This window comes from Varroa jacobsoni, unplaced genomic scaffold (genome assembly GCF_002532875.2).
Source record: "Varroa jacobsoni isolate VJ856 unplaced genomic scaffold, vjacob_1.0 scaffold_1398, whole genome shotgun sequence".
In the NCBI taxonomy this organism is placed as follows: Eukaryota; Metazoa; Arthropoda; class Arachnida; order Mesostigmata; family Varroidae; genus Varroa; species Varroa jacobsoni.
This window is the reverse complement of record NW_019214300.1, coordinates 6,918-151,096: the sequence shown is the minus strand read 5'-3', so window position 1 is coordinate 151,096 and position 144,179 is coordinate 6,918. Positions and strand designations below refer to the sequence as shown.

Sequence of the window (144,179 nt, the reverse complement as noted above, 5' to 3'; positions counted from 1 at the left end):
TATGTATAGAAATTACTGCAACGCAACAAAATGAACAACAAGCCAATCAGTACGGGATTGGAGAAGACGTTCACACAGACTCTTACCGCTAGAAGAGGCAAAGTCCTATCACATTATTGTGTTCAACAATAATAATAATAATAAGTAAATAAACAATAAATAAAGTACCATATCTCTAACATATAATTATATAGCTCGACACTCACTCGTGAATATATAATATATTAGTAACAGGCCCCTTGTGTCTATATTGGAACTTCATTGTCGATCTTATAGCAATAAGGTCCAGCCGAAGGGGAAGCCTTTTCTTCTTTTTACTTCTAAATACATGTCCACCGAGGTTTCTGAAAACTAATGCGACTATGTCTCGCTGTCTTGGTCAAGCCGAACTATTGAAGCAGAAGACGTCGAAAGCGATACGTGACGAAAAATCATGTATGACGCCAGACCTTTGACCAGCTACCAAAAAAGAATTATATTTATATAGATATGTATACATATACACGCGAATGCGTCGTATAAAACAGAACCTATATGAAAGTTTTTATAACCAGAAAACATTGATTTGGAATTCTAGAAGAATCAAGGTTCTAACAGTTTTTAAATGTCTACGGGTCTAAACGAAGTTCGCGCTATCGGATTTTTCTTCGATCAAAGTTAAAAAGGTGGCGCTGTATGGGACAAATAAGTATTTTTCTTATATTTTATCAAGCTTCTGGTAAACAATCAATACGCGAAACAATTATCGCGCTTTTCTGCCGCACTTTCGTCTTTACCAAAACTATATTTCCTATGTTAAACGAAAAGCTAGTACTGTTTTTAAAAATCATCATTTTGAGTCATAGTATGTTGTCGCAATGGAAACTATATAAACAAGGATGAGATGAAGCTAACCGGGGCACTACTTCGAAGCATATAGAAAACCGGATCTGTCGATGCTGATTTTACGTTGAATCTGAAAGAACTGAAGTAACCTTGCAGTAAAACGCACCTTACGCGCATACGTGCTTAGATGTCAATTTAAACTAAAGTATCGTAACTTCGCGTTGGTTATGCTACGTGTTGTTGTCATCAACGTATTCCATGTAGTTGCGTACAAAAACGTTTTTTGCATTCACCATGTACATCAATATTGCGAATGATTCTGATCATAAAACAGAATTTATCATAACTATTAATACCAAAATAATCCATAACCACGATAGTTACATAGGCTCTAGTACGATAACGTTCACTTTGAACGACAGTGTGCGCATTGCTCGCTTCTTACTCAAGGTGCCATTACCTAGGCCATTCAAAAGGGGATACCACACTGCGCAATAGAACTTTTTATTGATCTATGATGAGTTCTCTAGTCATAGTCTCGTCTCTTCCTAGACAAAAAAAATATCGTTTTAGCGTTGTTGAATGACTGATTCCTTCAGACAAAATCATTAGTGACTCATTCTACACTACTTAGTGAGGTATATGGGCCAACGCCACGGGAGTCTTCAGTTGATACTTTCTAGAAAATGAATGGGTTATAGTGAACCCGTTTCAACTACATAATAATAGTAATAATAATTTTCAAACTACTCCGAGCCTAAAGTTCCTCAGATGCAAAGAAAAGCAAAAAAAGACTAATCATTGGTATTTATCTTATTACACAATTGACAATTCATTTTTCCTGTAAAAAAACAGTCGTCGATTTCCGTATTAAAATGTAGTTGTAATGATAAAAAATGGCTTTTTGAGCCATTTTGATGAATTTTTAAAAATTTTAATTCTAACATCTATTGTAGATCTTCTGATCCGTCTCAAAAAATTGTTTCACAATTTTTTGGGAAGCTGTGTAACCACTGGATAGGCTATCGATTTTAGGAAAAAAATAGGTTTTTGATCTTCGCAGGGGTTCGTCCAGCGCTAAGGGATTGGTTAATATCTCATTTACGCCCAAGTTGCAAAGAAGACATCGTTTCCCACCTGTCTGACACGGGTCTGTTGCCTTGTTCCAGAAAGAATGACTTCTCTCGTCTAAAACCTATTGATGCTCCGAATCTTGAAGATGCTCCGACAGAACAGTTTGTGGTGCTCTGGTACTAAGCTTTGTTCTAATATTTATTCTGTTTATTCCGTCTTAAGGCTATTAAGCTAAATGTTATATTCAAAACGTGGCTGAGCTTGTCGAAATGATTTATTGTCACTTTTCTGATGTCTTTATTATTTTACTACCACAAGTAGTAAGCGGTCTAAACCAAATAAAGAACATGGCTCATTTTCATTTTTCATCATCATTATAATCGTATATTTATTACTTACTCATCTCCACTTATCATTGTTCCTTTTTTTTTTTATTAAAATTATTGTTCAATGTGTAATAAAGACTACACGCGTGTATTCACTCAGTTGCTCGTTCAACCGCTATCACAATGATCGTCACGTTTAAAAATGTACAATCATCACCTTAAAACATCACTAGTATCATGATTATCATTTTCGGTAACTTTAGTTATTTTTCTCTTAATTTATTTTCACTCTACGGACGTCTGCATTGTCACTGCATTGCTATTTGCTTATCTGGCACGCCGTAATGTATACATTACGGAATAAACTGTTCGAGGTCTGTGCCGCCTTCGAAGAACCTGCTGTCATCGACGACTTCAACATGCAAGCAACAACAAGCACATTTCTCGTCCAGAGCATTTAGGTCCAATTAAATAGACAGAGGTTATTTCTTAATACTAACAGCGAAATGTCTTCCCAGTCGTGAATCAGACAACGCGCTTTTTTCATGACCCTTTCTTTGTTTCGCCGCTAAAATCACTGGTTGTCGTATTGAATTCCTCATAGTTCTTTAGGTTACTGTTATAGCTATCTAAAGCGTTTTTAGGCTTGTTTCTGTTTAGCTCTACGTTAATACACCTTATATAGTATCTAAATAATTATTTTCCCGCTCTCTTGCTTTTTCTCTCTTTGGTGATCTTTTTCTCTCGTCAAATGGAGAACATATGAAAATCATTGGGCAGACGATTTTTTATTTTTACTCGCTTTTATTTTCTGTCACTTAGGAGCTTTCGAGAACATTATCTGTTATTTGTAGAGCTAGTAGACAGGTACGAAGTAACTCCCTCCTTTTGCATCTGAATATACATTTGAAAGCTACTGTGGAAAAGGGCATAAGGACAATGTAAGAATGATAGTTTTTTTTTAGCAGCACGAATGTTTAAAGTGTACTTCTGGTAACGAAAGAGGTTTATCCTCGTTGTTTCACACAGTAGTTTAAAAACGTTATACTGTCGACCAGTTGATGGGCCTATAGATACGTAATAATTCATTCGTTTGACAGGATCGAGAAGCAGAAATTTCAAAAAAATCAACTGTAATCCGAATTTTAAACTACCCTGTGCTCCTACGTCTTTCCACCTGTCGATAACTTCTTGAGTTTTTCTACCCGGCTTTTCGCTTTCCTCCCGTAAAAAGCTTGTTTGCTCAAAACATCACACAAATATCTATTAAACCACATCCAACCCATATTACTTTCACCGGAGAGTGATACCTGAGTAGCTTTAACACTAACTTGATTCGCTTAACGTCTAAACGTTCCAGTATAATGTCCTTCTCGAGTATATCTTCCCCTCGCTTGCTGTCGTTGTCTTCTGTCCAATAAATATTTTAAAATTCGTTCAGATATTGATTACAGCTTCCTATGGCCTGACTCCGCTACACGCCCGAATCCGTAGTACCCACATTTCTTGGCATGAACCTTCCTATATATTTTTTATTATATATTTCTATATAGCATCTGTCTCGACTACTGGTTACATTTATAACTTAATGAATGAAAATGTTCACGATTATTCTGTCTTTGTTTTCTCTGATATCCATCATCACTTAAGGAACAAGGTAGTTTCTTCATAGGTAAAATCATATACTAGTGACTGCTAATAATTATAGTCTTATAATAATAAAGATTATAGCATCTACTGTCCTCGTTAGGATAACATACTTGTATTATTTGACTAATCTTATCAAAATATGTTATTTGTTTTTCCTTTCCTCCGCTCATCGAGGTCCGTTGCTTTGATCCCTTTTATATATATATATATATATATATATATTTTCTATTCAATGTATGAACTGTTTATCGTTTTTGTCCTAACCACTCACAGCGCTTATCCAAATGTAAGCAATTTGAACTAACGTAAATAAATCACTGCAAAATTAACCGCATCATCAGGTCTCCAAGGGCAGCTGGATAGAAATGTCACTCCTATGCGTATCTGTCTGTATTTTTCATGGGTGTGTAGAAGTGTGACTAACTGTTCAATATTTGGGTGCGTATTAAGTGCAAGGAGCTTTTTTGTTCTACCGATAAGTAGCGACTTTTTAGGTGTTGAAAGGGTTCTTGTCACTGTTTCTCTCTCTCTCTCACACTCGGATCGTGTACATGATGTAAGCCACCATTTCATCATTTCAGTGTTTCTAGTCATAGCAAAGCTGATACATGGGACAGTCGCTTCTTTAGTGTGGTCGGTGTTAGCCTGTTGGCATTCAAGTTGTACGAGGTATTAATATAATAACAAAATATAGTATGAAATCATTATTACTTGTCTACGTATCACATACTTTTCACCCATGGGCCTAAAAGGGGTTGGCGCTTCTACAATGTCGTTGTCAGTTCTATCTCTTCCAAGTAGAGAAGCGAAAATTTCACATAAAAAGCCACGGTTAAATTGCTCTAAAGAGGAATAGACGGGCAAAAGGCCATTTTATTTCAGATATTTTTCGACCCGAAAATCAGCTCAATAAGTGGTTACGTTGCGCTGTCAAACTTCAATGTATTTGGAGCCGAACGACGATCGCGGGTCCTCACGTGGAACCTGAGTCAGGTAGAACCTGAGATCGACCCTGTGAGTTCGTTTCGACATCTTCGACTGCCTAATCCACATACTTTCACAGCTAACTCAACATCTCATCGAGCAATGAATATTTCAGTAAAAGTTACTGCGGGTAATAATGGAACTTGGACGATACACATTTTGCATAGAGAAGCCACCCTTTTTTGACCTCTGGAAGATTGAGATCTATTTAGAATAGACTCACGAACTCTACTAGTCAGGATTAAACCAAAATGCAAGAATAACACAGATTAGCACAAACACATCAGCACTCATAAGCGCTGTAGTGTCTAATCAAAACTACGTATTGCCACCATTTATCTATAGCCTCGTTTTTCGAGCTGATGCAATTCTACGAAGCAATACTCCTTTTTCACATCGTTTCATCAGTGACGACCAGATGATCACCAGTGAAAAGACCCCGAACATCTGCAATACAAAGATATCGAAATCACATAAGTTCGTCACTCATTCATTCATAAGCATAACTGGATGTTTGGGTGTCTCCTGGGTGATGTCATGAGGGAGGGTCTCAATGGTCTGCTAGTGCTAGTTCTGTAGTAATGTCGATACTTCGTTTTCAGTTTGTCTCTTACGCGTCTTTCTCCTTCCAGTTAATTTCCTTGTTGACGGGCGCTGTCCTTCCGATTGGAGCGAGAGGCCATTGTCTCGAATCTTTTTGCTTTCTCCCTCATTTATCTAGTACGTGATGACCTTCGGGGTGTTCCCGAGTTCGTCGCATTGTCCCATACTAAGCCGGCTCATAGCCATTTCGGTTATTCCGTGATAGTGGACGAATGCCGCAGCTATCACTAGAATATGGAATAGTTGATGGCTGTGAAACTGCAAACAGCGAAACACGAACAAACGATATTTGCCATTATTGAGATGTGTTAATTACTGTTGAGCGCGAAATTACTACCGTAAGAAGAGATTTTCTATTGAGCAAGATCTGAAGGGGCACGAAACAGACACAGAAATTAAGACAGTGGACTATATATGTCAGTTACACGGCTTTCACGACTGAGCGTAGATACAAACCAGAATGTCACACTTTCCTGGGAACCATCTCTCAGGAACACGTAGGGCGTACAGTGCTGCGCCAAGAATATAGAGGAAGGCCATTAGGCAAAGCCAGCCGAACGAGGCGTGCGAAAACGCTGAAATTAAGCCTTTCGAGTAGATATAGTGCACAGCAGGAATCACGCCGCTCAATCCGAAGCCCGTGAACACGCCTACAATAACGACATAGATAAGCAAAATACAGTAGGTGACAAACGCTCGATGTGAAAGTGTAACTGCGTTCTGAGAGAAAAGCAAAATCGTTTTGTTTTTATTGTTAAATATACATGGTTTTTAATCGGTTGCGGTTATCGTAGCGTATCCTATTTTGTTGTTAAACAATAGTCGCCGTCGTCTGTTGATCGAGTCAAGTTATTTGGAATCTATGCGTGCTTATAATGTGTACATGTCTTTACGATATCTACGAAGTTCTTTATGTGTAGTCATTTCAGTCTGATACCATAAATGCGTATAAGGTCATGTTAAAAAAAAGTTAAAAATAGCTAGGAGATGGAACAAATAGCTTCAGTCATTGAAAGTTAGTCGTCATTTATTGAACGTCACGCCATATGGGTTCTATTAATATAAACCTAGAGAAAAGTGTAGTCTGGGTGGAAGCTTGCGTGACGTCTAAAGAATCTATACTGCAGATATTTGTTCCCAGCTCTTTTCTACGTGGTTACTCTCGGCTTTGTGTTGCTGATGGAATATTTGACAATCTCCAGCAGTTGCTAACTGAACAGGAATATGTGAACGTTATTTTACGTAAAAACGCACTCAAGCACGCTAAAATTAAATGCTAGAAAAATGAACAATTGAACTAATTCTGTTCTCTAATCTAACTGATGAGGTTCTCGCTTGTCCTACACTAAAGGTTCGTGCGATTGCTAAACAGAAAGGATAGTATCTGGCACCGGTCTAGCTGTGCTAATAGAAAAAAAAGGCGCCCAGGACGGATTAATAATAACTTTCGTGTTAGAATCAAATAAACGGAAGAACGCCGACTTTGGCTACGAGGACCCAATCGGCCCCACTCACAATACCTTTTCAATAGCCATTTCTATCATTTCGCATCTAAATAATCAACCATCTCACGCCACCCTCTCTACGCCGTTACCTCTTAAGAACAATCCTGCGTGACTTAATCCGTAACAGAACGACAATCAGCAATAATAGAAATATTAACAGCTATAATATAGACAACACACCAACGCGCAGCGGTCGGTATTTAGGAGTGCCGAATTTGTCCCATAATGACACGACAACGGCAGTGATTCCGAGAACGATGACGACGCTTAGGTAGACGAGCTTCGGCTGGAACGAGCAGTAAAAACCATAATAGAGCCACGGCACGAATGATCCGATGATTAGCAGCGCAATGCCACAGTAGTCAAATCTGAAATAAACGCAAAGCCGATGTACAAATAGGTTAAGCAATTGATGGCGCACGTTCTAGATTCATTGCATCGACTTGGGGATCGTGGCAAATATATATAGCTCATGCAAATAAGCACACGCAAATAAAATCGTCTTTCTATCTAGCTAACATCATAGCAGATGATCTGTGATTTAGCCAATCATTTTTCGAAGAATATGGCCCAAATTATTTGATCATATAAAAATTTCAGGATTTTGGCAGTAGTAGGCTTTCTAGACTACTTTAAGCCACGTCAGATGAAAGCATTGTCAACATGTTTTTATTCATGTTTAGTTATTAATCTGAATGTATAGTTCGAATAGCAGTGTCTAGATCAATTGTTTTTGACATAGAAACATTTCAGAAAAACAATGCACGACCTTATTTTTTCCTCCTCTACCAGTTCAACCTAGACGTACAAAAACCGTCGATTGAATAGTCTTTTTAGATCTGTAGTTAACATATGTTTAGAATGATCAGCCATCTTACCAAATGACCGAGTCGTTTTAGCGTGCACCCCTGTTACAGTTACCTCGAGGACATTTAATAAGACACCGACTGAATTAACAATTCAGTTCACCTAAATGCGCAAGATGTTTCGATACATCTTTTTTTCACTATTTATCTCTCGCGTTCACCGTTCGATCTTCCTTTGTATGCTCTTCCGATCGATATAATCGCGATCAAATATTTCGGGACACAGACACGACTTACAAACATAGCTGTCGAAAACAGTGGTAGCATTAGCAGGTCAACTAGTTCTCGTAGACATCATCGGGGACCGTAGCACAAGGGGACAAGGGTTCGGTATATGCACACAAACTCGCTGTCATCGAAAACATTTTGTAGAGGCGTGAGCCTGTTTTGAGTCGTGTCGCGCCATACCCTGTTGTTGAGACAACCAACTGAGTGTGCCGACTAGCAATAAGATTACAGATGAAATAAGGATTGGTTACAATACATGGTCCATGAGCCATTAACCGATTGTCGATGGTATCGCGCGACTTCGCCCCTCGATGAAGCCGATCAGGCACATAACTGGGAACTTTACCGTTCACGTAGTGAAGCTGAACCTGATATTATTTATGAAAGAGATAAAGGTAGATTTAAACGAGGGAGTCACAAGGAGAGTAGTTATGATAAAAACGACTAACCAATGTAGTAGTAACCAAAGGTAACCAATGTAGACAAGAGCCGAACCTAGATGTAACTGTGTGATGTTATCATAAACCGACTTGTATGTACTTGATGGAAGTTCAATAGTGCACATGCATAATCTGACAGCGCCTTAAGATCATACGCTGGTCAAATGTAAATATATGATTGATATTGATTATTGAACAAGATTGATCATATGTAGAACATTTTATAGTTTGATTTGACGCCTGTATGCGCAGAATTATGAATCGAACTGGTAGCTTTCACTAATCATCCCTCTGTAACGTTAATGAACCGTCTTTAGGCCGTGTCTGAGAGATACATATACTTACAATACCTGCCTGAATGTTTTAGATTTTCACTCTGCATCCAGTTATGTTCGATAATACCGCCAAAAAACCTTAAGATTTTCACCATACAGGGTACAAAGAATTTTTTTAGAGCTAGCTGCCAATTACGGCTATAAGAATCAAGGGCTTCACCAAAACCAAACGTTGAGGTTACGAGCCCCGCACATCATCCTATCTGGAACATCAGTTCTATTAGAATTGCTTATGCTTAGTAGAAAAAGTCAGTGATTTTGTTTCATGGTGCGGATGCGAAATTTACCACTATTGCGTGCCATTCCGCCAATTAGAGTATTATCCATTGCTTGAGCGAGTCTGCGATTGATAAAATCTAACCAAACAGAGTGTATGCATTATATTGTCGAAGATGAAAATTGCGCCGTCTCTGACTGCACACCTTTGACAATTAACAAACTTGCGGCTAGTGTGTTTATAATCAAGCGTATTAGCTACCTGATAAAATGATTTCGAAAATGTAAACATTATTATGACATTAGCAAACGTAATGACTAGGTACGATGTGTGGGACTTTTGACTAAATAATTATTACTTACAAGCTTTGATATCGACATTCCAATTCCTTAATTTCGTAACAAACCCGTGCTCTTTTAAGAACAAAGTTTCTGCGGCATCAACTTTAGTTAAGTGGTTGCGGCTAACAAAAACCCACTCGACTAATTCGGAATTTCATGCCAATTGAATCACCTTGGTCTTGCACATACTACCACAACTAAAACGATATAAATTGGGTTTGGAAATAGCGGATTAAAACTGGACTCATCTATGAATTCAATGTAATTAATAAATGAGAAACTATATAAAATCTATCACTTTTTCCTTGCTAGCTGCACTTACTTTGAAAAAAGTTTTCCAACTTGTTCGGAATGACAGGATACCGTGTGGTACGCAAAGCTCATGCCCATGCAGAGGATCGCACCCGTAAAAAATGTTGCAAATACCAGTTTTTCCTAAAAATGTAAGCAGTCAACAGGTTATCCAACAATATACCTCGAGTACTTTTTAACTGGTGCCTTATATTTTTGATTTCTACTGTGCCAGATGTCCATCCTTTGCATAATCAAGACCAAAGGACAAATGTTATCATAAAAATCACTGTGCGTGTTTAGTCATGTTTTTAATTAAACGCTGATTAAATGCTAAACGAGTAAAACACATAATAATTATCTCTCAGTGTACTAGAACGCTCTAGCGGTGGACAATTCTCTATTTTAATGCATTTCTTAGCATAAATATTGCATGTCTAGTTGGCCGCTGCTAACAAAATACAGAACGATACTTCTATGATTCCTATCACGTATTGAAGACCTCTGCACACTATAGACATTTTCCTACGAATCAATAATCATTCGCCATTAATCTAATGTTTGGACACCAGCTTGCATACGCGCACGAACAAAATACAACCCAATTTATATGGGAGCAGAGGGAAAATTGTCAGCCCGTCGCCCTTTACAGCATTATCATTCCACACACCTGCCATTGTAGATAATCCGAGGGCTGTGCTAGGAAGTAGATGGCAATGCCAAGAAACCACAAACAGCCCAGTAGATGTGTCCAAATGTTTCCAGTCTCTGTGTGAATTCGAAAGATGGAGCGGAAACAGGCCGAGAACGACGGAAGGGGTGGACGGTGACCTCGATGCAGGAAGTCATTATCCTGTAGCCACTGAGGCAGCGAGCTAAAGTGGCACACCTTCCAAGCCTCTTCCAATACCTGAAATAATGGTGAAATGAGATAAACATCGGTGAAAAGGCTATTGGATGCAACTTTTAGTGTTATATTAGCAAATACCTAACAAAGAAGTCATTCGACGAATAAAATAGCATAGCAAAAAAACTTTTTGTGCTCCAAAGTTGAAAGTTTACATCCCGCCAGAGGAAAACTGCTGTTGAATAATGTTCTTAAAAAATGCACATTGACTACGTTTTACAAGCATACGTATTTTATTTTATACATTGCGTATGCTAATCAGATTTTAAAGAAGTATATTGTCGCATTTTCGAAAATAACAAAAATAAATAAAAATAATTTTCTTTTTAAATCAAAATTTGCGGACCCAGCAAAACTAAACAGAGGAGTTAATAACTGATTAAACAGTAAATCTATAGAAGTATAGAAAAAAAACACACATTTTTTAAGTATATCTTCAAAGCTTAGCGGGCTACCGTCTGAATTCTAATCAACCAATTTGAAACTCCTTGAGTGGTACTTGATTCCCCTGATACGTAAAATTGGAAGCGTTTCTGCGGGCTGGTATATAGCCAATAAAAAGGTTAAGCGTGTTATCGAACGCTTATTTTACAAAGGAGGCAATACCTTACTATAGTGTACCAGCAGAAATAGAAACGGCCTCTCAGCCGTCGCACGCATACTTATTTGTCAAATAAAGATCATTAAATTATTGTAGATGTATGGAAGCATGTTATAGGTAATTAATGACTGCCGGGTAAAATAGGCCTATCTCAATGCAAATGTAGTATATTATGATATAACCAAGATCTGAGGCGAATTGACCTCTTGTACCTTAAGTACGAGCTGTTCAGCCTGCTCCGCTTCGTCAAGAACCTTTCGCATGAGTTGTTCGGCCTGCTCGGCTGCACGCTGCGGGAGGTTCAAGCCATCGACATCCGACGACGAGACAATGTCATCCGAGTCCAGGTTAGTATCATCGTCTGCAAAATAAAATGAAAATAATAAAATTTATAGAGAAACCAGATTCAAACAAAGACTAACGATGTACCGTTATGTAGGGAATTGCGCTTGTTTGGAGCTTTTTTGGGGCTAGACTTATAGTGAGACTGGTTGGATTATAGGCTTTACCCATAGCCTTCAAACATCAGGCAGAAGGTTGTTAGAATATCTGACATATAGTAAGTAAATCATATCTTTAAATGGCGCATTCACTTTGGTTCCCACAAATGTCCCTCGGATTTTGTAAAGTTCTGTAATTACGATATAAGTAAAGCTTATTTAAAACTAATATCAGTAGTGGTTGGTATTTTAATAACGGTATGAGTAAAAAAAATTAGAGAATTCGATAACACTGATGTGAATTAACCACTAAAATTGAATATATAAGCACGACTGAAGGTATGCTAAGTGTTTTTACACGCTGTTTCCGTTTGTTTCGAGTATATAAGGTGAAATTGAATCGCCAAGCCAATTTTACAAAGTTCGTTTTTTGCAAGCGTCTGCAGTAAAACCTGAAATCCACCAAATGTCTTTTATCTGAGTTAATAAACCATAAATTCATTGTTATGTGCAAAGTAGACTTGGCTAAGGATTCTATCTGTCCATAGTACCCAAAATTACGACCTGAAGAGTAAGCTTTCTTTTTTTACGAAGCCTAACAAACGATAAACAGCCCGCTAAATATGTACTGCAAATAATCTCGAACACCATGAAGAATGTAAAAACGTCACCGCCAGTATAATTACCCGTGGTCAAGGTTAAGTAGTAGCGACCACAATGCTCCTAGAGATATCTTCTTGCTCGTGTTGGTTTCCCTTTTTGCATTCATTACTGTCAATACCAAACGTTCCATCATTATTAGCACCTCTTCGCGCGTAATATTTCGACTCGGGCATCGCTATATAGCAACATTTACATGCACCCTTAATCTGTGGACCACTACAGTCCTGTGTGTTAGGTCAAGGGCGGCAATGCTACACTACGAGATGTTGCAAATAATACGTACCAGAAGCATCTTCCTGTGGCGTTCCAGGTGGCGCGAACACGTGCGGATCCGACAAACAGCTTACTGTGTCGTCAAACATGCCAAGGTCAGCATCGAGATCATTGTTTAGCACCGTAATACAACGTCTTCGGATCTCCATGTCGTCACTGCTGTTTCGGCGGTACGTTGAAGAAGACTCTAGCACCGCTGATGAAGTTCCTTCTCGGCTCGGCAGTGACATGATGATGCAAGTAACGGAGAGAATTTTTTGAGTTTTGCTTTTGTGTGGAGGAATGAGGAACGTAGTAACGCTGACCTCTGTTTCGGGCCCAGAATGAAATGTTGGCCAGGGTTGCTGCGAAGAATTAACTAGTTTTAATTAACAACGTAAGAACACGTTGAAGTGAAGTGTTACATGGGCCGTCACATCTTGGGTTGTCCTTTAAGATGCAAACTGTGAAAGAAATGAAAAAACAGTGAAGTAAAATGTTAGACTAAGGTGGTTGAAAACAGTCCCCAGTATTATGTAAATTACCTAGATAAGTTGTTCGCCAGGCTGTATGTGGCCGAACTTGTCCAATAGAATCCGGCTAAGTTCCACAAATTAGCTCAATATTGGCACTCAGTTCAAATGTGTTCAATCTGAATTCACAGCTGTATATACAAAATACGTTGGTTATTGCTTCCATAATTTGCTTTAGCTTTTTACCAACAGTGCTCTTATATGATGGTGGCAAATATAATTATAATTAGAGCCCAGCTTCTCATATTACGTAATTCTCATGAAAACAACGGGATTGCACTGAATTCATTTACAGAACCTTCCTTGCTAAAATTAATAAAGCCGTACTTGATTTCTCAAGCAACAGTAACAGGCAAATTGAGATAGCCGCCTATCACCTAGGCGTTAATATGCTACTGTCACACGTCCGAAGTAACTTATTCAGTAAGCTTGCGGCACGATTTAGTATAATGCAAGTCTCAGTGAAATGGGTGTTATACGGCGATACGCAAAAGGTAACTTATTTTTTCTGCCAACTAAATCGTCGCGGTCGATCCATAGGATTTCGAGCAAGCCGACCACACAAAACACAACCTTGAAAAGCTTAGCCTATCAATTATACAACTCCCATTAATTCAAAGAAATCAATCGCAGCGTGTTATATTCTCAGGTTGAAGCATGACTGGCATCTTAATTAGTTGAGTCTTGATACTAGTACTGAAGTAGCGCTACTAACAGTATAATGCAAGCATTTATATACCATCGTATCATGCTAACTGAAAGTCAATGTGACCAGAAACGATTTTCAGCAGAAAAAAATAGGCTTCATTTTTTTGGTGCCTATTTAAGTTTTCTTCCATCATCATATATGTTCCTTTAAAAAGAATTTATGCTAGAATGTCACGTATGTAGTTGTAGAGTAAAAAGCATTATTGAGCTTTAATAGACAAAAAAAATCGAATTTACGTCTTTCACAACAACGTAACTATGGGTGCCTTACAGGATGATTTCGTTCTTTTATTGTTTGTACCTAAGTTTGCCTTGATTAGCCTTTCTGATTAAGGTCGACGATAAATCCTTGCCATTTGCTTCTGAAGCTTTGCGATTATTATGTTATCGATTAGATGAAACGTCACAGATGTAGTCAGGTCGACTAGATCTGCTATGTAAGAAAACGACAAAAAGTTACGCCGTTGATTCCAAGCGGAACAACAGTAATGAACGCATTGTCTATAACCTGTACAAGGGCCAGGCAAAATCTAGACTCGTATTTCTCCGAGCGCTACAGACCATTCTGTAATTTCCGAATGAGCCAGCTGGCGATTTAGTTGTAGATTAAATTATTTGTACGATATCAGGGCCCGTACTTACAGCGTCCCCTCGTAAGATAACGCAGCAGATCTCGCCTTGTATGAAGTCTTATTGCGCTTTGCTTAGTAGGGACGTGTGCCCTTAATACGGAAGGCCCTTCATGAATGGTCGCGATATACGTCATTGGTATTTGATTTGTACGTGTGGTACCAGAATGGCAGTAACGAGAATCAAGTCTTAATTGATGTGACATAAGTAGGACCAACCTAATCAGACTAATAGCCTATTTACTTTGGAGACGAAGTTTGGAAGGGGCTGCCTATTTATTTGAAGACACTTCCTTTAAATAGTATTTAGTCGTAACGCGATGCGGGTGTTACATTTCATTTGCTACATCTGCACATTCGAAAATTGTGCGAAGTAATGGGTACAGGCATAACGTACCATTGTGCGAGCGATATACAGAGCACTCTGATGTTAAAAAACGCTTGAAAAAGTAGACATTGCATACACCCACAAACAGAAGCCTTCAAAACGCATTCACTTTCAACCACACTTAATTCTGATTGTTTTCCACTAGTAACCGATATAGAAAAAGGAACATAAGGTTTAAAACTGCTTGCTATAAGGCACTGCGTTGTCGAGCGAATCCGCAGACAAAAAAACGGTCAGCAAAATTATTGATCACGAATTGAAATACACGTGTAAAATCGAACCTCTTACAGTTCCGTTCCGCTCACCTGCTAAACATTTTCTGACAAATCTAATAGTTCCTCTTTTTTTCTCCCATCAAACCATCAATTGCCTCCTACTGAATTACAAATATTTGTTACGGTTACATGTGCCTGACAATTATTTGGGTCTCACCCAGTCAAGAACTCCGGACACTGGAGCACTAAATAGTCAATTCTACCCGTCCGCGCGCTCGATTCCTCTGCATCAGTTACTTGTCCGTCCCGTAGATACCCACAAGCCGATCGACAATTATCCTTTTCAACAAAACGTTGACTATCACCAGCAAAAAAAACAGCCTTTTCTGCCATAATATGTTGTTAATATCGAAGCAATTAGTCGCTCAACGAACATTTTTCGTGCTGGTTTATCCAAAAGGAGAAAGTTATTACTTGTACTAGACAACTGAGATAAAATTATTGAAATCGACGCTGTCGAGCAGTGAGTGTCAACAAGTTTAATAAAGTAATCATTTCTTCACTTATCAATCTTCACTTCAGTCATCACTGTGACAACAAAAAATGGCATAAGGAAGATGGTTTCGATGAAAAGAAATTTCAGCCCTTACTGAAAAAAAAAGCGATTTATCTATACAAAGGTATCCAATAGATACGATATGACCCGTAAGATTTTGTAACTCATAGCACAAAAATCATCGTACGTAGCTTACTTAACTCAGAACAGATAAAAACAAATAAACACAGAAAGAATAAATTTTACTACAACTGTAGTAGAGCCCCTAACTTATAAACCCACATGATGGGATTATTATTCCTAGATCGTATACTGACTTTACTACTAGCCAAAGAAGCCTTTCTGCAATATCGCTGTTTTTTTGACAACTTAGTCCATAATTTCATACCAGCCTCATGATGATATAATTTATTCTGACCGTCGGCAGACGACCATCAACCGAAGACATTAGGTTAACACCATTTGCTATACATGCTTAGGCACTTTATTAAATAAATGCTTTAGGTTTTCCGTGCGGAATCGCGTTATCATCATCACCATTATCGCATCAGCCGGCTGCTTTCCGCCAGAAATGAATCACGTCTACCTCTTAAACACACGCATTGCTTCGGTGCTATCGCTTACGGACCATTTTCCGACTGCGCACTGCTGAACTCGTATTCGTAGTACATCCTATGAGCATAATTTAAAACTTGGGATATTTTTTCGTATCTTATAATAAACTAAACTAGATTGAGTTCACAGCACGAACAAGAACAATAATAGCACTGCATGATATATAAGTCTAAATGTCATGTTTTGCATAGAAGTACAGCACATCTTTCTAACCTAACATAATCTTACACAGTTAATTTATTCATATCGTCCGTCCGGCACTCGATTGAGCTCCGACTGCTTCAGGCGGTCCGAAATACTTTCCGCTAACTGAACCGAACAGACTGACGCAGCGGTTCTGTCTTTTAAGCGCAACTCCATTAGGCGTCTTTCCAACTTTCATCTAGCTAACCACACAGAATGGACGGATATGCGCGGACGGATATGTCAGACAGTATGCTCTTGCCAGCACGAGGTGGTAACTGCTGGATTAAACAACAAGTCCAAAGTCCGTAGATCGTATGACTAACAAGACGCACCTGACAGTATTGACAGTCTTCCTCGTCCGCTTGATGTTTTTCCTATCGCCTATAACAAAATAATACTGCCAGTATGTTCAGATCACAACAACAAGATTTTTATATCATAACAATCACACTCAGTCACATTCCACTTGACACGGGCAACGCAATCCATGCTGATCCAGCTGAGCTTTTCACCTTAACCACGCATACGCAATTAAAGGTATTTCCAACACGTGTTGGTATGGCCAGTCAATCATCTTCGGGCAACGTCACAAACAAAGCAAAACCGAACGAATTACAACACTTCCTAGAGCACAGTTTATTAATACAGCACATTTGTGCACAGTGTTCGTGGAGTCTCTTCAAAACTAAGTACTTGATGTCAAATTCGATTAACAGTTTTCGTCAAAATTGCTGTGTTTTCGATTAAAGTGGACGTTGCCCTGTGCCTTGATTCCCATCGAGTCCTCATCAAGTTGGGCCAACCATCTGCCGCTATTCCTGAGCCTTGTATCTTTTACTGTCTACCTATACCTAAGTTGGTGCACGCATGGGTGTCTGTGCTTGCGTGTTATGTGATGCATACTACTGATAACGCAATTGCTGCTCCTAGTTATCACAGTTTTTTTTTTTAATTTATTCCTGTGTTAGGCTGCGCTCCGTATCTATGATCGTGTATTCATTATCAATCAGTCCAGAGCATCAACCGCACTGAAGCATTTCTCAATAGACGCTTCTTTTCTTAGACTGCTTCGGACTCAAGTATATCTAGACAAATAACGGGCTTATCCTTTTCGGATAAACAAACATAATCGAGCATCGATACCGCTTTCAGTTGATCGTTCATGTGTAGGTTGTGTTAATTAATTCAACCGGATACAACGTCCCTATGACATTATTACACCCGCTTTCCTGAAACGGCAATAGTACAAACAGACAACTAGATGGCAGGAATTTCTTTGGTGGAATTGCGTATCAGCATTAAAGGGCACGCGACGCTGCTAAATAGCAGAGCCGTGCTGTTGCTAGGGGACTGACTAGAGCTTATTAGGTAATATTTCACCGTATCCGTGAGTCTGACAGAATAGCTAACGGCGGTTTCGAACGTAACACTAGAAGCGGTTCCACAATATTTCTCCATGAGACGCAGACGGCATCACGTCTCATATTAAAGGTGTGGCACATGAATTGGAACTGATGTGTCGCTTTGTTGACTTGCATGTTTGATCTTGGACGTTTCTAAAACTATCTAGACAAAGCCATACTACAAAGAATTTTTTACACTCCTTGCCAGTGTTACTCCTGACCACAATTTACCGTGAATAAAGCTTTGATCAAATACCTAAACCGCTTACTAGTAAATAAGCTCTGCAAATAAATTTTTCATAGTAACCGTGCATCAAGCGATATCGATAGATATAAACTAGTCATACTCAATCTGTGTCTCAGGTATGCCATGTGAGCAGGACTGGATTTCGGCCAGGGTCGAAGGTCTCAAAAAATTCAATGACTCAAGACGACTGAAATATTCGAAGAATACAAAAATTAGCTGCTGAAGCTTATCTGGATGACTCAATTGTCAAATTAAAGAAACGGCCGTTAATTTTGGTATGAAAAGAATCTATGTATATTAATAATGGCTTTTTGAGCCGTTTCGACGGATGCATTTTTAAGCCTTTTAAATCGAAAGCCGATTCAACAATTGAAATCTATTTGTACTGTAGAAATCTTTTGCGGGCTTTTCGAAAGTCGAATGAAAAGTGACAATCGTGTAAACCGTCGATTTCAGGTAAAAAAAAGGGTAAGGGATTCGTCCAGTACTAAGAGATTGAATAACAACTTATTTTCGCTCAAATTACGTAAATGACACGTTTTTTTTACCATGATGAGTTTGTTCTTCTGTTCACGAAACAATAGGTTTTATTGTAGTGCCACGAATGGCAGAAGAGCGCATGCCCATCACGAGGAACAGTTCATCAAAGTTTGTTCCGATTTAGGTATTCTTCCCGATTCAGATAGATGAAGAAATACAATACATATAAGCAGTTAGCGTTGGCTATTTATCGTTTATTCATGGTACGCAGCATCGATTTATCAGCAGCGATAGAAACATCAATCGAAGGTGCCAGCACAAATTGTATCAGAATGAAAAAATGTTTAAGTTCTGTGAAACGCACCGGTATGAAAGTTATGTTTGCAATCTTACGCTGCGTGATCTATAGGCAAAGTAACCGGCTGCTTATTATCTAGAACACATCAATCAGGGTTTACTACATTTGACTCGTAAAGATCGAGATCCGATGATCGAAAAGATTAGTTTTCCTTAATTTCCTATTACCCGGTTGTTCAGCCAGACAGACTGTTTATAGAATCTTATGGTCAACTTGATATGATTCTGGAACAATACATAGCTGCTCTGACGTTGTTGGCGTTACTTAAATTGCACTATATTCGATAAACCGACACTAATTAGCAAATCGTTGTCATTTATTCGCTTGTTGTTGCGAGAGAAAAGAAACGCAATTTGTTTGTTTTCATCACGACCAAAACAAATGTCATGCTTGGAAAGTTATCACTTCCTGGTTTGCAGTTAGCTGCATTACTCACCGATCCACTGATCATGAAGTAAGCTGACTTATTCGAGGTTTAAAAGGTGTCTACCTGGTGCGGACCACTTTACCACTTAACCACTGAGTGCTGTCTTTTTTAGCCAGTCACAGGCTCGTTTGCGGTTTCAATGAGGAAGACGCTTCAAATTGCCGCAAACCACTGAGGGGTAATCTTGTTTGACGATACCAACACCCCAAGTTCGTAGTCATTCACTGCTGCTAAGTATAAACATTCATACCGAGGCCCGCAATACATACGTCGATTGCTGCGTCGACAGGCCCGTAAGACGTAGGCAAAACAGAAATTGCAGTTTGTGGTCAAAGTGACTTTTAAGATTCCCTACATGAAAGTATATAAAAATTTTCATATAGGTGAATCGGGTTAGGAGACAGCGAGTCCCGTAATATCGGTTCCGCTTGTGGAGATATGTCAGGTGTAACCCGTGGTCGAGAGTAAATTTGACATTGATTCAGCTTTCATCTTCGCAATTTCATAACGCGGCAAGGGTCCATTACAGCTTCACCTGCAGCTGTTCGCCTACGTATTATACAGGCAAGCGTGGTTGCCGTCGGAATCCGTGACACAACGGAGAAACAACTTTTGACAAACATACGCACGTACTTAAACTCTCCTCCGAGGGTTTTCTCTATTTTCCACACAAATTATATTCGTGCAGTTTTTTGACCTCAACAGATAATACCGAATTTTTAGCGATAAACGTCTTTTCAATACAAGGCTTTAAACACGACTAAATTGACAGAAGATCGATCGTACCTATTTGCTGCCTGCCATGCACCTTGGCGCAATAAGTTCAGAAAGATCCATTTTGCGAAGACTGTGCAGGCAATAACAGCCACAGAGCCACGGCAAATCCACCTCACACAAACACGCAACACATACACACACAAGCGATTACAGTCGCTGCTAATGCCGTTACAATCCTTCGCCTTGTGGGAGCAGATTTGAACCGTGACGGTCAGGTACTCCTTGCTGCGAGCAACTACGAAAACAACAGCGTTCCACCTGCAAATCTCAACTGACTGCAATATAACGTAATTTCGTAAAGTGACCGCTGCCACCACAGCCTACGGTATATCAGATGTGTCCCGCACCACCTGATCACACACGTTCGCTCGGTGTCTCTTTGTAGTCTGCTGAACCTGCACTTGACTTCTCAAGCACATCGACGACTATGACGATAACCCCTGGCGCACACAGAGCCGTGGTGAGGAGTGCTGTGTGGATAACGAAGATCCCCGGAGCAGACGACAGACGGGTCCGCGAGAGATACCATTGAAAGCGGCCCTACGATGCGATCTCTCGCCTTCTGTTTCTGCCCGTCGTTGGCGCAAGCGAGGTGTATTGGCTCACACTGAGGCATCGACAGCTGGAGGCGCGAGGATGGGTCAAAACATTGCACTTTAAATGGACTACTGGTAGCGCTGCAGGTAAAAAGAGATCGAGAACGTTGAGCGAAACCATGGATGGATGTCGATACGTGTGTGGTACCACACAACAGTCGTAGTTGTGGTCATTACGGTCGATAAAACGGAAATGTAGACCAAAGTCACCAGGGGCAAATAGTCGGATTAAAACGATTAAGATGCTGCCGTTTGTACCGCCAAAATTGGAACAGGACGATGGTAAAATCGGGTGCTATTCAATTGAATAAGTTACTCTATTTCCAATTTATACAAAATACGCAAAGGCAATTCATGGTTATAGATGTATGTCTGCTATCCAAAAGGGACCATAGCATATGTGACTCAAGAATCACAAAAATGATTTACGCTTATTTCACACATAATACGAACTTACCTAAAAGAAGAGTCAAACAAATCTGTTTGACAAATCTTAACAAACCTGTTTGAGGTGTCAGAATATGCACTGAAGTTCAGCTGATTCTATACAACTGAGTACGTACAGTAACTTATTAAGCGGTATTTCTTATCGTATGTTTCACGTGCTCAACATAGTTTTTTAAAACTTAATATGACCAACAGTGGGCGAAAACTCCGCTTTTCATCACAGCAAATTTGGCGCGGACGGCTGTATTCGTTTTACACAAAGTAATTCGCTGTTATTTTGTTTGACGTGTGATTTTGGCCATCAACCAGAGAATATAGTGGCTATTTCGCTAGTAGCGAAGGCCTCTAACAATTATGAGGGTTGACCAAGGGTGTTACGATTCGCACTTTAGCTTTTAGGAACTACTTCGAACCGTTGACTCGGGCTGAAGTGCATGAAACAAAGTTTGGTTAATTTGGATTTGCATCTGGACCAGCACATGTCCTTAGCAGGAATATGCTAATCACTCCTCTATACTTAGGATCACAAGCATCGTACGGCCGTAGGCTGTCTATCCTAGTTAAATTCTTGACATTCGAAACGCAGTATGTTACGCATGCCCGTCAGAACGAAACCTTTGTCGTTATTGAGGTGTACTCATATCCAAAAAGTGCTCGTTTCCATGACAAATCTAGAATAATACAAAATCAATTTATATGAAAAAGTGGAATTAAAAAATATCCTGAACTTGCGCCGACTGTGATGCGTTTGCTGAAGAGAACTTCTTGAACTTAACTAGATTTTACAAGCAGTGACCAGTCCATCACATACAGAAAAAGGAAAATTTAAATGGAAAGCACAACATTTGCCTTAATTACCTATATTAGAACAAAGTATTGATATTCGTAACCTAACGACAACAGCGGATTTTTAAATTCGTATGTATACGGCTTGCCTTCGAAGCATTAGATTTCAAGACAGCATCCACGAGTGCTGAGTGTATCGCATAAGCGAGAGTATGCGCCCTTTTTTGTGTAGGCATAAAAACACCTCAATCGCGGTCTGCTCAGTTTACGTCAAAACATTTAGAATAATAGCTTTATTTTATTTTCTTCTTTTTCCAAATTTGTTACCAAAGTTCTTATGATGTCGCCCCAAACTCGCCCAAAGCGATATACACTATACAGTTTCCAATAAAATATATATTTTTTCCATAAAAATATATACTCGTTTGGCATCTACGTTATTTTCGTATATCGATCTTTTGATTCCTACATGTCTCTACGTATACTATGACGAATACTATGATAATAAACTGTCATTTTATTCTCAGACACTCCGAAAAATTTTCTATAAATTCAGATTGCAAGCTAAGCGACTAGCCAAACATACGGCACTGTTGAGTGGTATTTTAGCCTTATTGGCGAAAAAGAATTCCAGTAGTGGCGTTGGCTTTGACTGACTCGGTGAAGTGTAATAAAGATACTGATTAACTGGACACACGTTTAACGTGACTCAAAGTCAGGCGTACGTATTGACATAAACCACAACGTAGTGAAAGGACGACTGCATGAGAAAAAAGCACATGGTATGGCAGCCCATGTATGAGGAATTCTTTGGATTGATTACGGCGGTTTATTCAGGGCCGTGTCATGTCTAACTGGCCGTTCTTGGGCTCGTTTTAGTAATGCTGGACATAGAGTGCTTGCCTAAAATGCAGACACAGAATATATAGACGAGTTGGCATAAGGAAAATGATGAAACCTCAGAGGTATATGATCTGTGTTATTCAGACCGCTAGCCATCTTACCTGTCCTAGAGAAGAGCCCTCTGGCCCGTCCCTAAACTCCGGGTATGGGTTTTTTTCTTCGTGATCCACTACCAGATGGCTCGTTATGGGTTACAGAAGAACGTCACATTGGGGAAGGTCATAGCACGCGGCAAATTTGTGATCACTAACTCTACCCAGAACGACCGGACAGCTCTAGGTTACTATTTTGACTTGTTATTATGGCAACATCGTGGCTACTGAACGAAGCAGTCCTTATGGGAAGCTCCTATGGGACTATCCAATCAAAAAGGTTTGAAAAACGATTCAAGTTCTATGACGCTATAATAGGTAAAATGCAAGTTCCCGTACAATTAGAATCTCCCGTAATCAAATATCAGCCGCAGTTTGGATCATAGAGTGTCTGCTTGTTATTGTGTACGTGGCGTACACATGTTAAATGATTAAGGTATATTATAATTCCACAATGCCAAATGATTTACTGTACTATGTTTTGGTAGTGCGCGTTTGCTATAGGTGTTGATTTTATTTTTCACGATATTCTTGTGACCCGATTGATAACGGCACTTGTATTTTTGCGTATATACCTTTATGATTGCATCAATGTGAAGATAGCATTATCATCTACAATACGTATTTGTTCTTCAAAAATTCCTCTCTTTTTTTTTTTTACTAGAAGAAGAGATTTCAATCATGCAATTGGTGCCACTCAGTGGATAAGCGACCTATCTCAACTTAATGAGCAACAGTTCAAAATATTCGTGTTTAATGTGGTTATTATACATAATGTTTGATATCATTGAAAACAACCATTTAATTATCAATCTACTGATCGTATGCTGATTTTATTTCAAAGTATAATAAGAACTTACGGAAAACTCCAAGAAATGAGAGAAAAGTCTTTTAAATTACCCGCGCATTGCAACGCGGCGAAAGTTAGTGTTTACCTTTATTTTGCTGTCGTTTCGAAATCGAAACCAGTCGATCATTCTTTTCCGGTGGCCATCCGAACTTACGGTGTGAGTGTCTTAGATCCAGTGTAAGAATCCATTGAAATCAACTAATATATGCAGAAATTTCATGTCTATTATCAGTGATTAAAGTGCATGCTATTCGTCGAAGGTCTACAAGTCGAGGATTTGTGGAAAAGCCATAGCTTAAAATGGATTTGAATTTCCGAACGCCGCATCGAAATTAGGCCACATCGTCTGTTGTATCTTGTTTTGAATGTTACTTTATACATAATGATATAGTCAGTGTGAGTCACGTTCTCAACTGCCTGCTGTTATTATGAATATTTCAGAAATAGTAAGATGACCAAGCTTCGACCTGCCACTTCGCATAAAATCGTCAAGAAGAGGACGAAGCGTTTCATTCGTCATCAAAGTGATCGCTGTGGGCGTCTTTCAGTAAGTACAGAGCGTCAACGTCAAGAATATGGGCTTTGTATTCCTTCCAGAAAACGGTTTGCTTGCCACGTGAAGCTCTAATCAGAGCAAACAGGCTTGTTCATAATGGTTTGCTTACGTCTTTACCTTGTGCTTGTGCATAAAAGTTTCCAGGACAGTTGGACTGCCCATTCAATTTACCTAATTACCAAGCGTGTCGTAAATGGCCCACCTTCATATCTATTTATGCCCTTGACTATTAAAATAATAGAATATTTTAATTAACTGAATCTTATTTTCATTTCTTTCTCATTATTATAGAGCAAATGGCGGAAGCCTAAGGGTATCGACAACCGTGTTCGTAGACGTTTTAAAGGCCAGTATTTGATGCCCAACTGCGGTTATGGCTCGAATAAGAAGACCCGCCATATTCTGCCGAATGGTTTTCGTAGGGTAACAATCACCAATCTTAAGGAGCTTGAGATGCTCATGATGACCAACAAGCGTTACTGTGCCGAGATCGCTCACAAAGTCTGCGCTAAAAAGCGCAAGGAAATCGTCGAGCGCGCTCGTCAACTGTCGATCTTGGTGACGAACCGTCACGCCAAATTACGCCAGGAGGAGAACGAATAAACTAGGCATGCGGTACGAAACTATACGCCCGCCGAGTAGTATACTGCTCGGTGGGGTGTGGCAAGAGGCCGACGATGTAAAAAAATATGCGTAGTGTTTTCTTTTTATGGGATCCGATGGGGATTCGAGGGTTAAGGAGTATTTTTTTAATGAAAACCTAACTCGTATATTCTATAAACGTAGTGTCTTCATAGCAATCCACTACGATTTTGGCCCGTGTTATAGTAAAATTAAGCAGAAAAGTTAAAAAAATAACCAAAGTAGTCTCATCAAAGATGCTCAGGCTGTTAGTAAGTTTATTGTCTTCTGGAAAATAGAATTAATGGATGTTGGACTACTGACATAAGGAATTTAACTACTTCAAATACTGTGGTTGCGCTGATTACTTGTTGTGGTTAGGTGATATTTTTAATAGCATCAAAATAGAGACATTAGTTTTTTAGATGCATGGTCGTTGAGATATAGTTTTCTACTTCTCTTTTTGTTCAACTTTTTTCTGTAGCTCGAAACCAATAAATCTCATATCTTATTTAGATTTTCGTAGGACTTGCGGTTTTCGAGATGATTGAACAAAACGAACCGCAGCAAAACGCATTTCTGAAACTAATGATTTCTGTCCTATTAATCTTGTGAATGAGGAATAATCCAGTAAAAAATATGTACATTTTTGGTTTAAGACACGTTGAAAGTATTGGGAAATATACGAGACGGGTGTAACGGATTGCTTAGCTTATACAGTAGTGCATTATTATAGTCCTGTAAGGGTTGTCGTCTACGAAAGCTCATTTTGCTGAAAACAATTTCGCACCGGGGAACCACTTCAGTTACTTAGGTAACCCATCGGGACCTTTCAATACTCTAACTTTAATATAGCTATTTTCGCTTCAAACTACATCCTTGTAACCTATTCACGAGTAATCTTTTGGATTGCCTTAGTCGCTCACCTAATTTCCTTTATCCTATAAACAGATATTTGCGTTGCCCTAAATTAGATCTTGGACTAGGCATAATAGGAATACAATGTGCGGATATCAATAATGTAGTTAACATTTTGGGACTATTGCGTCCGTAAAAGTATATCCGTAACAGCTGAATTTAAAATAATCTCTGTTTTACCAAGTACTTTAAAGTACAAAAGCAAAGAAATTCAGTGGTGATGGTAAAGCTACCCACAGAATAGCAAAATGGTTATAGTGTTCGACATCAGTATTAGGCTCTTTGTCCGATTGCTTAACGACATGCTGAACGACGACATCCAAATGGAGTACAGTAACAAATAAAGCTACGTCAAGCGCCATTTCCTATAACTTTGTTAATATTACGAAAGTCATATTGGTAGTTGTGGGAAACAAGGTCGTCTGCCTATTTGTTTTGCTGAGCAGAGCGTCTACATAAATAGGCACATTGTTTGGTAAATAATGCGTATAATATAAGGTATTCTACACTATGTAGTTCCTTAGCTGTAGCATTTCGAATAGACTCAGCCAAAATATTTCATTAGCCTCTGTTTTGGCTACGATAAACCATTTGCCTCGCGCTTACCTTTACTGGGCCGTTTAGGCTGTATATGTCTTGGATTCCTTGAAAAGATAATGAAAATGCTGTTTTTCAATGAATAACACAACACTGTCGTGTGAATAATACATTTTATTTCAAATTTCATATGAGCTAATCTATGCAAGACTCGAGCAACAGTTGGGTGTGTTGCCACATGCACGGCCGCACAATTTACATATGGAATACTTATAAAAATGCTCAAATAGTCTAAGAGATTTTAATAAGTAATGGAAGAAAAACAACGTGATTATATTAAAAGTGAAGGCTTTTCACCTCTCAATTTGCTATTCGAGTCCTATTTGAGCAGTAGTGCGGAGTGCACCCAGCTTGGTATATATTGCCTGGTAGATTATTATATTAACCGTGTTAAGTACGACCATTGTGCGCAACGCGCAGTCTAAACACATGGTGTAAACTCGCGTTACAACTTCGTCTTTTTATTATGAAAAAAATTTCAATATCGACCGTCACTGGACGTATATTGAAATTAATTCATCTTACACGACACTAAACAGACCTGCGGGCTTTGTTCGGCGTCTATTTTGGTATTAAACATATTTCACCGCACCCTAAAAACAAAAGTTGTTTTGCTTAAGATTTTTTTGAGTTATCAATTTCGGAGACTTTAAAAAAAACAGTGGTTTCGTTTGAAGTTTGTTTTGCTATGTTTTCTGTTGAATAGGGCTATATTTTTACCGTTAATGTAAAAGCAATGTCATTGAGCGTAGGCACTTTTAACACCAAGCCATGCATGTATGAATAAATGAGTCGTTGCTAAAGTTGATTTGCAAAGATATCATTGCATAAGGCTGCAAATTACCATATTTTTAGTTTTATTGCTCTTTTTGAGGAAGAAGAGTTTTGCACGCAACTCAGAGCAATATGTAGCTTACGGTGATTAAATATTGGTTCTTCAAGGGAAATAAGTATCTTCCAGTATTTGTCCTTAGTTTTTTAGAGTTATAGCAAAACATGATTGCACTGGAAATTGAGGTGGGCGTAATAGCAAATCACCGTCCTTTTAAGGGTAGAAATTAATTCTTGGAGGTAGAACAACTTGTCCTTTAAATGTGCTGCCCGCATTTTTTGTGACAATTAGGTGATTGTCGAAATCATGAGCTATTATCCCTGTGCCGTTGAAGAACTCCTCATTAAAAAAAAAAAAGATTTAGAATGATCCGAAAATCTTTATCTAGTTGCAAGTTATGAGATAAAAGCCCAGATACTTCAAGAACCTCAAGTAATTTCGAAATGTGTCACATCGGTATTTTGACTGAAGGGAGAGTATTCCTTATGATTTCTAAAGAATCGTGCAATCTAAATATTGTTTATTTCTCGGATCAGTTGATTAACGGGAATTAATATGCGTTTCTTCGAAAATTTTTCTATTGAATTTTTACTTGATATTAGCTGCTAGATCAGGTCGATACGTTAGGCGATAGAACCTTGTTTTAGCGCATCGTTTTCAAGCATTGTAATTTCATTGTTAGCATTTTTTGGAGATTTATCTTCACCGATGTCTAGTATAAGCTTACATTACTGCGCGTCAGCTTCGTCTAGTCGCATGTTTACGTGTGCATCTTTTGATAGATTATTTTTATCGCAATACATACGTGTGATCTTCTAATAGAGGCGTCTTCCATACTGGCGCCTCTACCTCAGTCGATTACTGGTGGCTCTTAGCGGAAGTCGCCTGAACATACAGAGAAGATAGCTTCGAAAAATTCACCTTTATTACATGCATCACGGAGCAACGATCAAAATTTCTAAAAATCTCTTGTCTAATCATAAATCATTCGTCCCAGACTGTCATCATAAAGTGCTGTTATTCGAAATATGTCTACAGTTTTTAATTTTTTTCATGTTACGCGGTCCACCCTCATTACCGTAAATGCAAAGCCTGAATCGGAAGGTCACAATTTGGAATTGAATTAATCGCGCACATTTTACTTGTTTTTTATGAAACCTCAACGAAAACAGTTAAGCCGTTGTTTTTGTTTAAGCAATCACAAACATTCAATGAGTTTATAAGTGGCTTATGGAAGTTTACAATTTCTGTCTTGGAGCTCCTGTAGTGTATTTGTTTAAAATTGAGTAGGAACATGTGTGTGTTTTACAGTAAGAGCACATATTGTTTGTTCTATTGATATCAGCCTATTTTGCATATATCTTTTAGTATGAGTATTTGCCTTTTTTATAGTTCCATTCTACTTAGAAGTCTGTTGTCTTGTTCGTTTTGCTATACGGCGCTCATTTGCTTCTGCTGCTGTTTCGGAGGCTGTTCTTATTCTTCTGACTCGACAGAGTTTTCGCTGTTTTAAACCATAATCGCTTTGATATGCTACGGCCGGTTATTAGGCTATAAACCTGACGGACGCAAAACCAGACAGCTTCGTTCACAATACGACCTACATATATTTACACATACAGTTTGTCATGCAACACACTTATTAAGCACACTTATTCATATAACACAATTTTTACACTGGTGATAAATCGAACCAAAAAGTGCTCTGGGTCGGTTTGTCCCTTGTAAATTATGGTGCGGCGTTGTCTTTAAATATGGAAAAAAAAGAAATAACTGCTGTTAGTTTATGGCCAACTAAATTAGCATTACCTACTATGGCAAAAAGCAAGTCACGAAAAAGCATTTGACCTGGCGGCTCCATCTTTCCAAGCAGGAACTTTAGCTACCCACCAAAAACCAGCCCAATTCGACAAGTTTAAGGGATCATTTTCGATAAGAAAGTGCCATCACGTAAGATTTTTCAGTGGGATAAATTGATTAACCTGCTCCCTTCTTCAGCTCAACATTAACAAAACGAATGACTGAGACTAAATGCGGCACTTTCGTCGAATTTCGGCGGAATCCGAAGAATCTTATCCTTAATGCTCGGAACAAATTGGGCAATCTTTGCTCGGACTCTACGGTCCGGTAGCGCTCCATTAACCCTAACGGCTCAACAAGATGGCAGGGTAAGTTGTTGCATTTTTCCTTAATGATTTTGTGCGCTAAAATGATTTTGCAGGCCATTGTCGATCTACTGGCATAGCTGCCCGACACACGGCAACCTTACGGCCGACGAGCGCGTCCGGTCGGCTGCAGCGATCAGTATATTCGATCCTGGTCTGGTGTTACCGTACAATTAGATCGGCGTTTACCGGACGCCCCGGTAGATTCGTCTAAACAACAAGGTGTTTAAGGACGTCTCCCCATATCACACACGTATACATCGACCGACTGCTCCTAGTTACTAGTGGCTATCGCTTATTATAGCGAGAAGTGTTGGTGCGTGATTTTGGTTAACATTCGTTGTGAGCTCTGCATCGCGCTACAGTGGTCTAATGATGCATAAGGACTTGTGCTGATGATCTGGTATCAAGTGGTCAATTGTGTGTTGAAACTTCGGTCGAAACCACTGCAAATATTCCAAAGGTTCACTGTTGGCGAGGACGGCTGACTCAAGCGACCTTTTTTTACCGACCTCAAGTCCGTCTGAGTGACTTCTTTGGTCCTCGTCGGTGACTATTGAGAAGGTTTTTGTAAAGCAGAAGAGGTCTAAACCAATCAGTCTGGAGTGTAAACAATAACATTAACAGCAATAACAAAGCAACAATGATCCTGTGTCGCCTTGCGTCCGTACGCCGTCTCAATACATTACGGCCCCTAACCGCGCAAAGGCCTCAGTTGGTAGCTGTGCCAACGACGGTTTCGACCGGGCATAAGCTGGTTCGCTGGATCAGTTCGTCAGAGAAGAAACCAGCAACACATGTCGGCAATGCGCCTAATACCGTAATCGACAATCCGCCCCGAACCGCCGAAGACTTTGCGGAGGCAGCGACGAAATCCAGAAATTGGATTAGTTACGGGTACAACATAGAGGATATCGAAGATGACAGAGACATGCATGCGTTGGTAATGTTCTGCATGGTTTCCATCGGCCTGGTCGGGACCACGTTTCTTCTTGGATATCTACCAGACTTCAGGGATAAAGACTGGGCTCACCGAGAAGCCTTCCTCGAGTTGGCCCGCCGCGAGAAGTATGGTAGGCCATTGATCGACAAGGAGTTCATCCCAGTGGAACGGATTCACCTGCCTTCTGAAGAAGAACTTGAGGGCGTTGAGGTCTACCTATAATCGCTACGCTTATAATAACTAAGTGGCCGATAGCAGCTGTTATATAATAAAAAGGAGACAGATTAAAGGAACTTCGTTCGAAGAAGTCAGCATTTCCGTCGCCCTCATACCAGTCGAAGAACGTAGATTAATACGTAAAATTAACCTTGCAATAACCTACACTTCCTTCACGAGCTCTCTAACAAGTGGGCGAACGGGTCAACTAACTTAATCAATTGAAATTCCCTATCCTCTTAGAAGGAAGATGCCAGATTTGGGAATGATACTGATAATGACGTTTGGAATAGCAGGCATTATAACATAAACAAAACTATGAGTATTGAGTTTTGTCATTTCGATGTCGGAACGACACTAAGAATAAGAATTCGTCTATTCCCCGTTACGGTTAAAAGATGAAGACGACAAGTAAAAAAAGCAAAGGAACCAATGAGCCCGTTGAATTCGACAACTAAATACATGTGAATATCTATAATAATAATATTAATCATGATGGGTGAAGGAAAAATGCGTGGAGTGAGCTCAACGACGATCGCTTGTTTTAGCACAGTAGAATGAAAACTAAAATAATATGAAAAAATAATAGAAAGTGACGATGGAGGCCGAATCGAAATAGATTATGAAAACAGTCGAAAATACAAAATAAAACGTTGTTTTTATGCTAGGCAATCAATGTAGTCATCTTTTTCTTCTGCCGCGTCTTGTAAATATGAGTTAATATTTACGTGTATCACTATTATTTAACTACGGTTCGGCTATTTTTACCACAGTTTTAGGCCAGGTGTCCGATTTGAATTACAACTGATAAGAGTTACTACTAATGTTCAAATAGTTTAATGCGCTCCTTTCAAATCATATGTGGTAAACCTTTGCCTAGGTGGTTCTTTAGTGTGAGTTTGCCGAGTTTAAAACTAAATTTCTCTTAACGTATAGCTCAAAATTGTAATCTCTCTCTTAACTATATTATATCGGCCCCTTGTTTGAGGTTTTAGTTGAATTTTATTACTCAAAATCATGATCGCTACACTGAGCACATTAAATGTTTACTATAAAAAGTGCAAATAACGAAAGCCTCAGACGCTTTCACGACAACCCTTATTTCGAAATAAATTGTTTTGCGATATGGAGTATTCTGTGTTTACTCTCTCTAGTGTATTTCAAATTTTCATTATTAAACCCAAAAAAACTCAAAAATTTACTTACGGGCAGTAGTTAGGTTTTTATAATAGATTGTCTGCAAAGAAACCTGCCTTATCCATTTCCGGATCTAATTTTTTGTAGTTCAAAAAGTTAATTACGCAAGAGAATTTACTCAATAGTATGAGTTGAAATAGGTTAGGAAATCTATCTGGCCTCCGCCAAGTGACACTTTTGAGAAAGACAAGAAAGTAAAGCACAAAAAACGTGTAAGTTCTCGTACTATATGCCAAGAGGTGTGTTTAGTACAAGTTACATCATTATTATTTTTTTTTCCTTGCTCCAGGATGTCGCAGCAAGGAGTAGTTGAAGAGATTACTGTAGAGGAAATGGACGCCCTCGGCCATCAAGAAGCCGAAGAGGAGAAAGAAGGTCAGGAGTCACAGGATGATTGTCAGGAGGGTGTCGTTGAGGTGGTCCAGTTCACGCAGGGTGTTGGGCCCCAAGGTGAGAAAGAAACTGTTGTCGAGACTGTCGAGTTAGACGGAATCCCTCAAGATGCTGTACCCAGCGATTCCAAAATTTATAAGGTAATGTGGCGCTTTCCAACTTCATTCATTTCAGTACCTAGGCTATAATTGGTCAGTTCTCTATTTCTATAGCACGCTGTTGCAAACGAACCAATCAGTTGACTAATGCACTAATAAAGTTGTCTCCGAGGGATAAAGAAGTATTCAAACTACATCCACGAACGGCTACAACGTTGAAAGCTAACGTGATATCATCGTAACTAAGAGAGAGTTGAAAGTAGATCTGTTATTGTCGTTTTCATTTTATGCTATCAAACGTACGGGTATTGATTTACATATACAAGAAAGATGTATGTGTGGGACTTAATTATGCAAAGGATAACTTATAATAATTTTTATTGCAATTATTGTGTTATTTGTGTCGCTTGCATTTGATATCTCTAGAGCTTCAAATGCCATCTATGCAAAATCTACTTCAATCGACTTCATTCGCTAAAATCGCATATTAATTTGTTGCATCCTGAATTGGACTGGAATGAGCTTTATCGTACGACGAGGTTTAATTGCGGTGAAGAGCCTTGCGGGTATGTTGGCAAAACGCGAGCTGACCTACTCAAGCACCTTCACCAGGAGCATGACTTCATGTTGCATAAAGTCGAAGGTGAATTCTACAATCACGATGACTACACCCTGTTCTTCGAGAGACTTCAAAAGGTAAGAACTTCAGTTTACAATAAAATTGGGTAATAAGATAGGAGCCTGTGTAGCTACTAGCCATAATAGGTGTTCTGAGAGAGATTACGTGCAAGGAAAGTTTTTGGTTCTTGAACCAGCAGGTTCAGTTGTACGGTGTGAAGTGCTATAACTAGAAACAGAAGATCTAATTTAGGAAGATATATAATTTTATATTTCTATTTTTGCTTTCGGTGAGACTTAATATCAAATGACAAAACAGTTTTTGCTGATCATGCTTTTTTTTTAAATAAAAGTGGATATGCAACATAGTATAATCGTTTAGCTCTGCAGCCGACTCTTTTATGCGTGCTAGATAAAACTGAAATGAAAAACCATCTATACCACTTGATTCCATTTAGGTGCACAAAGTTCGATTTGTGAAGAAACGGGGCAGGGCCGTAGAGTCCACAACACAATATTTTGTTTGTAGTCGAGACGGCTTTACAAAGAGCAGCAAGGCGTTCAAACTCAAGGAGGCGGTCCGAAAGAGGAACTCATCATCACATAAGATTGGCACATTCTGTACAGCCCATGTCACCGTGCGGCACTTCGCCGATGGTAAATTTCCCCTGTGCATCTAGGTTCACACCAGCGTTATCGACAGGATATATAGTTATATGTTCCAGTGAGCATTCTTCAATGGAGCTAATCACGTTTCATCTAAGCAGTCTACTACAAAATTGATTGCAACTGATCCTCCCCGCAAGGAGCATACATATTATACAAATAATCGAGTCGCTTTTATGCTCAGTAACAGAGTAATACATTATATAGGAACAAAGTCACCTTAGTCATTAGACACTATCCTTCTATATATTCCAATCTTGGGTAGCCATATTAAAATTTCTAGTGAGTGTTGTTCTTTTGTAAGATATCTATATTTATCTCGATAGTCCACTTGTCTTTTCTTGTTTTTTTCCTTCTATTTATTACAGGACGCATTACAATCGAGGGTTATACAACTCATTATAATCATCTGATCGAAGGCAAACATTTGGGTTTGTTGGAGTCCGAACGTCAGTTCATCAAATATCACGCCCAGATGGGCATGCCCATACGAGATATCATTGATTTAATACATCGAACAATTGGGGCCTCAGTTGCTGAAGACGATCCCTTGCGATTTCTCAACTCGCGAACCGTACGAAACGTCATCAACTCGGTTACTGTACGTATAATCTCTTTTATACAAAACAAAGTAATAAGTACTGTGTATAAACTAAAGCCCAATTGGGACGTATGTCGCATAGTGGGACTCAAAGCGTCACCCTCAGATTTTCAGCCATAATACTGAACAGCGTACAAAACGATTTCTTTTTAGAATGGCTCACTTTACCAGTTCCAAAAGCACCGCCTACGTAGGTCATCTCTTATCAGAGGGTCGTGAATGTACATTGGTGTCAATGGAACGGATTTGAATTTTTTTGTTCTACACAATGAACAGTAATGCATATTTATCGGGCGTTAATTTTCCATATTACCAAGGTATTTGTTAAACTATTTGTTATATATTTAGCAAATGTGCGACTGTTAGTCTATGTTGATAGATGTGAGCTTAAATACACGCTCTTTTCCTATGACTCCTCGAGCGTAGACAACCTTTGTGTTATCAAAGGTGATTCGATGAGACTTGATAAATGATTTTATATAAGAAACGTTTTCGATTTTTTGACACAACATCATTTCTTACGAATAGCGACTCATGTAGATGTGGTTTACTGCTTGATTTCAGACGGAGGTTCCGCAGTCTGCTACAAATTTGTTTGCTCAAGTAAACGGGCCCGACCGTCCGCAGGAATTTCCGCGAGTAATCCCTTCTGGGCATAAAGGGTAAGCTGAAGTGGAGTAGATTCATCGGTTTATTACCATCCAATCTAATAAACGCGTACCACGTTCTGCGTTCGGACCCGCTAACGAGAAGTCTATGTTCTGCTAAAATTGCGCGAGTCGCAGATTGATTGTTATTCCGTGATATGTGTTTTCTATGGAGTTGATGTTCTTTTTATCTATTACCTTACCAAGTATTCTTACCGTATTTTTCGAATTTTCACTTGAGCAGGTAATTTGTTAGCCTTGCATAGACTCTCTTGCTAAGCCCATTGGCATGATTACGATCAGTTCTTACGTAAAAGTTAAGATTCATACCTTTTCAAAACTTGACTTGCATTTATTTAAATTTTCCTTATTCGTTTATACTTTCACAGATAGTTTTAGACCTCAAGTGTAATACACGTTAAGTAACGAGACTATTCCTTTAGAATTCTCCTATAAAAGACTTACAAGTAACACGTACGTCAAAGTTTGCCTTGTAACTTCCGCATAAATCAGATAATTGGAACAGCATCACTTTCCGTGTGTGTCATTTTTGCACACTTCGTAATTAAAACCCCAATTTCATATTACCAAAAAATAGTACAGACTCAGTTTATTCAAAAATTGCGTGCAAATGTGGGTTAGATATCGTGTGAATTCAGCCGCTTTGTACATAATATAGGGCATCAGTTTCCGTAAATAATTTTGTATTTCTATAGGCGTCGCGACGTGAGTTTGGTGGATGTGGTGCGGGGTCATACGCAGAGTCTTGAGGAATCGTATGAGATTTTCATTGATGCTCATGAACGAGACGAACTTGGCCGGGAAGAGTGGGGAATTCGCAGTTCCAAAAGTTCCATCAAGTACAAGGTCGAGCGGGTATCCGAAAGGTGCTCGATGGACGTGTTTAATTATGACCAGGTATTAACGCTTTTTAAAGTAGTAATCTTTATATTTTATAATCAGTGAGACCGCAAAAACGTCAGTAAAGTATGATAAAATTTTTAGCAATCTTTGTTAGGTCGTAACTCATTTTCTTTATATGTCTCTAAGCCTATTACAAAATCTATGTAATTACCACGACTCTAAAGGACGCCTAATGGTCTTCTTAACGTGACCCCTACCTATTCTTAATGACTCTTAATTCAGCCGTGCCCACTTACCTGTGTGCATTGCCGCTGTTGCGCACACATCTACGGCTGCAACTGTCCCAGCGGGAAATTTGGAAAAATGTGCCAGCATGTGCACGCGATTTGTCAGTACCTGCGGCGAATAGGACGAGAACCCCTTGGACCGCAACATCAACAATCACTCATCACTCACCCACATCACCAGCAACAGCAGCAGGTGCTGGACGAAGAAGTTGTCCTCGAGAACGCAACAGAGGTTTGTCCTTCACCTGTAGGGAACGGCTGCCAGGATGAAGTACTCGTGTAAAACATTCGACAATCAAGAAGTCCAGTGAAAGAGACACTTAGGACGCAAAAATTACTCGGGCAACTCAAGCCTTATCAAGGGATAGTGGTAAAGAGCTGTTTCGGAGGCTCTCCTTTAGCGGTTTCGCCGTCCTGCGGTACGGCTTTTTGTTGATCATACATACATAGGCCAACTCTGGGTTTAGCTAGTTTGGCTACTGCTTTTTGGGCCTTTCATTGTTAGTGATATTGCAATGCAGTTTCCTGCTTTACGCCAGCACGGTGCTTGGACAAGAGGATACAAAATAGGATCGCTAAAAGAGGACATGCAATATGTATTGATGTGAATTTGGACGTAAGAACGAACCAAGCAATATAAGGGGCCCAATGTTTCAGTCAGAAGCTTTTCTGTGATGCTATTAGAGAGCATAAGATTAGAGTACAGTATAACATGTAATGGGGTCCATTCGGCAAGATGCTTACCTCTTTTCTGATAATTTTTCACTGATTCCATGACTGAATTGAAAAAAACTCTTTTGAATATCATAGTTCTGCATCTATTAGAATATATGTGTACAATATAAAGCGTACAAAAAGACGAGAACAACTATAAACTAACCACAAATAACCACAACATCGCTGAAATAATTATTGATAGTGATTACTTTTGCTATTTATGCTTCTTGATCAGTTATGGAACAAATATGGGTCCTCCGTAGTTTGCTATAGAAGCTTTCAAAATGTTTATTAATTAGCCATTCGTTTTTCAGATAATCCACCTTGGTGAAGCAGACGACACGCTTGGTGGTCAACAGCAAATTGAACATGTAGTACTGGAGGGACCCCATGATTCTCAGCAGACGAGATACCAGCAACACCAAGTAAGCAAAATCTTGCAATAACAAAACCTGTACCTTCATAATAATTATAATACCGGGACCAAATGCCTAAGGTCCCCCCGCCACTTTATATTGGATAAATAGTGGTAGTAGGTTGTAACCCACATGCGCATATTGGTTGACTAAACACATCCTTGACGTATGGGTTGCTGAATATCGGCAATACATACTATTGTCATTTGTCTAGCATTGTTCATTTTAGCTGTAAACATGAATATGAGTTTTCCTACACATGAGGTTTTCAGTGCAAAGTTGCTCACCAAGGCAAATTCACTTATAAGTAATAAGGAATATATCTTTTTCTGTAGGCTTAGCCTTGAGTACACATCGGTATTTATAGAAAGTAGATTTGGGTGAGGCAATAACTCTTGTTATTGTTTTATTGTCTATTTCATAGGCCCGACGTGGAGCTACCGTCAGTCTGGGTACTGCGAAGCAGCAGGTGGTTGAAAACTCTTTGGTGTTTCACGACTATGGTAGTCGGAAGGATGGTGAAGCAAGCAATTCTGTTGTGGACAATACGTTTATGCAACTTATGGTCGACGTAAAGGAACAGGTAAATTCGTCGTAGTAGTAGTATAGTAAATTACGAAAAGTGCATTATCGCATTGAATTTTACCTTACACAACGTATGCGTGTGATTATGGTATACATACCATGGTTTAACCGATTTTAGCGAGGACTTTTAGGAAACACCAGGCGCGTTAAATATGCTTTGCCTCAAAAACTATTTAGGATTGCTTATGCTTAAATGTAATGCTCTAGGAAATTTCGGTTTACGCTTCGACTTATAATACAATAATTCAGATCAATAAACAGAATGGTCAAGGTTATAAAAACACAACTACTTATTTTTATTATTAATATCGCACCATATCTTTGGATTTTTAAGTGTTTTTCCTTCCATTTCTTACTGCAGATTGCCCAAATCGATCAAGCCCTAGACGCTAGAGATGCGCTTACAGCTAACATGCACTTTAATACTTTGAAGGTAAGAGTGAAATGAACGGGTTGTTTGCCGTTTTATAACAATCCACGTGGTCGATTTTTTTTTACTATTTTTTTATATTAATTTTTATTGCAACGTATATAGCATAAACATTATATTCTTCCGGGGGATTAGTACCTAGATATTTTCAAAAATTGATGGCAAAAGTACTTTACGATTAAGACTTATAACTATCTTTTATAATTGCAAGATATCCACACAACAGTCGCCCACAGATTAAAATCACTAAAATTTGCAATTAATTTATAGATTAAATATTTTAGATTCACCAATCATGTTTTCTCGTCGTTTTCATTCTTCTAGACCCTCATCGTACGAGCGGAGGGACCCAAGATGATCGCCATCGACACTAACCATCCTCGCTAAAAGATTTTTGTTACAGTATTTACAACGATCTAATAACAAAATATTCTGAATAAAAAAACATGGTGGGCTGCGCCATACATAGAACTATTAAAATTCGTAGAAAAAGTCTACACCACTAAAAAGATAGCCGAAAAACACTGTAGACTGTGCTTAACAAGCTTGAGGTATTCCGCACCATTTAATTCGCCGTGCGGATTCAGGCCAATAAGCGCTTGTGAAAAATATGTATATTTTTATCATAAGGTTGGCTTTTTAATCGCTAAGTGATAATTGATGTATACTTTATTATATTATAATTAGTAGGTTATAAAAAAAAAAAAGATGTAGAGAACGTCTGCAACACATCTAAATAAAAATATCGATGTGATTTTTGAAACCAACAATATTTTCGAAATTGAGTAATTTTTGTTGAATCACAGAGTGCGAGTACCATATTGTTTGTGTTATATAAAGTTTTCACCAATTCACGGTAAAATTTGAACAAGAGCCGAAATTATTTGTATCAACGATTGTCAAAACTGGTTCCTTAAGACTTCTGCAGCGCTCTCTATGATCTATACTTCTTTTCGCTTTCATTTAAAGTGGCGCTACGCCGCATCAAACAATTCCGCTTCAAATTATTCTGTTTTAAATAAACAGGTTAAATGCAATAAAAACGTCACGCATTGTGCATTACATCAACGTCTTATCATAGGGTAAGTAAAATGAGTCTCAACCCTATGCCATATACACAAGCAACACTTTAAAAAATAAAATGTGTAAATATAAAGTTCGTTGAAATGGATAACAATTATGAATTATTGGCATTTATTATGAAAAATTGTGTGACTATATAATAATGCTATTATTAAAAATAATTAGTAATGTGTGAGAACATTGAAACAACTAAGGAACACGTTTGAATACGTACTAATATAAAGATATATTAATAAAAAATTACAAGATATATACATATATACGAAAAATAGTTTTCACAGGGTGTTGTCATTATATATATGCGGTCCAGTCTGTGTTGACATTAAACATAATGCTAAAACCCTAGTCGATTCAAATTAAGCTACTAACCTGACTATATTACAATTTTGGAACCGAAAACTAAAGATTATCCACTTAGGACGCTGAAACTACCTAAAATTCCTTGCTGGTCTTCGACGATTGTTGACTATGACCGTATGAGATTATATTTCAATTACATTTCTCCCTTTCGGACCTCGCTATTCAATTTCTGGTACCATTCAATTCCTTTATTTAACGGCCAGAAGAAATGCAACTCAAAGGAGAGGATCTTCCTGCCATTGTAATGGTTCATGACGTTTTCGTGCGAAATAGTACATCAAGGCGCAATTAAGACTGGGAGCGTGCACTGTATCAGATGGTGGGTATTCTACCAGCGGATGCTACACAGAGATAGTGGACAACAGACAAGCTACGACAAGAGTCGTTTCGAGTTTGATTTTTTAACATGAAAAGTATGGTAATAGATATAAGGAAAGAAGGATCTTACATAGGTACTAACTTACTTGCACATTGATAGATCCTCTTTGTACTTTCAAGATCTCTAATTTCTAACGAAAACAATGTACAAGAAGATAGCCGTACTAAATTCACCGTACCTTCAAATTTGTCATTTGCTATTTTCTATTTCTATAGAGTCGCTTATTTGCAGATTTTTATTGCTATAACTTTCAATATTATGTACCAAAATACTTCTCACTCTTTACATACAAGATTATTTACACTGACATTTAAATCATTCAGTCAAAATTATCCGTTTGCCTTGTACACATACATGTTGCCCCGCAAGAATATTAGCTATTATAACTAATTATTACGCAACATGACAGCAATTTGCTCCAAACTGCTTGAAAGTAGCAACAGGGTGCCACACAGTATCCTTGATTTCAAGATTTCAATTCTCCAGTATCAATGTCTTGACTCACCACAATTCGAATGGCAAAGAAACTAATTTTTAATCTATATGGCCGATTTAGTTAAAACGAAGTAACGATGCCTTCACTAACTATCTGACCTATAAAGACCGCAGATCTACTACATGACCACATGAGTAACCGAAGTCGAAAGTGACCGACTTCCTAGTTTTTAAGTGATGAAAAATATATTTTGTTTAATAATATGAGTATCAATACTCATCCGATGATATTAAAGCATCGCGGGTGAATATAACTCACAACGCGATCCGAACCAGCATTATCTTACCTGACATTCTCTGCAACGTTCACCTAGAAATTGTAGTGCATCAAATGACTCGATACTACTTCAGCGAATTAAGGCACCACCCACTGCGGGTTAATGGGTGTCCTACGCAAATCTGTTATTAGACACTAGTAGGGCATGTGCAAATAGCCGGGGCAAAAAGAACATACAGCGTGATTCAATCTTCTCACATTTATGTATCGACGTTTCTTGGAGGCCTCCGAAGATTTCGTTTCATTCCGTCAACCAGCCACGTAATACCGTCTTGGATGCCTTCTCCGTGCAACGCCGAGGCTCCGACAATATGCATCTCCCTATTACTTATATTGCATTCGCGGAACAACTGACGAATCTAAAAGCAAACAGAAATTTTACCGATTGCATATCACATTAAATTATGGTTATATATATATATATATATATATATATATATGTATATAAGTTATAATGCAGTAGCAACGTGTTTATTTATTAAACGTAAAAAAAACGGTCGTGGTCTGAATTTGAATCCGGGCGTAGCTACACCGTTCGTTTCGTGCTGGCAAGAGTCAGCCATGATGTAAAGCATGCAACATTTGAGTATATATATATACATATATATATATATATATATATATATAATAAACGACTCTTTGCGCCCCAGCCTTTCAGTCGTGGAATCATTAAGTATTATTTGCGTTTATTTTCACCCCACGCAAATCAGGGTAAAAAAAAAAGGTAAAAAGTAGCTTTCAATACAAGCGACGTAATCTAATGAAGGGTCTTATGAACAGGGTATTCTTTGCTTACCTCTGTTACGGTGGCGGCTTCGGCAATATCCTGTTTATTGGCTATAATTAAGAGAGGTACACCGAATAAGGCATCATTATCAATCATCTTCTCAAATGATCGCCGTGACTCCTGAAGTCGCTCGCGACACGAGGAGTCTACGACGTATATGATGCTGTGCGACTCTGAATAGTATTTGTCCCACAATGCCTGTAATGATAAAACAACGACGCTAAATGTTAAATAATTTAGTAGTCAGTACTAATTATTTTTCGAAGTCCTATATTTCGGTCATTGGCCAAAAATAAGTTATGCGTGTACGATACCAAGTAAGTTTTTTTTTACCTGTAGCGATTCTTGGCCACCAAGATCCCAAAAGTTAATTCGCACCCCTTGCGTGTCGATTTTGCCAATGTTAAGTCCCACCGTAGTGGTTAGCTTGTTAGGACGAAGGCCGGTGTAGCCCTTCGTGAACTTCGTCTTCGTTTGTTCTAAATACGTGGTTTTTCCTAGAAGGAATAACAGTAACAGACACAGCAATGGCCGTAATTTTTATCTGAATAACCATATGCTCTTAATATATATCTGATCTTAAAGTCAATACCCTTGCAACCGTTTCAGCACATCCATTTAAACCAAATGCTCTAAGTTTTACGTTCTTTAAACATTGCTTTAAACAGTCACCTTAATCTGCGTAATTCGTCGTAAGCAATTGTTCTAATGAACTTAGGCTCATCAGTTTAAAATCCTAGAATGCTGAATGAATAAATGAATTTATATAATTTTTTTTTGTTTGGTGTTATAATTATGTTTTTTTTTGCTGAATGTATGCATTGCTATGCGGCAGGCTAACGTACCTGCGTTGTCTAATCCAAGTATAAGAACAGAGTATTCCTCTTTCTGAGTTATATACTTCCATAGGCCGTGCAGTAGAGTATACATCTCGTTGATGTACGATGAGCGAACTTGTTGGATAACTTTCACAGTTTAGTTTCAGCGCGCGGCACAAGTGCCTTTTATATATTCTCGATGAATACTCAAATTCTTTTAAAACGTTTGTATTAGTTACCGCTTGAAGGCTTTTGCTGCTTCAAGGAATATTTCCGAAACTGTTTTTGCGAATCATACATGGGCCTGGTCCACGGCAGTGACCTCACCCGTCACCTTAGTGCCACACGCAGCTTGGAGCGTCACGTGGTAACATGCATGGAGAAGCTGCCATGACGAAATTAAAAACAAAAGCCAAACAAACACTTTTTTACATCTGTAACGTTAGCCTGAGGGCTATTTTCCCGTCTTATTTCGCCTATGTTAACGTATTGCTCGTAAAAGAAAGTCAGGCCGCTAGTGTATTACGTATATAGGCCAGCTGATTGTATTCAATATTTTATTTTATATATCAATACCTATTACCTGCACATCAAAGTCGTTTACCGAGTATGCGGCATCCAAACAGCATGTGTCCTTCGAGTGTCATAGCTAACGAAAGGAAACTATTTTCATCACCCATATGCCATTCGAACACTAATTAATATTCCTTTCACGGAGTCTAACGTGAAATGATCAGACAAATGCACAGTACAAAGCTTTGATAACAAACTATTCGTAATTCCTAGTTCGGAAAAACACAATCCCAAAGAAAATCATTTACGAAATCCCTAGTAAAAGAGGAACTTCGATACACACGGACAACTTCCTTAGCACTAATACATTTCATCACTTTCAAAATCTAGTAGTATAAAAACAATTCATAATAAAACAAACAATTCAGCTGCTCATAGTAAACACACGCCAATGTTCAATTGTTTCACTTACAGATCTTTGACACTGCCACCCGCTTCCCCAACGGTAAAGAGACCCCAATGACCATCATGTGAAATCTGATGATCTCTGCTTACCGATGTCGCACTAGCAGTCGACCGCGTCGGCGATTTAGAAAAGCAAGCAAGATCAAGCAGGAAAGGCTTAATAGGCAAGAAGGTTTGCAATAAGTGCATCTCGATTATGGAAATGATGAAACCGAAAGAATAATTTCATTCGTACAAACTTCGCACTATTTACGTGTCGCCAGTGGCAACATTCATGTGACGTAGGGTACGATAACATGATGTACTTCTATCTCATGCCATTCGCGTGAAACATGGGGAAAAATATATACGTGTGGGTATGTCAGCGCGATATTTCTTTCAACTGGTTCGAATCTGCCTTAAGCTCAAAAGTAAATGGTTCCACAAACTCTATCATTGCGGTGGCCGGGCAGAATTAGTTATGTTGGCCTAGAATTTTCGGGATTTGGCTACATTTTATCTACAAATGTATCTCTTTTTTTCGTTGACAACAATCGGCATGAGGAAGTTATTTTTTCGTGCTGATTGTGGACAGCTACACGGTATGCGTTTTATGCGTTGGACACCTTCAATCGAAACTGGCTTTAGGGTTTCCTGCTATGTATTATTATTATCATTGTCAATATTATAATCATTATTACTATCATTATTATTCGTATGTATACCAGAACTACATTTAGTACAAAAATAAACTTTTGAAAATAGCAGAAAATGTTTATCAAATCTGGTCTGGGGTACAGCGCCTGTACGAAACAAACATTCTGAGCATTGAGCGGCTGGGGCTCAGTATGAACCTAACAGACACGGTAGCTGGGAGAGCAGTTGAGGGCAACGATTAGTTGTCGTAATCAGGTTTATTTCTTCTAAGTAAATACGAACTCGCCATCTTTATTGAAGTGGCATTTCGGATAAATAAGTCTGTCGTTCTATCCTAGGATACAAGAATAATAAAAGGTGACAGTAGAGAATGAGAAACAAAGACAACAGGCGCAAGGTTGGTTGATGTTTTTCGCTTCGGATCCTCAGAGGTTATATAGGTGTTGAAGTAAATGTAATAGGTAATCGGCGTAGATTGGTTGTATACAACCTTTATTACGGTCTTTCCCCATTTCCAGCAAAAAAAGTATTTCTTATTTATATGTAAAAAGCCGAGACTACTGACGAGCGGTTCCTGTTTGAATGTGGTAGCACGCGCGCTATGAAACAATCATTAAGGTATTTAGCGTAAATGGATAAAAAACTTCAGGGCTACATATGACCCACTACGATGGGTTGGCAGAGATGTTTCGTTTGCTGCGTATAGCACCATCTTTCTGCTAATGACCTATTCGATTTCTGTTCGGTAACGGCGCTCTTGTAGGCATATTACGCTCCACGATCGGAGCTCGAACCATGTGAGTAAGCAGCGTGAGGACGACTTCTACCTTATGCTGACTGTTTAAAGATTCCATGAAATCTGTTGTCGAAAACTGCACAACACCGCGGGTCTATATACAACCAAGAGCACTGAGAAAGGCGAAAAACCCATTTGTTGAAAATACCTTTGCGTCTATTATTAGCCATTATGCATGGGCCTAGGGATTTTTTTACCGACGGTTTCACAAGATCCGAGCGAACGAAGTCGAGTATGACACTGGTGTCTGGGCTATATTGTCTAGTATCAGCTTGCTTGTTTCCTAACTAGTTCATTTGATAGGTTTAGGACAAACCAACTATTTCGACGTGAACAGCTCTTCCGCCAGCGGCTTTTCACGACACTCTTTTGTTTACAGGCGAATATCAGCTTGTCTCTTAAACGCCGAACGGGTGCTGTTCCGCACCCTCGCATAGCCACTCATTCACTGACCATTCCACTTTTGGCGGTGGGTCAAATTTGCTCCGGCTTTGTTTTTTTGGGCGTGATGCCACATGCAGTTCGTGTTGTTCACTAGTAATGACTGTATCCTAAAATGGAACGCACTTGATTAACAAATTAACTGTTTATTTGTAATCGTTGTTCGCACAACGTACTCACTCGCCATTTGGCGTCGTCGTTCGGCTTCCATCTCTTCTGACGTAACACATCGTCTGCCTTTCCCAAACTAAATTAATAAGGATAAGTAGACTGTGCTAGTAAATCCTCCTATGCGACAAGGAAAATGGCTCCCTTGTGCTTATGCTTGAAGGTTACAAAAAGTTTAAATTCAAAACAACAACAACTTTAGATTCGCCATATCTGACGGACATACACAGCATGTCATCAGTAATATGTGCTTGGAGCGTTCAATAATACTGGAATATTAATATCTAAACAATTCAATAAAGAATATCCATGTACGTTCTAACAGGTTTAAAGATCCACGTTTTCCTATTATTTGCCTTCGAAACCATCTTCATCATCCATCGAACTCCTCCAAATATCTCAAAGGTCGGTCTTGTTGGCCAATTTTTGAGGACGCGTTAGCTGATTTCATAGATTCTGCACACACTATGGCGCTAATTATAGTTTCTCCAAGATTTCTCTTTTACTGTGTTCTACGAACAGGCTTCCCTCATTCGGAATGACCAACAACCTCATCCCTGCTTTGTTTCCGACTCCTATTACATTGTGACTTCTTCTATTTTGAAGGAATCACTGATTAATTACGGGCCTGTTACGCTAGTATTTATTACAAGCCTGGATTACACCGTTTTCTTTTACACTAGTGTACGTAAAATCAAATAAAATACCGACGAAGAGAATCGGCTGCTTAACAGTATGGGAGCCCAATGTTGTGGATATGGATTATTATTGCCTCGCCGGCATTGGCATTTGTCCTCGGGATAGCCACACACAAATACGCCATTCTCGGTCCTGTCTTGAGTATCTCCTGCTTTAGCGATTTACCAATCTTTATGGAAACTCCTCGGCATTCTGACCAACTAACCCACACCAACTCCAGGCCCTCGTCCTTCACAGCTAAACGCCGCTTCCTGTGTCGTTCATTAGGGCGCGTAAGCACGTAAATAGCAAGTCTACACTGCTACTGAATCGAGTGGTTAGGTCGGAGCTCGCCTTTCCGGTAAGTTTGATTGCTGGCGGCCTATACGGACTGTGTTGGTAAATGCAGCAGTAAACCGACCAACGTCGTTTTTGGTCGCGTAATAAGTCGCGGAAGTTTGGTCAGGGCTCGACATCGTCCCTAGCACCAAATCACGAATAACGAGGTCGCTCCTCTAGGACCGGCTGACTACTGGTTTATCGGTGAGAACCTACATAGAACTCGGTGATTCCGTTTCGTTTCTGTAGAGTTTCGCAAAAAAAACCACTGAGTTAATTCCTCTGCGTGGATCTCGTGTAGCACGCAAACATCAAGCTTCTTTTTGTAGCCAGCTTTCCTTGGATGATTTAAAATTGTTTGGTAATGAATGTCTGTCTCCATAGCCATATCATCATCATCAACTTACGAAATAATTTCATCTACATTTTTGTAACTGATGGACCATTATGGAGCATCTCAGAAATTCCGATGACAGGATCATCCTTTGGCCGTTTCCTCGGCGTAATCAATAACGTATCTTGACTATGAATAGAATAAATTGATTGCCCGAATCGCAGAAATGATTAAACTCGAATTTTCGCGTTCTGCCTTAAACATGACTATAGGTATCCTAGCAACCGGAGCAGGCCTACCCTTGCCAGATCTCAACTTTCAAATGACGCGACAGGTAACTTTGAAATTATCCTAGCAAAGAGAAAAGTCAATAATTATTCGGCCAACACATGTATATGGCGCAAGACCGCCTTGGGGCAGCGGTGAAAGATTCGAATTGGGGAATCCAGTTGCCAGGTGTGGCACAGCTTGACCGAGGTAACTCAGGCAACGAAGCGGGCAAGCGGATAACCTTCGTGATGTTCTCATAAAAGCGATAGACGCTGGCAGACAACCATTTTTCATGATGGAAATAAAATTGTCGTCCTTATGTCCTATCTTGTTCTCAGAGCTTGATTCATTTGGCTAAGAGCGATCACTACGGACAACAAAGCTGAGCCTGGCTTACTGCGGTGTCAGATCCCCACACAAATATCCGTACCACATTCACCTAGAAATCACAAGAATGCCCCAAAAATATGCAGTGTGAATGACTTTAACTTCAACTTCATATCGTTCATATTCAATAACACCTAATAAATACAATATATGAATTCCAAAGAATTACGTAGGAAGAATAGTCTTTTCCTCGTATCTTTTATCTCATTTTTGATAATGGTGGAATATTAATTCAGGCTTAGTTGCAGTTTTGTCGGTTTTCTGGCGTATGCTTATAGATAAGAAGTGTCCTTCATGAGAAAAAATCAATTGGCGTCAGGCCTAGGAAACTTACAGGGTGTTTTGTGAAACTTCTTCGTTTCATCTATCGGTTTGGAGATAAAATACGCTGCTACGTTATGGTGGTAGTGCGCAAGTGCTTCGCTCTGTTCCAAATAAAGTTCGCCGTTTGTTACCAAGCTGCTCTCAAATATGCGGTAAAACAGATTTGTGTAGTAAACTTAAATGAATGGCATCGGTCTCTGGACTGTCAAGAATTTTAATCCTATCTCAGTGGATATTTTTTTAGGACATCCTCTACTGTGCCTGGCTCAAGACGTTGATTGTTCCTTCGTCGCACAATGTGTCCACGTGAAAACATTTTCTACTGAATAGCAAACAAATGGCCTTATATTCGAAAGACGAATAGAGTTAAACGATCGTTTAATTAATACAGCTCGCTGACTGGGAGCCGCCGTCCACTGCAGGCTTGATGCAGTAGATGCATTTCATTGCGTCTTAAAATAGCCTAGAGGAGATTACTGACAGTTATGATATGAACTCTTATAGAAATTTATAACAATGACCGCAGCTATGGAGGTGTTTATTACAAAACGGAGTAAAGCCAATTTTAGTTTGTCGTTTCAAGATGTATTACGTTTTATTATCTCGCTCCTGAAAGCCCGGTTGCAAGGCTTTGCCGTACGCAATAAGCATGTACGAGCGCCACTGCAAAAACTGTCGCGAAGCTTACTTCCGCGCCAGCTCTCGCTGTTGCTGCTCATAGTTGTTAATTTCAGCCGGCGACTTTCCAGTCGAGGCCTACTCACATCAAACAATTGAAGTCTTCATCTGCATCGTCTGCATATTTTTTTTTAAATCTACAACATCGTGGATCTGCTTCTCACCTACAAATGCACCGAGCGCAAATAACAGCGTATCTTTGACACTACTTTATGTTTCTACCAAAAACAAGAATGATAACTAGAAAAAGCAACACGGAACGAAAACAAATGTAGCACGTTTGCTCTTTCGGACATGTTGATTTGGATAAAAATGAGAGCATCAAGAAATTGTCTTTTTCAACGGACAACACAGGGTATGGATCGTGTCGGTTACGGTAGGTTACTCTTACGACACTTATTTCCTTGGGATCTTTGTATTGAAACGACAATCTCAGATCCAAGAAGCTGAGAGGGGCGCGGAGCAACATTATAGGTCGAATACGATGCACTGGTCTTCGGTCAGCGCCTAACTAACGTGAATACGCAGCCTGAACGTTCCCATGGACCACATTATTGGACATGCTTACAAGCAAAATAGCGTAACAATAGCAATAGTACAGTAACATGACAATAGCGGTAAGGGTCAATAAAATGACCAAACTTCCAGCGATGCTGGCGGGGCCTGTTGATGAAGTTGTGCTTCCGAACTTCAACTTGAAACTTTTCCTATGAATTATGGAGACATTTTTCTGTCGCAGCGCGATTTCAAACGTTTTACGTTCGACACCGCCTTGTTTACGCCAGCTCACCAAAGGCCTAGCACCTATTCCCGCTTTTTCGAAGAAATCGTTTCGAAATTATTTTACTGCTCACACACAGACAGCGATAACATTGCGAAATAATTTCGAATGACTATTCAAGTGTACTATATGTACACTATATGTATATGTTGTAGGCGACGGGGTGAACATTTAAAAAGTTTTTACGAACAGGTTTATTACGTATTGAGTAGATAGTAATGCTAAATAACATGGCAATTATAGCATAGCCGTATATCATTATAATTATCATCATTTCCAATGTTAGTATCACCTAATATAGAGTGTTGCCACCAGTGGCTTTAACTTATCTAATATATGGAGATAATTATTAAACGTCGGAGTGGATAAATATCTATTATATTGAGCATAACTACTGAAATTTCTACTACAACGTCTCTACCCGTTAAACCTAGTGGTACGGAAATTTTGGGCTTGAATCCCAAAGAGCCACGTTTGATAACGCAATATGAACAAAATTCAGGACTTCAAACGTCTAATTAACTATTGATAACTGTAATCGTAGCAACTTGGTAAGTTTGCTAAGTGATGGTTAAGCCGCTCCAGTTATTTGAGTGTGCTACTTCTTGCCTATAGGTTTGTTCAATTATGTCAAATGATCGTTAACTTCGAACTGAACGGTCACTTGTCGACCTGTTACAACCTCACGCACTAAATATACAAGCGTACACATTAAGCGTTATCATGCTTGAATAAAGAACGATATCATTGTGATACATATTTGAAAAGGGTGCAAGCATTACGCTAAATCTCGTTTCCATACGTTTTTGTAAGTGCCGATCTGAGTTCCCCTTAGAAAGCTCTAGGGGCATTTTACGAATATATGACACAAACGCGACAGGCGTGCCGCGCTGATTGGAAATTGGCTATTATGAAGCATGATTTATTTAGTGCTAATTATATATAGTATGAGGTATGAATGAAGAAAGGTCTTACCATCCTGATAATAATAATTTCGTAGCCTCCTATTATGATGTGTCCGTCGATAGAAGTAAATGTTTTTTTTTTTTATGTCTAATATCGTCGTCAGACGTTCTATCACGAAGTGTGTCCATGCTTAAATTTGAACCCAGACCACTTTATGTATCTCTGAAGTCAAAACAAGCAAATATCAACAATCGCTGCCGCCGACAAAACTGCTGATGCTGCTATTGTTAAACAGGTGTTAATTGATGTTGTCAGGTAGTGCACGCTGGCTCGTGCTGGCGGAAGAGTTATTACTGGTTTCCTTGCTAGTTAGACACATTTTGCCCATAGCTGGAGGCGTTCAATAGAGTTAGACACCGTAGCGCTGCCCCGCCGCAAAGATATTCGTTTACATAGGTGAAAATTTATTACAGTATCTCTATAGTGAAATTGCATATTTTTATGCCATTTACTAATTTTACCAGACTGATATTTGCCATCAACGATTAACTGATGTCTATTTTTTCGGCTTAATCGAGAATGTAGATTATATCCTACTGCTCAAAAAACATGGCCATATGCATATTTTACAGAGCAGTAGGCATAAATTTTGATTCGGTCACTAGCTAACTAGTGTTTGAACAAAAAACAAATTCGCATACGGTTTCACATAATCCGTATCGAGCTATGGTGGTCCTCGAACGAGCCTTGTGGCCTTGTGGACAGAAGTTTCTGGCGTTTGTAAAATAACCTATTTAAAAATCTATACTTTTATTAATATGTAGCCTATGGGCTTGAAGTTTAGCGTGGCCGTATGTTCTATCGCAAAACTCGAACCGTTAGCTTCCGATTTAGTATCTAGGAATTTGGCTACCCGCAACCTACGAAAACAAGTGACGATATTAACAAATCCCTTAGATAGACAAATAGGACACACGCTAAATGATGATTTTTTTTCTGTTGGAAAACACATTTTTATTTACTCAGACATCTTATAACATTTCTTTGTTTCTATACTTGTTTGTGTATGTGTGTCTGCGTGTAATCTGCATACGTAATAAACGCGCCTCTAAAGGCCAGGGCGAAGCAGAGCGCTTCCTACAAGACCGTCCTTATTTGTTTGTATAATATGTCTTCAGCGTCGTTTGATTTCGATGTTTCATGTCAGTAATCCAACTGTCTAGTGAACTCTATATGGAAAGATAATACATGATTTGCTGGGAAAACGCACGATATGCTGCATCGCTTTTTGCCCCGTGGCATATCTTCTAGCGACATGCCCTCATCCTATCATATTACAGCTATTGAGTTTCTATCGGAGGCAGTATCTGCCTTATCTTGTAGCTATCGCACCACAGAATAGAACATCATCGTCTGCTGTATTGATTTCTCGATCGAGCATCAACGACAAGATGACACGCGATGTACGCACCTCATGAAGCGCTCGAAATATTGTACGAGAGCTTTGCTGTTACATGTGCATTGTCGATCCCGCCTGCAGTCTTTGGAGAGACATCGGTTAACCAGCTGCTCTGAGCGGGTACCGTTTCAGCGTCGGCCATCAAAATCCCTCCTCGAAGTACAACAATAATACATATTTTCGCCCATCGACATATTTACTGTTGTGGGTTGCATTTAACATTGCATCCTGCCCCTCACCCAAGCGAGCGGGCAAGGCTGAAGTTAACAAACACGAAATACAAGAAATCCATCTATCATCTGCCTCGATCGTACACCGTGGCATTGCACAATGTACAACATTATTTTCTATGCACAGTTATATCATTAATAATATGTGATAGAGTCACAAGGATAATAACATTAATTATTATTATAATTATTATTAGGGTAGACACCACATCTCACATGTATATATTTCTATACTTAGATATATAGATTTTTGCAAATGGCTCTTTCGCTCGCGCATTCCACTATATTTTTTCATACTAATATTTTATCTTATATCTAGACAATGGGCATTTTTCAGTCTCGTTCAGTAGGTAAGTCTCGCTTTTGAAGGGCTCCCCATCCCACGTAGCGTCTTCATGTGTTCATTTTGCACGGAGATACAAAAAATATCTGTGTACTATTGATTGCATCGTCAAATGTGTTCTTAATCTGTGTTATTTTACCGTTTCGTGTGCGTTGTCTTCGATAAAATCATGTGCACCCTTGAACACTGTGTGAGGCTAAGCGTCTGTTCATCAGTGTGTGTATTTGTGTCTATGTGTGCGGATTTGTTCACGTCGTCTGATTCATTCAAGGTTCCTTCCATGCTGTAGCACCATTGGGGGTCCATTGGAGATTGTTTTTGTACTCTTGCTGCACTACTTCTCGATCGTTTAGAATGCTAAAGGGCGTCACCTTTAGCTTGCTGATACTCCTGTCAAAATATACGAGCAGTTGCGCAGTTTTTCATAATGTATCCACCTTTATAGACTCAATGTATATATATATCTATATATATATATATATATATATATATATATTCGACACCATCGGTAACATGACACAACTCACTGCAGCTGGTGTTTTGTCCGGAGTTGACCTTTTTTCTTGCCGTTTTGTTGGAAATGGTAGCCAAGATTCAAAATGTAATTTTCCTGTTTTCATCGGAGATTACGCAGAGAGAAAGAAGCGACATGAAATCCTTGATTTTCGCAGCATCTCATTATAGACTACAGAGTCGTTATAAAGTGTGTTACTGCGTGCCACTGCTGTCATTTATATTTATTTCGAATATTTAGGAGTAATGCTAGTCAAACAACTAGTTGTATACATTGTTCTGTTATCATCACTTCTTATAGTCACCGCCGCTAAATCGGCTTCGTTTTTCATACAATGCCCAAAGCCCCGAATAACGAGTTGGCTTTTGTTGGATTCGTTGTCATATGATTTTTGCTTTCCCGTCGCATGATTCATCAACACTAACATTATCGTATATAGCACGCAAGTCGCGGTCAGGCTTGCTTCGGGTCTCCCTCTTTTGGGACAACCGAAGATGGCTGACGCTTGCTCGCCACGTCAATCAACCAGACCTTCCAACTCAACCAAAACGACTTACTTTTCGATCTATTTACTCTTTCCACTCGATACTGGTGTCTTTACACACATTGTAGTTAACTTCACTGGCAATTGTCATGAAACATAGGGGACAATTGGACCCCACTTCCGTAACACGTTCGCATCGTACGATATCGCGGCCGCTGCACGCCATCTTCACTTATGTACAACAACAACAACAGATGTTATTCATTGCCCAATTGTCTCATATGGGCACATAGCAGAAATTACACAGAGAGTTGCAATGCACAAGGATATATTCAAGCTCATAACAAAAACTATAGTCATAATCTATGTAACACGATCGAGATATTTCGCACTGTTATGTCGTCAACGGAACAGTATTTTCGCAGAAAGCAAACACAGAACAAAACTGCCATATGCCCTATGCATATAGTGGGGCATATACATAAGGCATATGAGGTATTAGATTAGTATCTGAAGAAAATCTACGTTTTTATTTGTTTCTAGCTTGTACCACTGCGACCACTTGGCGTTGAGCTCTATCTATCTATCTGTCTATCTATCGAAATCATGATTGCAATCTTGTCACAGAGCAAAAATGGCTTCGGGCAAAAGTATTTTTCGTTATTTCGATATTCGCTCGCGTTATTTCGGTCTGTAGGTTATGAAGAGCATAGGCTTAGAACATTTCTGGGTATCACAAATCATAATAATAGCAATAACGGTAATAATATATAATAATAAATGTTAATTATCATCATTATTGTTACCGTTGCTGCTACCACCATACATATTGTAATAAATGACCAGAAATCGGTTTATGAAGATGGACGTAACTTTTAAGAGGACGTGGTCGCGTCCGAGAGCTCAATTAATTATCGAAAACAGATAAACAGTAAACGATTAGATAAGATTGACATGCTTTTTGCTTTTCGACGACAAATTTGAGTAAATAGGCTGTAGTTGTAGAAACTACATATGTAAAACTAACTAAAATTGAAAGAATAACTTAAAAATAAATTTCGAAAAAATCTTCGATCTAACTATCATCGGGAATCCACTTTCGGATTAGAAAAAGGGCGAAAGAGAAATGGCTAGACGTATTGCGTTCATTCTAAGACTAGCTTAGGCTACTGCAGGTATAGTAGACGTAGAACAAGGCCGTTTAGATAGCGATTAAAGATCTCCCTTTTGTATTTATCGATTGGAACGAATTTGTCGTTTTACAGCAACGGCAGCGGCGACATAAAAAAAGGCAAAAAATAGTCGAAACTTGTTCACAAAAACCCCATGATAGCGGGTCTCCGCGCAGGCTTAGCCGCGCTAAAAAAAAAGATAGCAAAAAAAAGCAGAAGCCCGAAAAATCTCAAACCGGTGCGAGGGCAACGGCTAACAGCAATGTCTGCCCCGTGTCTCCTTTGCTAACAAAGCATCAACGTCGTCTGAACCCGTGAACAACCCGTGCAGCTGCTGAGGCAGGGGTAAGAAATGTGTTGAGGATAAATGGCTCTTACTAATTCGCCTGCCTAGATATGATGCTTATCTCATTCAACGCAGCATACTTTATGGTCAACAGTACAAACATTAACGTCATATCATTTACAATATTTTCTTTATCTATCTAAATAACGCAAGGTGCTCGTATACCTAGTTGGCGTAAGGCACAACGGTTGCCAATTTGAGACATTGCTTTTGGAACTTGCCCGTTTGCTTCGTTTCACAATACAAAAGCGGAAATGCAGTGATTTTGGATATCAACATGTCTCTGTTATCCTGATTGTTCCGAGATGCAAACGTTTGGGCGCACCGTAACGAGACAAATCGTGTTCCGTCTCTAATGCTTAAAAATCAATGCCATATAGTCTAAACAGAACATAACAATAAAACGGATGTCCAGTGTTTAGTAGTACGCATCAAGGACACCGCATCGACAAGTACGCTGTGATTTAGTGTACATTACCATTTCCTTTGTACCCCTCGCAAGTTCATCAGTACCTTCATCTTTTTTTCGCTCTGACACAATACGCCTGACAAAGCGCTAGAGGTTTCTGAGGTGCATGCTGAAAATGGTAAAAAGTTTCTCTCAGCCCCGTCTTCCTCAGCAAGTCCTTTTCTCTCTTTCTGCCTTGCAATCCTTCGTACAGAAATGTTATCTCATCACGATATTGAATTCTTGCGGTCGGATAATAATTGTCCCTCTGTGCTTAAGCAAGCGCTAGGCCATATTGCGAACAACTAACAGATTCTGTATCAACTGTTGATGGGTTTGTAAGACGCTAGGGTTGATCACTGGCACACCAAGAAGGACGCTCTGCTTCGGGCATCCTTGTTGGTTCTCATCGCCTAGCAGTGGAATAACACCGATAAGATCGCGTCCGAGAGCTGACGATGCCAAGGACACGTCAATCAACGGAAGACTGCCCGCTTTTTGTGATTGACCCTCGTCAAACGAGCGCGTCCTGCATCGAGTCGGTATCAAGTCGTCGTTCCGACAGAACACCTGACCATCGCAATCCTGCTCGTGTCTCTGATAGATACTACGATAGCTGAACAGTTTGTTGCATTTGGCACAAGCAAACTTCTTCATATGCGTCTGCCTCGTATGCTGAAGCAAGTCGTGCTTTTTTGCAAAGCCAATCTTACACACGCCGCAGCGGAAACTCTTCGTGACAGAGATGTGCATTTGAACGTGATAGCGGTACACATGTTTCGAGTTGAACACTTTATTGCAATCAACACATAGAAATTGCCGTTTAGGCTGTTTGCCCGTATGGGCCTCCGCATGCTCTTTCGCTGATCGATGGCTAGGGTCGCAAGAGTCCGAGTCATCGCTCTTGTGGAGCGGTTTATGCGACGGGGCGCTGTCCGATGACGAATCACAGCTTGAGTCAAAGGATCGTTTCCGGCTACTGTTGGCCGATAAATCCTCGGGTACTTGCACGCTTGTGCCGATCTCGGTAGCCGCCGATGACGAATCGTCGATCGTGCAGCTCGGCTGGACATGATGCGATTTAATGTGGTTTTCCAGGTCTTCCTCCGACGAGAAGTCGACCTTACATGGAATGCAAGTGAAGGCCATTTCCTTGCTGGCATTGTTGTGGCAGCCGTTTGACAGCGACGGCTCTTCTTTCACGACCCTGGACAATGACAACGGCTCATTCTGTTCATCGTTTGGCTCCGCAATTGCTGATCGGTAGCAGTTGTTGATTGCAGCCTGTAGTGTGGCCACGCTGCCTAAACCTACTGGGTTCGTTGCCGGCCCATGCGCCTCCTGAATGTGTAAGATGAGCTCTTTTTCGTTAAAGCAGCGCTTTCCGCATGCCAGACACGAGTAGGGTGACTCCTGGATGTGCTGGAACAAATGTTTGCGACAGCCGTCCGTGTCGTTGTTCAGCGTCTCGTATGGACAGAACGGGCAGTGCCATGAGTTTTGCGGAGACATGCTCGACTGCGATGGCGGCTGCGTAGGAAATCCAAGCGGCGTTTGCATCAGTGGCGAACTGAATAGGCCCGGAAGGAAAAGTGGGTTCTGTAGACGTGTCGATGTCGGGGGCAGTTGTGCGAGTTGCGAATTGCTGAAAACGGGAAGGCCTGCTAGACCTGGTGGCGTCGATGTGACCGGCTCAGTGGACACAGGCCGGGTTGGTATTGTGCCGGCAGGCGAACCCAACTCGGGAGGTGGGTAGACGGTTTCCGCAGCAGCACCTGGACTGCCGCTGCCATCGAGAAGCGAACTGGGCGAACCCGCTCCTGTCGTAAGGTCATCCTGGCCACCACTTTTCGACCGCCTGCGATCAAGCATATCAGTAGAGATCTTGTGCCGGTTACGAAGATGGTGGAGGAAGACGTTCTTCTGCCGATAACTCCGATGACATAGCCCGCAGCGATAGGAGGGGGTCTGGCTGTGAATCGCCTGCAATATCGAAAAACGGCCAACGAAAAACGCACAACAGAAAACGAGAGAGAAACGCAAAAACAAAAAAAAAAAAAAAGAATCATTAGAACGACGAAAATACTCCATTAGAGTAGGCTCAGTACCCATGCGCCCATAAGGCTATTTCTGCAAATTAACAACCACTATTGTTACAGATATCGGTTCTTCTGCGTCTCGAATAATTGCCCTTCGACGAATATTGGTCGGGTAAAAGGCACGGGAAACGAGCAAGAGCGTGAGCCGGCTGATTCTGATTACCATACATATCAGCCTATACGATACAATGATCGGTACCTTGAATACAACCACCGTTCATACAATTAGGGCCAGTAGACGTTTAAACAGAGTTAACACGCATTCCATAATTGCATGGCTGTTATGGCTTCTTTCATTCGTCAAACTCCTACTTGTTACGATGTGAGGCCGGTACCTAATCGATGAAGTGCGATAGACCCACAGCTTTCCACAGTAGAACTATATATGGCAAGCAGATCTTAGTGACACGGTCACGCGTTGAAAATTAGTATACACGATGTATCTAAATATACCAATATATACACACACATACTTACAAACACAAACAAAAATACCCACATTATTTTATTAGTGCCTATGACAAACAGCCTATATTTTTCCAGTACATAAGAGATGTATGATAATTTAGTTATGCTTGTGTATATCATACGGGTTTTTTTTCTTTTGTTATGCAGTAACTTAAACCAAGGGTCATCGAAAAGGATCCAAATTTTCGACTATATACATATATATATATGTTCTAACCGTTTCTATAGTCTGTAGGATTGACGACAAGCCAGTGATCTTCGAATGACCTTCCACCGCTTAAATAAACAAAAAACTCCGTTCTTTACGAGGCGACGCAAGTTCAGCTGCGAATCATGTCCTGCATCCGAACGGTTTGTGGCCAACACAAGCAGGGCCTGTTGAACAGTGTGCCGATTGAAACCAAACACCGCCGACTCCACAAAAGGCACGCACGCAATGAAGGCCGTCAACTGCGAAAACATTATAGCAACTGGGAACAACAACGCTAAGGATCGGGTTCGAATCCGCTGTGAGATCAAGCCAGACAGCAAAAGCCAAACACCTGCTGCTGCCCAAATTATGCAGCCTGATCCGCAAGAAATCTGATGCTTTGACGCATTTGCGACCGATTGCTTTGGATCGACATTTTCGCGCGGGGGAGACCTGATGTCTCTTTTAGAGGATGTTGGAAATGGGACGCCGTTTGGGGAAAGAGAGAGAGAGAGAGAGAGAGAGAGAGAGAAATTCTGTTCGGATACCCCGACATCGAACAGGGTGGAACGCTGTCCCGACTCCCGAAAAATATAAATGGAGATTATTCTCTGCCTTCTGCTACTATTTTTGCCGTGTTCCGGTGACAACCCACCCCTTGAGCTGGTGGCTTCTAGAAAATCGGCCCAGCAAAAGTATATGACTACAAGGTAGGACCAGGTAGAAAACCACGACGCTGCGGTCACTTGAGACATAAAACCGGGTGCGGCTAGACCATTTGGCTTTATGGAGTTGCATCCCTTTCATGATTTGTGAATCCGACAGAGCACCTGACTGAAGTACCTATTCGGGTACTTTTCTCTGTTGCTCGCGTTATCTCTGTCATAGAACTCCTTTCCAAGTTGCGTCTGGCATCCGAGACGGACTTTTAGGACAACAGAGCTGCTCAGCTTGCTGGTTGGCGTGCGGCCACATCACGGTTCTACAGCCACATATGCACGCCAAATAGCCACAACGTCGTCAAATTTTCATCTTTAACCAAACGGGCCCGGAGGATTTGCAGGCTGATGAGTGTTCGCTCACTACTATGAATGCGACTGCCATTGAAGGGCGGAGAGGAATCAGAGGGGAGGACGACGAAGTGGCGTCGAATGTCACGCAACAGCAACTGCCACAACCGCATTATCCATCAGCAGAAATTACGGCGTCTCAGTCTACACCTACCTATTTTCTGCCCATCGAAAGAAGAAATAGCTATTGCCTTCGTTACTCCCGAGACTTCCTATGTTTCCTATGACGGTGGCTTGGACGAAAGCCAAACAAAACTCGTGGGCGGGCCTAAGAGTTGGCAGCAAGAAGCGCTTGGTAGATTCGTTCTATTTAGGCATTCATTCTCAGGGCACCACGTTTTGCCTTGAAAATTTGCGGCAGGATTCCACTGTAGCAAAGGGCGACCGGCAGTGGCCGGCGGCCTGGAAAAGAAGAAACCAAGATGACGGCTGCACCACGAATTCTACGGCAAAGCGGGTCTGCCTAACGTTGCTGAACAGGGTAAAAAGGCCAATGTTTGGCTCCCCATTTGGTGCCTGCCTGCCTGCTTTGAGTGCCAGACTGTAAATGTTCGCAGTGCAGGATAGTGGCACTCGTTTTGGTTATGATAGCGATGAAGGAATCGGATATAGGTATAGTCTAGTAGCGGTTCATCATAGTTGTTGTTGCGGGTCATCATGACAACGAAATCCAGTCAACGGCACTTTTCGGCGAATTGTCATCTTCATTTGTGTGCTGACGAAAATGACCATACCGGCGTCACAGTATGGCCTAGGTACTGTATCACGCCATTGGTTTGAGCGGAGTCGATTCGATTGGAACAGCCGGCAATAAACGAGCAGGCCCACTGTACGTACTCTGGACGATGGACTTGAACCGCGAAGAAGAACCGCTCGCAGAACTCCGCCGCTACAACATGGAGAAGTGAGACGAAATGCAGAAGGAACGCTGTAGTCGCTTTTACGTTGGTTGTTCAAGATTGGGTAGCTGTGATTCAACTAATCTAAGTACAGACAGCATCGCAAATAAGGCCATCACTTCTACTCATTGTTTTAACACAGCCAAGACACCGGCCGGCCTGGCTGCCTGCTTTCGTGCCATGTTCCCCTGTACGAAACAACAATCGATCTCGAACGGCGACCATTCAGGTATACAACAAGCACCACCCAAATACGAAGACCAATGGATGTTACTTTTAGACATCTAGACATAGCGGAACGACCAACAGGGAGGGGCGAGAATCGAGTTCAGGAAGAGCGACCCAGTACGAACCAGCCACAGCATCTTGGCGTCTTCCAGGTATCAACGACGGGCAATCAGCCTGAAGTAGTCAGCCTCCTACGATGTTCGGATGCTTAACGGGGTTATGGTGCTAGCGGTGACCTGATGGCCGGCTGTCCTACGGTAGGCCTGCTGCACAGTCCTACAGCATGCAGGCCGATGACAGTAAACAGTTCGCGGTAGGACCAGCTAGTGTCTGAAACATTCGACTTAGTTGGTCCTGATAGAACTAGGCCGGGCGCTTCGGAATGAACCAGCTCCGGCGCTATGGCACCGCCGCTTCATCCACCGATCATCGATAAGCCTAGGCGTACTGAGATGCATACGGCATTAGGCATAATGTATATATATAGATGGGGCTGGTTAAGATGAAGGGCGAAAGGAAATAAATAACAGCACCTAGTCGACAAGCGTACCCATATAGACAAAGCGAGAGGTATAAACAGATACCTACAGAGAGAAGGACTATGCAAAATTGGGTCTTCAACCACCTTCAGACACGCCCCAAAAGAGTGAAACTGTCTGACCACAGAAAAGACCATATGCGAGATAGCGCATAGATGAACCACACGCTGGTAGTGCTGCCCAGCTACGACAGAAAAAGCGGTTTTGGCCGACGATGAGCATATGCCCGGGAGCATTTGCCATACCGTAGAAATATAGGAGAACCTATACAGCGAACGGTACCATGACGATGCCGGTCGGCGGCCACCTTTTCTACGCTAGTCGTCCGACAGTCGTCTATTTTTCGCAGTCTTTTCATCTGGTAAAAGGCGGATCGAGACGCTATGAAAAGACCAGCTCCAGTAAGAGAGAGCAGATTTATTCAACACGACTTTGTGGAAGTGGTCACCGAAGTGACGGCAATGATAACGGCGAATTGCCCAAGGGCATATAAGCTGTACGATTATACTTAAACAGATGTGTCTATGTACGAACATGTTTGCGTCCCTATGTATGTAGCATAGGAGTATACTGGAGATTTACGTTGAGTGGGAAATCACTATAATCGATATGGGACGGTTTCTTTGGATCGAACCTTGAAATTGTACAATCATCAACAAAGTGGGCCATCGATGCCGAAGCCGAAGCCATTGAATGTCTGTACCAAACGTTTCTGACGATAGTTGCGCGGAACACGCTACCGCCTCTGCTGCTGCTGCTGCTGTCGCTACCGTCACCAGCGAAACGCCAGCGTGTCGCGCGGCTGCTGTTTAGACGGAACTCAAACTTGGGGCGGTGTACAACTCCACGAACCTCCAAACTCAACTTCGAAGGATATGAAGACCGTCGACTGAACGCTACAAGAAGAGGTAGCGAGCAATTTAAGAGTGCGTATCAAGACCGTACGAAACAAAGCAGTTCGACGAAGCCGACTTCTAAAGCATTAGGCAGCCATGTATAGCAATGAGGCGATGCTAGAAAATGAACCTACTTTTAGCATGAAGTATAAAAGAGACTGATGGGTGAGCTAACTGAGTGGACCTTATCTGCCTACAATTACCCATTAACTAGCCAACTATTAAAGGAAAGCAAACGGGTTAAAGGCGAGGTTCATTTCGAGAACTCGGTGTTCGTGCTATAGAGGATGCTTCTGTGTGATGCAGGCGATTGCAAAGAGATTGAGACGAAACATTCAAGCGCCCACTTTGAAAAGGAGAATAAATAATACCGAATTGCCAATCGAAACAGGCCGATTTTTTCTCTTTCTTTGTCCTTGGTTATATCATTTACACGCGTCACTTTTAATGACCCATTTGGTTCTTCTCGGTTATACTTTTAGCACATATTCGACAACTTACAAAACTTATCAGATACCGCTAGCTAGCTAGCTAGCTGTCTGTCATTTCTCGGCAATAGCGGTAGGAGCGGACATTGAGGAAAATATTTGAACCTTATCAGAAGTACGGTCCCGCCTATATTGAGTCATTTCACTCGGAGTTATCGAAAGCGACGTTTATAGACAGCTATTTATTTATATGACAACGATAGTAATGGAATTGATGCATATATATATATATACACTTCTGAAGTCTCTGCTCTGATGTCCGTGCCATTGTTTGTTCAGCGATGCTGCCGTCGCGTCCAACAATTCCAATTGTTTACTGGTACCATTTGCTAGCTGGCACTTGTATTGCTTCTACTTTACGAAAACACGCATATAAAAAGAGTATCTCCAGCCAACCTTCATATCTCAGCCTAAATTATGAGCCTATAAGTGTGAGCCAGACAGGAACGACACAACGATGCGCGTCAAATCTTTGTATATGATGACGACTTGACAAAGCGGGCTTTGCTCTATGACTTACTATCTTGTTCTTCCGCAGCAAATTTAGCGTGTTGTAAGTGCATGCAGAAGCGAAAATATCATTTGGTGCTCCAGGTTACGGTACGGCAGCTGACTGCTTAGGGGTTGCACAACGTAGCTCTATGGCCGGATACAAAGTAGAGGTGAACCCCTTAGAAGATTCTATTCGGGTACGTTTGTGAATGCTTGAGATTAAATGTAAACTGGCCATGATAATATGGCATGACTATGGATGTATTCGAGCTACGCAGTCTCACAGGGTACAGCATGCAGTGATGATCAACACCAGCGATCGCGTTATTGCCTAGAGGCATCTAGATCCTTTAGCTTACTCCGCCTATGAACTAGGGCACCGTTGGAGTCGAATTTGCCACCGCCCTTTTGCTCAAACACATTTTGTACCTTGATGATGACGAGTTAGAGAGCCACGCAATATTTGCGCAGAAATTCCGAGCACTTCTGACATTTTCGTGTACGCACAGACAGAGACACTTCGCGAGCTTACACTTTAGACGTACTGCTTGTTCAGCGTTGTATGCAGGCCAAATAGCTCATATCGTTGTTGCGGCACCGGTGATTCGCTTGAGGACAGACACGAACAAGCTTCCTTATCATTGCCTGCCGGTCTGCTGCAGAGTACAAACAAAGGATAATAAAGACAAACAGCGAAGTCTAGCAATCCCCGAGATCTCAAAACTCCGAGACCTTCACAAACTTAAAACACCAGAGACACAATCCCACGAGAGACTAACCGACAAACAATAAGCAACAGCGATCACCCGGTTCAGAGTCTGCGGTAGAGATCCAAGCGGCAAGAAGACGAAATCTAGTTCTTGCTACTTGAACCAACAAGGGGTAGTGGCTAACGGCATGGCCGTTCCCTAATAACTCTTAAGAGCGGTCGTAATCCACGTAACACATTCGGCCTTGCCAGAAATTACAGGGAGGAAAGAGATCAACGCCGACTATCGATGAACGAAGATCCGAACGCCAGCATGTCGGTGTCTCTCTAGCACTCCCCAAACACATTTGCCAGCTTTAAAAAAAAGCTTTTTAACTTCACAATGCAACAGCCCGCGGCCTTCAGGCCGACTGGGGGGCCAGTCATCCTGTTAGTTGCCTAACTAGCCGGGCCGAAGCGTTCATCGCATCAGTCCATGCAGCCGCAGCATCTGCAGCAGCAGTAACAGTTTGAGCATCATCATCATTATGTGTCGCTCAAGAAGTCCAGTAGACCTATTCGCAGAACGTAGCATCCCTGGTTGCGTTCGGGCAGGTGTGTGGGGATTGGAAGGAGGGTAGTGATCTACCGACTACACGCTTCATACGCTTACATGGAGCACTACATACACATAGGAACTAGCCGATAGCAAAGAAGGCGGCCCAGTGCTGTTGAAACGTCGGCGCTAGCGTCGCCGGCTGTTTTTTGTGGGTGTTACCGATTCCGCTGCAATTATTGCTGCTTTTCGGCTATTTCCGTTGGGACCTTAAACGTGACAATATTGTTATTACGCAGCAGTGGCAGGCGGCTTGTACAAAGTAGATGGCCCGGTATGGACGCTAGCTAACACTAGGTATAAGTAAGGTACTTTTCGAGTGTATAAGCTGATATCTCGTGTCTATTGCGCTGGAATCTTGACGAATCCAAAGAGCTGATAAAAGTTCTTGGCCGACCCTTCGCCCGACGCACCCCTGCGCCGGTGTATAAAGTCTGCTCAGCGTTTCTGTTTGCTTTCTCACAGTGCTTGAACTTGCCGAAATTCTGTAGCAGATGGCGCAAAAATGTTGTATCATTACACTGATGTATGCTTACTTCATATTGTAGCATACGTTCATTGGCAAGAGGACGTATAATTACTACCTGAAAAAACTAGACAGCCGTGAGCTGATTGGATCTCACAATATTGCTTCTTTTTTAACTAAATCGTCCAATGAAATATTATTGCAGTGTTAACCAATAGCAGATCACATTAACTCATTAAATCCATAGGAAAGGGGTCAATCAATATCTGGTGAAGGCCACTGAGACGCATACGTACATGTGCAGGCTCAGCGTTGCCTTGTCGCAAATACGACGTCCTTGTCAATTTGGAGGCGCTGCAGTGCACTACAGGTTTTACCCTTTTTCAAGGGGCCTCGCCCCCTGTTGACTATCTCCGACTGTATCCGAACATCTGATGTAATACACTTAGGCTCCGTCTCTATCAGATCAAAGTGCTAAACTGATACAATCTAGAAAGATCCGGAGGCAACGCATACACCGAAACACCAGAGCGTCTAAGCACATACATTGATGCATCGCTCCGTGCCTATAAGTTCCGACGTTACGAAGGGCAGAACACTCCGTAAAACGCCCAGTGACGCGGGTTCGAGAACATACCTCCTGTAGAAATACAAGGGTCGCGAGACCCGAAGCACAGGCGGATGCGCACAGCAGAAGGACGGCGAATGCCGGGCGAAGATTGCGTAAGACCTCCAAAGCGAACAAAATTAAACTGAGTGCAGCCAGCAACCGTAAAACCAGTATACACACGTGCACATATGTACATATATATATATATATATATATAAATGTACGTGTGTGTGCATCATTAATAGCATTCACAAAGCTGCTACAATACCGAAGCACGAATTGGAACAACGAGGCATCGCTAAGAAAGAGATAGAGTTCGGGACACTAGCAATCATCGGCAGTAACTGAAAAAACAACAGCATCAACGATATTATACCAACTGGCAATGGCGGTTGAAGTAGTGAAATGGCGAAAACCGAGATATGGGCATCGAAATGCTTCTGCGACAACTGGATTCTGTACCTTAGCGCACAGACATGTCGCACCGACGACGATGACGCGAACGTTGATTCTGATGGTGCTGATCATGACAGTACGAGGTTGGTCGAAGCCCCCCCCCCCCCCCCCCGCTCTCACAGAAGTGTAGTGCCCGGCGGCAGAACGCTACGATTGAGTCGCACAAATCAACGAGGAAAGGATCGTCGACAACAAGAGGTGGCTTGACTTGCTGCCACAATAGGCGCGCCAGATATTGGCTAGAAACAGATAATTCAAGCAGATAACTAAGGCCATGAGCTTTACCCCACCTCTGTAGCTCCCTGAGTACCGAGTACTGTGCTTTGCTATCCAATCACGCATGCACTGTATGATGCACGAAGGAAATTCACGTAGTTTCATGTACAAATAGACAAATACAACTTCTACAATAAGAATATCGGCAGTCATACCAGCAGCATATATACAAGATGTAATGGAACAGAAGTTCACGAAGTAAGCAGTTGGCTCAACGCAGTGTTGAACGGGTTTATGAGTCCGGCCTCCCACTTCGAATAGAGTAGTACAGCAATTGCTGTCGTCGACGTCTTGCTTTTTGAGTTTTTTAAGCCTAGTGTAGCTTAACATGCCTAAGAGCGCGGCACGTTACGCTACACTGCCTGCGCTCTTTCCTTGGTAGAGCTTCTAGACTAAAAGCCCGTTTCCCCTAAATATGCCCGTAGGTGGCAGACGTCCTAAACGCAGCGCGTTTAGCACTATCACGACCAGGAACAGAATTAAGAGGTGAAGTATTTCAGTAGTCTTGGCACTAATACGAGTGCTAGGAACAGCAACCCGCTTCCCAGTTTGTTTAACTACCGCTGTTCGATTATGGCCGCATACGCACAAAATAACACATGAGGAAATTTACAGACACGCACTATTCACTATTTCGGCTGTATCCGCATCGTTGGCCTCGGTCGTTGCCGATAACGGTTGCAGGTAGGAACGGTAAGCAGCGCTCAGACGAAAAGGTACATGAGGGGATAATAGGCTTGTTATGAAGCGTATTCTTTGCTACACCGGAGATACAGTAAAGCATTGCTCTCACCATAGAAATGTATCTATCCGTAAAAGGTTGCGCGATCTGGTAACTGTTGCTAGAAAGTCTAGTGAAAGCAATTACGAACGCTGTCAAATCTTATTAAGGGCACATGCTTAAGATAGGTGCGCACGCCGGACAGTAGACATGACATCTTGGCATACGACTTTCAACGATGGATACAGAAAACAATTTATCGAAATTTTTATCGCACAGAGTTATGTTTGTATAGTACGCGAATGGTTCATTAGCGATGCTTCCGCAATGAGAAATCGGCCTCTGTGGACACGTCGGATACAGGGTGGTCAGTTTGAGGGCCCACAGCTTCAATTAGACTTTTCATTCAGAGGTCATTTGTATCGTTGTAACGCATTGAACGAACGTAATTATCTGGCATAAACGAGCGCTGCTAAACAGATAGTACGTCGACTGGATATGAGCTCTGATCAACTGGCGATTCAAGATTTCAGAGATAGGTTCAAAGACAAGGAGTTCGCTTTAAGATAATGGATAAAGTTTAATCTCGGACACGGAAGGTGCAGAAGTAAACTGTTTCCGCATCACGTTACGCTTCTTGACGATAGAAGCTGTTGATAGAAGCTGTATTAGAACAACTACTCACTTAAAAAATCAGTTGTTCAGATCTCTTTGAGGAAGGAAACGCTTGCAAACTGAAGTTCGGCTCAAGTGCAGCAAATCAACTATCCGAAGGTCACATCCCTTGTGGTAAACGAGTACGATGGGAAGTCGCCAGAAACAAGACCATAAAAACGCATCATTCGTATCGCCGAAAGATCGTCTCTTTTCAATTAACTTATTGCGCGAGTTCTTCTGCGATGGCTCCTCTCCAATGTAGCGCCAATGTAGCATTATTTAAAAGAATCTTTGAAAGTCGACTGAAGTATCCCGAAACGAATTATCCCAACGCCCAGAACCCGAAAACTAGTCTATTTTCCAAGAACAAAGACCTAAAAATCCTCGTTGCCTGCTAGAAGCTACCCTGTCGTCCCTTCGCCCAAAACCCTCACTGGATACCTGCTTCACACTCTTTTCCCACTAGTTCGACCTTTGTATCATAGTCGATATCAGAGATTTCACCTACCTTGTGTCTCATCAGGGTTCCTTTCTGTCGAAAGCTGCGTCCACAGTGTTGGCATGTATAAGGTTTAAGGTTCTGATGGATGAGGTAGTGCATCTCTAAAGAGAACTTGCGCGAGAACACCTTCAGGCAAATGGGGCACTGTACGTCTTTGAGGGCCGGGTTAAGTCTGCCATTTGCAGCGGCAATCGCCTGCGTCGCTTGAAGAGGCGCATGTGCAACAGGCGGAGGCGAGGCCGGGGGTCCCATCGAGGCCACGTCCGATTTCTGATCATCGCTGTCGTGCTCATGGGGTGGTGTCGTCACTACGGAGAGCTCCCCGCTATCGCGCAGCGCCTGAAGACTCAAGCTCGCTGTAAGCAAATCTGGATGCTCTGTCGCCATCGTGGGCAAACTGATCTTGAAGTTCATCGTGTGGTGACCACTGGATTCCAAATGACGGGTGACGTCTCTCAGACCCTGGTGAGCGCACGACACTGTTTTCTTGCAAATCTCACAAAAGAACACATGTGGGTCTCCGCTGGCTGAGCGCACTATATACGGCCACTTCAGAGTCCACTCTGGTTTGAACGTCGAACGGTAGCCGTTTTGCTGTTGTTGACTATGATGAACCTGCGTTTGAACAGGGTTCACTGCTTGCTGCTGCTGCTGCTGCTGCTGCTGCTGTTGTTCTTCACCGTAACTATTGTCGGCGACCGCAATTCCTCCGAGGTTCAGCGACTGGCTGCGCTGCTGACCTACTCCTGACTGAAGGTTTTCTCTATTTAACAACACAGCACCGCTGCTACTTCGCCTGACAGTATAACGGCTACCCACAATGGTGGCAACACCACCGGCCGCACCGCTATTCAGATGGCGCGACCCCGGTGTCGGAGCGAAACTGACACTGCCTGATCTAGCTTGCTCCTCCGATAGCGAATGGCGGAGCTCGTGATGGTGGCGGCGGTGGTGGTTCTGGTGCTGCTGCCGCTGTTGTGTGTGGGTGGCCTGCACGGCGCTCTCGGAGAGGACCGCTGACGTCTGCTCCGTTGGGTAGTCGGCCGACTTGTGCGAAGATAGCCGTCTCAGACCCGTCGACAAGTGGCGGTCCTGTTGCTGCTGCTGGAGCTCTGGATGAGGGCGCTGCTGTAGCGGCTGGTCTTGCTGTGGCCGCTGCTGGTTGCCGTCGCTCGGATGGATGTGGTAGTTCTGCGTGTTGAGAGGATGCTGCTGCTGCTGCTGCTGCTGCACGGAACTGTTGCTCTCTTTGCTGTGACTGCCGGTGCCGTGCTGCTGCTGGAGTTGCTCTGGGGGCGGAGTGCCAGCGTTTCTCCAAAAAGCTTCACAGTAGTTCTTATTGGTGCTGTTCTTGTCGTCGCCTTCAAAATCTCTGTTGTCGTCGTCGACTATGGCGATAGTCACGGACGCCTGCTGCCGCTTAGGTAGTGCGACAGATCCTGCTGCTGCTACAAAGGATGCTAATGCCGGATCGCTAGCGGAGTTGTTGCCTCCGGCAACAGCAGCCTGTAACGCCGAGGGACGCTTGCCCAGGGGCGAGTCTGCCCCCTCCTCTGTCAAGCTTGATGATGGGGGAGGGCAAAGTAACCCTTGTTTGTCTACGATGCTGCTACTGCTACTGCTACTGGCGTTGCACGTATTTCCGAAATCGTTGGCAACCTGGTTCAGCCACTGGGCATTCTCGGCGGTTACGTCTGAGAGCCAGTCGCTAGCCCGACGCGTTGAGGGTAACGAATTTGCAGGGGTGTCGATAGAGTATTGCAGACGAACAGGTAGCGAATGCAGGCGGGGCCGCGTGGAAAGCAACAGTGGCCCTCTGTCGCTGTCAGCGGCCAAACTGGGCGTTAATTGTGGCGTATGCGTTTTTCCGGGGTAAGATGTGCTAGGGGAAATTAAAATAGAATTGTTAGTGGTAGTAGAATTGCCATCAGTGTCATTGGATAAAGGCGATGAAGTTGATGAAGTAAATGCTGACGTTTCAGGAGGTGGCGAAGGGCAGCAAACACGCATGGCGGCTGTAGCTTCCATCTGGAAGAAGGCCAAAAAAATTTAAAAAAATAAGCATCTTGCATCATGAACGCTGTCTTTCAGATTGTATGGTAGAGCGGAAAAAAATCCGATTGGCTAACAATTAGTACACGACCTACACTTACTCCCTCCAAATTGCTCGTATCAAGCCCGTTACCCCGACAGGTCTGTGAATCAGTGTAATATAGCGATAGATGGACCTGTTCCAGAAGGGACAACTGAAAGGACATTAACCGCTCGGTGAATGCTGAACGAAAGGAGACACAATTAGTGGCCAATGCCGGTAAATCTATGTGTCGGCTAACAGATTAGTGGTCTACAAAAAAATGAGCGATTGCATTTTGCTACTTCTTTCAACAAATTCTCTAACTTTTCCCGACGAGGTAATTCCTTTAGTTGTTAAAGCTTAGCTAGAGAAAAGCTATCTCACTGCATCTGCTATTGCTGCTGTTTAGCGTTTCAAATCCTATGACACTTTAGGGTGTCCACACTCTCCTTGTTCTTGTTTGACGCGAGAATTTTGTATGCGGGGAGTTTCCCCTTGTAGTTTTGGCGCCGAAAATGCCACCTATGGTGATTTGACATAACTAGCAGTTACGCACTCCTAAATCCAGTCCAGGGCTATATTAGATCCTGCAACCGTCGCTAATTGCTGGTGGTTCCAGGCGAGACCATTCCCTTCATTGACTTTAAACGTATTTTGCAGAAACTGCGTATAGTTTGCCAGCTAAAAAAACATGCACTAAATGATTGGCGAGGTGATAACGAGTGTTCAGTGCTTCACGTTCACACATCTTGTGGTCTGACAAAATGCTACCAAACCTACCATAAGGCTCACGCTCATAGACTTATACCAATATACTTTGAGTGTAACGTTAATCAACGTTATACTCGAAGTCCCACGTCACTATCATACGAAGAGCCTTATTTCGTGCATGCGTGTGTGTGTGTGTGTGTGTGTGTGTGTGTATGTGTGTATATTTTTGTGTGTGTCCGTCGCTATGTGGACTTTGGCACAACAAACAACTTTCATAGGAGCTTCCCTCTCCAACCACTAATGTATCGTCTACTGCGTTTGTGATCACTTATGTTACTAGTACAATATAGCGTTTGCCCCTTTAGCTGGTGAACGGTGCTATCGTAAATCTTCATGCCACTCTCACATTGAACGACGTCCCTTTGCCACTCACAGAAACAACACAAACGTCACAGCTGAACAGATCGCATCACCTAACTATCGATAATCTTCGTTGCGTACCCACACAATATTTCTGTGGTACTACCTTGGATATTTGCGGCACCGATCGAATTGGCGTGGTGGCATCTACCTACTGCATCCGATTTGATCTAATACCATTACAAAGCGGAGTAAAGTTCGCCTAAATTCAGAGGTTTATAATTTGGCCGTCGTTTCTAGTGGTGCTACTGCTGCAGAAGTTAGTATGCTATTAACGATGTGCATTGTATAATAAATCAGCATGACTTGTCAACTCTGTTGAACGTGTACAGCTCAAAAGATTGTTGTGTGTTTGTTAGCGAGCGGTTGCTGTGACGTACAGAGTACAGGATGACAAATTTCTAAAGGACAGTGTATATGTAAAAGTATATAGAAATACGTAGTGTAAAATGGATCAATGTTATATATAATGGATTAGACAATCATTTACAATACTGGCCCTTTTGTACAGCTATGCCTCGAATCTCTGGGCGCTCTAGTCTTTTCGAATAACGACAGTATCAGCCAGAGCATCAACCGCCTTCATGCCATCAGGGTTCATAGACGTGCCAAGGCAACGTCGTTAGCAAGCATACACCAGCAGGAATTTTTCTCAAAAAGGAAAACAGCTTTTCCTCTTTCTTACGTAGCAAAATGCATTGTTAACCAATGATTTGCCGAAATCTACGCCTCGGAAATCTAGAAACCTTTTTTTTTTATCAGCTCGCAGTCTCGCTAAGGTTATGACACTCAGCGCGTAACTGAAATGTAAAGAATAAAAGACAGGGAAAACTGACATTTCTTGCGATAGCTAGGTTGTCGATCAGGAACTGCTTCTAAAGTTGATGCTTTTGAGCGACCTCAATTGTCTCCTTTTATTGATCGCTAAACACCAACTATGTTTCCCACTGTCGCAATTTTTGCGTTCACCATTGGGGAAGCCATCTTTCTTTTGCCCCTCTATATTTCGAACTGATTTCAGGCGCTGGCTAAGGTGAGAACTGCGGCAGGCGACTCTGGCGGGACCGCGATTCTCTTATTGCCGTGCCACTCCGATTTAGCCCTCCTTTCTTCAATAGCATTCTATAGTGGATCGTATTGCCCTGTTTTCTTTCTCGCTCGTTGTTTTCACCCCACGATTTTCATCGTAGCCAACTATCTACCAGCAAACTGAATCTGTTCCAGGAAGATTGCGGACTCAGTTAGGTATCGGGTACGACTAGTCCTGCCGCAAACTGTGTCTTGTCCTCCATAGTCATAGATCTTACATTCGATTGTCTTCCCGTATTACATACATTGACTACAAGAAATACATATTGATGACGATAGTCGCCGCGAGGAGGAATCGGCATCTCTTGTAGGACCCGGTGTCACCATTACGGCCGTCCGCTTCGTAGTCCCTGACCAGAACCCCGGCCAGCGTCCAGCAGCACCGAATCAGCAACCATTCCACTATACTATAGTACACAGCTGCGTAGCCCTGAGTACCTACTTAGCCCTTTGCTCTTCGTGGACGTCATCCGCGCATCGCGATAGGTCAAATCGGTAGAAGGACCGGCAGCAGTCGCGGCCGCTCTAGCAACGTCACTCGAACACCACACACCCGTTGGTTGAAAACGCTTGCGCGGATGGATATCAACTGCCCCGAGAACTACAGCGGCGAGAGCAGTCAGAACAACAGAAACAGCTAGAAAGAGCATCAAGCAACAAGCCTAGATATCACGCGTACGACCAGAAGGTAGGGACGCGGTGAATAGGCCGACCGATCGGCCTGTTGGCCTGCAGGTAGACCAACAGGCGGCAACGATTCGCGATAGCCCGGCTATACAGCCTACGTACAGCGCACAACATCTGTGCACTATATACCATAGAAGTAAAAAATATGCATCGGAACGTATATAGATATACGGAAGCATGGGTTCATATGTTTATAGTTGCTTGCCTATAGATGCTGTTTCGGCAGGCTTACGGCAGTCTATTGGCGAGGGCGACGGGCAAAACGACCGAAAAGCCGGCAAGAAGCAGCCTGAAAAGCTGCAGAAAAGCTGTTACTGACGCGGCTGCTGCCACTGCTGTCACTATTGCTGCTGGAGGATGCCGCATTCGTTCGTATTCAACGATCGATCGTTGACGGTAGCTACTGATTTGATGGTAGTTCGACGCCGACTTAGAGCGCCGCCTGGTCAACTCCTGCCTGTCTGGTTGCTTTGCTGCTCCTGGCACAGTATAGGTTCACCGGTGGGGACGACGAGGACGAGAAGGAAGGACAACGAAGTTCCTATATTTCAAGGCCGGTGACGACCAAGACGGATGCAGTGGCGGTGATGGTCGCGCAACAGCAACGCAACGCTGTCTAAACCGGTCCAATCGTGGCCACGTTAATGAAGTTCAGAAGTTGTTTTAAAAAAACCTTTCTTCCTTTCGCTAGTGCTTCTTCTTTTGCCTATTTTTCTTCTATTAGCATGCGTATCTTTTAAAACTCTCCTACGAGCAATTCGCTGAACATAGACAACGTCTATCAGCGAACATGTAGGGCAATCCAATCTAACGATTACTAAACGGAGACGTCGCAACTGCAGTAGCAGCAGCGGTAGTCACAGCTACAACAACTGCGAGGATCTTCAGCAGCTAGAGAAGATGCTGCGGAACGCTACGACACTGATCGATTTCCAACTTCTGCTGCGACCGACTACGCCATCATCGAAAAGCTCAGAGGTCGGGAATACCAGGAGCGTTACCAATATCCGTATGCCCACAGCTTTCAGATGGTGAAAGCCGTCGCTGCTGCTGCATATGGTGAACTTTGTTGCCCTTTTTCAATTCGACTCGCCGCCGCCGCCACCATTAGAACTGCTCCAAGACCACGCGGTTCTGGCGTACGAGCGGCGTGCAACCGTCGAAAGAGCGAACGCTCTTTCCACCCGTCGATTTTTCAATGAGTTCATTCGCAAAATTCCTGAGAGAAGTTCTACATTAAAATAAACAATTAGGCTAATGGGAGGCTATGTACATCCGTGCAATAGCATTTGCTCGATATTGGCTCTGTGTGTTTGGATGTAGGTGCGGCAACAACATGGCACGACAAATCCTTTGAAATTGTTGATGCTGTTACGGGTACAACTGCTAGTGCTGTTGTGAGAATTTGTATGTCACTGTTCGCAACGGCGTTTGACAGGTTAGATTGGGGATGAAGAGGAGTGATTTGAAGAGTGGGGGGTGGGGGAACGTATCTTCGCTAAGGAAGTCTGCTTAAAACAACTCAATCAGAAACGAAAAAAGCAAATAAGCATCGAGCGAGGCTAGGTCCATTCATTCCTAATTGCTCGTTTCCGTTGATGCTACTGCTCTTATCATCTGGCTGGGACTGTATACAAACAATGTATGAATGCTGGGGGGCAGTTTTTCCGCTGTATCTGGCTGCTTGGGCTGTTTCAGCTACTAAGTGGGCATCAAGCAATGGATTCTATAAGGCCAAATGGATCTAAGTTAGCCCACCGTCGAAACATCGTTAAGCTCGATACCATGTAGAGGGCATTTCATCTTTTTCCTAGTACACGACTGAAATCTCTAGTACAGCGCCCAAATATTAGATCTTCTACGGTACCTTACATATGTACATTACATCAGACAGCAAATAATTCTGCCATTAGTTTAGCCCTAAAGCTCAACCACCTATTGAATTGTATTCAATACACACAGATCCAGACGAGTAAATGCCATGGTAAGCTGAGTTAGAGTTAAGGTTCTTGCGAGCACCAGCTCGTACTTCTTATCGTCTATTATGAGTTATGCTAGCTTGTTCTGTGCTATGCGGTCTTGTTTCCTTCAGCCAATACATAAAAATGACTAGCCTGAAATTATCGTTCCTGTATAGTCCTCTTGTCGATTGCTTTCTTTTGGTCTATCTGGTTTTGACTGATTATCTGAGTTAGTGCTGATTCCATCGTGTTTCCTGCGGATCGTAGATGATCCTGGGCCTGAAAGCGTTTGCCAGTATTGCCGTCAACTCTATTCAGCCAACGCGAACTTTCTCGATGTCGATTTTCGTAATGTTAAAAACGCTCTGACGCCAGTGATAATGGTAGTGATGATGTTGACGATGATGCTAAAGAAATACCGAGTCGTCAACGATACGATAGAGCTATTCCATACATAACTTATCCAAACCATGTAGATTTCGTACATATAGTGAGTTCAGGGGTTTGGACTTGGGTCTACACATGTCGAACGGGGCGGACCTAAATCGACCAGAAGCACGAGGTGAAAGACAGAAGTCCAAGAACCAAATGCTGCGAGAGTTTCGCTAAAATCGTTGTTGCCGTCATCCAGCAACGCTAGCAGGACAGACGCATCGACGAAGTTGACGACGTCTTCGCCCCGGCCTTCGGTCTTTTGGCGATTTAACTAGCGCCATGCAAGATACTCAGCATATTCGGTGAAGGCTGGTGACGCCACAGTACACGGTAACGGCTCTGCGTGGCCCAGAAATGGGTTTTCGATTTAGTTAAAACCCGCTTGCTATCCTCACTGTAAACGTGCGTAAGAGACACGGTTTGTGTCGCGCTGGAAAAAGTTGTAGGCATTTGAAGCAAAGCCAAACTAAGACAGCAGCACCATATGTAAAACATGAAACACGTATTATATTCACTCACACGTCTTTTGATTACGGCGACGACTCGATCAATAGATGAATCAGCATCAACGAGCAAGTCTCAGATGAGCACTTAAGACTAGCAGCAGCAGCAGTAGCAGCAGCTTGCTAACAGTCCCAGCATTAGCGTCAGGGGCAATGGCATCAGTAGCGAAAGCACCTGCTTTACCATCCTAGAGCAACTGTCGAAGCCCAGCCAAGATGAAGGCAATTACGACGGCGACAATGAGTGAAATACTCGAATGCGGTCACACGTTTTATTCGATTAGCCTAAACAAGATCTCATAGATCGAGAAGGGTACGGAACAACTGTGAATCTGTTTGTTGGCAGATTCTACCCGCTCTGAAGACGCTTCCTGAAACCCCATCGATCAATGGCGTCTGAGTCTTAATAGCGATAGAGCATCTTGCGCAAAACGTAAACATGAAAACATACGACCTCCATCCGTACGTATGCGCAGGGTGAGGCTAAAGTCACTTGACACTTTGAGAATTTTTATTTCATATTTCTCAAAGTAACAGGAGAGTGGAATGCAGTAAAAAGGAAATTCGAGAGATCAATAGTAAGGAAATAGCTTTTCTCGGACTGTCAAAAGATTTGCTCTACTAATTATATATATATTTACTTGTTAGACAGGTATATATATATACCTGTCCAAAAAGAGTACAGTGGCGTGGAGTTTGACCGTGAGCGTCTTATGCCCTCCAGATCGCGTCGCATCCTCCTCGTTCTTCAAGATCGTTGACGTTAGTAAATAGCTAGTCAGTAGTTAGTGGATGGATGCACTGACGAATTAGCCGACGTCATCTTCAGGCTGCTGCTGTCGTTCTTCTGCCCGTTGGGGTCCTTCACGCTCCTATCCCGTATCTGTATTGTCTTTATATCGCGTCTAGCTACTCTCTCTTTCGCTAAGGTTCATGGTTGGGAGTGTTGCGCAACTCTTTCAATCGTTCCGTGCCTTCGGGCCGCGTCATCGACGGCTGGTCTGTTCTTCTTAAGCAGCAGCAAACAACTCGGCTGTCTCCTTCAGGCTGCCTCAATCTTATGTAGGTTTTCTGCAATTTTTCTACGGGCTGCCAGCGTCACGGCCTTTGGCTCTGCTGCCGACTTCCCCCATATCCTCTTGCGATCCCCAGGCTCGATTATGGTCGCTGTACGGTCATATGGCGAAAGAACATAAAAACACACTCACAGTATAGTACGGCAAACCCATGCGTGCGGCCGTATATGTTACAGCATGCGAGGTTTGACGACACGGCTAATGTTGAAAGCGGCACGGGTTACAGCCTCCGTTACCGTCGTACTGAGCTGACTCTGCTGTCGTGCAGTAAGTTTGTCTGAATCTGCAGCGATTACGGAAATTGAAGAGAAAGAAAGATGGCGGCAATTTTGCAGAATGAAAAAACTGCGCCAGATAATTTCAAGGGCTACTAAGCTGTGAAAACGGGGGAGGGGTGACTGAACGGTTTGCGGTAACCGCGTCCAATCGTAGCAGACGTATAAATATATTATTATATATGAGGATTGCTTTTTTGAGTTTGCGTTGGTTAAGTTAGACTAGCCTACCTATAGGATATGTGTGTCAGCCAGCAACAGTTATAATAGTGGCGGGAAACTGTTGATTAGTACACTAAGAGTAAGCTAGACTGAAAGAAGGAGATCACCGTGTATCGTTCGATTGGGGCCTGTTGGCGTCAAGGCCATAGGGCGGTGCGGAAGGGGCCCATTGATTCTGTGCCCATTTAGTCCGGCCCAAAGCTATGATCTGATAGCCAATCAGTTAGGGAAAAGAAACCTTTTACAGCGAGAGGAATGCTGAGATTATTACGATTACTACATTTTAACTATAATGCTAGCCCGTAGAAAGGGCTGCACACATGTACACAGAGTCCATGGTGTCATAAGGCAAAGCTGTGACGACGACCAGAGGGCAATTTGTTTATGGCAGTAATGGCTACATCAAATATCGGGTTTTGTTCGCATTTTATGAAATCTCATTGGAACAAATCTTCACACAGTGTTTATACGTATGGGCATTTAACACAGGAGACAGCGACAGCAAATAAACAGTTACGTATACACAAATTACTAAAGGGCAAGGCCAATGAGCAGTATGGCTAGGTCTGGTAGAAACAAGCTGGTCCAAGTTAACTGACAGCTAAAAATTTTCGCACTACTAAATGTTCAGGTACTGCTCAGCAAATCTTATTGATATTCAATATAATATCTAGTATAATAACTAGGACAATATGGTAAAAGTAGTAGTAGTAGTAGCGAACAGTTATACAGCACTCAACCTTCAGGGACGAATCACGATTGTTACAGGTGTCCGAAAATACAAACAAAAACAATGAAGCAAAACGTATAGAAGTAATCGACCCAAAAAGAAGCTGCACAGACCGCCAGGGATGACATATAAGCATCGTCCACTTACCAGGTCTTTGTCCTTTGTCTTTACTCTCTGGGCGATTTTTTCTAGATGAGCTGTTTGAAAATACGATTTGATAGGACCAAATTTATTCGAGCTAAAACTGAATAGGAGCCCTCTAGTAAGACCCACCGCTAGACCGCTCAAGCAAATGTCGAGAGTACCGGAAATGCTACTTTGTGTCGTTGGACGATTAGACCCTTCTCTATTAAGTAGGGCTAACAATGTTGTAACGTGTCAGACAAAAAAAACTAGCTACTCATAAATTCACCTTTTGCATGTCCGTATATTTACGACCGCTGCAATTTACTCTACTCAGATAGCAAACTCCACGTCTAGCAAGCAACTCGGCTTGTTAAAGACAGAAATCGTTTGAAAAACTATCTTTAACGCAATTTCCGGCAGCCTCGCCTGCCTCGGCCGCCGCCCAGTTACCGCCTGCCCGCACTCCGACGTTAGCGTCGTTGGTTGACGTATCTGATCAGATAGAGACGTAAAGGCGAGTCACCTGCTGTTCACTAGTCGTTCCCGTGTAGAATCTCTAGGAGTTAGGCACATTCAAACACATGAACGACACTCAACGGTTACACACACGCAAAGAGGGGTGGATAGAATCTCTCCTAAGCGCCGTGCGAACACACACAGCGTTGCTACTCAGACCAGTCAAGTCGTATATGAAGGTGGGATAGTCGTGCACACGCACAATTTGCCGTTACATTTTCTATAGCTCCTGCAGCCAGGTCTGCAGCAGGGGTACAGTATGATCTGGAGACGACGGCCGCGGCCGCAGCCAACACGGCTGACGCCGTAAAGTATTGCAGCGTCGCCCTGGCGTAACATGCCATCGTTGCCGCGGCCGCCGGCGTTCCATCCGTTGCAAACAAGCGACAGAAAGAGCGAGCCGCCATTATGCTGCTGTGGGACCATCTGAACATAAAAGCTTCGTGACCCATGGATTCATGAACCAAGGAGCAGGAACGCGGGCTGTGCTGAACTGGCGGGCAAACAGCGCTCCAATGACGAGAACTTTTCATGATGTGACGGCACCAACGCTAAGGAGCGCAGGACAGCGACGCGTTTAATCTAATCAGTTCGGTCTACATCAGTGCACTCCAAGAGCGAGTCTAATAGGAACAGTTGGCTGTTTCACTTGCGCAGAGGAAACATAGGATTCACAAATAATTCCAAACACACATAAAAATGTGACAAAACAAACATGCGTTTTTTCTACCTTGGCGTATTTATACCTGTATTCTAAATATAAGGACCACCTGCTCTTTAGGTCTAACTACCGGTAAGCTTTAGGTACTGAAGCACGTCAGCTCAGACGACGACGGCGAGGAACTCGGTCGTGCACTCATGGCAATATAGAAAACAAAGGGGCGCGTGTGGGAAGAGAGGCGCGAACGTCATTGGAACACCAGGCAGTTTCCGTTGCTCAGTAATGGCTGGTGGTTCTCTAATGATGCTCGCACTCTGCGTCATGCCATAGCACGCCGTCTTTCTCATGGCGCTGAATCGACTCACGACCGTATGACCAGAGAAAGAACGTGCTGCCGGATCTAGAAGTGGCCGTCGACGGAAGAACTCTCACAATACTAATGCCGAATAATTTAACAGTAGTATTCATCCCTGGCGGACGGGAAGGATAGATGCGCCATGCTATAACGGTGCCTCCACTGCCGCTGCCGTATCAACAGTCATAGAAGAGGTTGGAAACGTCACCGACGCGATGCATGTCATTGCCATAGGCCACAACAGCCGCCAGTGGCCGTGGACACCGTTGCAAGTCGCCAGTTCAACTATTGCCCAGTATGATTGGCCGAAATAAACGCTGATGACTGCTGAACGCCAGGCAGAGCATAACGGTATCAGAACAGCAATAGGGAATAGTAATAATAACGGGGCACGACTCATCAAATTTGTCCCGATGCAGTTGCTATTGCTTATTAAATTCAATATGCGCCTGTCTCATCTATATGCTGGTGACGCCATGGTACTGCTCCCTAGTGTGATCTCCCTTTGGCTATGTCTCGCTCGTGTCCTCACGTCAATTCGTTGCTTTGCCACCGAATTCTGTGAATAACCGGCGATGATGGACAACGCCTTGGCCAACCCGGCTCTCCAGCGGTCGTTACAGGTGTAGATGATCTAGAATACCGCTATGAGGTACTAGAACAAAGGTCTAATAGTTTTAATAACAGCAATAGCGATAACAATAATCATAATAATGTACAACATAGAATTTTTGCGCGAGTCGCTCGGAGTCGTCGTAGGCTCTTAGGGTCCTGACGGCGTTCCGCAGTTTCACATACTCGAAAATAGCGACAGACTTATTGGTGGCGGTAGTGGTAGCAGCAGCGGTCCTTTTCCGTGGGTGCAGTTTCCAAGGCTAAATCAAGATGGAAACAACAGTTATCACAGGTGAGCCCACATTTTCCAGACTAGATCGCCGCCTCAAATAGGTCAGATAGAATTGTTATGTATCGTATTAGCAAAGGGCGATATGGGACGGGAGAGACAAAGCCTGATCACGATATGTTTAGCGCAAACAACGATAACAAGTACGCTGTAGAGCAATCTTGGTAAATTAAAAGTTCAAATTGTGACCCTGTAACACGTTTTACAGTAAGACGTTCACTTTCACGTAAATTCAGTTTGAGCCCATGCTTGATAACTACTAGCCAGGCTAACGTAGATCCCTACATTAACATGACTAGTTGGCTTAAACCTAAAATGCTTGCGTCACGTATACCATATGTTTAGTCGATTTCATTACTATTTCATATCGACAAGCCGACTTGATATTGGCTTAAAGGTGCTTTTTAAACACAGGTTACAAAGCAACTCATTTGCATCATGTAAAACTTCAACTCACTCTCGTTTTTGTTGTCTGTGTGTGCTGTTACCTCTATTTTCATATCTTTAAACTGAATGATCGAAGATGTTCTGCTATATCATCAGCAAACTTCATCTTCGCGCAGTGCGTTACGGGGCGGGTGTACAGGAAGCATTCCGAGATAGCCGCCTACAGAGGCCGGCGATCTGCAATCGTCCTTAGATTGCTTGTCCTTCACCTCTTACATATACCCATGGGCAGAGCTAAATCAGCTCGAGAAACTTGAACCATCCGAGATCGTGAAGATGCTTTTTACTTTCTGTGAGGTCAGGTGCACGGCCGAGTGGTTTGACGAAGTTCGTGCTTGACCAGCAACATCCAAGTCTAAGTCCAGGTCTCGAATCACACAACCCCTAACCTTGTCTGAGTGATTCAGATCTGGTCTGAAGCAATGAAACGACCACGACCCACAAAATAAATGATGCATTCCACCGCATACGAGCCGTTGCGCACCCAACGCAGGTCCTACGCCAGAATAAGGTTGCCTGCGCTGGTCCTACTGCATACAGTAACTATATGAGCCTATTCCATGCCGCAGCCATCTCCGAGGAGTCATGCCCGACTCCCCCTGAGCTTTTCGTCGCACTCAACCGCGTTACTCCCGCTAACCCTTGCTCGACCCAGCTTCTCCAGCTTCGTGTTTGCCACCTGCCCTGAAGCCTCGATCTGTCTCTGGCTATCGTCCTTAACGGGATTCAGTTTAGCTGTAAAATGACATTTGACGACGTTCGTATCTCGTCCCTAAATTAAATGCAAGCAGATGAGTGATTTTGTCGATATGAAAAGACAGAGGAGCAAAGTGTCTTCGCTCTACACTTCGTTGCCTTCAACTTCAGTCTCTGTGCAGATCCTTCGGGTATGTGGTGGACCAAATGGTCCTCCACCCATTTACTAACACGAGACTGCCTGCCGATTCTCCTCCGAGCCTGAGAGCGACTACTGGAACTTAGCGATGCCTACTCGAAAGAAGAGATGCAGCCATTCAAGTTTGGGATTGGTGACGCGCATCTGCAGGTGACATTGCAGATGTGTGAGCAGAACTTCAATTGCACAGAAATGCAGAAATTTGCTCGCACTCTGGGGGGGAATGAGAAGACACGAGCGATTTGTGGTTGCAGAATACGCAGATCATCTATGAGGAGAAGCCGCAACACTAGCAAAGACGCAATGATAGTTATAGTCGAGCTCCGTCTCAAGGCTTAAGGACAATTGCTTGAGGGCGGTGGTGATCGGCCACATGGGCAGAATAATGGGGCAAAAAGAGACGACCGAACTCTCAACTCCGACTCAGGCAAAGAACCAATTCGCTGATCTCGGACAAATAGAGAACGAGAAACTCAAGGCGATGCACCTGTGCGACCCGGTTTTACTCAGCTTAAGCAGTGACAGCACAAACATGACGAAGACCAAAGACAACTATAACAGTACAGCACACAGGTTACATTGGTTACAGGAACTCAGTGCGGGTTCTCGAACGTTGATACCATAACACGGTAATGTGCCTGTAATTTACACCGGCTGAAAAGCAAATAATCGTAGCTGGTTGAAATCGCCAGGCAAATTTCGGCTTGGATTTTGTAATATTTTATAAACGTTTTTCAAATATGGAGCAATTAGATGGGAAAAATCTTCTCGGAGTGTGGATACCTTTGGCTGTTATACTGATGCTGTAACTTATATATTCTCGTCCCATCGGGTGGTGATTCCTGCCATTTCGCCGCGTTTTCGGGCCTACGGTTAACAACCTACAGCTTGCGAAAATAATACCTACTACTTAATCTAAATCGTTCTTTAGTTAGAGGCTAGCTATAATCTTGTCTTAAAAAAGCCTTTTAGCCAAAGGCCATTTGCGGATACGCTGTCACTATAGCTATTCCAGCACTCCTAACGATTTGCCGCTTATGGCCCAAGCATCTGGGTAAAACTTTTCAGGGTATCGCAGGTCACGCCATGTGGTCGTTACACATATATGCCCGTGTCATCAATTTGACTGCCTCGAACTACGGCAAATGTCATGTCGTGCTGTCGTTCTATCCCACCTTCTACCTTCTGATTCGTCATTGAGCGACGGTGAAGTTCCAACTATGTTGAGATAAACTCGGTAAAGCCCACAGCAAACAGCATGTGCCGTAGCATCACAATCCTGCTGCAAGTATGCAAGTTCCTGCAAGGTAGCCAGTCACGCCTTCGCATCTATAGTTTTACTTCGGCACTGAATGCAACAGCAAGCAACTATTTATCTGTTGCACCGCTGCTCTGATTCTGTATCCTGCACAAAATGACCGATCGTGCTAGCACTAGGGCTCAAGACATGCAGACTGGACTAGAGCAGAAAATCTTTGCTACTGCTGCTGCTGCCGCCGCCGCTGCTGTTTCGGCTGTGGCAGAGGTCCTGAAGCCCTGATTCTCACTCAAATCCCCCACCTCCTTCCCTGCCTAACGTAATTTTCTCTCGCACACATTCCTGATGTTGACTGCTCAAGTCCAAACCCATGTTCTTCGATATCAGCTGTGCAGTATGTATACGAGATTTCGAATTCTAGCTGTTTAAGCTCCACTTAAACGCCAACAGCCCTAACTCAGAATTGTTGACGCCGAAACGCGTCCAGATGCGCAAACAGAAAGTCGACGACTCAGACCGGTTGAATTTGTTTATTGCGCCGTTCAAGCCTCCTGGCTGCATACCGATATAGGAAACACTGTAGTAGCCAGGGTGTATTCATCAGATTCATTAGTTATAGATTGCAGAAGGTATTAGAAAAGCGTGATAAAGTGCCACCGTAGCTAAGACATGACAAGCAGATCCATTCTCTTGAAGAATATAAGGCAGAACTGTAACCTAGTGCACAGCATCTATACCCTATATACGCTACAGACCCTTCGTAAAGGCGTGCCATCAACGTGCGCCTAAATCGGGAATTGATGTTTACGTAATACGAGTATGCAAATGAATAGTCGTCTGATAACGATCAGTAAAAAAACCCGCCGCTCCTTGATGGCCTTAATAGTTTTTGCATTTCGACGTCAAATTAAGTTATAAAAATAAGGGGAAATTAAATGAATAACAAGAGCGAGAGAAAAAAAACACAGTCCGTGAAAAGGAATCAGCCAGCCTTACGAGTGGATTCTCTCATCGTAAACGAGAATGATGAGGTGAATGAATTTTATCAATGGCCTCACAACAACAATATCAGGTACCATAAAAGTCAGGCATCGAAAGTATTTTGCCATTTACTATACTTGTACCCTACCTGCCGGTGACTTAATGCAACTTAATGCAAGTGCTATGGGTAGCGTTGATCTCTATTAGCCCTTCGCAACCATAGCAGAATTTCGAGTGTTCAGTACTCAACTAGCGGTAAAAAGACGATCGAATCTCAAATGTCTGACTGTTATATCGCGCCGTAACACAACGATTTCCAGCGGCGTCTGCTCTCGAAGGCAGCGACGGACGCGCTACCGGTAACAGAAGCAACGCCCGTTGAGAATTAAGCGGAATCGGCGACAGCATGGTTAGGTGTGCAATTGTACATCCGACGTTACAGCACATCTCCGAGTGCTAAGCGTATTCGGCTTTTCATCTTTCTGCTCTGTCACCTTTTGTGGCCGTAAAGAAAAAAAGATTATGTACTATTATGTGATTACTGTTAGTGTTATCGCCACGCTATTACGTAAATAGAATAGTACGCCTAAGCATCTTCGCGCGTTTTCGGATCGTCAACCGTGACTGCCTGAAACGTAGTTTACGTCGGATGCGTTAACATTATTGATGCCGTAATTGTCAATTATGACGGCATTCTTCTATTGGCCGCCGCCACATTATCATTTAGTGGTTCATACGCTCGTTCGGGCTACTAGCGACACCAGAGCTTCGTAATTCAGTAACGGTGAGTAACGCTGCGGCATGGGCCGCTATTTCGTTGTCCGAAGAGCATCGCCCGCCCGCCCTACGGAGGTTGACCATTCTGCGCGGTGCTTGTATCTACGCAAGGCCATACAAGTAGAAAAATAGAAAGCACCTATAGATTTGTATCATTTTGAAGAGCTGCAACTGGCGCGTATCTGGAATTGTTTTGATCATGGCTTTAGCACGACGCCTAAGTCGTTCATAGCTAATCTGTTATCTGTTTTGAATCGTAATCGTCAGGCAGTGTTGAAATGCATAGACGACTTATTGAACACGATTTACCCAGCGGGATTTAAGCGATAACCTATGTTAGTGGAAATTTGTTCGGCACGAAGACGATGGCTGGTCTTCGCTAACATTTCGAATACAAATCCCCTGTCTCCCTGTGGGACGAATTTGCAGATAACAAAAAAAAAGAGAAGTATCCCAACTTATCCCGAATTCGCTGCGTATATATAGGATATATGCTTAGATAAGCTTGTTTTAGGTAAGTCCGGTTAGATAAGGCTTGCAGTTAAGCCATGTTGTCCTTCCCTCGAAACCCATCGATGACCTTACAAACCCTTCGACGACCTATGCCATCCGTAAACGAACGGGCCTAGAGGCATTCAAAGCATCACGACGATGACGACATCGGCAACGAATTAGACGAGGATCGAAGGCGACGCGATGAGCGCAGACTACCCATCCGACGTGTTAATAAACGCATCAACTCAAACGCTCTATAATGCACTTCGTTTCGCCCGAGCTCTCAGACGCGCATAGCCTTGCTTCTGACTTACAAGAAGCAGACGAACTCGGTATACTAGAAAACTTAAGAGCACCATTAAAATTGGAAATAACTAATAGTTGGCCAATAGTTCGATTTGAGCCATCTGAAAATGCTTGAAGCTCCTGGACAGCACGAAAGCCAAACTGTATGGGCGTTCGATTGACGATCGTATTCAAACGCAGGCCGGTAGATCCGAAGCTACGTTGGCCTGCGTTACGTGCGGTTGTCTCCTATCGTACAAATGATCTAGCGCGATATTGTGATGACTCAATCAGTCAGCTGTAGCATAGCGACCTGACGCATAGATAATATGGCATCCTCGTAGTCGTAGGCCGCCGACTAGTGACAAGTCAGCCTTATTGATAAAACCGTACTTTGTTAGATAACAAGCTAACAGATATTTCCTCCAAGGAACACGCGGTCGTGGCGTAATCACGCTTTGCTTCACGTTGTCAAAAGCCGTTGAATGTGATTCTAGACATAAAACTCGTAGTATTTAGATATCCCCTCCGGCTGTGGCTATCTCAGCAGTTGCCACTGTTGCTGTTAGCAAGAGCTTTTTTCCTAAATAACTATTTCATCTTCGTGACGATCGATGTTTGATCTTGTTGATTTCTCCCTTCTTTCCGATTGAACTTCGTATTTAGGGAACGTGTGTAGAGATTCGCCGATCTGCGATGTTTTGGAGTAGGAAGAACTACTAAGACCTACGCGGAGCAACCGTAATCTCCTGCTATTTGATGGGACTTCGTATAAAGCAGAATTCTTCAAATCAACAGCACAACTGAAGTTTTGCTGTGCTTTAATGTCGGTGATATGTAATTAAATAGTGTGCGAAAAAAATAAGCCAGTACAGCGAACGTCCTATTGTTGGCGGTCGCGAGAAGAGCACTTCGGATTTCAAAACTGTTTCACCGCTGAACTTCATGTACTTAGATAATAGAACTTCGCTCCAATGTGCCTGACAATGGCAGCCTTCGTCCAGTGAGCAAATAACACTCGCACCATTGACGGCTGCCGTTCGGCCCGGCCCTAAATTACTGATGTGTCCTCAGAATCCCACATCCAACATATGATCTCCATTACCGACACTCCGGATAGTGCCACCGGTTTTAACTCTATTACTACAGTAGTTCGGTCGAGCGGAACCTCCACAGCGCACTATTCGATACCGTCTCTATGATAGCAATATACAAATCCGCCATAGGTCTATAGCTTGATCGCGATGTCTAAATGATCCTAAAACGATGCCAGACATACGCCGGTAGGCTCCAAGCGGCTATGCGAATCACACGACCGCGGACATCAACCGTCGCTGCTACCGTTGCTTTGCTTGACATCTGAATGACCTATAAACAATCGGAGCGAGGGACAGAAACGCGTCGCACGAAAACTAGCTACGACAGTCCCATAGAGAACGGAAAAATATGTGGACAGTTTCAGTCTTCTACTGTTAGCATCTATTGTATTATAGGTCGTGCGAAGGCGACACTGGTAAAGTAAGGTAAAAGCAATGGCTGACTGGAGCCGCCAACGAAGACGGCTCCGGCGACCGGATCGAGGAATCGGCCTTCGGCTCGAACGGGTTGACGCGACATGGCTGAGCTATACGCGGCGTCGTAGCTGCCGATGGGGTGCTTTAATATGTGATCGTGCATTTTACCACTGTTAATGGTTGGAGAAGAAGTGGGGAGGCGGTTCCAGATTGTTTGCTAATATAGATCATTGCGTTGAGTTAGTACATTAAACTGGGAAACTGTAGGGGAATAGTTATTTAGCGGCAGAATACGTTTCGTCTGAAAGTAACCTATATTGTGATGAGTAGCGCTATGGAATTAACTAGATAATAGTTGGCTTTTGGCGACGACGATGACCGATACCGTTATCATTCATATAATAAATTAATTATACAAGAACATAAAAATAATCGACCGTCTACAGAATTTCTCATGTAAATACTATTATGCCGTTAGATCATAAACGCTACTAGCACGTCGAAATTTCTCCCGGGATGGGACTAAATTCTGGGTCGAAAACGTTCGCCGCACTCGTAAATCTGTGTAGCTTTAGCTGTTTCGCTCAGCCGGAGCGGCGACCTGTTTGCAACAAAGCACAAATCTCTGTCCTAACGATGTTGACATAACAATGAGCCGACGCTTGATAGAGAACTATTTGGAAGAGTCCGACCCTTCTAGGGTTGGACCAATCGAGTTATTATCTCTTTTTCTGTTTACTTCTCAATAAAGTAGGTCATTTTGATCACAAATTCAGAATTTCCTTCGCCTTTATCTGTACTTCTTGAATTCTGCACCGCGGGCCTCAAAGAAGACGGCCTACGATCGGCTCACCCCTTGCGACCCTGAGCGATGCTTCACAACTGATTAAAACCGAGGCCATTTCGTGGGCTTGCACATTCTGCGCTGACGCGTTTCGGCGCAGGTGAAGGCACCTCAAAACGAAATATGGCGCACGACTTTGATAAGGAGAAGAGAGGGCGTCCAAGCGACGCATGATGTAAGAATTCCATGCCGATTCAAGAGGTGACAGTGTCATCGGGACGAGAGACTGTTTAGATTACAAAATGGACAAGTTCGGGTGATCACGGAAGTGTTTCCACTTATCCAATGCTTGCATTTTAGCTTTCTGTTCTCCTTACTGGTAGCGACTGGGGAAGAAGTCCGCGCGCGCGTCCAAAAGTGCATCGTAAGCAACAATAAGACGCCCATATTCAAGGCCGGCTAGGAGCGTTATTATTTGCTAAGTGACTGGGATCCGTAAAAGGAACGACCTGTATCGTGGTATGATCGTCAATGCATTGGCTTTATGAGATCTTTCCAGTCATCTACGTTCGTATATTCAATACATATAAGGCTCGAGCGGGATTCGAACCGCAAATTGCAAATGTCTTGTTGATGAGAGACGTGGCATGTATAGTCCTAAAGGGTCACGAAGAAGCAGAGCAACTCGTTCTCCGTAGAGTACTTGAAGGTGACAGATTTTGATTGTTGTTACTATACGGACCTCATTGTTGACCCAGAATTGCACCCATCAGTTCTTCTTAATGTTGAGCCTGTCTAAGTGAAGCTGTAATACCGCGAACCCGTCCAATTCGAACAATGATTTATTTAGCTTGTGGGATAGCAGCAAAGTAAGTTAATATACTGTAGTAATAGATTGTCGAATAAGTTAACTCAGTTTACACAGCTGGGACTATTGATTGCATTTGCTAAACTTTCAAGTTTGTTCAGCTAGACAGAATCAACGGCGTACGACTCGTTGATCTAAAGTTGTTTTATTAATAATGACAAATTGTATATATCACTGTATATTTTTCGAAGTATAGAGTTCCCACTAGACTAATTAAACCTTCAACGAACGATTAAATTAACAGCTTTCTTCTAATATATTATATTCATTTCAGTAGAAATCTAAAATTGTCATGCGCTTAACTTCTCTAAAAGAAAAGCGACAAATATTAACAATTTGCTGTTAAAAAAAAACTTTAAAAAACAAACAGCAGATTGAACTGTATCTCGGTCCGCTCGTTACGATTTCGCAATGCCATATTTTCTAGCCATTCCGCGCCATCTCATCTGTCTCAGCGGCGGGTAAAGTCCCCGACGTACGTTCCAACCTCCCAGTTCTGTTTTAGCAGCTGACAGCTGTAATGGCCCACCCAAACCAGGCGGAATTGGCACTGGGGGCCTTCCACCCACTAATCCGAACGATTGCCCGGGGTAAGCCAGCCAGGTTCAATAAAATCTGAACAAAGAGCAAAGATAAAAAAGGTGGCAGAAAAGATGCCGCCACTCTACTGCTGCCGCCGGGACCGTACATAACAGAGGCAGCCTTCGAACAAGCTAATCTTCTATTTTCGAGTCGATGACTTTGTTGGCTTTATTGTTACTATAGCATAATAGCAGACGCTTTTGTTCCTCCGGCCGTTCTTCCATCTCATCCCTGCCCCCTATCCCTTGCCCCCGGTACTAAATAATACTTGTTATTTAGCTCGACCGTGGTCATACCTGTTGTTTCAGCCGATACTGTGCTACCTACTAGCCAACAGTATTGACGACCGCAATCCAATCCGTTAGAGCACTTGATTTTCGTATCGCCCTTGGTCGCCATACCTAGACAGCAGCATCAGCAGAAGCAGGTTATTGTGGTCTTCGTCGTTGTTAATGTTGTTCTCCAGGGGCATTGGCTTCTGTGAATAAGTAAAGTGGCTGGCTAGTTACTTCCCGTAGATGGGAGCACGCTTCGAGCTTCCCTATAGTCTCCCCTCAGTTTTTAGCGGTCGGTCAGTGCTTGCTTCGGTATAAAGACCGGTTCTTCAAAGGTCTGTGTTTCATAGGAGAGCTCATTGTCGCGCGCGGCTTTATGCTGCAGGCTGGTCTATGTTGCCTTCAGCGTACGTTTCGTTATGATGGGCTTGTAGAAGGCGCTTCTACTCAAGCATCATAGGAGATCGCTAGGTTCGTACGCGGGAAAAAAACGTCCGCAACCACTACAACTCGAGCAACATCAAAAGCAACAGAAAGTTCACCTATAACAACAATAACAACGATTTCACTCTGACAGCGCCATTGTAGGTCCAGAGGTGCTTGACCTCTAGGAAGCAGGACGTGAATGGCAAGATGCCTAGTTTTTCCTTAAGAGTACAGTATCTGTGCGCCGTGCCTTTGCTCAGTAGCCGTTGTCTGTCTTTATTTATGTCTGCATGTGGCCATACGCTGAAACATGTCGCTCTTAATGCACGTATTTTGTTCAGCCTGTGTTTCTATACGCGCCTTATCGCCCACGGCTCAATCTATCATTTTTTCAGTTTCGTAATCGGTGCTGTCGTCGCTCAAGATAAAATAAAAATGGCAAATAAAGCGGGGGCATTGCTTCAGTAAAAGTGGAGTTTGGAGTTTGTTCTGAAGGGAAGACACTTTATGGGCGTTCTTTTTTAATTTCGTCTGCTTTGTCTAGTATTTGGGCCGCTGTTCGTTCGGGCTAGATGCAATGGGAAGCACGGGAAAGAACGTTAGACATGTTTATGCGCTTGATCTGCTATTTTTTGGTCGAGTTCTTGCTGTTGGGATGGTGGCCTTTATCGTCGTCGTTGTTTTCGTTATTGTTATTTCTATATGTAATAGAGCCGCTCCTTGTCCTCCTTGTAAAATCGTTCTTTGTTCTTTCTGTTCGATCCCGTTCCACCTCTATGCTGTCGTGTGTTTCCTATTGCTGTTGTTTTTCGTTGTTATTCTGCGGAACGCAACAACATCAAACCTGGAAGTACCATGCACGCGCTGACTATCTAAGCACGCGTGCGTTCGGGCAGCACAGATCGATCTAGAATTGCTTGCAGTTGTCGCTGAATGAATTGTCGCCTCGCCGCTACGTTTCTAACGACGCATCCGAGTTTTTCTTCAATAAGACAAGCAGCGTTCGTTCAACTAAAAGACTACTGAGACTTTTGGCTTTGGTGGCGCTGCTGCTGCTGATACTGGTACTTTTGTCGACTTATCTGTTAATCCCGACAGGCACTGGTGCTAAGGTAAAGCTTGGCCATTGGTGGCCGCTGTAATGAGGGAGTAGCCAGCAAGCCAATTCATATGCCCCAAACGAAAACAATCGAAAAAAGCAGCCGAACGTTACTGTAGTTGCAGCTACTTTTACCGGTGTTGATATTTCTTCGGCGCTACGTCCGTACATCAGCCTACTACCCTTGTCCGCACTCTTTTCGCCTTTCGTTTTTCTTAGCGGGCCTATTTCACTAGTTCACAGCTCTATATCTTCATTCGTCCTCTCTTGCTTCCCCTTTCCATCCGTCTCCTGCGCCATCTTTTGTCGCCAAAGCGGCGCTTACATTCGTCGGCCAGTTCCTTTCAAATGACAGGACGAAGAAAAGAATACAGCGAATTGAAGTATGCAGACGGTAAAATCAGCTCTGGGACAATGATGAACAGGAACGAGGGACGCTGCCGTAGCGGCGATCCTGACTGACCGATCGATGGTCATCGACAAACCGGCACTCCACGGCGTACGCAGTTCGCCGCCGGCTCGTCATATTCGAATTCGCACAGTTGCAGTAGTATGTAGTACTAGTATTGATCATAGTTTTTCATAACGAAGAAATTGACTACGACGAGGACGACCCACGATCTTTATACAGAGACATGGAGAAGTATTCGCTGGTCGTCAATTCATCGAAAGGTGGGTTATCAAGAATCGTCGAATCTGCCGTTTGGAGCAACATCGACCCGCTCTCCCTCGCCGTTGACGGCGTTCTGCGCCGCGAATGCCGGACGGAGAATAGGCACAATGAAGAGGACTGCATCGGCATGCTGATGCGATCCTCTGCACGATCGTACTGTTATACTGATATATTACTATATATAATATAACGCTGCCCCTAGTGATTCTGCAGCTCGACATTTCTCTCGATAGCTGTGACGAGTAAGTACGTGATTGCAGTCACCACAGCCTCTGATACTGACTGTGTTCAATTCTTGGAAGAGTCGTCATTGATCGGCGATGATCAGGTCGGACCCGATCAGACTAGTGGACTGGATCGATAGACCGAACCGATCGGATTTGATTAGCTAGCCAAGGTACCGTTTCGCGACGACGAAGATGCAACGCCACCGTAGCTGCACAATATATCCACAGAAACGCCGAGCATAGGCACGAGCATCCATACGACCAAAATGGCCATTATCGCCATAATTAGGAGCGTCATTTATTCGAGCGGATGATGCTATTTGTGTCATCAGATCCATGCATATTCAGCTCAGCAGCATCAATACACGCTCCGTATAATGTCAGGTTATTCAGTAAAAGGGCCCAGGCTAGTCTTTCACAGTAGCAGCAGGAGCAATAGGTTACCGAAGCCGACAACAGCGGACAAGCAAATAGGGGGCGACGACTATGAAAGCAACAACGCCAGCATGTTAAAAAGTGCGTGCGCCGTTCTAAAAAAACACTGTACGTCGGCAACGCTAAGCACCATCACGCGGATACACATCAACAGAATCACCATCAACATCATACAGTATTATGATGAGAAGATAGGCAAAGGGCAAAGCTAAACCTAAAGAGACGAACGCAGGCATCCCTGCAACATCGAATATTATAGCGGTGGTTGCAGCAGGATCTGAGACAGCCATAACAGTAAAGGCAATACGCCGGCTGGCTGAGAGCGGAGACGACGCAGTTTCGCAGCAAACGCTGGAGTTTCACAATCTCGTCGTTGGTCGCATGACCGGTCATGGCACGTAACCCAGGCATTGCTGTGGTGTCTGTTGCCAGTTTGGACTTTGACCGTTTACGTCTCGACGTAAGATATGTCTACCTTGGCTTCGGCCTCGGCTGCTACCGCATCGACAATAATTACAATGGCGACTGCACTGATTTGTACGGCGCCGACAAGGCAGGACCACCGGAGGACTCAGTGACGACCCAGACGACAATGACGCCAACAAAGGCCGCTGCCGTCTTCACCACCACAACAACAGCAGCAGCAGCAGAAATAAAAACAAGGTATGGCATGGAAGCAGGCATGAACGGCAAAGAGGTGAAACGCAGTCCAAGCCTTTCGCGTGCCTTTCAAGTAACGCAGTGCCAGTCTAGGGGGGCTGAATCGGTAGTCGTACTCAGTGGTTGTTTGTATCATAAGCCAAATAACGCTGCCCTGCTGTAAAGGGACATAGACGAAATCACAGTAAACCCACTATATTCGAAGCCGTTTGCAGTGAGCTAACATCGTACGAGAAAGAATTATAGGGGGGAGGCAACAACGCGTAGCAATGAGAGTTCTCCAAGGAACGATAACGCAGCAGAGATCGCAGGAACGGACGATCAGCTCAGGATCTGATATTAGTTATGTACAATATTTCATACGAGTAGAAAAACGGAAGAAAAACACTGAATCTCACAGAACAACGGCAGACGCAACAGGCACTATTACGGCATTAAAACAGGCCAAAAGGTGGTAGACAGAACCGGAACAACGAAAACGCACAAAGCCAACGAGATATGGGCGGGATAACGTCTCAGGGAGGATGGTAGAGGGTAGAATCTTACGCTGTTGCTGTTCCTGTTGCCGTCATTTCGCTACGACTTAAGGCCGAAAGAAGGCACAAACTACATACAAACTGCACAACGAGGCGGAATAAAAGCGAATTTATGCTGTTTCTTCTTCTCCTTCTGCTGCTGCCGCCGGTGCTGTTAAAAACAGCTACTATCTCAGTTGTTCGAGCTGGACGTGGACACACGTCCTCGTTGTGACTTTTCGCCGTTTTAATGTCACTGCCGACGCGTCGCAGGAACAGCCACACACTCAGTGCTACAGTAAGCTCTATTGACCGCACAGTTTGTCGTTGGAGGCTGACCGATCTGACCAGAAGCTGCTGTGACAGCAGGAGCATCGTGTCCGAGATAGCCAGAAAGCGAAAACTTTGCGACGCGACGCTGCTATTGCCACTTTCGATGCATGGGTAGACCGATCGATAGCCATGCCGTTGTTCGCTGGCTATCGTCGAAAGCTTGTCCTGCTTGGCAGACGACAGCAAAAACAAGCAGGGAAAAGTCGAAGAAAGTGGGAGAGAGATAGGTGGATAGGGAGGCGGAGATGATGGAAGTGTTGGCGGGGCACTGCTATAGATTCTCGCAGTAGCAGCAATAGTAGTCGAAGTTCTCGCGATATTTGCCGTAGGTTTTAGTTCGATGTCAGTGAACGCATGTGGGTACATGCGGATTTCGAATGTCTTCCGATTATAGTGCCTCGTGGCCGGTGTTGACTCTCGGGGCGGGTCGATCTAAGAACGCTGGCGGGCGTCATAACGTTTTGAAACGCTTCAACCTGCTTAGACTCAATGAAAGCGCGCTACTGATGTTGACAATGATGATCATGATCTTCTCAGCGCGTACTGTGACCGTCTTGTACTTCGTTGTTGTCGTGAATGAACAAAAGGCATGGTAAACGCTGTTTTATCAATCTCCGTGCGATGATCTTTGGCAAAAAACAACAAAGCTAACGATGCCCCCAGAACGAGAAATGAAAGATGCAGTTCTAAGAAATGAAAAACAATAAATTGTACTGTAGTAGCATTATCTAGAAAATAGGAGGGTGCACGTTCGAAGTTTTTTAATTTCTAAGAACCAAAAAAAAAAAAAGAAGTTGCATTTAAGGATGAACGACAAAAACAGTAATGTTTAGAATCGAAAAATATCAGTAGAAATGCTTAGATAGGACATATAGACATATAAAGGCGGCACCTGGGCATATTTATTCTCTCTCGCGAATAAAAGTACGTGTTTTTAAATAAAACTGAATGGGACCTGGCTGGCTTACTGGTGTTCTAACTATAGTGCTTTTACTTGACGCAATCTGGAAGTCGTAGCTACTTAGGGTAGTTCATCGTATGTAATACATCACTTTTCGACATTTTGATTGGTTACCATTCTCGCACATTCAACAATTGTACTAAACGCCTGCGCAACCTTGTATTGCGCCTCTACAGGCTCTTAAGTCTTCCTAAACAACCTAGTTTTTAAGATTTACGTATGCATAATAAGCATACCTCGCGCATAAAGTTCTAAGAAAACGCGACCAAGCCGATCTCAAGCCCATTTTTTTGTCGACAAAGTCAGCTTTTTTGCCAATTTTCGATATCTCAATAATTACATCAATAATGAAGGTTGTGCTTCGCACTATCAATACGTTGGTTATCGTACCTTCGCTCTTGCATATTTCACTCATCTTGGTTGAAGCTAATCGGAAGGAGCTTACGAAATACCCAAGTACTTCAGTCGAAGCCTTGAGTCCTTTGTTTAGTCGCAAAGATTCACCCCGAAACAGTGGTACCATAGTCTAGAGCTGCTACTTCTGCTACTACCGTAATTATGCCCAATGGCTTCCGACTGGGGCGAACAAGAAAAAGAGAGAGAGCAACGTTTACACATGCAAAGAATCTCCGCCCCCTTCCATAGAGTTATCTTCCCCTCGAGTACCTCCCCGACGCCAACGTGTCTGCAATGGGCGGCTACAACCCCCGCCTCGTTCGTAACGACGACCGTAATAGCATTCGAAGCCGTACTAGAAACAACAGTAAAGAAACAGACGAAGTAATCGCGGCAAAGGCGTCAGAGGTCCCGTGACTCTAAACGGTCTCAATCTTTCAATTCGCTGTTTTGACCCCCTTCGCTTGTATCCCGTCTGCAACCAGATCATTATTGGCGGCTTGCCTCAATCGTCTCACGGCGGTTACGCTGGTAATATACAGCTCGTTGCTGTGCAAGTCCCATGTGCCGTTGCTCGCCTGCTGCGTGCATTTACTACGATTGCTGTATCTCCTGTTTACGTTCGAACGGTTTCAGACAGTGAGTTTCCGTCCGTGTGTCTGTGCTGATGTATGTAAGTGACGGTTCCGTCATTGTTCCTAAGCTACTTCACCTACTTTTAGAAATTTTACTACCCACTATCCCACATCGCTCACAACAGCCTCACAGCGAGAGTCTTCGTATAGGATGCGATGACTCAGAAATCAGGTTTGTTACGTCGGTGTTTGCCGTCGACGCCAGCATTGCCATAGGCCGTCCCTATGTACGAACAACACGTAGCTAGCGGATTGTCATCCGTTGCTTCTACTGCTGCTGTGAACTGTCCATCTACCTATTTTTCCGGACGCAAACAGGCGATTTATTCGGAATCGCTAAATCACCATGGTATCGTGTCGCGTGCACGCTTGCGGGTTTCACTCTCTCTTATCCAGTTGCGTTTGTGCGCTACACAAATTTCTCTATGCAGAAAAAGGCGACTTCCCGCTTCTATATGAGCCCGAAGTCGCCCTCGCACTTCGTAAGACACAGAAATCTATTCTTTTTGTTTAACTACTGGCTTTTCGCCCTTGCCACTCCACGGCAATTCTGTTTTGCCTTTCCCAAAACACCCCGTGAGCACCATTCCTCATCCCTGCCTCCCCCCTCGCTCTCTACCCTATGTTTCATTGACGAACATTCTGTGTTCTTTCTCAGCGGAGCTATTTCGTGGTCTAGAAAGTCTACTGGGTAAGCAGTACACGGTTCAGACGGTGAGAGCAAAGATTCCCCCTTTTTTTTCGCTGGCTTAGTAAAAGACAGAAAGAAGAAGAAAGCAAAGACCTAGAGGTTGAAACAACTGACGAAGGGAGACCTCTGAGTTCGCGGTGAATCCAGCGAGTCATCAGACGAGTGCACCGCTGTCTGAGGCAGACGATTGCAGTAGACTGGCAGGCGCACTGTCTAGTCCGATACTCGAGATACCTATTATGTGGAGGTTTGCTACCCGAAGAGGTCCACGTTGACCTGAATGGTTGAACACTGGGTGAACCCCGTTGATAACAACGGGATGAGGTGCGACGGGCGTTGGGTAGCGTCAACGAATTCGAGGATTTGAACTTAGCAAATCCGAAGGGGGTTGAGTCTGTGCGGGGGGTGTAGCAGCGCTCACAAGGGCAAAGACTTCGTTGTCTTTTAGCCTTCGGACTTTTGCTATTCTGCGAATAAATGGCGCTGGGTGGTTTCTGCCGTAGTTGCCCGAGCTAGATTTTTGGCGTCTGAAGTGTCGCGCAAAGAACGCATCTAACTCTGGTAGCGGCTCGATAAAAGTTGTGATATAGCTTTTAATGTTGGTTCTAGACGGTCCTCGTACGTATTTCTCGCCGTCGCCAAAGAAGCGCTTGTAGCAGTTCGCATCGGGAGCGATCAGGCCATTGTTTTCGGCTGTCGAAAACTAAAGAACTTTGTCAGTTGTTTGTGCAGCATATAATTATATATTAACAGACTGGAAGGAACTGCCGGAGAAGGAACTTGAAAGGTTTAACGAATTCCTGCAACAGCCGATATTGCCACGGAATGCAAGTTCGTACGAGCTTACTTGTACGATGAACAATAAAGAAGTTACATACTAGTACCACGGAATAAGCAATTATTATCTACATTAGAACTAAAAACACGAAAACCAATATGTCCCTAACATCATATGTTGATCCTTATTTTGTTTTATCACGGATATCATTATATAATGTACGAAGTAAACATGTATTCATGTCATTAAGTAAAAGTAACAATTGATACACAGCCATTCAATAAGTACAAATACACAGACACTCTATAATGTCATCTCAAAACTCAGAATCCTAACTTGAACTGGCTCCACATCTTTACTTTTTTTCTTCAAATTCGAGACTAACTTTTAGCTTTTCTCCCTATTGATTGAATCATTCCGGATTTGAACCATAAGGCATTACTACTGGGAGACATTCGCTAGGCGAAGCCCACGGCACAACCGGACCTACTTCAGGCTCCCGCGGAAATCCGCGAGAAGGAAGGCCCATATTGCAAAATCTCATTCCCGGTGTAAAGTGCTATATGCCATCCAAAGATACGGCTGTACTGGCTCACATGGACATTGATCCATGCGCGCACGATCACGCATTGCAATGTGTTGTTGTCCACGCAACCGCGAATACCACAGCCTCAACGATACCCACTGCAAAGTTGTTCATAGCCAGCAGCGAAAAGTGAAGTATAGAACTATGCCCCTCCGTACTCTCAAGGTGGGCCTAGTTGATGGGCTTTCTTCCAGGAGTTTCATCGAGGCCCAGACTGGGCTGGCTCCAATGGCACCGTCTGCACAGCATGGGACTGTCTGGGTAGGCTGAGTTGTGGCTATCGTACTGCTCCTTCGGCTACTACCTATACTGTTGTGTTCGCTTGTCGATGTGGTTGCCCTCCGTAGACATCGGTCTGGCTGGCTGTTCTGAGTGAGCGATTTCAGCAGCCGCAGCGCAGGCGCCGTGCTCTTCTGAAAGGCGATCACACGCCAGCCGACGACGTCAAAGTCGACCGAAGGTTCGCGTTCACCCTGCGGAACCTCCTCTTTGCTTAAAGTGCTCGTGACGGCAATGGCCGTCCAAGCAATAACTGGAGGATTGACTATATCGTCGTAGCAGCAGTAGCAGCAGCAGCAGCAACAACAATGGCTCATGATGACTTCGCGCTCAAGGAACACGCGGAGCAACCTCCGTCCGCTTCGGCGGTGGCAATCGTCGACGAAGAATTCTGCTGAGAGAAACATCCATTCAAAGAAACACTTCATCAATTACAGCAGCAACAACAACAACAACAACAACGACAACCTCAATCGAAAGAAGCTATCCTTACTCATCGTTTCAGAGATGACGGCTTGCTGTGGCGCTGATGGGGAAGTGTTCTGAGACACAGACCGTATGGGAAGAAAAAGTCTATGGTTTTCACTCATATATAGACGAGGAAGCGGCCTAAGCAAAGGTGGAGTTGAGGTTGAATAACGGGTTTCTTCTAATTCCGTACTGTGCCAGTTCCCCGTTCTAGATTCACAGAGCTCCAAGAAGCTACCAAAGACTGAGGTACATGTCCTCAAAGGATTTTTCGGCATCGAACTGTTAAATTACGTATTGATCTGTACATGCTGTAGCTGAGAGACCATAGCAGCGTCCATCTGACACTAGATTATGAACGAATGCATGGGGTAGAACCAAATTACAAAAAGCTTTGAATACTTATTTCCTCCTAACTTTTTCTTGCTGCCCCTGGTACTGTCATGCTTTTGTCTACTTCACTGTCAATTTATAAATCTCTATAAAATATCGATGCACGTCACAAAGTCGACATGATTAGTCAGCTTGCGACTAGTTAGGAGCCAAAGCTTGGATGCTGAATACCCAAGAGAAGGCACCCAAGGGTAGATCGCCATTATCGTTACCGCCTTTCGGAGATGTCACAGCTTTAACAGGGACAATCGATAAATCACAAATTGCTTTCGACGTCTGCCCATCTTTAACCCGTTCGGTACTATTACTATATAGGCTTCCTTATCGTGTGTTTCATGGTTGCAGCTACTAATGGACGTTTGAGATCTGGAAATGGCATTACTCGCACCAGAAATGCTTTCAGTTTGCGGGTGCATTAAGTATGATTACCTCACACTAGAGATACAATTGTTTTAGAGAACCATTTGTATAAACACGATAGGTATTTATACCGGGTGTGAAGTATTAAAATAGGGTTTATCAACTTGTGTTTCGCATTCGATTGTGTTTGGCGTCGGCTAGCAAAAAACACCAAAACTGAGAGGATTCGTAGGACAATGATAAAGAGGATTGCAAGTGGAGTGGGGGGGTGTTAACTGGGGGAAACCTTGGAATGCGGAGGATCCATCAGATTCAGGCGTCCCCAGTAGCGGCGGAATTGCCTCGGCGCGGGCGGCTTATCTAATGAACCTCTCCCTCGTTTGCCGTTGGCTTCAGGCTCTCTACTCCAGAAAGAGAGCGGCTTAGCTAACTTAAGGTTATATTAGGTTAGCTATGCACAGAGACACCTAACCCGTCTCAAGGTAGGTGTACAATTCGGCTAGATTTTCTAAAGGTCATAAACTGTGTACAGCGCACAGGTCACGATTGGTGGTGGTCCCGTCTTGCGCTGTCACCAGTGACCGGTCACAGATCTGCAGGACTAGCAGAGCCACCTTTGAGACGTGAGGTCTGAGCAGCAGGACCTAAACGAAATCAGGTTTGGCCTTTAAGTATACTATCGGCTACGAGAGAACTGCGGCTACAACCCGAGCGCCGATCCTGTTGTCTTTGTTATACCAAGATTGGTTGTCCGATCGTTGTTTGCAACTTTGAATCATCATAGCAGCATCACTACCACGAGCCGGCAGCGCCTACTATTCTGATCACGATCTTTTGGAGCTACGACCTACTCAGAGCTACCAGCTTAGAAGTTCTTCTGAAGAGAAGGGATAGCAGAGATTGACTGATACTGCCTGCGTGAGAAATAAGGCTGGGTCTTTCGCCTTTATCCTTGGGCGTCAATATTCGTTGCACGGCACTGCGGGCGTAAACGCGGGATGAAGACAGTGAGTTTTAACTATAATTTAGGACACAGTGTTCTGTCTCTCTCTTTACACGGAGGAATTCAGCTTTACCGGAAGGACAAGGGGGTTTGATAAAAAAAAAAAAATGGCGAAAGAGAACGAAAGCGATGATTTATTCAGATCTTCTGCTCCTAGTAAGACAATAGATTCCGGCTAGCCGTACCCTAACCCAACCACCCCCATGACGAGAAACTTTCAGGCCGCGCCGAATTCGTAAAAAGGGTGAATTCGTGAGTTGCCTACCCAACGACGGATAAAACGTACGTTTACATAAATTAGCTAGTTTCCCTATTCTAAAAAAGACCGTTCATGAACCGTTTGTTGATTCCGATCAGAAATATAGACGGCCGCCTGGTCACACTTTCGTATTTTGTCAGCCACGTGGCTACTTGGGTACAAAACAGCTTTCGATTTATGAAGTAAGTACCAGCCTACATAAACCTAGTCATAATCAACTGTGGCAGTTCAGCGCAGAAGCTTCTGGGGCTAAGGTAGTCGCACCAGACGCCAAGCTCATTCCGCTCAAAACTTCATGCATAGATAAGTTTCGCGAAAACGCTTGCTCCCGTTTCAAGAACTCATCAGAATTCTAACCTCATCATCAAAGACCACTCAAAGTTGATTAGGTCATCTGATAAGTCCTGCAAGCATCTAAGCGTTCTCGTCGCGCTGGTGCTGAGACCTGATTTGGCAATCGGATGACCTCATACGGTTCCACTTTGGCTTTACTTTACCCCTGGCGTCAGCTGTAGCAGACGAATTATTTGGATTAGAATTTCGATGAACTGCCGTCTAACTTTTAGATTTGCCGCGCACTCCCGGCTGAAAGCACACTACGACAGGGTTAACCAAATATCAGTCGGTATGCGTATTGTATTATGATTATTACTAGTATTATGCAATGCGAAATTAACGTTTCCAAATCGTCTGTGCACTTCCGCTTCGGGCTGGAACGTTCGCCCACCAACGACTGGCAAGGCAAAATTGTTCCGCGCTGAGAAGGATCTGCACGTACGGTTTAATGCCAATTTGGAACAAGTCCAATTTCTGTTGTAAACGTTCGCTTTGCCCTTAAAAATAACAAGACGAGCTGCACGGCCGAGCTGCATTGAAGAGGGATATAAATACCCACTTCAGATCACAGACGGCTACACGAGAAAAGAAGGTGATCAGATGCAGAGATAATAATCAAATTCGATGAAATGTTACCTATTTTGGCTGGCAACGAGATATCTCTGTCGTAAGCCAAAACATAACCACTGACAATAGCATTATTAGTTTAGGATTAGTGTTTGCTAAATCGATGCTATATTGACGGTGATGATTATCGACAGAAGAACCGTCAAAGGATAATATATAATGAACAGGCCTTCGGAGATGGCGCAGCGATAATGCGGCCGTATCTCTGCCGGACATATATATAATCTTCCGACAAAATGTGTCGTTCAACACCGATAAATAATTTCTTAAAGCTAGCTTGGCCAATACTAAAGGAACAAGTTCGAATCGTGACAAAGAGTTTAGTCTCAATCGAAAACCATTTTTTTGGACAAATGAAATGTTATCGTCGTCACGTTTGTACAGTTATTACATAAGATTCATTACGTACATGTATCTACTTTTGTACGTGACGTGTCGATCTGTTGTCCACGAATCCGCAGGACCGGGACTACAATGACGCGATCCTTTCATATGGAACATACTACAGTGTAGAGTCGCTCGGTCGGATCTTTCTATCAAGCGAACATGCTATGAACCTATGCCAAATGTCTCTGTTTACGGTGCTTTGGGCAGTCAGCAATTTTCAAGGACAATGTTTTGCTATCCTGTCCGTTTGCATTCCTATTCGCTGTTTATCCTCCTCACGGTCTTCCCCTGTTTTCAGGAGATTCGAAAGTGATTACGTTCAGTAAACCTCTGGTAGATAACGTTAATTTCGTATCTCGTCGGTAAGAGACGGAATGTTTACATCTATTGTTTTCACTTAAATAATTCTCAGCTAGTTGCCACGTAACCCGTCTGCGATCTCTGTTCTTGCACCATATGCTTATACCATTTCGCTCGTCTCGCTTTAGTCGGTCTCCCTACCCGGCACCCCGTTTGCTTCGTCGTGAAAAAATGGCGTTTTAAATACCTGCTAGCGTACCAAACCCACGTCCATTCTGGGTCGTTGCCGTTGATTGCCGTTTCGAAAACTATGTGATGTTTTTACGGTTTGGAGTTCAGTAGCGATCGACTTGAAACTCCTTCGTCACGAGTGGAGACATTACACGTCCAACAGATGATCTCGATCTAGCGACAAAGCGATCTGATATACTGAACGCCGCGTAGGAATAGTTGTGATAGCTATTTGCAGTGCGTTGCCGTTTTTAAATTCAGGTCCAATAATATCCACAAGGTCGAATTAGCCAACAAGAATTGTAATAGCTAGCGATAGGTCGAGGGCCACTCGCCGCAACTATTCGAACTACCTCAATATACAATACACAAAGTACAAATATAATGCATTAGATCGATAGCACACGCGCACACGTATAGTAACCTGCACAAAATCCATCGAGTGATTGAGCTTGCGATTGAGTCAGCGTATCGTTGTCGCGGAATCCTGCACGCGTTCAATGAAACGAGCCTTAATATCCGGAAAAAGGGTATCTCGAAGTTGGTATGTTGAGCAGCGAACCCAGCAGCTATGAAGAACGTGCGTCGCTTGTTTCCACTTGATTATTATCACTAATATAATTAGTATAATAATAATAATAGTAATTATTATCATGTAGCATGGATCTTAGGAGCATAAAAATCTTCTTCTGTTTGTTACTGTTACTTTTCCTCAAGTGGGTCGCCGTCTACTGAGCCAGCACTCGACGTCGCGCACTTCAGCACAGGACCTGTTAAGCGAATTGGAGTTCGCATCCGCAGGAATCGGCCCGTGGCAACAGCCGCCGGGCCGCGCCTGTTTCGACACATAGAAGGGCAAAGCAATGTCCCAAGGTCGACTTGGGTGTCCCTCAAGGCTGCCACTCACTAGAAGATGTTTGCTACCAACATTGCCTATGCGGTATACCAGTACGTTAGCCAATGTAGGTACGAAAATAACTGTTTGCACATGTCTTTTCACCTTTAGCACTGCTCGAAATCATGCTCCAGGTACTCCAATAGCTCTCAAGGCGTCGATTTGGAATCCGGTCGACTTCCGCAAGCCGCTAGCCACTGTGTTCCTGTCATTGTCATCGGGGTTAGATCAGACCAACAGAATGACTTTTAATCAAACCTCTACCGAACTGATAAACCGACCCAAAACAACGCTCCGCGCACACGATCCGCTATCCACCGTTTAGCAGTGCCGTCCTATTCTGATGCTAATACCGCTGCTGCTGCTGCTGCTGCTGCTGCTGCTGCTGCTGCAGCCGCCGTTAGCGGCGCCGGCACAGAAATCGCAACGCCACTCGTCCACCACTGGCGCCTCTTCGTCGCCGCCGATTTTTCGTCCACTGACTCAGTCGGTGACTGACTGACTAACCGACCAACCGACTGACTGATAGACTGAACGCCAAAAGCGAATACCGTCAGCGAATGGCGTCGGGCAACGCCAGCAAAAGCCAGCGCCATCGCCGTCACCGGCCTCTTCAATCCCCAGCCTCCTCCAGCGGTCGCCAGTCGCTGCTTCGCCCTGCGTTGCGTTGCTCTCCGCCGCCGCCGCCGCCGCCGCCGCCGCCGTCGCCATCGCTAATGTCTCTGCTACGGCGCACTGTTGACGCCGTGTTAGCGGCGGCTGTAGTACTGCTGCTCGCTATGCGGCTGTTCATTGTCAATAGCTGGCGCGGCAGCAAACGTCGCAGCCGCCGCAACAGGCGTCTCTCTCGTTCGCTCTCTTTCTCTCTCTGTTTCATCGTCATACTCGACCCTACCCTGCTGAAGTGCTGCAGCGAATCGGCTATTTCAGCGCGGCCAACGCTGCTGCGGCCGTCTGGCCTTGTCGGTACTGTCTCTCCGTTGTCTGTTTCGATCGCCCCATGACGGCAACGGCGACGGCGCCGGTCGCGCTTAGCCGTCGCACTGGAACAACTCACTTTTCCTCCGCGTGCCGTAGCAGCACTGGGGCCAAAGAGACAGAGACAGCGTCGTCAACAACTGCAACAGCGGCCGCTATCGCGGGCCGCAGCAGTCCACTCTAATCAGTTCAGTCTGATCCATTGCCGCTGTTGACGGCGCAGTCGCGTATTCATCAAAGTGACAACGCTGGTGGCAGCAGTAATATGGCGCGCTCGTCGCGCACTGCTCACTCGCTCACTTGCCCACTCGTTCAATGCTGTACTACGCTAGGCTTGCAGCGGCTGCAATTGGCTGAAGTCGCCCGCGTCACCGTAGCAGCGGCAGCGGCAGCGGCAGTGTGTCAGTGGAGTGTGTGTGTGTGTCTGCGCGCATCTACGCGTTCTCACTCTGCCCCTATTTTTCTCCGTCTCCTTCTCGGTCCTGGTGTCGCTTTTTACAAAGCATCTGTTAGTCGTTGGCAGCGATCGTCATCGTTGCGCGCTTGCTTTACTTCACCGACTGCTGTGGCTGACAGTGGCGCTGCGTCTGATCTCGTCCACCTGCGTCAGCCTCCTCGTCAGCTATCGTAACACAACAACTTCAATTGCGCCCGATCATTGGCCTATGCTAAACGACCGCTGTGAGTACATAACATGTCATCGCCATTGGCATTGACAACACCGCCAACAGCGGGAGCAGGAAAAGTTACTGCATCAATTTTGTTCAAGCAGGCAACACCGATTAACTCATTCACTGCACAGACAGCAACGCCGAGTCAGTCTCTGTTTCTGTGTCGATTCAGGGGCAACAACAATGGACTCCGTTGTCATACAGGTACCTCTCCAGCAGCAGCACCACCAATCACTGCACCATCAATTGAAAGTGCACCAGCAGCAGCGTCCGTGGTAACGCCACCAAGTGCCGGCAGCTGCGTTGCCCTCATCGTCCCCTCCTCTTGTTTTGCGTTCATGTTCGCGCGGTTCTGCGTTTCACCTAGGGCGCTCAGCAACGGCAGCAAGGCCAGCAGCAGTAGAAAAGCGGCAAAAGCCATCCGCCGACGGCGAACAGCAGCCTCCGTAGTGGAAGTGGCGCGCGACTGACGACACTTGCAGCGTCGACGTCGGCATCGGCAATTAACACCGTTGCCTACGACGTTTTTGCCGCCATCGAGATGTCGCTTGCCCCCTGCGTGCACCCTGTTTCATCGGGCTGTTCGACACTGGCAATGTTGTCCCTTCTCCAGAAAAGCGAAAGACAGCAAGGGTGATAGAAGAAAAGTCGACTCCTTACCGCTAATAATAAATAGAGAGAACGCGTAAATGCTATTCACTTATTATAGGACTGCATAATATGACGAGATGGAAAATACACAATTGACTTTATTGCCCTTGCCGACACTATCGGCTTGTGTGGTCAGTATTGCCTTTTGTAATTGGACGATGCGTGCGTGTCAAAGTCATGTTTACGGCTACGATCATCCGATCTTCTATCGATCGCAGTACCTTTCTTCCGTCGTCCGTCCACCGAGAAACTATCCGGCCTGGTCCTGTCATGGTGGAACGCCACCTTTCGATCCGTTGCAGTTGCGAATTCGCTTGTGGCACTTGCCTCTGTTTCTGGCTGTTTTTTTATGTTGCACTATCGCTGTCAACTGCTACCTGCTGCTATACTCGACGCGTTGATCTCCTGCCCTCCTGAATCTCTATCGCGTCAGGGCACTATTCGACCAGGAAGAACAGACCGTCTTGGAGCGAAGGAGCGTCCGTCTGCATGTGAACGATCCAAGTGGACCCGATAGAGACTACGGGCTATGCAAGGCGGCTGCCGCCAAAGGAGCTCACAGAGCTGTCGGGACTGCGGCCCAAAGCGAAACAGATATCGGATAGAGTGCATACGGCAGATATGTATTGGGTATGCCACGGAATAGGACATCACAACCTACAGGTTATAAACAAAATAACGGCGATCATAGCCTCAACTCCTGCTACTGCCCTGGCTTAACGGAGGCTCGACGCAGTATTGGTCGCGTCCCTTTGTCGTGGCGTCGAGCAAAAACGCGATTATCTCGAACGTTCACCACTGTTTAATTTTTAAATGGGTCCATTGGGCGATGAACTAACTTAAAATTCAAACTACACTCATTTGAAAGTTACCATACTATCAAAAGTTGCTACAATTAACAGTAAATAGCCTATCTACTATATGTACTATTCTACATCTACTTGCACTCGTAACGTAATAATACTACCAGATAGCCGATAATTTGCGCATGCCAGACGAAAATTGTTATCCGCCATTACGCAGGCAGCCGTTCAGGTATCCGATAACGTTGTCCTCGCTGATGACGCAGCTGCATTCTCTAACGCGCAAAATCAAGAATCAATCAATGATGACGTCGCCTTCCGGCCAACGCTGTTGTTTCCGGTCGCTCAGGCTTTGCTGGATCACTGTAATTGGCGTCGATCGCGGCAAACATTGTTCCTGTTGCTATGGCGACGTTTGCGATAATTTTATTTTTCTATTTCATTTGGCTGTTGCTATTATTGATTAGCACCAACCGATATTTGCAAATAAACTCTGTACAATATATTGCGCGCTAAAGGCGGCATGTCTCTCTGACGTGTATCGTTTTAAATGCATTACCATGGTAACCACGAGCATGCGGCCATCATGTTTTCAGCGTTAACAAACTCTTACGCAGGCATATTGTTATCATGTAATTTTACAGGCCTGTTAAAAACAACCCAGATAAGTTGAGCAAAATCCATAGACTGAATAGGCAGCCACCGATGGCACGACGTTCGCGGCGGGGCTCTTCGTGTGCTTCGCCAGGTACTGAGTCGGCCCAGGTAGGCCGCCGGTTCCGGGCAGTTACCTTGAAGTTCAAATCCGGGGTGATTCAGTATAAACAAAAGATAAACACTGAAGGTCAGCCCTTAATTAAGAACAAGGCGTCGACGCATAGTTTCTTCGCGTGTTGGAAAGAGTCATCGTCCGTGTTAGCAATGTCGCTTAACGGCGGTTGCGCCAGATGTTGACTCGAACCGTTGATTTAGTAATGGGTTGGCATTATGACTCATTTGGGCTTTGTGCATGTACATCGCAGAAAACCTAAGACTAAATCATACGTTTTTGATTATTTGATATCTGTGGAGGATTAGTCGGTGATGAATTTTCAACATCTTTAGTTTCGACGTTAACCGAGTGGCAATAGTTAGCAACTAACTTATAAACACATAATGTATTACAAAATCCTGTGTTTACGATCACATGTGTATGTCAGAGCGCTATGTGGTAAATAGAATATGTAAGATACAACCATTGATTTCTTCTGTAAGTGGTTATTGTAGTTTTGCGAACTTGCGCTGGGTAAAAGTAACCTCTAAAAGAATTCGTATGCTCTTAAGGAAGTATTTCAATGGTTATTTCGTTTATTATTTTATGGCAGCTTATACGGAAGTAAGGCAAGAACATTCTATTCGTTTAAGCGGTTTTATATGAAAAGCAAGGTAAAGCGGCCTTAGCTTTTTCCAGTTACTAATTGTTGGTAACTTCCACTGTGCATAACACTGTGATACAGTTCTTTCCTTCATTAGATCGCTAATTCTCTCCTAGTCACTGTTTTAACTTATACATCCGTGCCGATCTATGCGCAGGAGAGCTACCCCTTTTCGAATGATACCCTCAGCTTAGGCATTATAGCCATTCCATCCAAACTGATCGATCAGCTTTGACTGCCACAGGTTGTTCCACTCGCTTTCAATTTTGCTGCGCCTATTGCTTTATCCTTCTATATCTAAGTTGACATCAGTGTCAACCTAGAATCGATTGCGTGATCAGTTCATCATTCTGGTCACCCACTTCCTTCAATGATTTCCGTCGGCGGCGCAATACAAGTTACCAAGTAACTGTTTTAACTTGAATCCCAAAAATATGACATGTTTGTACGAGGAAGTTCGGAGGACGTCAAGGTTGCTAGCAACGGGCACGGTACAGGGGATGGTATAGGGGGTGGCTAATAAAAAGGTCATGGGAAAAATTGAATGAAGAAGGTACTGATAAGAAAGGGCACAGCTAATATCAGGTTGTCGAGAAAATACTGACCGTACTGTCACCTAGTGAACTTGAAAAGTCATATCGGTCATACGAATCGGGTTGGCGTAGGCCTCATTGAAAGCTAAGATTTAGCACTAGTGGATGGGCTGAAATTCTTGCAAAGTTTTCATTCAGCGCCTTGAAAAGGAGTGAAGTTTCTGTAAACAAATTGCTACATATTACAATCGTATTACAATAAGGACACAATGTTGTCTATGCCAATAGAAACGCTGTACTACTTATGATCAGGGCGTGTTATCGGCAAAACGGTCCAAAATGATTGTCGCTTCCGTTTTAAAAATTTCCATGCAAGATGCTCCTCACAATGATAGAACGATTTCGATAAAAGTTAATAAAGTTTTTGCGTAAGTGAAACAAAACCGATGCGTAAGTAGCTATGATATACCCAAGGAGCTAAATATGTACAACCAAAAATTAGAAGAAAGCTAGCTACAGAAAATAGTTCAATGTTTGGGTGATATACATACTTTACTCCATCCTATTTCTATCTGCAGAATTCTGTAGAAATGCGACGAAATCGGACCGTTTTTAAAGCATTTGATCACCGGCAATGAAAAACAAATCAAATACAACAAGAATATGCAAATAAAAAAATGTTCTGGACAATCTGTGACAACGCCCAGATTAACGTCAGAGAAGGCGATGCTACGAGTTTTTTGGGGGGTTGGAAAGGAATCGTGTATTATTGACTAATGCATAGGACGATTCATTTGCAACTCCACCGTCCACAACTAATCAAGTTATACCAAGTTGGTGAAAAGAATCGACCGAAACTAGTGAAAGAAAAAACGTTGTCTCCTGCTATGACAGTGCCAGGCAACATATTTTTTAAGTATCTGGGAAGTTTTCATACACCTGTCGTATAGCCCAAGCCTTACACCATCATATTGTTATATGCCCCGGTCTCTGCATAACTCTTTTAGTAAGCGATAATTTAACTCCAGTGGAGAGATGAAAGAATCACTTGTCACCATTTTTCCCTAAAAATCATAAAGGTCCTACAGTGTTCGAACTATGGTTTTGCCAAAACTATATTAGTAGTTTGTCGATGAAAAGGGCATATGTTTAGTTACATGAGAATCTGTTTCTCTTGATTAATTGTTGATCGTCCTGGTGTTGTTGTGAGTCCTTGCGTCGGAAACGGCAATAAAAGAACCACCGTTTTGCCTTCTACTGAGTGCCAGCTGTTCGAAGCAGTGCCTAACGGTGATGCCGAGTCTGGTAGATGTAGACCGCGATGGTCTGTACAGACGAAGTCGGAGACAGTATAGTATGAATGGCTCTTTGAACGCGGTACCATATATAGCTATGGACGTAGTTCGAATTTTAAAGTTGGCAAATGATTAACTATGCAATTTTGCGGGTCTGTTGGAAAAACCCAGATAAATTCAGCAAGACCCATCCCGGCTAGACTTTCTAGTGAGGGCAAAATCTTCACGCTATACAGAAGAGGTGATTTCGTAAACTCGTTTACACACTAATAATAACAACTGAGAGCGATCAATCGAGAGCTGACGCCCTATTCACAAGATCGAATAACACTGCTGCCGCTGTTTTTGTCGTTGTAATCCTTTCTGTCTGTGTATTCTATCGCCAAACGCGGTTCGAAAATGTCAGTACTACCAAGGCGTTTCGGAGGAAGAGGAAAACCTCGTCGAGGACAGTAAAAAGGAGTGAGTGCATTGAGAAGTGTTGATTGCCGTCCCGGGTGTGATCCTTGCTGCGGACTGATCGATACTGAAGGTGCTATTGTTTCTGCCAGTTAATACGTGTCCACCAAGAGAAAACGCTTTGTCGCGGATCCCCTCGTAGGCCTTACATTTGTGTCCTGAATTAATTGCGAACAGTTGTGAGAGAACAGAGACTAGAATCGAGAGTGATCGTCGGAAATTCTTATCCTCATCAAATCATCTGTGTTTCATGGTGGTTCACGAATACCATTTCACACATATGTAAATACGTTCGCACATAAAGACGAAGAAAGCTATGGAGTGCACGGGAAGGTATAGGAAAGAAATGCGTGTGTAGCCCAGTGGGCTACCGGGGGAGAGCCATTAATTATTGGCTATAGCATAACCCAGATATTAGAGCAGGGATTACTCAGCGTCTGATACATGGATCAAACAAAAAAATTCGCGCTCATGCCTGTATTGCCGATGGATTTTTGTATTATTTTGAATTGAAGTTTTGATAATTCAGTTTAGTAGTGTTTTTCTACAGTTGGTTGAGGAAATGCTGCAAAGCGATTGATGACAAAATATTTCAGAAATTGGCTTATTAAAAGAGACTTACCAAAGTGCCATTAACAGCCGAAATGCTATGCAAGTATGACATATAGGCGGTAATGATACACGGTTGCGTTGCTGTCGATTGTACCTGGTTGTCCTATATTGTTGCCTGAATTTGATGTACGACCGTGCGACTGATGGAGCAATAGAGAAGTTTCATCGAGGTTTTTGAGGAACGCAGACGATATTATTAGATTTTTCAGTTGTTACGTACGACAGATTAGTGTAAACCTAATAGAAGGGATAAGCAAAATTGAAGCTCGGTGATAGTTTCACTACTGGACGGGAAACGGGAAAAATCATGCTTCACCATGCCGCCAAATTTCTCTCAGACATATCGCAGACGTCTCAACGTTAAACACTGGGACCCTGACGTAACACATGTACGTCCAGGCCGGACTATCGTGAACTCCCAACATTCATCTGTCTATAATGGAAATGTTTTCTACGCTCTTGAACCGAACCCATTCATCATCTACTCTCAACCTTCCACCCGTTCATACATTTAACCGATCGCACAGAAGCTCCGTCTCATTATACGATTTAGACCTACTTAGCCCTACTAACGCCACTGTGCATCAACACAATAAGCATGTTGCACGCGAGCATTCTGGCAGACCAGCAGGCTTTTCGCCGGTAGCTGCAATGGCTGCGGATTTCGCACTAGGTCATCAATTCCAAGGGATCGTTCAGTCAGCCCGTGTGATTTTATTGTTTTCTATCAGTCTTTTCCTCTCAATTTTACTCCATTCGTCTTTTTCGTCCGCCCCAGGCAACCGGCTTTTAGCTCCTTCGGATCATTTCTTCCTCCGATCTGTAGGCACGAGAGCCAAGAAACACGAGCTTTGTTCTTCGGCTGTATTTAAAATTTTCGATCTTGTGCTATCCGCCATCGACAAGTCGCGAGTAGCCGTGATTTGTCCTTCTCATAGCTGTACGTCCGCTGTTTCAGTGTGGTGCATCAGATGTATTCGCAAGCGACCGCGCAGCGAGAAACAACGAAGCGGAGAGCAAGAAAGGAGAACTCAGAGACTTGGCGCTGGGCGTCTGTCACTTCTATGTAGACGCCCACTCCCCCTGGGTCGGGTCCTACTGGCTGGTCTAACCAAACCTACTGTTTCAACTCGTCTGTCGGGAGGATGGCAGATCCAAGAAATCGAACACAAGCATGATAAAGATCGGCAGGAGGATGCAAAAGATGAAATAGGACAACGAAAAGATCAAGCACGAAAGAAACTGTAAGCAGGTCCGCCACAGTTAAGTATACCGACAACAAGATAAATCAATTTGTGCGGCTGCGGAATTGACCAAAACCTTGCCAGGGACAGCGGTAGCACGTACATTGCTGTGCACGGCCCAGGGATACTTCATTGTTTTGGGTCGGTGAAATTAACTAATAAGCTTCTGCACGTTTTTGCAGTTCGACCCGAGGACAGAAGAACCCGTTGCTTTGATTGGAAAGGTTTCCAGCAAACGTCCATGATGGCCTGAATTAGCCCGAACCCTTGCTTATTATTGTTATTTACCATTATTCGATCTTATCGTGTTGGTAAAAATAATTAAGGCAATGGGTTACTACAGAAAAGCGCTTATGTGGGTTACCTTGCCGTTTCATAGGTCTGTTGGGGAAACCTCAGATAAGTTTAGCAAGGCCCATGCTGATTAGACCCCTTGGTACGAAGCATGTCCTTGATGCACTACCAAACATGAAGTGATTCGGAAGGTTAGTTCACATAGTAAAAACAGCTAAGAGTGTTAGGATCAGCACCCAGTGCCATCGAGTTGAACAGAAGGGAATAACTGATCGTAGAGAACTTCCAGGGTTGACTATTAGACCTGGTGCCGATTCCTGATTGCGAATAGGGCGACGGTAGAGTGAAGCAAACAAACAACGACGACGCTGCTAGCCAAATTGTAAGAGAGTGAGACATCAAGTGAACGAAACTAGAGAGAAATTTGTTAATGTTAATTTTAGCATTGTCATTGTCGGATGAAGCTGCCGGCACGAGACCGCGACGGCTGCTTGTACACTAAGTCCGAGGAATATGATTTGGGCGTTTAACTTACAGCTCCCAAAACAGTCCTTTCCGTCACAGCCGTCGGCGACAGCGTACCAATGGCCTATCGGACCAAAGTACATAATCTATCTAAGCAGGTCCCGGAACTTCGAACAGCCTAAGCGAGATTTAGGCCTTTACTCAAAACGAGCTTAACAGGTTAACTTGAATAGGCCTTTTACACATCGAGGTTAGTTTAGCAATACTGGTGATTTTGAATTGATGAGTGTAGCGGCAACTGCCGAGATGGTGGTAATGACCTACTACTTAGCGAAAACGATGTTAGCGATATCAGTACAAGCCGATGTCATACGACTCAGTCGAGCCTATCTGCAGCCCGTTGCAGCAGCTGTAGTTCACGTTGTTGACAATGGCGGTTGTGTTGTTGACGTGCGCAACGTTTCAAACGGATGACGTTCATCCCGAGAATCGCAATAGTCGAACTTTGTCTTTTGCTCGATGGCGAAGAAATAAACGCAGAGCGATTGGCTACGCCTGGATGGGTTGGAGTAGTAGCAACAACACCAGGATCAAGGCCAAGATGCTGCTGTTGCTGCATAGATTATAGGTAGTGGGTAGGTAGAAGGTTTAGGTTGAGTCGTCAGTGGCGGCAGATTGACCCGGGCACAAAGACAAGACAACCACGCGAATGATAACGACACTTAAAAGACAGAGCAAACTAGCTAGCGAATGAACGAAAAGACGAAAAAGAAAAGGTCGCAGAAGTAGCAACGCTTGTTTTGTCTCAGCAGGACCTCGCAACAGGCTACAGGCAGCAGGCTCTAGACTACAAGCCAACAGAGCAGCAACACCAGCACCAACAAGTCCAAATTCGAGTTTCACTGTCTCAAGGTCTTGAACCGTGAGCCTGCCTCGCCGGTCTCTTTCTTTATCCCGAATTTTCTCTGTAGGACCCGTTGCAGCCAGTTTTTGACCGTTTCGACGGGTTCAGGCGTTTTGAGTTGGTTCCGTTCCTTTAAGCGGCTGCTGGTTCGTCCTGTCCTGAAGAGAAACGGACCTTGGCGTACTTTTGGATTTGCGGCGTTCCGCTAACGAAAACGAGCGCTGCTAGGTAGGCGCTATTAGAAGAGTAGATACTAAGCAACGCTGTCGCTTGCGTTTGCTCGGGCCGTCCGGGCAGTTCGGTTAGTCTCCGAATGTAGTCGAAAGGCAGCCGATCCGGCGCCGACAGATGACAGTGAAACGCTGGAGCGTTTTAGCCAAATCGTACGCCATCACCCCGGGGGTAGGGGGTGGGGGAGTAGATATCAGGCGTGCTTGTTGTGATGGGTTCTGCGTACGTTTCTTGCGGTGGAGCGGTCGACGGCGTGGGCCAGGCGCGTTTCGGTAATGCCGAATATTATATATATACACCCTGTCGTAAACTCGATCCAATGTATGCATAATGTGAGTTATCATCCGTTATGAATTTGTGGATTGTGTACTATACAGCCACGTGTTTTAATAGCCGTGTCCAGGGTATGTCTGATAAGGATCTACGATTCAAAACTTGTTTCAAGTATATACGGCATCATCTGGATGGAACAGATGCAAATAGGACAGAAAATGAAAAAGGTGATTTCGCGTCGCAGGCCAACATCTACATTAAGCTGTTATTGATTCGACTTAGACCTGCTTAGTAAATGTGTCGAGTTTCACGCCCGCAATTGCGTTACTATTGCGCCGTATGACGTCAAACAACAATGTACAAGATGAACGTGTTTCTACGATGAACGAAGTTTACAGCACACTGCATTTTGAAAACAGGCATATAGGGTACACAAATTCGTTTCTATCATAGCTCGTACGGGAACAATGTGTTTGCCTACTAAACTTGTGGAGACAGCTGATGAAGTGGGGTTCACGTCTGAAACTAGACGTTCGGTTCATTTGACCAGTCGTAAAATTCAAATTACTTATCGATTTTTTTATTATTATTATTATTATTTTTATTATTATATTTATTATCCTGTTCATAACGCTTACAGCGTGACGTTCGTTATTTTCTACCCTCATCCTTTAACGTCATAACGTGTGGTATACTGGGATCTGTGTTACCTCACGTTGCTGATTACATTAGCAATTATATTTTTATGTCATCATACAGAACACTAAAAGACTTAATTGTTAAACAAAGAGAAAAATCCTTCTTATAGCTCCCAGTAGTGGCCTTTTCTTAACGACGCTCACCGAATTAATTGTCTTAATAATAAGCCCTGTCCAGCCATTAAGATAACTATACGATGATCTATGAGCATTTGTGCTGTGTGGCTTCTGTCAGTATCGTCTTGTCCAGTAGAGCTGAACTTAGACACAGTTGAACTAGGCATGTCACTCCCAGAGCTTGCTTCTCAGCTGGCAGTACCTACTACCCCCCCCCCCCCCATTCCCTTAGCATTCAATTGCAGTATAGGATAGCACAAAGACGAGACCGCTGCTTGATAGTCTCAAGCAAGGTTTACTTAAGGCAGAATCGGACGTAAAGGTGAAGACGTTTCTTTTTTTTAATGCTTCTAGCAAATGAGAATGACCGTATCTTCGTGTCAACGCGCTATGCAAAGTACAACAGAATAACATTAGGTTCCGGCAGCGAAACTTTCGATTCTTCATAGACGCACTTATCTCTTGTACCGGTATCTTGTCCCTCCATGCTCGATTGGTCCTTCTACTGATTAAAAATGATCGCGAGCACTCGTCACAGGGGAGTGCCGAATAAAGCAGTACAATAGCACATGTTTGCAAAGGAGCGCGTTAAGGGGCATAGGTATCGATTTGCTCACAATCACAATCTATATGACACTGTATGTAAAGGTACAAACGATAGCGGATTTCCTAGCATGAATAAAGATAATTAAATTCAATGGTAGAACAAACGATGGTCTTGTATACCGAGAAACTCATCCGGGCATATAGTGGTATTTACACTGTTTAGGTATAGAGAAAGGCAAAAAAAGTGGTTAATTAGGTATGGATTCTATCGGTGTCGTCGAGGCCGGCTATCTTAAAACTGTGCTATTGCTCAGCCGTGTAACATTCACACGTTCAGTTGGAACGCTCCTTCAATGTATCGTTCGTGATGACGGCCAGTGTGATTTAATTGTACTTAGCTCAGGTGATTCTCGGTCTAAAGCTAACGTGACCAGAAGAAAAGTTCTCGTCGAACTAAGATAATGGTGGCTTCTGGCATGATATTACGATACTGTTTCGTGATGAGGTTGTTTGGACGCTGAAGTTTCTGCAGTAAATTTTTTTATCTGTCGTTTTTTTTTTCATTCCTAAGCTGTTACCTAACTCCAGTTTACGGGTACGTATCAAGATATTATACATCGATATCTTGTACAAACTATAATAAAAAAGTTAACCTCATTGCTTTTTCTCCGTCTTCGGCAGAGTTGCATATATACGTCTAAAAGGCGCTTGACAATAACTTGAGAGCGTATTTCAAGCCTTTAGTCAAAAAAACTTCAAGGCTGGATTACTCTGGTTGAACAGCCTAAATAACAGTGAAAATAGAAATCGTCGTGCGAGTCGTGCGCATCAATCAATACGTTCTTGAACTGTGACAATTTAAGGACAGGAAACATTTTTATTAGGAGTGTTCAGCGAACTGCAGCCTATAGGCTGGCTACCTAGAGCTTGTGTGAATACTATTCCAGCAAAAACGAGAAAGCCAGCCTTTAATCACTACACGTCTTTGTTATCTTGCTGACTATGAGAAACAATGTCTGTAAGCAGCGCTCAAAGAAGCTAGTTAAGTAACCATATTTCACATCGTCGACTCTTCGATGGCCTAATTTTGACGAGATTGCTCTCACGGCCGCTCTCACTGCCAACAAGAACGATGTCAATCTATGGCGCCGCCGTTGAGTTACACTTGACCGCGGTCGTTTCGAATGAAAAATACAACGGCTGGCGGCCTCCTTCACTCCTGTTGTGTTTTTCAAGGCACAGCAGTTCGATCGAGCAGTAAGAATGGTCGACTTCGTTACGACTACGTCGACGTCTACGAGGACTGGGATTGTCAAGCTTGACAATGTGGGATGGCTTTACTTACTCAACAAAAGCTAGGAGTTAAAAGTAAAGCATAATAAAAGAAAAGTTCCGTTGAAACTCCACTGGTCGCTGACGAACGCCTGGCGTCGAAGAAAGACGCATCGTTGAAGCTCCGGGGTCCACATACATTTTTTTCCAGACGACGCTTGTCGGTCAGAAACATAGCAGTGTTGATTCACGAACCCTTCCTACTGTCGATTGAAAGCAAAGAAACTTAGTTAAAGACCAAATTTTTTTTTATTTTTGAGAACGCTGTGTAGGAACCTGCTCTATTTCATGTGAGCAGAATCGCACATTATTATTATCAGGACAACTCATATTTGATAGATCCCTGAATAGGAAATGCCAACGAAACATGGGCGAGATAATAAGCAAAATGGAAGGAAAGCGTTTGCGCAGTATTTGTCACCAACCCCGTACGTGAAGCCAAATTACCCCCCCCCCCCCCTCTAGATACCCTAGAGATAACATCACGTTCAACAAACCCTATTCATTAACACAACCATTTTTATCACGTTCTTTCGTGCGCGTTTTTCCGTATAAATTGTGTTAGCCCATCCGGTACTATAACAACAAAGGGAACTTCCGCTTACATAAATAGTCAGTTCGATTCCGACTAATTGGCTAACTATTATTTTCTGCCGTGGTCCCTCAAAGAGTTCTTAATACTTTTCGCTAGTACATTTAGTTCTGCCATCACTATGTACTATGCATCTGAACATCAGTAATCGAGGAAAGATCGAAACCTATTAGAAATCGCTGGGGAGACTGCAGCCGAGGTAGTAATATTAGAATAATGATAAATGCACGTTATTTTCGTCACATCAAGGTCGTAGTTTCAGCTGTAATTTCGTGTCGTTTCGTTGTTCTATCTGGATTGACGCCAACGGCTGTGGCAGCGGCAGCGGCGGCGGCGGCGGCGGTAGCAGCGCAGTGGTTGTCAGATGTAGAACGCTTTGGTTCTGATCGAAACGAGAGGAATGACGGCAGTGAACGAGCCGCCGTAGCAGTTACCGAGACCGTAGAGGCCCATATTACATTCTATCAGAGATTTGATAATTTGGCAAGAACAATCATAGCAACAGCCGAACGAAGTACCTGAAACGCAAAACTCTTATCTCCTTTAAAGGAACAGTTCTAAACGCATCGTATTATTAGTGGTATAGTGTTCAGCTATTGGGTTAGCGGTGATGGCCTACAGTGAACGGCCTAGCCCCCAACGGCGACCCCCGGGCGCCGACAACAACCGCTACACTCGCGTTGCAAACCTGTTCCAAAAATCGATTTATTTAGAGTTATGGCAGGAACACTGGTTACAAATCTGCATCGATTCTGTACCCATTTACGATTCGGTCGGTAAACAATAACAGAAAGGAACTTGATTGATTAGACATGCCCCAACGAGAACCGCCGAAATAGCACAAAAGGAACCAATGGAAAGATATTCTTGAGTTTTTTTTTCCATTCGATATTAACAGTAGTACATTTCGATTATGTATAGTTGAGGTAAACACTAGTAATTTAGATAAAGTTTAACCATCTAGATATCGAGTTGTTGGAACTTGTAGAGGTTTAACGCAGTGCTTGTGAATAGTTCGAAAGACCCAAACACAGTGACCTATATCAACATGTTTGAAATACATAGAAAAACTACTAAAAGTGTAGTACACAATCCACTGGCGATTCTCTCTCCCTCTGTATGTATATATATATATATGACAGAAATAAAATTTTTCCTAATCATTCATGAAATTGTCATACCCACAGAATATCTGTTAGGTAGGGAGCTGAACAACGAGCCCAAATTTACCACGTTCTACTGTTTAAGAATTGGCCAGATGACCAGTGAGCAGGGTCCGTGACATGTAATATATACGAAAAAGCCCACACGTTTATACGTAACGCATACTGTACAGGTTAAACATCCCATAGTGACGATATACATACGAATACACCCATCAGCGTAGTTTTTTTTTTTACCTGGTCAAAATAAAGCGCGATAATAAAGCCACCGATTTTCTCCAAGGTAACCCCAACCGCTAGAATTAGTCAAAACCAACTGATATTGGTTAGGCGATATAGCAACAGAGCCTGCCAAGAATCACAATAAAAGAAACGCCACTTGTACCAAAAATATGGTTATTCTTTCCAGCCACTATAAAAACGACGATAGTAAGCATCATCATTGATTTGTTCGTTGTATTCCTTTATTTCGTTGGTGATTTGCATCAAGTTGCAGCCGAAGCCAATTCCTATTCTCTCCGGCCACAGCTGCTGTTGCTACCGTCGACGATGACGCCACACGTTAACAATCTCAATAGATTCACTCAAGCCTGTTCTATCAGGTAAAAATGGCAATTCCTTCGCTCGTCAACCACTCGAAGAGTAGTTGTTTCCAGCTTTTTTTCTTTCTCGCTCACGATTTCTATCTATAAATATCTCTATTCTGTGTGCTCTTTTTCGGATTTACATAATTCGTCCGTGTTCGTTGCGACCCGTCTCCCGTTGTTCGAGCTCGCTCGCCTTCTTCTCTGTTCCTTATATTCTGCTGTTCGCTCCCTCGCTTCGGGTCTTTCCTTTTGCCATCTTCTTCGTCTCCCCTTTTTACCTCCTTCTTCGAGTTCTTCCTTGGGTCACCATTTACCTCTCTTCTCAACTCTCTTGCCTTTTTTTTTTGCTTTCCGCTTGCCTCTCCTTTTGCCCCCTCCTTGCCCGCCGCTATTGTCTCCTCGTTTGTTTCGTTCATTGACCCCTTCCTGCCTTTTTGGTCGACCCTCCGTAACCATCCACTAAATTTGTGGAGATAAAGTTTTCTCATATGATGAAAATTGCCTATATATCCGACACCTTATCGTATGTTTGCTCGTATTCTTGCTCGCGCGCGCGCATGATATAAAGCGTTTGATGCACGTTCAATATGCGCCGCAGTAACTTTTACTATTACGTTATAGAATGTGCTGAATAAAGCAACGAAAGGGGACGCTACCGGCTTCCCGTGTCAGACAATAAACCCAATGGACTATCAATACGAGAATGTCTCACTCAGCGGATTCGACTTGTAGATGCACTTACCCTCATTTACATCTGTCCACTTCCGTCTATGTAGAGTGTCGCTGCCCCTTTCCGACTCTCGCACAGAGTCGGTGTACTCGATTGACGCGGACGAAGTTGCACCTTATGCTGTTGGAGCAGGCTGACTAGAACCGTTCGGACTGCGGCTAGCATTAGAAGTCTTCCTAGGCCGCTATTACTGGCGCTGTTTTTATTCTATAGGCCGACATGACACGGCGCCGGTACGCCGTTTCAGCAGTGTCGATACGTCAATGGCGTTCCACTTCATTCCGACGTCAGCATACTTAACATACTTACACCCCAGCATATTCAACTATTAGACCATTCAGCGATTCGCTTTGAACGAACATATACTTCGATCCGAGAGACTTCGGCACGAAGGCAGAGCGGCTTTGCCAGTGCCTATCTTGTCAACAGCATGTGCCTTTCCGCTTCACTTGCCGGCAGCTGCATAGTAGCTATTCTTCGACGTGGGCCATTTCGCTTTGTTGATCGGTTTCGTTACGACTATAAACAACAGTGGTAACAGCCGGAGGCGTAGCGGTAACGTGACTTCAACGGTAAGGTTGCCGTTGCTGCTAGCTACTGAAGCTAGATTATGAGTCGTCCTAGCCAGAGATAGCCAGGGGAAAAGCCTTGGCATTGCGCCCTCTTTTGTTAGTGCTACTTTTTGGCATGCATGCAGAAATGGCAACGAAAACGTGAGATGAAACTTTGATCTGTATGTTTGTCTCTGATCTTCGTTATAGGATCTGACACCAGAACAGCTGCTGTATCCGAGGGAATTAGTACGTTCCAATCGACCGATCATCACACCAGTCTGGTCTTAGATTCCAGCTGCTGCTACTGGAGACTGCAGCGTAATTGAACGCGCATCGGTGTAGCTTATTTGGCCGATGCAGTGCCATCATGAGCATTTTCATACGTTGCAATAGATTGTTATCTATTCGTATATAACGTATAGAACAAAACAGAGAGAGAGTAAAAGTAAGTGCAGAGCTTGTATAGATATATCGAGGAGAGCTTTTTTTTTTTTTATCTATTTACCGCCACACCTTATTGCTATATGGCTATTTCTGTGTAAGGAACATGTTGACGGCGTCTATGGTGTTTGAGTACTTTTTTAGTATAAACCGTGAGATGGAGTTACGAGCAAAGCGGGGCCATCGTCGGAAGAAGGAAGAACCAATACCTATACGTTGAATTGAGACTAGTAGACCTGCACATTCGCCTATGAATAAGGCCGGCAATGGGCCCATTGGAAATAAGAGTAGTTTTTTTTTTTTGCTACAAATTTCCATCAGTTCGCCAAGTGATGCTGTGTATACGTATACTGAATCTTATGATTCAACATAAATATTATTATTATTACTACAGTAATTACTTAAATTTAGCAAAAAATCTACGGTTTTCTACCACGAGTATTCGTAATACCCTGACCGTCATAGCAGGAGCAAACAGCCTTGGAAAACGTAGGACACTTTCTTCAGCACAATGATATAACTAGTTTCAAATAAAAACTCCCCTTTTTAAAATTTTGCGGTGTAAAGCTAAAGTTGATAGCACAGTAACTTCTATTGTTTCTTTCTCGCTCTTTAGATGGCGTGTGAACTATCTGTGATCGTGGAACGTCCGCTAGCGAACAGGCGACCATTCCTGTCACTGCTACATACATAACGTGCACAATATAATGGCCAAAACGATCATCGCGTAGAGAAACGCTCGCTGCGCCTAGAACGAAATAGCCCACTCGGTTTTACGTTTGCGGAGATAGAAACATAAAACAACTGTGCCCGGGCATCGGGCCAATGATCGCCGCCACATGGGCAGTTGGAATCACCAAATCGTTTATCAATCAAATTCAGACATTTTATAGCAAAAAAAAATTATATATGTATGTAGAACCTTTTCTAGTTCATACGAAATAAGATCTGCAGGCTCACAGCCTTATACTAATTTAGTTATTCTCTGGTTAAAGTCGGGAGCGTACTTGGTAAGCAATTAACAAAGATACAGGAAGACCGCATAATGCGCCGGAAGATTTGCCTTTCTATATAATACCACACGCTGTTTCGTGCACATGTTTAGTCGCACCGATATGGATTTTCGTTTGATTTTTTCAGCGTCTGTAGCTATTTAGGCATTACATTGGATTGTGGCTCTCCTTTGTATATTGAGGTTGGCAGTTGACGCATAAGTCCGTCATAATGATGTACTGATTAGACGAGAAAGAATATGGGGGGTATGACAGATTGCAGTGCAGAGGCGATATTCCTATAGATGTTTGTGCGTCGCTCATATGAAGTGACCGAACATTGTTTCGGAATAGCAAATAAGGCCTTATGAAGATAAATATCGTTTTGTATAGCCAACCAAAAAAAAAAAATGGAAGACTCCGTTCTGAAGAGCATGGATAAAGCAAGCAACTAATGTATTCGAAATCAATTAGCGAGTATCAGATTGGTTCCTTCTGATCCTAATCCTTTCATAGCTGAAAGCAATTTAAAGCACATTTGTTTAAGTTCGCAAGAACACGTACTGTAATGTAAAAATCAAGTATCGAAAATTTCTCACATAGAACTGACTCCGCATTATCCATTTTTAAAAACTAGATTTATCCGCCCAATAGAAAACCAGTCTTATTTCGGGCCAACCGGGATCGATTTAAATGCTAAAAGAAGAGTTTAACAACAAAACATTTGCTGCTGCCGCCACCGCGGCCGCATCGCCTGCCAACCGACTCTGGAAAATGAGTTCGTTTCCTCCATTTACTAACTGTGCCAGAGAGGCACAGTACGACATGCGTATGGATGATGCACAAATTAGCACGCGTGGCAGCAGTACGGACGTGCAACTTGTGACGCCCGTTTCACCACTGATACCGTCCATTGCCTACTGACTGTACCTTCGCCGCCCATGAAGACACTGTCACGTTTATTGTCTTGCTTAAACAAGTCTATATCCGCCCTCAGACGAGGCGAAGATGGGCTCGCGTCGCTGATTGCCCGGTCACCGGATCCGGCTTGATTTTGCCGCTCAGACTCTTCGCCGTCGCTTCTTCCTAGCTGATTAATGGGATCGGCGGCGTTTCTCAGTTTTGCATCGCCGCCGCTCGTATCCAACCAAGTCGGTCGCATATGAAACCGTTCATACGGGCCAGCACAAAAAACTCCTAAATCCCATGAGGTACAAATATCTCTGTTCACAATGACTTGCAGAGGATTGTGGCACGGGATTGTGTACGAAGATTTCGTACGATTTCTTACGATTCACAATCGAACAACAGAGGGAGGTGTACTCAGACGATTATAGAATAGTCCCTGTCTCATGTCTCCCTGCGTGCCTTCGACTGTCGACTAAGCAGAGGGCTCCGACAGAAGAACTACGGGTCAAATCCGTCTTTGAACTCTGCACTAGAATAACAAGCGGGTACGTCTATACGCACGAGATGTACGGGGTGACAAATGCGCTACTGCGTAAAGTCAAAATCGCCGAAGTGCGCTTAACGCCTTGACGCCACGGCGGTGTTGCCCGATTCGTGTTGCTGCGTCTGTACGCTTTGTACATTAGCGGTCGTGTCTGATTCTGCTTCCGTTGTTACGACACCGTGTCGGGCTTCGATCTTCACACGTTTTTTTTATGAGTCTGTCGATCTGTCCACCTGTCTGCCTATTCCTCTCAGTCTTTTCTGATTTCTGCTCGAACTGTTTCCACTATGCAATCTATACTGTAGTAGCATGAAGATCCGTTGGACGTGCACGTAGTGCGCGATAGAAAAAGGTGCGAACCAGCAGCAGCAACGGACGCCAGGGCAGAACAATAGGTACAGAATCGAAATTGGATTGGCCGTATGACGGTCGCTGTCGTTTTTTTCTGGACGTTCTGAAACCCTCTGAATGCCCGGAATATGGCGGTCGCAAGCATCAACAAACAGATCCGGCAACGGGTTGTTAGAACGGCTAGGCGATCAGCGAAGCTTTTACGAACTTCAGCGAAATAATCAATTGGACAGCAGTATCCTCGCGACAAAGACGTGCACACTAACCCGGTGTACGTTATTTAAAACGGACCCATAAAAAATGACATCGGCCGAAACCGAAAGAAAGTGGGCTTCACAATCCCAGTCACAGTCCCAGTATGTTGTTATATGTTTAGGTGAATCACAGGCTCAGCGGTACCTCACATCAAAAGAAATAAAGGTAAAGGAACAAGAGTGTTATTGCAAAAAAAAAAAAAGAATTTTTTACGTTACGTTGAAAAACGCAAGCCACCGCCATGATGGCAACTGTTGTGTGAGTCAGCTCACTGTGGGTTATAGCAGATATGTTCGATAAGTATTTCTTGCATCTCGCTTGTCTATCAAATGGTAGTGATTTGCATTGACAGCACATCAAGCCTGCGATTTCATTAATGGTTAGACACAGTAAACATTGCCACTTTTCAGTGACGGAAACCTAAAAACCCATGAATGATCTGATGTTCGCAAAGAGCTATCTAGTTAGTCGTTCGTATCACAGATGGCAACAAGTCAATACGTTTTTTTCTGTTAAAAATCACAGTTTTACCGTTCAGAGCGGCATGTACATGAATGTTGCCTGATCGTGTATCATATACTACTGATATTTCAAAATTATTATACCGCAATTTAGCCTTATACTATCTCAGCACCCCACAATACCAGCGGTAACACAGTGCATGTTGCCGCTATCGCTTCTGACATTATTCTAGCTTATATATCTATAACGAAACGTCATGACATCTTTGATAGATACTATTGCTACATGAATGCTCGTCCCGCACTTCGCCAACTCGCAATATCGAACCTATACCTTCGAACGGAACTTCACAATACCTAGCCTAAGAATTAGATAGGTTTGCCCGTTGCCGCCTCACACCTCTGTCTATTACCAAATATTGCTATTATTTGTATTTCTGTAATGCTTTTCTTAGCTAACCTCTACGCGACCGTCGAATGACAACAGCGTTGACTCGCTGATACAAAAGAGAGCAACGGATATGAAGGCGGCAACATGTAGTTAATGGCTATAGCTCCGTATCTCCTTCGCTTTTCTAATATAGATAGAGTCGTAATATAAACGGTGGCGCTGTCAAAGTTGTTCACGCATCATTGCACCCACCCATGCTATAGGCGGTAGGAACTTTATTTCGTTTACTTCTAGTCCATACGGCCATAACGTGTAATGTAGTAAAAAGCGCTAGTCTGAACTGGACGAACTGTCGTTGTCGATGCGAACGGTTCGTGATTGAGCTGCTGATGATTATTGACGCGGTGACGATGATGCCGGTTACGCGCACAAAGCCCCGGGGCTATAACCATTTCTGATGTGCGATACACGATCTGGCCATTCATCTGGTTTGCGGATTTCCATCAAAACGAAACACACGTACGGCGGGAAGACAAAAACCTGTGCATGTGCTTATACTCTAGCATATGAGCGAACTACTCCTGTGCTCGATGGAGCACGGCGCTAGCTAGGACGGCTCGAGATAAAGGCTGAGATGGGCTCGAAAAACGATTAACTGACTAAATTCGGATATAAAATGTGCGCGGGATGTAGTTACAGCAGCCGGAGCGCACAGATCAGCGGGTCCATTAACCCTATGTGCCCAACGGGGAATATCTGCGTATCCGGCCAAATTCATAGGCGACACCTGCGCCCTGTTAAGAAACGGCCCTCGAAACCGAAACGATGACCAACAAACGGATCGATTTGTTAATCCAATAGGTGATTCCCTTGAGCAAAAAACAGGGCCGCTCACACGTCTGTACATTTGTGTTCGTGTATATTGTAAAAATAGCAACCCAGAATGGGTCTTTCTTTCAGGTTATTATTGCTATATGATATATTTGTGGACTGTTGCAGACAAAATAAAGCGATTTTTTCGCTTGGCTCAGACGGTGGAAAATATCGGTTGAAATCAACTTAACGCGTTTTTACGCGCGCAGTTAACCAGATTGATCTACTAGAGAACTAGAAAAAATTAGACAGGGATTAGCCTGCCTTTGCTCTAGGTATTCAGCGCGTATGAGTATGTGGAAGCCACTTTTCAGCTAGAATCTACATGTTGTGGGGGTTTCGCCAAGTATGTGCTGACAATGATCGCTTCCCAACAATTCCTCTTATTCACCTAAAATCTGTTCGTTCGCTTTATCTGGCCACTGCAAAGTTGGACCGTTACAACACGGCCATGTTACTGCAAGCTGTCTCGCCAGCGCCCGTCGGTTCGTGCTTGTTTTGACCACCAGATGTAAATATTGAAGATTATGATATCAGTAGGAGAAATTTTGGTTACGGCTGCCATAAGAAGGAGTGACAATCTGTGGCAAAAGTTAGCATAGTTAAGGTCTGGGCGATGTCTACTATGGTCGATCTAATTTTGACGTTAAGTTCGAGGGGTTGATAGAATCGTATCGGTCAAGGATGGCAAGCCTATCAAGACCAGAATGCAATATCTATATATACAGTTCTCTGTTGGAATGAAGCATTGATGAAAATCGTTCGACGCAAAGCGGCGGCTTCGGAAAAGTACGCCTTTCTGCGAATCCCACTAAAGTGTAGGGGGTCTAGATGAAGGGTAAAAAGTTTTGCTCCGGGCCTATATTTATATAATGATGAATCGTTTAAAAGAGATTTGGTCTTTCTACTCGATACACAGCATCGACGGGCATCGCATCCGGCTGCTGACCGTGCGTGTTGCCAACTACTGTAGGTTAGATTGAGCGCTAGACATGTAACTGAACGCTTGTACCCTGCTAAATGCGCGTTCGACTACTCCTTTGTACCGAGGCCGTACTGGCTCCGGGTTCTTAATCTTTGTCGTTAAATGACTCAAGGCTGGTTAACAGGACTGGCATTAGTGGTCGTACGAAAGGAAAGCGACGAAGAGCAAGAGTACAATAAGACCCTTGTGAGACCGGATTGTGTATGGCAATACGAGACCGTTCACTTATATAGCTTGCACGTATTGTAGAATACATAGCAGCCTGACCCAGCTACACGGGAGTCGTCCAGTGATGTAACTCTCATTAGCAATCTAGTTGCCAACTATTAAACAAAGAAAAGATTGGTCCGGAACGTCATGCAGCGGATCATAGTGAGACTGCTACTAAAACTCGTCGCTTTCTCTCGTTCTTTAATGTTCTCCATCAAAATGTCAAACAGCATGAAAAGGCGCCCAAAATCCCGGTTATCGAATGAGTTAATTTGTTTTCATACTAGTCTTGATTGCACTATTCTGAGAAGTATCGTATCTAGGGTAGTCCGTTGCATAACGTGTTGTGCTGATAACATGTTTTAAGCGGTACCGCTACCGGAAGCAACATCATGAACTGGTCGCCGCTGTAACAATCGCTTCTGCATTTCTATCCTCTAACTAAAAAAGAAGTCGGCAGCGTCAAAGGTCAACTCGGCTGTTCGCTTATAAAAAGTTCGCAATGGCCAACTAATGGCCATGATCGTTATCCGTAACAAATTGAAGCTGACCTTTGGCTTGACTTAAGGTGTGCCTAGATTCCCTAGGTCCTACTCTGTTATGTTCTTATGATATCAGTGGAATCTAGAGATCGAGCATAATGGAAATTGCCGCTGGACAACAATGGCTGAGATTACACTGCCATATAAAACAACCAGCGTGCATATTCTGCCAAATTTTCACCAGGGTTTTTAAACCTAATGGTGTTTCGCTACTAGTCTGGTGGTTATTCGATTTGAACAAGTTTATTTGATGTCAACTCTATCTCCCGCCGACATCTAACGGACATCGGCCAAAGGCCGGAGCCCGAGACCGACATGTTGATTCTGTTCCTGGGTCGTTTATTAGAGCTCAATGTTTTCGATCAAGGTATGTCGCTACGACTTTCGAAGGCTGATTTCAACTGGGAAGCAAAACTTGTATGCTGTAATATTGTGCTGACCAGTATTATGTCCATGTTCTCAATGGACAACCCAGCAAGACGGTATCTGGACTGTTTCTGCCGAACAGAATACAGAACAGATTCACCAGGGCTAGGATAGGTCACACGCCGCCGGATTAGTAGTATATTCGATGCAAGATGCTCTTGGAGAATGCCAAATTGGTACTATATTATTATGAATTGTATCATCCGTAAATGAATAGTATCTATTCTACCGTAAAGACCACCCTCCTATTCGATAAGGTTACAGGCAGTCGGTAATGTACTATTCATTTGAGCTTTTTTCAATAGCAGCGTTCAGGGCTTGGTATTACCATGCACCGGAACAGTTCGTGTGTAGGTTAGCGAATAGTAAACGAATCAAGCGTTAGTTAATGATATTTCATCTTCCAACGGTACCCAAGGGCAATATGTAGATTCAGGTAATTGTTCTTCATATTACCGTGTGCTTAAAAAGGATAAGGTTTCCAATCGCAAGCACGACTATGTGTCTAAATATATCGTGTTATAGAAATGCAAAATAAAGCTAAATCTATCTGGGATTATCATCGATCTGTATGGGTATCGGCCAACGGTTCAACTCCTACGTGACTCCTACAACTACTGTAGCTTTCAATAATATAACAGTTAGTTTAAAGAAAATTATCCTCCCTTCTGGCATAGAACTCTTCGAAACTCTTAGAACCATTGAAAAGCTAGCTACAAGTCGAGGGACATCGCTTCATCGTAGCAGATGCACACATGTTGGTTAGAATGCGCATCGATACAAACGTCTCCTACACCAGGGCGTGACATATGCCGCCGTTAGAGTCAATAGGCAGGCATCCTCGCCCGAGGTCCTGCCATCATGGGCCCGACGATTCGAGCTGAAGTCATCGTCACGGCCAGCCACAAGATCCATCTGTTATGCACAGTGTCGCACTTCGACGTGGTCTGTCCTTCTGTTCAGTTTCTAAGAGTTCGTCTTTGTAGTGCTCTGTAGCTTGCTACACTGTTGAGAGTCGGTCGTAGCGATGCACTGCGGGACTAGCTTTAGTTACAGTTGGTCTTAATAAAACCTAACGTTGCTAGTGGGACGAAGTCTCTCTGTCGCCCCTTTCTGGGCTTAGTCCCTTCAGTGTCTAAAGGAGTGACCTTTTTTGTTGGACTCTCGAAAGATGAGTGCCTTTCTGCCGACACAATCTAGAAAGTCAAGTTGTTCATGTCTGTTGTCGATTTGTATTGTATAACACAATAAGGCCCAAGCCAACTTCTTGAGGTTTGTGGGTGAAGTCGCTCCTTTCTCTGCCTCTATTGTGAGAAGATTCTAATACAATGTATTGTTGCTCTCTTGAGAGATACGACTTTCGATTAAAAGGTTATTCTTAGACAGGGGAAACCTTATCTATGATAGAAGCCTCACGTCGTAGCGTTTACAATTTGATGTTCATTGAGTATTGAAAAATAGGAGCCTTTTTGTATAGCTTTGAGATGTCCGAGGAACACCTAGTCAGTTTCGAAGCAATATTCCCATTAAGCCAACCAGATTCAGGCCAACTCAGTCTTACCTATCTCTACGCATTTCTATAACTTTATCTAAAGTTATACGCAGCTAAAACAAGAAGAAGCAATGCAAACGATTCTTATGTAATCTTCGTTAAGATCTGACGACTTCAATAGCTGTTACCACTTTCTGGAGTGATGCATGTGGTACGCCACATACACACAGCGAAGTAATGACGTGTAGGAGAAGTAACTATAAATTTCAGCAGCCTCGCGGAAGTTTCCTAGAGACTGCCACCGGCGGCAGCTTCGCTAGTTATGACTACTATCTTCGAAATTCTTCCTTGTACTGCTGCATATATTTGCAAAACATTAGAAACAGCGACGACTGTCGACATACAGAGACGCCGCCTTGAAATGCGCTTTATCCTTCAACCTTGCCATTCAGTACCATCCGTGATATGCACAGATTACATAAATTTACATAAAGAACAACAACTCCCACATGCGCAGCTTAAAACGGTACCTAGGAAGGCAAATCTACGCCATTATATTTGATGTAAAAACAACCATTGCCGATATGTAGCGAAAGATAAAAGTAATTTAACGCACTCCCTACACCGAATTGACTTTTTCGCCAGTCTGCTTTACCGATACGATCATGATGCTCGTCCTTGTTAGTCAGCTGGAGAAAATGTACGTAGCTTCCGAGAGGACTCGTCAGCATCGGTGAGCATTGCGATGTCGAGTAAAACATTGTCGACGCTAGAGGGCAATGCATGGTCAGATTGACTGACACTTACCTGAGTCTATCTCATCGATGTCTCTGAGTCAGTGTCGGCCATCCGATGGGACAGCTGTAGAAGCACAAAAGTCACTCACGGGTCGTCACTAACGAGGAAAGGGGGCGATAGGAGGTAGATGGATTGTGGTGGTTTCTCGTAGCACCCCCCGCTGGGACAACGGCTCAGTCCGTCGAAAACGCCAGCAGAAATCAATGATATGATAACATCTTGTGATAACGGGACGATAGCAAGAAATCTTGTGTTTCTTAGCTGGCTTCCCCCTGGCGTGATTTGCGTCGATTTACAAAATGTTGATTTTTGGATAGAATAATTTGACATCGAAAAAGACAAAGAAATAAGGGGGCGGTGAGAGTTGAAGACTTCAGGAAGTAGCGGCGTACCATCGAATGCGTGTTTATGGAGACAGAGGCTTTTCTAGATTGGTACAAGTAAACTGCCTATCTGTACGGTTGTCGTTAATATTTGTTGTAATAATGTGTTGTTTGTGTGAGTTTAAACGAATCAGTGTTTAGTCGGGATACTTCGATTAAAAATACATACACATGAGTGTTCAGTTGTCGTAAACCGATAATACGGTTACTGGTGCAGTTATGATCTCTGAGTGCTTTGGCTGGCCTAGAGCTCAAGGCGGCAATAAGTGTATCGAAATCAAAGATTTATTCATACTTAGCCGCCTTCTGAAATCCTTTGTTCCACACTACTCAAAGCTACTGAATGCTTTTGCCTCTTGCCCCGTCCCCAGCCCCTAATAACCATTGCTGACTCAAATTAGCGCACCAATGTGTCTTACACGATAACTTATTGCTTTGCACCGATCGTTTTTCCACCGCATTCAGGCTGCCACACAGGACTCATCACAATCCATTTTCTGGATATTGAATGCCGCGTAATATCTTAAATGCGCATTAGTGAACGCGATTTTGCCAACAGTTAACATTAGACAGGTTGCCACGCCGGTGACCCCTAACCATTACTATCTACCGTTACCGCAACGGTCGCTGGTCCAATCTAGTTCAATGGTGATCACTGTTGGCGTATTGCTGTCGCTGCGGTCGGTAGCATATAACGCATATCTACTGTGGACTCCGCTTTGATCGCGTCAATCGTGATGACGGTTTTCTTTAGCCCCTTCCAGCAGTCGCTATGCCGAAAGACCCTAAGGAGTGTTTTACCTAACCTGATAATACCATTTGGCCAGCCTCTACATAACATCCACTTAGGGCTGGCGTCGCGTAGTTTTCGAAAATTCGATGACAAAACACTGGAGCCTAGGGGAAGGCTCTGCAGAGCCTACGTTTGCTGTTTTCTTTGCACCGTCAGCAAAGATGTACTATTCTGAGTTTAGCTGCAAGTAGGCGGTGTAGCGTATCGTCGACTACAAACATCTACCAGCGATACCCAATCCTAGTTAGAAAACAGTTTTCTGAACTAGATGACAGTGAACGAGGACGGACTGTGGTAAGTATCGGCTAATGGTGGCATTGTGCGTCTATCATGTCCATTTTTGCATTAGTTATATCCGACAGCTGTGGCGGCGTCTGCCAGCGATACCTTCCCCTGCTAGCATTCGTAAATGCTTGTAGCGCTCGATTAAAACAAAGACAGAAACAGCTGCGTCTGGAGCGCGCAACCGCAGAGACGTGGGCTTGACCTGAACGGCTGATACTGGAGCAAACATGGGAATAATTCATGTACCTTAGCACGATCAACGTTTGCTGTAGGTTAAGAGGTTCAGCAATGAGCGGAGTGCATTTGCGGAGCGCGCAAGGGTTACTAAATTTTATAGACATTATTATGTTGTCTCAGTGGAACGGAGATTGGCAAATACAGTTAGGCGCTTTTGTTATGAACTCGAAATTACTTCATTGATAGAGTGAGACATAGAATTGGTGAATTGAAGGTGTCAACAGGGCTTCTTCAGCACCTCATTTCATCGATACCGGATAACATTTGGAATTTTGGTCTATAGTGATAATGACAGTAATCAGGGAAAGGTGTGAGGTGTATATAAACGTATATTGTTTTATCAGCGAGACGATTCAAAACAGGTAGAATCGTAACCGATTCGTAATGTTTATACGAAGTACCACTGTGCTTAGCCCAACTCCATAGAGAGAAAAAGAACTGCGACATCATCACACGTATCTATAGAATATTTATACATAAATGCACAAGAGATAAGCTAAAAATCAGCGAGTCACCTTTGAGTAGTAAGTCGCATCGTTATATCTGACAGATGTGCATGTGATGCGATTGCCCCCGCTCCATAAAACAGATTTGCAAAATGTGGGGTGGGTGGTGGCAACAGGTGAGGGAAAAAGGCGAAGCAGAAACTATGGAACGACTGATTGCCATTCTCCCCCCACAGTTGTAACTGTACCAACTGTTATATAACAGCAAAATGTTTGTTGAATTCGCTTTTCTAATGTCCATCTTTATATAAGCACTTCACTAGCATCAGCCGGTAATTACCTGGGCTACTCGTCCCAAATAGAAAGAATAGCAGTGACGTCTATAAATATTACTATTATTATTCATCGAACAAATCGATGCGCTTGCCAGGCCTTCACAAGCTGCCTGTCACCCTCATATAAAGGTGAAGCTGTTATTTTGCTTTGCGAAATATCAAGCTAAGGAAAGGTCTACGGGAGTGCGTACGTTTGAGTGCTGCTTCCTTTATGTTTCCCGCAGCCGAGTTATATCGGTTGACAATACCATTTGACATTCCGCGTTGTTCTACACGACTCTGTTTTTTACGAACGGAAAAGGAAAATCTGGAACGATCTAAGGCTACGTAGATATCCATTCCCCTTTCGCTGCCACGTTCCACGTCCCTGACAAAAGACACGACTGACACTAAGATATTCATACATCTCCATATACTCCTCCGATTGAAATTGAACCCTGCTCTCCACACTCCGCTATAGGAAAACTAATACGTCTAGTTACAAGTGATGAGGACTCCTTGTTCGATTTGTATTCTGAGGGGAGCACCGTACATGTTCCTAGTTCATTCATGCCACGAGAAGCGCTACGTTACTCGCGGTTATTCATGCACAGCACAAAAAACCAGAAATGAGCTTTGTTTTTTTCCAACAGCTATCTATGTGGACACGACCCTCCATGGAATCGATTGGCATATAAATACAACGCCAATACCTTCTACCATGATCGGGGTAGAAGCTGAAAGGCACCCATCGGCGGACCGTTGTGGGCAATCTTTTCCGTTGGGCAAAGTCTGCACGTATAGAAAAAGCAGAAGCTAATTCTGTCAATCGTTACTTTTTGCTGGCCGTCTGGCCGAAGTGGTCGGTATAGTGGGTTCTGTAGCAGAAAAGCTTGTTCCTTGTGTGAAAACCCAGCAACCATTATTCTGGGCAAGGCTTGACTAAGTAACAACAGTAATAATAATACAGGTAATAACATGCGACACGGGCGAGCCACTCTTATCGATATTTTATGCAGTAATACAATGACAGTATATGAATATAAATTATTATAGTTAGTGGATATCAATCAAATATTTCGTAGCGTTAGCCAAAATCCTTTTCGTAAAATATTATTGTATAATAGGCCTCCGCCCGTTCGATTTGACATTGAGAGCTCGTTCGCCGCCCTAAAGAGTTCTCGAATCAAATTAGGAAATTGCGACATGGTCCAAAGCGCTGGACATTCAACCGATATGATTAGCATTTATGTCCCTTCATTTCTACTTTCTTCATCTTTTTACTGGCTTGATACTGGTTACTGGTTTTTACTGGGTGTTACGGTTATCAGCTGCTTCGAGCAGTATAGCAAACGCTGTCTCGTCAACACCGAGAAGCCATAGCTACGTGCGGACTTATTTGCATGATTCGAGCGTGGCTTTGTATGGTTACAACACTTTCGTACGTCGAAGTCGCCTTCAGATAATGACTAAACACGTACGCGCATTGCACTGCTCCCACATAAAAAAAAAAAAAAAGCATAAAAGTGCGTGCATTTTGACGCACGACGAAATAAGGGCCTGAACAGTCGGACGAACAGTTGTTTAGTATTAGAGGGAATCTAAGATGGGACAAAAGTCTTCTGTACATGTTCAGGGTCCGCGGTTAATATTGAGCACAATTTCTTTCAAGTGTTTTAGAACTCTTCTTCTCTTCGCGAGCTGCGCTTCACGAACAATCGACATCAGATTAATGAATTTAAGCCAATGGATATTATCATTCTAAAATCACTATTGCCATCACTGACATCATGGTATTATCCTATCATGCAAATATTTAACGGTATTGCATGCATTATATAATCATAACAGCTATGTTAATAGACAGAAGTTAAATAAAAGTCTGTGAGCAAGCGATCTTCAAAAAAAAAAGTGAAGGACTCCACAGGGGTATGATGTCAACTAGAACGACTACGACGATCAGTTCGAAAAAAAACTTTGGCTGCAAGAAGTTCCTCGTCTGAAAATATGCACCGGTTGTTCCACGACTAGTTTTTTTGACCGTTTTCTTTATCGCCTTGCATTTTCTCCGCCCGGGATCACGGCTGGCTGATAGTCCGGCTCCTAGCACATCTCACAATTGATATTGTAGCCTTTGCAGACCTGTGTCTACGTCAGAAGCAGTTAGCTGGGGGGTTGCAGAAATGCCGGCGGACTTCAAGCTTTTACTGCCTACGATGTCTATAACAGAGGCGTAACGTGTGCATATTAATGATACATTACTGCCAAAACCGCTGCAACCCCTGAACGCTGCTCTGTCTGAAAGACAGACAGACATTTGATCAATTATCCATCGGCTAGACGTTTCTGCTTGTCATACTATATGTTATCAACTATTGTATTTGTGTAGGTAACCGTCGGTCCGTAAGCAAAACGGCGACATGCAGGTAGCCGTCAGGTGCGGAAAAATAGGACTCACTGTATCACTCAGCATTAGAGAAAGTAGATTTGCAAATTTCTTGTCTACAATTTGCCTACTCCTCCCCATTATAATCTGCTGTCGCTGCTAACTATAAATAAGCAAATTACCTGTATTACACAGTAGACGTACACAACCATGTAAAAACACCACGCCGCGTTCCAAAAATCTCTTTCAGGTACGACGTCTTCGTCTTATATGTGCTCTGCAAATGCGGTGGCAGTACCACCAGTATTGTATTTGTTTCATAGCTCACCTTAGTTCTTTGCGTAATCTGGTGTGGAGAAAACTTGCACTTTTTATATCAATCAACATTAGAGAAATAGAGATCTCTATATTAAGAGCATTTATCAAACTTGACAAAAGTTTTCGCCAGATTGTAGAGCTACACGTAGCTCTGCATATAAAGTTAGGCACTGTTCTATTTTCATCATAGATCATCCGCGAGACCATATCCGAATGCCGTACGGTAGTTTGTTAGATACATATTGTTTTCCGTTAGATGTCTCTTTTATTCACCACTAACTGATCTTACGGTTTAACGCAACGTTAGATTTCAAGAAAGAAACAAGATTTCAGCCACGGCTGTTTTGGCCTACCAGCCGAAATTAGATCGTTTATGGCGGCGACAGTAATCAGTGTTACACAATTTCGATAAACGATTTCCGTAGGTCGAATCGTGCTTTCAATTTGCTGTGCGTTAAGATATTGAGCAACATAATATTACAAGCAGTCATGACAATAATATCTAATTATATAGTGTAGGATCAACTCGACGGCGGAAGGAACAGGGGCAACATCGGTCCTGATGTTCTTGTCTAGCTTAGTTGTAAGTGGGCGAAGACACTGTTCAGCAGGCTCGACGTAAAAGCATGTTTGTCATAGTGCTGAAAAACTTAGACGTGCTTTACACGTAGCTATTCCGTAAAATTCTGCCCATAAAGTCGCTCTGTGCTTACTCTAAGCAAGGGGGGGTCTCTGCTAGCGAAGTTTCAGGGCCCAAGTAGAAAAGCACGTTAATGGAACCCCGATACGTTGGGGCCGAACTAATATGTTTGGGCTATCTCTAATGAAACAAATTTCCGAGTGACCAGCGAGCTAAACATCTCTGATGGACTTCACGCTAACCTTCGTTCATAGGAAGTTTGGTCGGAAGGTAATTTTTCTAATAATACCGCAAATTATTAAAGCCAAGCAAGCAAGAATTCATCAATCGCCTATACTGAGCTTCAGTATAATGTTAACTAAAAAATTTATTCTATCAAAGATGATCTAGTGTCGTGCAATTCCTAAATAAATTGGATTAAACAATTAAAAAGTGCGCCAGCTAAACAGAGAATCGTGGATCTCTATTTGGTACCGCGAATACGGTTTAGTACATATTAAAGTGAAACGGAATGTATTTTTAAGATAAATATCAGATAAAATAATTGTAACAAAATGGAAGCATGCTTATCTTAGAACTGCGGTAAGTAATTCAAAACATCGGAGAGGACGAAAATGGTCTTTGATCCTTCACCTTGGTATCGTTTTTATCTTCATGCTCGAGGTTCATTTGTGTATTTTATGTATGGGGTGCTCACACACTACAACGCTATACGACATGCACCGTTTTCAAAGGCTGGCATAACTTGTAGAAACGGTCATTGCACTTCTTGAGCCGTAAATCGCCTAGAAGATAACTCCGTGATCAATCGGACTCTACTTGATGCTGACTGCGTTTCCGCTTAACAGCGATACTCATCCAATATATTAAAGGTCATTTCCAATATCAATCGATATTGACAACTCGATACTCCTATATATATCTAGAAAGAGATATGTCTAACTTTATTTTTCTATTTCTTCAGTTATTACTACTTTCTTTAGAGAAAACATTCCTCATCTTAGTTAGCGACAAGCCAGTTTAATTCACCATAGGTTAGGGCGTCATTCTTCAATTACTCAAATAAGGTAGCTGATAACAATACAATATGACAATGAAAAAAGCTGACAACAACACGACACCGTAACGATGCCATAATGGAACAGGCTTGTCCCGTATGCGACCAGCATAAAATATCATAGACAGCCGAAACCAATGTCTTATATTGCAATAGCACCTTTTGTTCCCTAAATAAAAAAAGTTTCTTAATTAATTAATTTCACGGTTGTTGGTGAAGTTCTGTTATCTGGCAACGACAATTCGCCAAAGACCTCAGTACATCTCGATAATGTCTAATCTAAGTTAAACTACTACTTGAATTAGGTATTGGCCGATTCGGTCGGCGGCTCGTTCCAGCGCGAAGACAAAGCGCCAATTTCGAATCGTCACATATCCCTAGATCTAATAGACAAGCATTGTTACCAATGCGTTAGCAAGCGGATTTCTAACCAGTATAACTACTACGACTGCTATAACTATTATTACTAGCGATGACATACTAATCGTTTAACTGCGTTTCAGTTAGTTCACTTCTCCAGCCCGAGGCGGATGCGCGTACGGCATAATCAGAGAAATTATTGTCGTCTGCTCTTTCAAGTGTGTACATCTACGCTTATTCTGCTAAACAGACAGCCAAATCTGTCTTTCCAGCCCCGAATGACTCCACGCATTTTAACTATTTAATAAATCCTGATCACGTGAATGCAAATGAATTGTATTCTATTAATGAATGTCTGTCTAAGCTAGCGCATGTGAGAATACATAATATCGACACAGAAACACACATGTACATATGAAACCGACGATCAAATCTGCAAGTACGTCTGTATTACACAGAAGAAAAGACTCCCAATATCCGAAATTAATTAATATCTTTTCGTAATAGCCAATGCCTGAACTAGGCTTCGTTCCTTATTGGGTTACGCTAGCGATTATCTATCTCGTCACGCAAAATCTACCCAATTGTATACGGCATACAAGCCGCGTATTTGGCAACAGGAAAAAGTTAATCGTCAATACGATACTTATAGCACACAATACCGTAAAGGGTTGATTTTATTTCCATCCATTAACTGCGCGATTTGAGGACGAAAGAATAATGCACTACGACAGCATCGAGCATTGTAACTGTTAGATTTAGTGGAACTATCAGGTCCATCTACGCGTCCGCCATATCTGATTCTTAGATTTTTCAGGATTATTGCTGAGTGCAATCATAATAATGATCAAGCTAGGCTAAACGAAACTACGCAAACGCATAACATCGCTTACTGGTGACCGGAGTGATCAAACACGCCGCAGCTTCAAGCGCGTTCACCCGCCCTAATTTAATTTCACGTCTTCTGCGTGATTCGTCTGGACGTCGCAAAGCTAACGCGTAACGTTTAGTTACGCGTTAGCTTTAAACGACGAGTAAATCTATTATCCAGTACTAATATAATGGCAAAACGATGACGGCACATTATCAGAGACACCGACTATTATATACATGCCATAATAACAATTCTGTTACTGCTACTATATATTACCTCTGTGCTACGAAACCATCCGCGGTACCGCGCTTGAGGGGACAAACAGCAGATACTGACAGCAAAAACGTCGTGACGACGTTCCGCCAACGGCGGTACCGATCGCTCGGATCGTGGCTGCGGTCAGACGTTTGCGAGACTGCCAAAACACCACCGTGAGCGCTGGCGGCTGCGGCAACGATAACAGCCGCGACAACAACGAGAACAGCAGTAATAGTACTACTACTACTTAAGTAAGTCATTGCTGAGCGACTGACTGATTGAAGCTCATTGCTACTTGATGAGATTGCAGTAGAGATCTCTATGGTGGATCTAGCAGTCGCCACCGCCATTGTTGTTGTCTTCAGTGTCGTTGTCGCTGTATCTAAGGGCGAACGTGCATCGCCGTCGTCTGCTAGCTACTGGATGCCAGTGACCATTTGCGTCCCTCTCCGGGCGTAGAGGATCTTGGGAGGGGGCAAGGGAAGCCAAAGAAACAATCGCATTGTCCGAACAGTAGAATAGGAGACGAAAACCGATAACGACAACAACAGGAGCAGCAGTATTGGCAACAAGATCATCAGGTGACAGCATTCATAGTTCAAAGTAGACGATAAGGATGAAAGTGAACCATTGCAAAGCAGCAAAACGGTATGGAGAAGCTGAAGAAACTGTCCGTTTCTTTTCTGCGTATGTTTTTCAGCGGCTAGCAGTGAAGTGAAGCTTCGTTCCAGGCCGCAGCCTTAGCCAAGTCCAGATCCAAGGTCACGACGATTGCAGACAAGCATCAACAGCGGAGACAGCTGCTGCGTAAGTAGGCGTAAAGACGGCTGTTACTACGAGTGAAAAGGAAGGGGCTGTCTTGAATTCGGCGGAAGACGGCATTCGGACAGTGATTGACAACTGGGAAAACGGCCAATCCTCGAGACCTCCGATGTCGATAGTATCAATGGGACATTAAAGAGGCGCATTACCAGTCGACTGCTCCTATGCGCAATCTATTAGCGTTCCATTACATCACCTTTCCGTCATCTCCTTAATCCATTCAGAAATGAGCGCTAGAAATCTCCTCTACGCAGCGGCCTTTTTATTGCGACGGCGCCAACACTGGTTCGGACGCAGTACAGTTGTCGTCTCGGTTGTTGGAGCTTCGCTTCTGCGCGCGTGCAATGCCTCTATAGTATTCCATTGCACTGATTAGCGGGCTCCGTTCGCTTTAATGGCAGCTATAAAACTACAAAAACAACAATAATAACAACGACCGAAGCGCCGATCACCACATACTTCTGTCCTTGAGGTCGTTAGCCCTGATTTTCTGGCTATCCTGTTGTCACTATTGGCCTAATCGTTGCCACGACGGGCAGCGGTCGCAGATAGGAATCCGCTAAGAAAGGTGGGGGGAGTGGGAGGGAGTACATAAGAGAAAGCAACTGATACGTGCGTATTTACGTTACATTGCATTCGTATCTGGTTATGAGGACGGGTACGATCAAAAGGCTAGGTATGTTGGCGTGTCGCGTCCGCCGTGTGACGTCTTGCGGCCATCTTGTCTGGCCAGGTCTGACGGAAAGATCGTATGAGACAAAATATATTAACAATTGCAATAGGCTAGCTCATTAATAGTTCTATACAATGGCTAAATTACTGCATTGGGCCATTGGGGTTTGTTTAGTTCAGCAAAAAATTTAATCGGGGTTCTAGATATCTGCTTTGCACTCGCCGTGATCATTTTTCATCGTTAGAGTGAGTGTTTCGGTCCATATATCTATATTTCTGTTTAACGTTACTCGTCGGCCAAATCACTTGATGTTTTGTAGCAGTGGTCAGCCGGTACTGCCGAGCGACATAAGAGGAGAAAATAAATCCAACAAATGCATTACTTATCGTATATAGATATATATGTAGTATGCTAAAATGTATGGACGCTCACGAGCTACAAACTAAATAGAACAAGATAAGGATTCATCTTGTATGACCTATTATAATGAGCGTCTAAATGAACAACGGGAAAGGTAAGTTCATCATATTTTCCGTTACTTTTGTTTGTATCGAGTTGTACTATAAATAGCATGCGAAGTATCGGCTTTAATAAAGTTCTCATTGTAGTAACAAAAAAAAAACACAGCTACTGTTACGGTGACCTAAAGGCACAAGTACGAATGTGCTTTCGGAAAAATACAATGATAAAAAACATGAAACAAAATTGTTAGCCGTGTATCATTAACAGTTCCGCTTGTTTAGCTAATACTCGTTCATTGTTTTCCGGTTCTTCCTTCAAGGCACGCCATAAACACCCAGCCACTAGATCATCCGTCATATGGAATACGCAAATAGTATTGTCACTTTTATACTATTAATGATTATCACGCTAGATGATTTATACGGAATAATTACGGTTGTTCAAGTCTCTGTCATGATAGAAACGTCAGCTCATACGTCCACATGAAAAACAGTGGCTTCAGACAGAATATAACGTAGCCAATTTTGACGGATGAAAAGCTACACATGGGAGAAGCGTCGCGTAAACTTAGTTGACTAGAACACCGACGATAAAAAACAGGTACTACGGTGAAGGAGGAGGAATCAAATGAGGTAAATGTCACAAACGAGACATAGTAAAATGAAAGTCAAACTCGCCGATCACCAAGCGACCTTGACGAATGTAGTTCTAGTTACCTCTCTGGTGGACAGTAGTACGTTATCACCCGAACACGTTTTTTGCCCCCCACCCCATCCCCGACCCCTTGGCAATGAGCATATATGGCGAACTATATCAAGTTAGTCCGCATTCGGAAAAAGGTTCGTGTACATAGCATGTACAAACAGGGACGATGTGAAGCGGTGCATCTTTGTAGATAGGTTCCGATACATTCTGGATTCAGCTCGAGCAGGATATGGCCATTAACAAACATTTTACAGGAAAACTATTGCTAAAACTTCTGAAGAAGTGATCATCACTATCTATGTGATGCGTCAGCATTAATCAGTAGTTGTGACATCTACAAAATGCTAATGATAATCGAGGGTATAGTTATGATCATGACTCGCGGTTGTCTATTGCTCCGCTTCCAGAGGCGATTCTAATGTCAATGAAGTCAAACAAATAATACGGAATATGTGTGGACGAAAAATCAAACAAAATACATAATAGAGTACAGTACGCTAAAATATTCCAATCGTACGCTCCAGTTAAACGTAAAAATGGCGCCCACCATCAGATCGCCCTTGGGTCATAAAGAGCGCTTGAAATGTCTCGCAGTAGTCAACAGCGTCTCGGGACCATTTGATTATGCCCTGGTTGAATGAACGAGTATCGTCTTTGGCCAGAAAACAAAAAAAAAAAAGCGTGAACAGATATAAGTAGCCATAGTCAAATTTGGCGCCGCTCTGAACAGTTGCAGCACACGCTCGTGATCCAGACATGAGAGAAATACATGCATGTCCGTTAATAAAGTATACTACCATGAGACGGAATAAAGTAATGAAAAATTTGAAAATATAATAAATAGTTGATTAATTAAGGAGCCGGGCGAATTAAGGCATCTTTGGCGGGGCAAGTAAGGGTAGATTACTCGGGATTCTTTTCGCTCTCACACATATTCATGACTAAAATCACCCGGGGATTGTTTGCTATCTAAAAACTATTCGCTGGTAAAAGATTTAGAGGTATATAATTCCCCGTCCAGCCAACTAAGGAACAAATATTGCAATAAGCGATCGTTGAAAGGCTCATTGTCAGCTACGAGTAAATGCGCCGGTGGGTGTCGATCGATCAAAATATAACAGTTAAACTAGATAATAGTTAAACTTTCGAACAATCTTCAATCTACCCGATTTTTCAAAGAAATACGAAAAATTTTCTCGGTAGCAAGCTATACGGTTTCGATGAATACGTTCGCCTCTATGTAGCTTTGCAGAAGCTGAAGCAAAATGATTCACCCAAACATAAATTTTCCCAGAAACTAATACATAAGGTACCTGAGCTGGCATATTATTGTACGGGAATTTAGTTTGCAGTAAATGCAAAATATTTTGCTATAATCAAGTCTCCTGATCCAATCAACTCGTTGGAGGACAAATCAAATAAATTTCAACAAATTTGGACCTTGGTTCCATTAGAGAAGACTTATGCCAATGGCGTGTCGTTAACCGAAAAAAATGGTAAATTAGGTAACTGTACAGCTCGTTGAACGTATGCCAATGTTAATTATTTACTTAATACCTGTCATGAGGCAACGATAATCCTTTACCAATTCTATATTGACATTGATTGGTCGTAGTAACGCTGGGGCACCAGCCACGCACTTCTCGATTGCAGATCTTCGAAAACAATCAGGTTCGTAAAACGAAAAGGACGACTGTTTACGATTGATTTAGCAGTAGCACTCAGGTACTGGGCCAAAGGTGTTCTACGTCATACTGTCGTAAAAGCAATTTTCGATACTGTTGCTACGTGTCCCTACTAACATTTGAATTTGTAAATAGAAAAGTGTTCACGTTTGAGCCCGCCTTTTAAAGCTAACAAGTTGACAGGTAAGTCGTAAGTTCGGTGGATCGGTGTAGGAAAGGCTCGCCTTGTAGATGACCTCGCCTTGGGAGGCAAAGCATAGCTGTGAAGGAAAGAAGTAAAACCTTCACGACTGGGTATTATTGATTGCCATGCAACAAACATTAACTCGTTCGTTAAAATGACTCATCGTGAAAATAACTGAAAACAATGACGTTTATCATTATTAAAAGCGTTTTACCGGGATGATCACTCTTGCACGTAAGCCTATAGCGAAAATATAACTTTTTCCATTATATTTATTTGCTTCGAAACAGGATATTGGTTGTACTGCAGCTAACGTAACAATAGCATATGCAATGCTGCCCTATGCAGGTGCATCGAGTCCATTAAACACCTTCAATCCGTTTCAACTTTCAATACATCGGTAAGACGATAATTCGGATCAAAATCAATGATGCTTTCGTTGGATAGAAACGATAATGCTAATGTGAGAGGATGGCAGTAAGCTTGGGATTGAAGTCCGCAAATGGACGTTGGAAGTTGGACTAGGTTCCTGAGTCGCTGTCATTGCAACGGCCGCCGGTTGATTTCGTTTGTTGTCCTTTTCCCTGTAGCTCTCAACCCGAATGAGCTTGAGTAGTTCACAACCAACTAGTAATTTTTCGTCTATATATAAGTCGACAGCTATCTCGAGAGGGAAGTTGTCTTCACTTGGTCACTCAGTATTGAAGCAACAATAAAACAGCACGCGGCGAGAGACTAGCAATTGCATCTCGCGCTGAACCCCACGATTGTGCCGGAAGAGGTAGCTGCCCAGACGTTGGGCAGACATTGTCTTTGAGATCTGAAGCATGACGATTATCATATGCTATGCTTAACTCCGTCGGTGTACATAGCAATGCGTTACTTTCAAATATTTTCGTCGTTAGTGCATTTAGTGATTTATCCGATATCGACGACGGACTGCAATAGATTACCCAAGTTTTGGTGGTTACGATACTGCAGTAATCGAGTATGGTAAAGCGTATATATATGCTGCACAGCGTTATGAGATACTAGATTGACAGGGTGTTCAGCTATAACTAGCCGTTAGCAGGCCAGATTCGTGTCGTGGTAGCCAGATCCGCTTTCCGCAGGACATTGGTAGGTATCCTGGAACTCTCGACGTCAATCTGTGCTGAAGCAGCCGCAAAAGAGAGACTCGCAGTGGCCCGATGTTTTTATGTATCGAATGCTAGTACTTCTGTATAATAATACTTACT

General features: G+C 43.0%; 6 protein-coding genes and 4 long non-coding RNA genes across 31 annotated transcripts; 6 read left to right on the top strand and 4 right to left on the bottom strand.

The window, feature by feature from the left end:
- Positions 1 to 2,254: 2,254 nt before the first annotated feature.
- LOC111269570 (adiponectin receptor protein) lies at positions 2,255 to 23,004 on the bottom strand. 11 transcript variants are annotated; one of them, XM_086972159.1, is made up of 12 exons: positions 19,303 to 20,569; positions 18,129 to 18,215; positions 17,522 to 17,607; positions 16,421 to 16,952; positions 12,580 to 13,012; positions 11,406 to 11,554; positions 10,356 to 10,595; positions 9,717 to 9,829; positions 7,148 to 7,335; positions 5,919 to 6,112; positions 5,474 to 5,720; positions 2,255 to 5,306 (listed from the first exon to the last, which is right to left on the bottom strand). In XM_086972159.1, exons 5-11 carry the CDS (start codon positions 12,797 to 12,799, stop codon positions 5,577 to 5,579), a joined length of 1,248 nt encoding a protein of 415 aa, XP_086828285.1. In that variant the 5' UTR covers positions 12,800 to 13,012; positions 16,421 to 16,952; positions 17,522 to 17,607; positions 18,129 to 18,215; positions 19,303 to 20,569; the 3' UTR covers positions 2,255 to 5,306; positions 5,474 to 5,576. The 11 variants fall into 11 exon arrangements, with proteins under 11 accessions (XP_086828285.1, XP_086828288.1, XP_086828287.1 ...); XM_086972162.1 differs by having other exon boundaries at positions 16,421 to 16,759; XM_086972161.1 differs by lacking the exon at positions 19,303 to 20,569 and adding an exon at positions 22,904 to 23,004 and having other exon boundaries at positions 16,421 to 17,607.
- LOC147752218 (uncharacterized) lies at positions 22,002 to 23,173 on the top strand. The gene is made up of 2 exons (XR_015314650.1): positions 22,002 to 22,620; positions 23,000 to 23,173. It is a non-coding gene; the product is annotated as an uncharacterized LOC147752218 (long non-coding RNA).
- A 659-nt stretch (positions 23,174 to 23,832) lies between these two features.
- RpL32 (Ribosomal protein L32) lies at positions 23,833 to 24,990 on the top strand. Of its 2 annotated transcripts, none has more exons than XM_086972157.1 (3): positions 23,833 to 23,899; positions 24,186 to 24,291; positions 24,592 to 24,990. In XM_086972157.1, exons 2-3 carry the CDS (start codon positions 24,196 to 24,198, stop codon positions 24,901 to 24,903), a joined length of 408 nt encoding a protein of 135 aa, XP_086828283.1. In that variant the 5' UTR covers positions 23,833 to 23,899; positions 24,186 to 24,195; the 3' UTR covers positions 24,904 to 24,990. The 2 variants fall into 2 exon arrangements, with proteins under 2 accessions (XP_086828283.1, XP_022704993.1); XM_022849258.2 differs by having other exon boundaries at positions 23,846 to 23,921.
- An 87-nt stretch (positions 24,991 to 25,077) lies between these two features.
- LOC111269563 (uncharacterized) lies at positions 25,078 to 38,883 on the top strand. 2 transcript variants are annotated; one of them, XM_022849247.2, is made up of 12 exons: positions 29,359 to 29,436; positions 32,079 to 32,322; positions 32,707 to 32,976; positions 33,357 to 33,555; positions 33,933 to 34,165; positions 34,730 to 34,827; positions 35,529 to 35,730; positions 35,959 to 36,195; positions 36,995 to 37,105; positions 37,521 to 37,679; positions 38,043 to 38,114; positions 38,436 to 38,883. In XM_022849247.2, the coding sequence occupies exons 1-12, from the start codon at positions 29,429 to 29,431 to the stop codon at positions 38,496 to 38,498; spliced, it is 1,896 nt and encodes a 631-aa protein (XP_022704982.1). In that variant the 5' UTR covers positions 29,359 to 29,428; the 3' UTR covers positions 38,499 to 38,883. The 2 variants fall into 2 exon arrangements, 1 of the variants encoding a protein (XP_022704982.1); XR_015314649.1 differs by lacking the exons at positions 37,521 to 37,679; positions 38,043 to 38,114; positions 38,436 to 38,883 and having other exon boundaries at positions 25,078 to 29,436; positions 35,959 to 36,382.
- NP15.6 (NADH dehydrogenase [ubiquinone] 1 beta subcomplex subunit NP15.6) lies at positions 29,621 to 31,725 on the top strand. The gene has a single exon (XM_022849256.2). It carries the CDS (start codon positions 30,077 to 30,079, stop codon positions 30,596 to 30,598), a length of 522 nt encoding a protein of 173 aa, XP_022704991.1. The 5' UTR covers positions 29,621 to 30,076; the 3' UTR covers positions 30,599 to 31,725.
- On the bottom strand, positions 36,099 to 46,506 carry Arfrp1 (ADP-ribosylation factor related protein 1). 9 transcript variants are annotated; one of them, XM_022849249.2, is made up of 6 exons: positions 42,915 to 43,287; positions 42,338 to 42,695; positions 41,826 to 41,989; positions 41,502 to 41,690; positions 40,904 to 41,064; positions 36,099 to 36,208 (listed from the first exon to the last, which is right to left on the bottom strand). In XM_022849249.2, exons 2-5 carry the CDS (start codon positions 42,420 to 42,422, stop codon positions 40,906 to 40,908), a joined length of 597 nt encoding a protein of 198 aa, XP_022704984.1. In that variant the 5' UTR covers positions 42,423 to 42,695; positions 42,915 to 43,287; the 3' UTR covers positions 36,099 to 36,208; positions 40,904 to 40,905. The 9 variants fall into 9 exon arrangements, with proteins under 9 accessions (XP_022704984.1, XP_022704987.1, XP_022704983.1 ...); XM_022849252.2 differs by having other exon boundaries at positions 36,101 to 36,221; XM_022849248.2 differs by lacking the exon at positions 36,099 to 36,208 and adding an exon at positions 43,296 to 43,313 and having other exon boundaries at positions 37,948 to 41,064; positions 42,915 to 43,029.
- Positions 46,507 to 51,008: 4,502 nt separating this feature from the next.
- On the bottom strand, positions 51,009 to 103,873 carry LOC111269562 (uncharacterized). 2 transcript variants are annotated; one of them, XR_015314648.1, is made up of 4 exons: positions 102,364 to 103,873; positions 67,390 to 69,411; positions 52,586 to 57,005; positions 51,009 to 52,448 (listed from the first exon to the last, which is right to left on the bottom strand). XR_015314648.1 is itself a non-coding variant. In XM_022849243.2 (3 exons), exons 2-3 carry the CDS (start codon positions 69,409 to 69,411, stop codon positions 55,308 to 55,310), a joined length of 3,720 nt encoding a protein of 1,239 aa, XP_022704978.1. In that variant the 5' UTR covers positions 102,364 to 103,873; the 3' UTR covers positions 51,009 to 55,307. The 2 variants fall into 2 exon arrangements, 1 of the variants encoding a protein (XP_022704978.1); XM_022849243.2 differs by having other exon boundaries at positions 51,009 to 57,005.
- Positions 103,874 to 117,243: 13,370 nt separating this feature from the next.
- On the bottom strand, positions 117,244 to 139,126 carry LOC111269593 (uncharacterized). The gene is made up of 2 exons (XR_015314646.1): positions 138,429 to 139,126; positions 117,244 to 117,873 (listed from the first exon to the last, which is right to left on the bottom strand). It is a non-coding gene; the product is annotated as an uncharacterized LOC111269593 (long non-coding RNA).
- On the top strand, positions 117,869 to 124,044 carry LOC111269592 (uncharacterized). Its single transcript, XR_002685849.2, has 3 exons — positions 117,869 to 120,407; positions 120,597 to 120,834; positions 121,447 to 124,044. It is a non-coding gene; the product is annotated as an uncharacterized LOC111269592 (long non-coding RNA).
- Positions 131,135 to 137,608, top strand: LOC111269591 (uncharacterized). The gene is made up of 2 exons (XR_002685848.2): positions 131,135 to 131,529; positions 137,422 to 137,608. It is a non-coding gene; the product is annotated as an uncharacterized LOC111269591 (long non-coding RNA).
- Positions 139,127 to 144,179: the final 5,053 nt, after the last annotated feature.

Bases quoted from the DNA above. Each gene is read 5' to 3' on its own strand.
- LOC111269570 (XM_086972161.1), bottom strand. From the start codon at position 12,799: ATGTCACTGCCGAGCCGAGAAGGAACTTCATCAGCGGTGCTAGAGTCT. The intron at 7,336-9,716 runs GTAAGTGCAGCT...CGTTTATTTCAG, and splicing joins GTTGGAAAACTTTTTTCAAA to ATTTGACTACTGTGGCATTG. The intron at 5,721-5,918 runs GTTTGTATCTAC...CGCTGTTTGCAG, and splicing joins CAGGAAAGTGTGACATTCTG to TTTCACAGCCATCAACTATT.
- RpL32 (XM_086972157.1), top strand. From the start codon at position 24,196: ATGACCAAGCTTCGACCTGCCACTTCGCATAAAATCGTCAAGAAGAGG. The intron at 24,292-24,591 runs GTAAGTACAGAG...TCATTATTATAG, and splicing joins ATCGCTGTGGGCGTCTTTCA to AGCAAATGGCGGAAGCCTAA.
- LOC111269563 (XM_022849247.2), top strand. The intron at 33,556-33,932 runs GTAAATTTCCCC...TATTTATTACAG, and splicing joins CGTGCGGCACTTCGCCGATG to GACGCATTACAATCGAGGGT. The intron at 34,828-35,528 runs GTAAGCTGAAGT...GTATTTCTATAG, and splicing joins ATCCCTTCTGGGCATAAAGG to GCGTCGCGACGTGAGTTTGG.
- NP15.6 (XM_022849256.2), top strand. From the start codon at position 30,077: ATGATCCTGTGTCGCCTTGCGTCCGTACGCCGTCTCAATACATTACGG.
- Arfrp1 (XM_086972155.1), bottom strand. From the start codon at position 42,422: ATGTATACTCTACTGCACGGCCTATGGAAGTATATAACTCAGAAAGAG. The intron at 41,990-42,337 runs GTACGTTAGCCT...TATTCCTTCTAG, and splicing joins ACTTGGATTAGACAACGCAG to GAAAAACCACGTATTTAGAA. The intron at 41,065-41,501 runs GTAAGCAAAGAA...GTTTGCTTTTAG, and splicing joins AAGCCGCCACCGTAACAGAG to ATTCGTCAGTTGTTCCGCGA.
- LOC111269562 (XM_022849243.2), bottom strand. From the start codon at position 69,411: ATGGAAGCTACAGCCGCCATGCGTGTTTGCTGCCCTTCGCCACCTCCT. The intron at 57,006-67,389 runs GTAGGTGAAATC...TCGATATTGCAG, and splicing joins GAACCCTGATGAGACACAAG to GCGATTCACAGCCAGACCCC.